Source organism: Dasypus novemcinctus, chromosome 1 (assembly GCF_030445035.2).
Source record: "Dasypus novemcinctus isolate mDasNov1 chromosome 1, mDasNov1.1.hap2, whole genome shotgun sequence".
In the NCBI taxonomy this organism is placed as follows: Eukaryota; Metazoa; Chordata; class Mammalia; order Cingulata; family Dasypodidae; genus Dasypus; species Dasypus novemcinctus.
This window is the reverse complement of record NC_080673.1, coordinates 128,367,973-128,512,151: the sequence shown is the minus strand read 5'-3', so window position 1 is coordinate 128,512,151 and position 144,179 is coordinate 128,367,973. Positions and strand designations below refer to the sequence as shown.

The window sequence follows — 144,179 nt, the reverse complement described above, 5'->3', positions numbered from 1 at the left end:
AAGATCCGTTCCTGCGCTCTCCGTGCTAAGTTATGGCTGAAGTCGGCGTGGAGGAGAAGGTACAAATAACTGGCTTTCTGCGGACTCTCCAAAAGGTGCCTGTCTTTCTTAATGCTGTGGCGGAGTAATTTCGGATCCCCTGAGGCAGTACTAACAAGAAAACTCACTTTGCCAAGTCGCTGTTGACAGGGAGATAAAGCTCGGACCGCTCCTGGGCACCAGTTTCAAGGATCTGAATACATCCAAGTCTACCCATAAGAGAAGTCACCAGAAGATTATGAGCCAGTGCTGGTTTCTGCTTTTCTTTTTCTTCACTGTGTCTCAGGTTAAGTGGGAGGCGAAAACACTCCTTGATTGTTGCCCAGCAGCTAAAATGAGCAGATTTATGACTCAAGAGTTAAAATAGTAGATGCCTTCTATTACTTTGATTTACTCTGAAATTTGTCTACAGAAGAGATTTGTCTTGGCTGAGGTGGTGAAGTTGTCTTTTCTCTCGGAATGTAAGGCTTCCTGCACACGTTCAAATATTGAGCATATTGAGGCTAGTCTGACTTGACTCCGCTCCTCCAAACCATCGCAGGGCAGGGAGCTCCCCCTCATTCTAAGTACATTTGCAGAGGAGGGCCGTTTTCTTCATTGGCATCTCTAAGACTGTCTCTACTGTTAGAATCACAGCACTTTCCCCCCTAACAGCTGTTTTCCCTTCCTTTTCCTTTTATCTTTCCACACCTTAACCCTGCCCTTTCTTAAAAGATCTTTTCGTCTTTGAGTTGAGATTCTGAGTGTCTATCACTATTTTTTTTTTAACTTGTTTCTTTGAGATACAGGATGTCTTGTTGCCCTGAGCCCAAATGCCAACAGCAAATATATTTTTATCTTTTCTTATCAGAATCCTCTCATGCCTCTTATATTTTCCATTTACAGTCTCTATTTTTTTTCCTTCCCTGTCATTTGCCACTCTTCTTTACTCCCCTCACCTTTCGCTTTTCCTACTTTTCTTTATCACTTCTGATTATTTCACATGTCCCTGTCCTTTTTGACAAAGGAGAGGGTTGAAAGCATACTAGCTCCACAATCACCAACATACTTTAGCCTAGAACCAGTCACGGTGATGTGACACATCAGCTGCGCTTTTGGTCCTTAAGACTTGTGAATGAATGAATCCTTTGCCATGAATGAATTGGAATCCTTGGTTTTAAATTTTCTAGGCCAGAAAGGACTGGGAAATATTTTTGCCTATTTTTGGCATTTTCTAGAATACAAACACATTCCTGGATTGAGAGTGGAGTAATAATTTACACTGATATCTCTACATAACATTAAACCTTTAGGTTAATTATTCAAATAATGGTTTTGCATTAAATTAAGCTTCCCTTTGTGTTTATTGCCTGGTTTTGTGTACTGGTGGGATAAGAAGTGTATCCTTATCTCTTGGTGGGACAGAGAGGTGTGTCCTTATGTAGGGAAGGAGGAGTCCAAGTGGAAAACTCCTGGTGGGCATTGAAATAGTAAGGGAAAAGAAACCCTCGTTAGTACTTCTCAAAACATCTGGCTACAAAATTGGGGACCTGTAACAAGAGGGGGAAGTGAAATAGACTTTAAGAAGCACTTACAAGGAAGAGGGAAAATGAAAGACGAAGCCACCAAAGTCATGGTTATTTAAATCAGATTATTTTTGAAGGTGAAATTAGTAGATATGAAGGAGTAGAAAGCAGGGAAAGAGAAGGGAAAAAACCCAACCACTTTAGATTGTGGGTTCTTAGTATACTTCAAAATCCAATCACCCTCTTAGCCCCAGGTTAAGAGGATAGTTAATTAGAAAGCCCTTCACCTGATCTCAGGAAGCATTTTCCTGCCTCCCTCATATGCAGTTCATTATTTCCAAAAATATTTATAGAGCATCTCTGTTGCCCTGGCACTGCTGGAAATGGTTATAAATAAGAAAGAGTGCTGGAGTAACTCTCTGTATTGGGAGCAACAGACAAGAGAAGTTGCATAAATCTGTGTGTTACATGATTTAACAGAGACTTGCACCCAGTATGGGGGAAGTCAAGGTGAAGTGCACAAAGGATGAATCTGGGTGTTTTAGTTTCCTGGCTGTTAAAGCAAATACCAATACAATTGTTGCTTAAGCAATGGGAATTTACTGGCTTACAGTTTTTAGGCTAGCAGAAGTCCAAAATCAAGGCATCAGCAAGGTGAAGCTTTGTCCTCAAGACTGTGGCTTTCTGCGGCTGGCTGGGTGTGGAGATCCTTGCCCCTTGGCTTTTCTGTCACATGCAATCCACATGGCAATGTCTTCTCCTTTCTCTTCTGGGTTCCATTGCCTTCCAGCTTCCGGCTTCTCCCTTGGCTTTCTGTCTCCATGGCCCTCTATAAGGCCTCCAGTATTAAGTTTAAGGCCCATCCTGATTCAGTTGGTCTGCACTTTAACTGAAGTAATCGCATCAGAAGGCCTTATTTACGATGGTTTCATACCCACAGAAATGGGTTAAGATTAAGAACATGTTTTTCTGGGGTACATAACTCCAAGCCTCCATGAGAAACAGGAAAAAATTCCAAAAGAGGCAACTCTGAGCAGAAAAGACAAAGAGCCTTTAAGGCAGAGAAAGGAGACAACAGCACAAAGGTACAGAGATATGGCTCAGCATAGTGTATTTGGGGAACTAACTGCAAAGTGAACTGCTTAGCTTTAAGGAAGAGGGTGTGTATGGATGTGCTGGACCTGAGAATGCAAAAGTAGGTGGGAGTCAGAAGATGAAGGGCCTTGGATGGAGCCTGTAAAGAATTTAAAGGAGGAGAGAGATCTGACCAGATTTGTGCTTTAGAAAGGTCACTCTGGAGGTAAATGCTGTTTTGGAATCATGACTGATATGAACTAGTAAAAAGATCCCGTTGCTGAACAATAATGCATTTAACTAAATCTAAGACACCACTGGTCCAGTGACACATTTTTATTTCACAGATGTTAAAACGTGGGGGGAAAATGTGCCTTTTAAAATAGATGAAATGCAGCATATTTAATAATATTTTTAGAAAAAAGTGTGCTTGTGTGTGTTTTGCGGGGGTAGGATGTGAGATTTGAGGACTGGATTAGGTGTGACTAACTTTTTTTTGTAGACTTAGAAACTTTCACTGTTTTACAGTGAGAATATATTAGTTTTTAGCTTGAAAAAACATTAAAGAGAAAAAGACATAAATTAATTACAGCACCAAAGAAATCTACAACATCAAATCTTCACACTGGAGGAGGGTGGTTAGGTTGCCAGCGGGGAGACCAGTCCAGCAATTACCCAGATGATCCAAGAAAGGAATGAAAAGGTCTGCATTCAGCAGAGTCTGAGAGGGATGAGCAGATGGATTTGAAAGATATTTAGTAGGTGGATTCACCAAGATTTGGAGCCTGAGTAGCCTAGGGGGTGAACTAGTTTGGCTTGTTTCCATGCATCTAGCCTGAATAGCTGAATGAGTAGTGTTACCTGGGTAGAAAATATGGAAGAAGTACATTTTGGAAATAGGAAAAACTGTATATTCAGTTTTGGACATAGTAAGTTTGAAGTGCCAATGGGTCATAAAAATAGAAATATCTAGAATGCAGTTGGCAATATAGGTTTGAGACTCCAAGGATGAATGACAGCATTTATAAATGATCATTTAAAGCACAAGGAAGGATTAAATTGCTCAAAAAATGAGATATACAGGAGGTGGGAAGTGAAAGGGTGAAAGGTGAATCCACATTTACCAAATAAAAAGAGGAAAAGAAACCTGTCAAGGAGACTTAGAAGGAGTTGCTAGAAAGAGAAGAGGAACACTACTGAGCATAGTAACAGAAACCCAGAAGCAGAAGGAGAAACAGCTTTCTAGGGATGATGCCAAGTTAGATAAAGAGTGAAATATGACCATGGCTTTTTAGGTCATTGGGGTCTAAAGTGAAGCCATTTCAGAAGAGTGGTGGGGCAGAAACCAGGTCACAGGGGGGTGAGGAATGAGTGGGATGAGAGATTAGAGGCGACTAATTTTAAAAACCTTGACCATGAAAGAAAGGAAAAAATAGAATGCTAGATTTAAAAAAATACAAATCGCATAGTATAGGATTTTCTTTTTTTTCTTGCTTTTGTAGTTGTTAGAAAAGACATGATCATGTCTATGAGCTGAGGGAAAAGATCCAGGAAAGAATAAGATGAAGACCTAGGGGAGAGAGTAAATAATTGATGGAACAGGGATCGGGGCTGGAACTGGAGTCCAGAGTTCAGGTGGAGGCATTCCCTGGGACAGGACAGCAGAGAGCCACTTTGCCCACTGCAAACAGAAAGAAGGAAGAATGGCTGTTGCATTAGGTAGGGTCGGCTAAACTGTTAAAACGAATAAACACCAACTTGTAATGCACAAACACAATGAAAGTTTATTTTCCCTTTACGTGATATTCTAGGCCAGTTTTTACAGATAAGCAAGCAGCTATTTTCCATGCAGTTATTCAAGGGCCCAAGCTAGGGGTACGGGGTGGGGTATATGGGAATACCTACAGTTTTTATATAACATTTATGTAATCTAAAGCTTCTTTTAAAAGTTTCTTAAATTAAAAAAATAAAAGGCCTTCACCCTCAAGAAAAAAAAAAGGACCCAAGCTGATGGCAGGTGTACTACCTTCAACACATGGTATCAGCATCCAGATTGGCAGAAGGAAAAAGTGAATGGTAATGTGCACGTGGGACATATTTACAGATCAGCCATGGAAATGGGATTCAACACTAATGCTCAAATTCCATAGACAAAATTTAGTCACATACCTCACTGCAAGGGAGCCTGAGAAATGAGGTCTAGCTGTGTGTCCAGGGGAAGGAGTTTGGTAGACAGCAATTAGTTTCTCCCACAGCTGTGTATGTAGAGTCATTTAATTTGTACGTGGTGGAGCTGGAGGCTGAGAGATTTTGTCCACGAAGACCTCTATTTTCCCTGAGATGTAGAAGTAGATGATGTGCACTGCATGTAAATGCTGAGGGTAGAAGCATGAATAAGGTTTGCATATTGTTTTTGGATATTTGGAGAGGCATATAGGATTGCCGTTCGGTCAAAGGAACCAACTTTACATTGAAAGTTAATTGTGCCACCAGATCAAATCACTATGCAATTTCCTCTGTCAGCACAATATTCTTGGGGTAGAAGCAGAGAAAGCAGGACTGTTCCAGGGTTGAAGGCTGGTAGGTGGGGGCATGAGAATTAAGAAGTATGAAAGAAGGTAGTGGTATGGGTGGTTAGGGAAGGAAGTCAAGTCAGAAGGGGGCTAAAAGATTAGGAGAAAAGTTGTAAGGGACTGTTGGTGGGGCTGAAAAGCAGATGCAATGGGAGTAAGTGAATATGTGAGCTAGAAGGTTAGGATATTATGAGCAAAACATCAAAATTCTTAAGTCTTGAGGCTTAAGGTTTCTGAAGTTGAATAGTTTGGAGGTGGTAACAATGTTCAGAGTATGACCATTTGAATGAAGCAGAGTGGAAGTGAAAGGTACTAGAGAGGACAAGGCACCGTGATGGGGGTGTTGAATGAGTCTTACACAGGGATACTTAAGTTATCTAGAATGGAGAGGAAACCAAGAACCATCTACGGAAATCCTGAGTATTGGGACATGAGTAACATAGTTGGCATTTTGCCCGGAATTCTCACTCTGCTCATCATCAACAAATATATCCAATGAACAGTGTAATATTGTAATCTTGTGACTTAGTCATGTATGTCACATACCAGCTCATTCTCCATTATCTTCTCTGATCTTCAGATAAGTATGAAAGTGTGTAGGACCCATACAAAAAAGCACAGCCTGTCCAGGAGTGGCGCCACACACATGGAGAGTTGATGCAGCAAGATGATGCAACAAAAAGAGACACAGACTCCCGGTACTGCCAAGAATGGAAGTGGACACAGAACACACAGAGGGGGAAGTAGAGAGAAATAAACGAAATTTTAAAAAAAATGACAAAAAAAAACCCTAAAAAGCAAACTAATAGCACCTTGCTTTACTCTGCCTCTCCTTCTGTTACTGCCTTAGTTCACTCTCATTCTGTGCAAATGTCATCTCTTCCTGGAGGCCTTTCCTGACCATCTTGGATAAAGCATTTTCCCACCTCTAGGCACCTTCAGGCACTTCCACTTGGGGAAAGTTAGGGTTGAGATGCTCATTAGACATTTAATTAGAGATGTCAAGGGGGTGACTGCATATACAATTCTGGAGCTTAAATTTCACCGCACTTTATGCCCACTACTAGAAATAATTTATGTATGGATTCATTTTTGTGTGAGCCCCTCAACCAGAACATCAACTCCATGAGGGCCAGACTGTCTTGTCCACTGCTGGCAAAGAATTAGTTGTAGGGAAGATTTGGAGTAACAAGGTGTATTAGTTTCCTGGGGCTGCTGTAACAGATTAGCACCAATTAACTGGGTGGCTTAACACAACAGACATTTATCCTCTCAGTTCTGGAAGCCCAAAGTCAAATAAAGGTGTGGTCAGGGCACACTCCCTCTAGAGGCTCTATGGAAGTGCCCTTCCTTACCTCTTTCAGCTTCTGGTGGCTGCTGGAATTCCTTAGCTACATCACTCCTTTCTCTGTCATGACATGACCTTCTCTTCTCTTCTCTTCTTTCTTGTACAAGGACCCTTGTTGGATTTAGGGCCAACCTGGTTAATCCAGGATGATCTCATCACAAGATCGTTAAACTTATTACATCTGCGAGAACCCTTTTTACAAATAATGGTACAGTCACAGATTCCAGGGATTTGGACCTGGACCAATTTTGGGGACCACCATTCATTCCATAACACAAGGGAACAGGAAGTTTAGGAATGTCTTTCTTCAAACCCTATCACTTCTCTATTATGGCTTACTTAAAATTAGCCATATAATTAAGATGCAGTTCAGCTGTCATCCAGTCAAAGGAGCCATCCTTGGCCCACACCCCCAGTGCCAGTATATGTTCTCTCTATCATAAGAGCAAATACTTATTTTACACTTCATGATTCCAGGCATCATTTTTCAAGTGCTTTACACGTATGAACTCAATTCTCTCTATAACCCTATAAGATAGCTTTTATTATTATCTTTACTTGCTGGAAACCTAATAATCTATCGTCTCTCTTCCCCAGTTGACCCAGCCCCGGGAAACAACCAATTCTTTGTTCCCAGCACACACCCCAGTGACTGGCCTATCCAGGTTCTCCATAAAGACTGGTGGGTTGAATAAATGACTGAATAAGAGAAAGGTTGGTGATAGACTGGGGAGAGTTTTGAGTATCAAACTAAGAAATATAGACTTAACTTTTTAGATCATAGGTGGCCAACAGAGTTTTAAAGCCAAGAGTCATAGGATTGATCTCACTTTCAAATGTGTCTTCTCTTTGGGGAAATCTCATCAAATATCCTTTTTTTTAATTGTGGGAAACATTTTTTAAACACAATTTCTCATTTTAGTCACTTCAAGCATGCAATTCAATAGCATTCATTACATTCACAACATTGCTATTATCACCACCATCTATTACCAAAACTTTTCCTTCACCCCAGACAAACTCTGCACCCATTACACGCTGAGTACCCAAAGACCCCTTCCTCAGCCACTGGGAACCTGTAATCTACTTTCAGTCTCTATGAATTTGCATATTCTAGTTATTTCAGATAAGTGGAATTATATAACATTTGTCCTATGTGCCTGACATTTCGCTCAATATGTCTTCAATGTTCATCCATGTTGTAGCATGTATCAGCACTTTATTCTTTTTTATAACTGAATAATATTCCACTGTATGTACCACATTTGTTTATGCATTCATCTGTTGATGGACACTTAGGTTACTTCCACCTTTTGGCTGTTGTGAATAATGCTGCTATGAATATCAATACACAAATATCTGTTTGTGTCCCTGCTTGCAGTCTTTTGGGGTATATACCTAGTAGCAGGATTGCCAGATAATACAGCAATTCTATACTTAGCTTCCTGGGGGACCACCAAACTGTTCTCTAAAGTGTACCATTCTACATTCCCACCAGCAGTGAATGTGCTCCTATTTCTCCACATCCTCTCCAACACTTGTAGTTTCCTGTTTTTTTAATAGCAACCACTCTAGTAGGTATGAAATGATATCTCATTATAGTTTTGATTTGCATTTCCCTAATAGCTAATGATGATGGGCATCCTTTCATGTACCTTTTAGCCATTTGTATTTCCTCTTTGGGAAAATGTTCAAGTCCTTTGCCCATTTTTAAATTAGGTTATCTTTTGATTGTTGAGTTTTTGGATTTCCCAATTGCTCTGGCTAGAACTTCCAATACAGTGTTGAATAACAGTGGTGACAATGAGCATCTTTGTCCTGTTCGTGATCTTAGACAGAAAGGCTTTCAGTTTTTTTTTTACCATTGAGTATGGTGTTAGCAGTGGTTTTTCTTTTCTTTTCTTTTGTTTAACCTTGCTTCATTTTTAATTAAAGATTATTTATTTCCCCCTCCCCCCCCTTGTGGCTTGTTTGCTGTCTCCTCTCTGTGTCCGTATGCTAAGTGTTCTTCTGTGTCTGCTTCTCTCCCTTTGTTGTGTCATCTTACCACAATCAGCCCTCTGCGTGGCGTGGGCCACCTTGCCTTCACAAGGAGGCCCTGGGACGTGAACCCAGGACCTCCCATTTGGTAGACGGGAGCCCAATCTATTGAGCGACAGCTGCTTCCTGGTTTTTCATATATACCCTTTATCATGCTGAGGAAGATCCCTATATTCCTAGTTTTCTGAGTATTTTGATGAAGAAAGAGTGCAGGGTTTTTTTTTTCTGTAAATTGAGATGATTGCATGGTTTTATTCTTTCATTCTAGTAATGTGGTATAGTACACTGATTTTTTAAATGTTGAAACACCTTTTTTTTTTGAGGATATTTGCACCTCTCTTCATAAAAGATATTGGCTTGTAATTTTCTTTTCTTATATCTTTATCTGGTTTTAGTATTAGGGTGATGCTGGCCTCATAGAATGTTAGGGAGAATTCCCTTGTGTTCAGTTTTTTGGAAGACTTTGAGCAGGACTGGTATTAATTCTTCTTTGAATGTGTGGTAAATTTCCCAGTGATGCCATCTGATCCTTCACTTTTATTTTTTGGAAGGTTTTTGATTACTTATTCAATCTTTTCACTTGTTATTGGTCTGCTGAGATCCTCTATTTTTTTCTTAAGTAAGTTCAAGTATGTATTTATAGGAATTTGTCCTTTTTTTCTTGGATGTCTGATTTGTTGGTGTATAATTGTTAATAATATCTTTTTATAATCCTTTTTATTTTTGTGAGGTCAGTAGTAATATCCTCATTTCATTTCTAATTTTAGTTATTTGCATCCTATCTTTTTTCTTCGTCAGGCTAGCTAATGGCTTATCAGTTTTATTGATCATTTTAAAGCACACACACACACACACACACACACAAACAACCCAGAAGATGATAAGTGCTGGAGAGGATGTGGAAAATTAGGAACACTTCACTGTTAGAGGAGCAGCTATAGGTCAGTGTTTGAATACCTGCTTCCCATGTACGAAGTCCTGAGTTCAATCCCTGCTATCTCCTTAAAATATATATGTATATTTTAAGGAAAAATGACCAACTCGTCACTGGTTGCGTTCCAAACCCAGTGTTGGCCACTCCTTCACTGTTGGTGGGAATGTAGAATGGTACAGCCTCTGTGGGAGTCAAATTGGCAGTACCTCAAGAAGCTGAATATAGAACTGCCATATGATCCAGGCATCCCGTTACTAGGAATATATTTAGAAGAACTGAAAGTAAGGATGTGAACTGACATTTGAACACCAACGTTCATAGCAACATTATTCAAAATTGCTAAAATATGGAGCCTGCCCAAGTGTCCATCAACTGATGAATGGCTAAAAAAGACGTGGTATATACATACAATGGAATAATACTCAGCTGCAAGAAAAAATGAATCAGGATGCATATGACAACATGGATGAACCTTGAGGACATTATGTCGAGTGAAATAAGCTAGACAGAAAAGGACAAATAATGTATGGTCTCACTAACATGAACTAAATATGAGTAAAATGTGAATAAACTCACAGAGGTAAACTCTAGGGTGGAGATTACTAGGAAAGAGAATGTGGGTTGAGAATGGGAGCTGATGCTCAATGTATGTAGAATTTTTAATAAGGTTTATTATAAAAGTGTAGACATGAAAAGCATTGAGAGTAACACAGTATAGTGAATATTACTAACACTGCTGATTTATAAATGAGATTGTGACTGAAAGGGGTAGTGCATGGAAATAAATGTCAATTGAAAGGAAACGAGAATTATCTAGGGTATATATAACATAGGTTTTTTTGGTTGTGGATGAAAATTGTGGTTAATAGTTTAAATATAAGAATGTTCTTTTATAAAGTATTAAGAATATGGTGACACATGGAAAAATTAAAACTAATATAATTTATGGATATAGTTAATAGTAGTATTGTAATGTTTTTGAAACAATGGCAAAGAAGATATATCAATTCTAAGAGACAACTATAGGGAGGTCTAAGGAGAAGATAAGAGAGTTTTCCTTTTGGAGGAAAAATTGACTGAGATAATGACAGCACAAACTCTGTGATGAAAATGAGAGCCACTGAGTATATACCTTGAGTGGATTATACAAAACATGGAGCTGTATAACACAGGGAAGCCAGTGGTAGAAGATGGACTTTGGTTAGCAGGACAAATATGAGAACGTTCTCTCACGAACCATAACAAATATATAATACTCATATAGGGTGTTAATATTCAGGTGGGTTTGGGGAAAATACACCAAATGTAAGATATGGGCTATAGTCAGTAGTAATATTTTGACAATGCTCTTTCATAGTTTGTAACAACAGTTTCACAATAATGTGAGGTCTTGGTGGTGGGGTGCTGTATGGGAGTCCTGTATGATGATATGCATATTTGTCTTGTAAGTTCATGACTTTTTCTATACACTTATTTGTTACGAATGTTCATGTATGAATGATATACTTCAGTAAAATTTTATTAACAAAAAAAAAGGTAATGCTAATTTTGCAAGTCCGAGGGTAAAATGAAGATAAAGTAGATTTGGTCCCAATATCTAATATAAGACTTCAGTAATATTAGGCTTAAAACAATAATGAGGGAAGTGGATTTGGCTCAACTGATAGGGCATCCACCTACCACATGGGAGGTCCAGGTTTCAAACCCAGGGCCTCCTGACCCGTGTGGTGAGCTGGCCATGCGCAGTGCTAATGCGCATGAGTGCTATGCCACACAGGGGTGTCCCCCACGTAGGGGAGCCCCATGCACAAGGAGTATGCCCCACAAGGAGAGTCACCCCATGAGAAAAAAAGCACAGCCCAGGAGTGGTGCTGCATACACAAAGAGCTGATGCAGCAAGATGATGCAACAAAAAGAGAGACACAGATTCGCAGTGCCACTGACAAGAATGCAAGCAGACACAGAAGAACACACAGTGAATGGACACAGAGAGCAGACAATAGGGGTGGGGGTGTGAGAAGGAGGGAGAAATAAATAAAAAATAAATCTTAAAAACAAAACAAAACAATAATGATCTAAGCACATCTGACAGGAACTGGCCCCCAAATTTAAGTTGTGCAAAAGAGTATTTGGAATAGAGATTTACATTTTCCTTCTTAATGATGAGCCCCTCCATATGTGTATTTCAGGGCTTGACGTATTAGCTGATGGTCATATAAAAATCCATCATGATTAGCAAGATCTTAATTTATTTCCTTTTATAATTTGCACTTATGTTTTTTATAACATATGTAATGTGTATAGTAATCCACGCATATAATTGGAAATAAACTGCTCCAGGCTACTAGTTGCTTCCCAAGTATGTTACAGTTTTCTAGAGCTTTGTGCACTTGTTACTGTTTTTCTCTTTGTCTTGTTTCTCTCTTCATTTGGCAGAATCCTAATGATTGTTCAAGATTGAAAAAGTCCATCTTCCTTTAGAAGACTTCTTGCACTTCCAGAGGCACAAATAATTACTTTCCTCCCTCTTTAGAACATATTTCTATTATAGAACATCTTGCCTTGGGTTATAATGTCTTGTTGGTGTCGCCCCCAGTGGACTGAATTTTCAGAGGGCAAAGATCATCCTTAGTCATTATTTTTGTCCCCAATGCATGCAGTGGCAAGAAGTGGTTGTCAGGAAGCAGACTTGGCCCAATGGATAGAGCGTCCGCCTATCACATGGGAGGTCCACAGTTCAAACTCCTTATGCGGCGCAAGGAGTGCCCTGCCACGCAGGGGTGCCCCCGCATAGGGGAGCCCCACACACAAGGAGTGCGCCCTGTAAAGAGAGCCACCCAGTGGGAAAGAAAGTGTGGCCTGCCCAAGAATGGCGCAGCACACACAGAGAGCTGACGCAACAAGATGATGCAACAAAAAGATGCAACAAATTTCCAGTGCCACTGATAAGGATAGAGGCGGTCACAGAAGAACACACAGTGAATAGACACAGAGAGCAGACAATTGGGGTGGAGGGGGGAAGGGAAGAGAAATAAATTAAAAATAAATCTTAAAAAAAAAAAAGTGGTTGTTGTTAAGTGTTAATTGAATTTTTTTTAAGATTTATTTTTTATTTCTTTCTCTCCCTTTTCTCTCTCCCGCCCCTGTTGCTGTTCTCTGTGTCCATTTGCTGTGTGTTCTTCTTTGTCTGCTTCTGTTGTTGTTAGCGGCATGAGAATTTGTGTTTCTTTTTGTTGCATCATCTTTTTTTTTTTTTTTTAAGGATTTTAAAAAAAATTTTACGATTTATTTATTTCTTTCCCCTTGCCTCCCGCTGTTGTCTGCTCTTGGTGTCCATTTGCTGAGTTTTCTTCTGTGTCCACTTGCACCCTCGGCGGCACCAGGAAACGAAGTCTCTTTTTTGTTGTGTCATCTTGTTGTACCAGCTCTCCGTGTGTGCGGCGCCATTCCTGGGCAGGCTGCACATTCTTTCGTGCTGGCCAGCTCTCCTTACAGGGCTCACTCCTTGCGCGTGGGGCTCCCCTACGTGGGGAACACCCCTGCATGGCAGGGCACTCCTTGCGCACATCAGCACTGCGCATGGGCCAGCTCCACATGGGTCAGGAGGCCTGGGGTTTGAACCCTGGACCTCCCATGTGGTAGACAGACGCCCTAACCACTGGGCCAACTCCGCTTCCCTTGTTGCATCATCTTGCTGCATCAGCTCTCCGTGTGTGAGGCACCATTCCTGGGCAGGCTGCACTTTCTTTCGCACTGGGCGGCTCTCCTTATGGGGCGCACTCCTTGTGTGTGGGGCTCCCCTACGCGGGGGCACCCCTGCGTGGCACGGCACTCCTTGCACACATCAGTACTGTGCATGGGCCAGCTCCACACAGGTCAAGGAGGCCCAGGGCTTGAACCACGGACCTCCCATGTGGTAGGCAGACGCCCTATCCATTGGGCCAAATCCGTTTCCCTAATTGAATTTAATTGTCTCAGAACATTCAGTGTTCTAAACCTCAAACTGATATGCTATATATACACACCAGAAAATAAAAAGAAACAGAAGGCTATGGATTTAAAGCAAGAGACTTAATTTTATACACAGCATTTTATAGGAATGATTTTCACCCTGAACCTCCCATATGGTAGATGGGAGCCCAATCACTTGAGCCACATCCGCTGCCCGCCCCTCTAAGTATATGGTCTGTAGGCTTTTCTGACAGATTGTGAACTAATTTTAAAATATGCACATACTTCATTCATTATATGTGAAGGATGTGTAACTCCACAGATTTTCATTTCCATGTGCAGCTAAGGGCTACTTATTAGTAATCTACTAAATGAGTTATTAAAATGTGATATTTATAAACTACAATTGGCACATATCTGAAGAGTGTTAAGAATTCTCATTTATCACTCTACTAAAAAATCTGGCAGCCACAAAAATGCTTGGCAAATGCAATACATGCAGATAGTTGGATTTCCCCCAAATTTAAGAAGGCCAATTTCTTATTACTTATCATCACCATAATATTGAGGTATCTTGAGGTTCCAATTACAATTCTTCTTGCTTGTTAATTATAAGTTGCTGTTAGTTTAGTTTCAGTATTATTACCTTGTGGTGGGTTTGGTTAATTTGATGGTGCTTTAGCAAAATAGTTACACTATGGAGGTAGGGTGTCTTTCACGTACCATCTTTGTGACCTTGGGAAAGTTAATTAATTTTTCTGAACCTCAGTTTTTCCATCTGAAAATGGAGCTGGGGACCATACTTATCTCATTGGTGATGTGGGGAATCATTAAGTTAATCCATGTAAAGCTCTTTCACAAGATGGTACTTGGCACATAGTAAGGACTCAATAAATGTTGTTATATGTCAGGGTACATAATTGCATCGAGTACTTTGTCTTGTAGATATGCATTGTAGTTTATAGGGGAGTCATGGGGACGGGAAGGAATAGTAAATGAGAATACAAGTAAGAGCTGAGAGGGTGCCTGGTACAAAGAATGTGCTTACATTAGGAGTTACTTAGAGTGACAGAAGAAGAAAATAAAAGTGGTTTAAACAAGATAGATGTTTTATTTCTTTCACACATAAACACAGGCAGCCCAGTGCTGAGAGGGCAGGCTTCAGGAATCACGTGGCTTCTTCCCATCTTGTTCCAACGTTTCTCAAAATGGGATTTCTGTTCCATTAGATGGCTGCACCTGCACCAGCACCATATCGTATTCTGGCCAGACTGAAGGAAGAATGGCAAGGAGAAGGGTACAGCCCCTCTCCCCATTGACTTCCTCAGAAAATGCACACAACTCTTCTGCTTTCACTTCATTAGCTAGAACTTGATCATATGGCCACATCTAGCAGATTCTCCAGAGAAACAATCAATAGGGTGCGTGTGTGTGTGCAAAAAAGATTTATTATAAGGATTGGCTCACCTGATTGTGGGGGCACCAAGTCCAATTTTGTTGGGCAGGCCAGAGGTCAGAAATTCTGGTGAGAGTGATGTTGAAATCTTGAGTCTGAGTTCCTTGGGCTGAAAATTCAGGAAGGAGTGGAGGGAATAGTCTTGAGGCAGAATTCCTTCTGATTCCTAGAATCTTCAGTTCCTGCTAACACCTCCAACTGAATGGATGAAGTGCATACATATTATGGCAGATAATCTCCTTTATTTAATGTCAACTAATTGCAGATACTAATCCAATCTATGAAATGCTATCTCCATAGTAACAACTAGACTAGTGTTTGACTGAAAAAACTGGACACCATACCCTAGCCAAGTTGGCACATAAAATTAACCACCAACACATACAATGAATTATTATTTGACAATGGAAAGGAATACAGTATTGACATATGTTACAACATAGACGAACCTTGAAACATTATGCTAAGTGAAAAAAGTTAGATACAGAAGTCCACATTATATGATTCCATTTATACAAAATGTCCAGAATAGGCAAATCTGTAGAGACAGAATAATGATCAGTGATTATCTATGGCTGGGGTGGGGTGGGGGGAAATGAGTGACTGATAATGGGTATGGTGTTTCTTTCTGGAGTGATGAAAATCTTGTAAAAATTGATTGTGATGATGGTGACAGAACTGTGAAAATACTAAAACCATTGAATTGTACACTTTAAATGGGTGAGTTTTATGGTATCTCAATTATATCTTAATAAAACTATTATTAAAAAATGAAGAAGGGGAAGCGGCTGTGGCTCAATCAGTTGGGCTCCTGTCTACCATATGGGAGGCCCTGGGTTCATGTCCCAGGACCTCCTTGTAAAGGCAGGCTCACTTGCATGCTCCAGAGAGCCCAGAGAGCTGACTCAGCAAGGTGACGCAACAAAAAAGGGAGACAAGCAAAAACGCAGAAGAGCCTAGCAAACAGACACAGAGAGCAGAAGCAAGCAAGACACAAGGGAGGGGAAATAAATAAAAAAGAGACACAGAAGAATGCACAGCAAATGGACACAGAGAGCAACAGCATGCAAAAAAAAAAAAAGCCACAAGGGGAGGGGGAATTAAAAAAAATGAAGAAGCTTGAACAAATGTATGTTAATGTTACAGGATGTTAATATCAGACAAAAAAACCCCACATTATGCTAAATGAAAGAAACCAGACTCAAAGTACTACATATTGTATGATTCCATTTATGTAAAATGTAATTATAAGTCAATTTATAAAGATGAAATTAGATTAGAGGTTATGAAGGGCTGGGGAAGGATAGAGGGATTGAGAGGTGACTGCTAAGGGATATGGAGTTTTTCTTTTCTGAGTAAAGAAATTGTTGTGATTATACTAAAAACCATTGATTATACACTTGGAATAGATTGTATGATATGTGAATATATCTCAATAAAATTGCTTTTAAATAAATAAATAAACAAATAAATCGCAAGAACAGCTAGAAATAGCTGTGTACTGCAGGGGAAGCATAGAGAGATTGAAAGGTGATGATTTTCTTGTTTGTTTTTCTGGTTTATTATTATTATTATTGAAATAATGAAAATGTTCTAATAATGATTGAAGTGGTAATGCACAACTATGTAATTACACCAAATACCATTGATTGTACATTTTGGATGGACTGTATGCTTTATTAATATGTATCAATAAAACTGATTTGTTTAAAAACATGAACAAGCTGATGAAAGAAATAAAAGACCTAAATTTAAAAAACAAAAAACACCCTGATACTGTCTGGGTGACCTGTCCCTATTCCGCAGTAGAAATGTTGCAGTAGAGAAGAAATGAAGCAGAGCCAGAGGTAAATAAACAAGAGAGCTACATGTAAGGGTCTATCAGGAAGCAGACGTGGCTCGACTGATAGAGTGTCCACCTACCATTTGGAGGGTACAGGGTTTGATACCCAGGGCCTCCTGACCCGTGTGGTGAGCTGGCCCATGCTCAAAGAGTGCACCCTGCATGGAGAGCTGCCCCACGTGAAGAAAAGTGCAGCCCACCCAGGAGTGGCACCGCACACATGGAGAGCTGGCACAGCAAGATGACGCAACAAAAAAGAGACGCAGGGGAAATGGACTTGGCTCAGTGGTTAGGACGCCCATCTACCACATGGGAGGTCCGCGGTTCAAACCCCGGGCCTCCTTGACCCGTGTGGAGCTGTCCCATGCGCAGTGCTGATGCGCGCAAGGAGTGCCACGCCACACAGGGGTGTCCCCAGCGTAGGGGAGCCCCACGCTCAAGGAGTGCACCTGTAAGGAGAGCCGCCCAGCGGGAAAGAAAGTGCAGCCTGCCCAGGAATGGCGCCACCCACACTTCCCGTGCCACTGATGACAACAGAAACGGACAAAGAAACAAGACACAGCAAATAGACACAGAGAACAGACAACCGAGGCGGGGGGGGGGGGGGGGGGGGGGAGGGAGGGGATTAAATAAATAAATAAATCTTTAAAAAAAAAAAAAAAAAAGAGAAGCAGTTTCCCGGTCCTACTGAGGGTGCAAGCAGACACAGAACACAGCAAATGTACACAGAGAGCAGACAGTGGAGGAGAGAGCAGACAGTGGGGGGTGGGGGGATGGGGAGAGAAATAATAAAAAATAAATCTTAAAAAAAGTCTATCATGAAAGTGTAATTTTATATTTTAAAATAAAATATTATATATGCCACTTTGTACCACAAATTACAGACTAAGTCAATGTTAAAACAGATGTACTATACCTGCTACTTCTCTCCCATCCATCATTAATCTCGCCTATGTGGTGGATCCTCATTGTTATCACTGGAATATTTTTTCCACTACCAGAGGTAAGGTGGAATGGCTGGGGAAAGCAGCTTTTGTTTCGTGGGCTATTATCTAAAAAGCTTGTGAGCCAGTACAGGATTGTAGTTAGTACAAAAGCACCAAACCTTGGATATAGAGAGAAAGTAGCAACTGTGCTACTTTGAAGCACTTCTCAAAGGTAGAGAGAAAAATATTGATATTTTTAGAGTGGAGTTGTACTTGACAATGCAAATGTTTACTAGGGATACTTTCCAAAAGACACTTTCTCTACTTATCACCCTTTTCAAAATTATTTAGGGGTAAATCTGTCCGAAGGTGAAAGGAAGAATTAAACTCTTTTTTCAGCCACACGACTAAATATTCCACCAGGAGAAAGTCTCTATGGATCTTGAAACAAAACGGCTGCTGATATCCAAGTAAGTATGAATGATGATATGAATGCAACACATTTCCTTTGATAGATGTTTTATTGCACTGATCCTTTTGGGCAGAGTTGAATATTTCCATCCTTACTCTGTGCCCTTCTCTATTCTTCAGCCTCTTCCTTTCTTACCCCACCCTAATCCCCAAGTTTGAAGAAAGACATTCTTACAAATTCATAAACACAAAGGCAAAAACATAGTTCCTTAGCACAAATACTCAAGACTTTAAAGGGACAAGAAATAGTCCCATTGTGAAAAAATTACATCACTCAAGAAGATGGGGCTAAAGAATGCTACTTCCTGATCTTGAAGGCAGTGAGTAGGGAAAAGAAGGGTCCATACTTTTAGATTTGGACAAGGAAAAATCTTCATAGCAATTCATGTAGCTTAACATAATCTAAATATTTGTAAGGTGAATATAAATAATGAGAGGACTTCTTTTACCAGGCAGCTGAAAAATAATAAATAAATTAAAAAGCTCATTAGTGTGTGTGAGTATAGTGCCTTCCTGTGAGGAATAATATTTTTATCCTAAGTGTGACTTTGATCTTACTAAGTCAGAACCCTGCAGATTGCATTAATTTGCAAGATAACATTTTAATGAAAGACTTGTTTTACCCTTAGGTACAAGCCATAATTTGGGTATTATTTCAAATGAGAATATTTAGTGTACTTCATTGAATTCGTTCATCAAATTATGTTAGATTTTTCCCCTCATTTTAAAAAATTACAATTACAGTCATGATGGGTCTTTATGGACTGAACTTTCACTAGAGAAAATATCTTATGTTGCCTTCCTAATATTTTAAAATTACGGGAGTCTCTGTCATAGCACCTTGAGGAAATTGTGAACATGAACAAATTTATGCAGGCAATTTTTAGTTTGTTAATTGAATAACACTTTAGTTCATCCAAAGAGGTTCCTAGAGACTATAACATTAAGTAGTTCATTTATTTGTAATCGCAAATTTAATTTTAGCTGTAGCACTTTTATTTAGGAAGTGACTTCATAGGAGAAGGTATTAGGCAGCAAGAAAAGAAATAAATATGTAACAATCTTTAAGAATTATCAGGCAAAGGACTTATGATATTATTTAGAAGAAAAGGAATGAGGCGATTCTGTAAATTTAACTTTCAAATGTATCTTTTTAATTTCTTGATGGGTTTAATGTATACGAGGGGCTATGTATGGCAGTGTAAGATGCACTGAATGGAAGCCTGGGCTTTGAGCTCTATCTCCTGCCCTGAAACCGCCAGCTCTGTAATCTCACCGACCAGTTAACATACCATCCCTGGACTTCAGTTTCCTTATCCTAGGGAATGGACTAGAGAATCTCTAAGGAACTTCTTAACTCTAAATTTCTGTGATTAATTCCATAATCTTCAGGCTGTGCCTAAAACATTAACATGTTTTAGTTGTGCTAATGAGCACAAGATTTGTAGTCACACAAAATGAATTTCCACTTCTGCCACTTACTTACAATGTGACCTTGGCCAAGTAACCTTTCTGAATTTCAGTTTACTTAATTTTAAAACAACACTAACAATACTGTAGCAGAAACTGTTGATACCCTGTCCCACAGCCCTTTGTATCATAGCAGGTGCAAGAACAGCTTCTATGCCCTTGGTCAGATACCCACTCTGGGTGTGTCTCGCCTTCTCTGACCCTGGATCTTTTTCTGCTGATGCAGGAGCTTGTATAGACAGGGACTTAATGCCCCCATATGCAACCTTCTACCAATGAGAAGCATATATTTTCCTGACCTTTGGTGGGACAATTTGAAGGCACAACTCACACAAGTTTTTCAGTGGATCCTCAGGTGGACCGAGCCCAGGTGCCTGCAGTGGTAATCTGGTCATTAATTCACCCTATGTTTGCATTATGTACCTTCCTGTCTGACTTCTTCCACTTCCTTATTTGTGCTTCCTGGGATGACTTCTCAAATAAACTCTTACACACAATTTATTGTCTCAGATTTTGTTTTGAGGAAACCCCAAGGAACATAAAATTCATTTCCTATTGCTGAGATGATTAATTGAGGCATATGTGTAAAGCACCCTAATAGATCCTCAATAAATAGTAATTATTATTTTATCTGACAATGGAAACAGAATTTCATGGTTCTAGGCAATGTTTCGATGGTGTTTCTATAGTTAAGTCATGATTACTTAATATATTATGTAATTTTATGAGAACTCTGCTCTAGTTTGCTAAAGTTGCCAAAACCAATTTACCAGAAATGGGTTGGCTTTTACAGTGGGGATTTATTAGCTTAGAAGATTACAGCTGTGAAAATGTCCAAATCAAGGCATCATCAAGACCTTCTTCCTGAAGTCTTGCTGCTTGTGATCCTTGGCTCTCTCACATGGTAAGGCATTTGATGGCTTCTGCTGGGCTCTCCCTTCTCTTCTGGGTTTCGTCGCTTCCACCTTCTTGCTTCTGTAGTTTTTCTCTCTCTTTGTCTGAAGTTAATTCTGTTATAAAGAACTCCAGTAAGAGGATTAAGACCTACCCTGAACAAGGTGAGGCACATCTTAACTTAAGATCCTACTCACCGAAAGATCCTATGTACAATAGGTCCACATCCACAGAAATGGATTAAATTTAAGCACATACTTTTCTGGAGTCCATACAGCTTCAAACTATCACAGTATATAAAGTGCAAAGAAAATTTTGCAAGTGTGAGAAACTTTAAGGCATGAATAAAACTTTAATATAGAAAAATGACATTTCCTTTTTAAAAAGTATTATTCAGGGAGCAGATGTGGCTCAAGCAGTTGAGTGCCAGTCTCCCATGTGGGAGGTCCCAGGTTTGGTTCTGGGGCTTCCTAAAGAAGACAAACTACAGACAGACATCGAGCAAAATCAGTGAACAAAAACAATGAGCAGACAATAAGCAAAACAAATGCACAGGGAGTGGATGTGGCTCAAGCAGTTGAGAGCCTGCCTCCCACACAGAAGGTCCCTAGTTCAATTCCCAAAAAACAAACAAACAAGCAGACAATGAGCAGACAATGAACAAAAATAACAGGCAAAAACAATGAGCAAACAGATGAGGGAGCCATCTGGGGATGAGGGTGGGAATTATTCTCTTAGGAATATTTGCTAAGGAATTTCTAATTTTTTTCACTTTCTTACTTCTTTTCATTGTTTGAATACTGAAGACATAATTCTATATCTATATGAAGTGTTATAAATTGAGTACCATTCCTTGAAGAGATAAGTAGAACAGCATTTATAATGTGAGACAACCTGTGTATAAATATAAATCTTTTTCTGCTACTCAGTGATCCTACAATTGTTCAATCCTATTTGTCTTAATATAGACACAGATGAACACATAGAAATATGCATAGATATGTATAGGTACAGGGGCTACTATGCACACATTTCCTTGCTGAGAAGGCCTAAGCAGCCACACCCTAGTAATAATTAGCCCACTTAGGGCCAGATCTTGGTTTCTGATACCATTTTCCAACACAAAGAACCAGGGCTCCTTGGAGAAATGGCTGATTCTAGAACTGGGGCAGGGAATAGAAAGATGAGCCTGGAACATCTTCTAGTGCCAGAAAGTAAGTGCTAAAAACCAAACAAATCAAAACCACAGGGAGGGAGATTACAGGAGCCAACTGAAAGAGCTCCCAGCAAACAATTTGAGCAAAAAAATAATAATAAAGTAATTTTGGATTATAACTCAAAGTATAAAATAAATATCCATGAGCTGTACGATATAAATTGTCAAATAATTAAATAAATGGGGAAGACTACACCAATATCCAATGCAGAAAAATTCCAAATAATTTTGTAGATATTCTGTCTGCAAGGTTGCATAGTGATTTCCTTCCAAAGAGTACAGTATGGAAAGGTGGGGGTGGGGGGTGCAGAGGGAGTATCTTTACGGAGGAGAAACCGACAAACTCCATCACAGTCTTACTAATAATGTGTACCTTGATATGAAGTGATAAGAATGGCATTTTTACCACTGTGGTCTTTCTACCAAAAATGCTCATGCAAAAATGTCAGGCAAATCCCAACTGAGCAACATGCTACAAGTACCTGACCAGCACTCCCCGAAACTGTGAAGGTCATCAAAACTAAGGAAAGTCTAGGAAATTGTCAGAGCCAAGGGGAGCCTACAACTAATAAATGTAGTGTGGTATCTTGAAAGGGATCCTAGAACAGGAAAAGGACATTAGGTAAAAGCCGAGGAAATCTAAATAAAGTATGGACTCTAGTTAATAATGTCACAGTATCGGTTCATTAATTGTGACAAATGTACCATACCACTGTAAGATGCTAATAGTGGGGAAAACTGGGTGTGGCGTATTTGGGAACTCTCTGTACTATCTTCATAACTTTTCTGTAAATCTAAAACCTTAAAAATATTTTTTTATTGTGGTAACTTACATACATCGTACATTTCCCATTTTAATCACTTTCATTATACAATTCAGGGCTGTTAAATATATCCACAATGTTGTTCTATCATCACTGCCATCCATTAACAAAACTTCTCCACCACCCCAACCAGAAACTCTGTATCCAATAAGCATTAACTCCCCTTTCCTTCCCTTACCTCCACCAAAGGTAACCAGTAATCTTCCTTGTCTCTATGAATTTGCAACTATAACCATTTTTAAATTAAAACGTTTCTTAAAAAATTAGAGTATAATTTAAAAAAAGATGACAAAGTATACTAACAAAACACACACACAATTGTAGTTAATAAAAAAATAGTTTTTGAAGAAGGGGAAAAATAAAGGAGCTGTGGCTTGTATGGATAGGAGAGGCAGCCCAGATACCCCTCAAAAGAAGATTTGCTGCCTGATGTTGGGAGCGCGGTTGGCAAACAGCCTCTGCTGTCTGCTCTCAGCCCCTTTGGGGTCTGCCTCAGCTGCAAGGATCTCACCTTCCAGAAGCAGCCCACATCCCGTTACTAAGCAATATGGAGTACAAAAGGCCCAGCCGTTTCTGCTCAGACCGGTGCCACCCTGGCAATATTAGTGTCTATACTCCCCATTGGATTGGCTGAGGCTCAGTTGGACCCGCATCATGCCTCCTCTTCTCCCTCTGGCCAAGCCAGTTTCAGCCCCTTTCTTTTCACAGGTGTTGATCCCTAATGAACATCTTGAGTCCCAGTCTCCATTTTAGCTTCCACTGCCAGAGAACCCAGTCTGTAACAGGCTCTTTGGGCTTCTCCCTCCTGCCACCCCTTAGATCCTAAAACAGAAAAGAAGGGGAGTAAAAGGAGAATACAGACCACTGTATGGTGATGGAAGGGGCTATCCTTAGGGTGACAGAACAGTCCAAGCACAGGGAGGTGGCTGTAGATGACAGATGGAAGAAAGGGACATTGTTTGTGGAAGGGAGAGGCAGCTCTTGGACTGGCTTGCTCAAAGTTTGGATCCACCCAGCAGAGTACAGCCTTAATGTGGGTCCTCAGAAGCTTGGACTGTCTGTTCCAATTGTTGGGCTCCCACAGAGTCAGGATCCCGTCCTCCCCATCTGCTTCACAGAACCATAATTTCCCGGAGCAGCTGTAGCCCAGTGGTTGAGCACCTGCATCCCATATACAAGGTCCTGGGTTCAATCCCTAAAGTGTTTTTTTTTTTTTCATTTAAAAAAAAGATAATTTCCCTCTGAGCTCTACCTGGACCCCCAAAATATTGAAATATTTTTAGCAAATACCTTCTTTGTTATCATTTAAAGAAGTTCACAGACATGACATCTGTCTATCCTTCTTTCATACACATGTTCTAATAAGCATAATGTTCTAGTAGTACTGAGTGTTGCCTTTGCCTGCCCAGTAGCTTTACCCATTCTTTGAAGAGGGTTTTGATTTTCTCCCGGGAACTATGTATCCCATGCCTTGGGAAGCTGGTGGGATGGGTCCAAGTGCATGTGCCAACAACTGGGCACGTGTTCCAACGCAGACCACGCAGACTTGCACTTGGGAATTTGAGTTTGAGCAGAGTGACAGAAAGTAGGAAAATGAAGCCAACTCCTGCCATTGGTAATGCCTGAGCAATAGTTCATGTCCTATCTGAAGCCCTTATAACAAGTCTCTTTTGCTGTATTTAACCAGTGTCTATGTCTAATGTTTGAAACCAAACCAAACCGAACCAAATAAACAAAAGACCCAAGCAACCTAACTGATATATTTCTACTTTATAATCTTTACACACTATAATCCATTCAAATAAAGACTATTCCTATACCCGCACTGGAATATAGAGGGAGATTTTACAAAATACGAAAGACAGTTAGAGAGAGGTAGCCAGAGACTGAGGATTATCTTAAAATTCCTACCACATAATAACATTAGCACTTTGGGGAATTTATTCTAAGGAAGTAATTAAACATGTAAATCAAAGCCATATGCGCTAGGTTGTTAACTATGGTTATTTATGAAAATGAAATATAGGGAAGCAGATGTGGCTAAACTGATAGAGCATCCGCCTACCATATAGGAGGCCCAGGGTTTAAACCCAGGGCCTCCTGACCTGTGTGATGATCTGGCCCACATGCAGTGCAAGGAGTGCTGTGCTATGCAGGGGTGTCCCATGTACAAGGAGTACGCCCCGCAAGGAGAGATGCCCTGTGTGAAAAAGAAAGTGTGACCTGCACAGGAGTGGCACCACACACATTGAGAGCTGACGTAGCAAGATGACACAACAAAAAGAGACAGATTCCCAGTGCTGCTGACAAGAATGCAAGCAGACACAGAAGAACACACAGAGAATGAACACAGAGAGCAGACAACTGGGTGAGGGGGAGGGTGGAAGGGGAGAGAAATAAATAAAAAATAAGTCTTTAAAAAAAAAGGAAATATAAAAACTACACAGCAAATGGGTAAATGTAGTTGAAGGCATAATGGAGATTTGTATGTATTAATTTGGAGAGATGTTCTGATATACTTTTTTGTTTTATATATTTTATTTTATTTTTTAAAATAAATTTTGTTGATACATATTAATTAAGCATACAATCCATCCAAAGTGTACAATCAGTGGTGTTTGGTATAATCACATAGTTGTGCATTCATCACTTCAATCACTATTACAGCATTTTCATTTCTCCAAAAATAATAATATAAAATATAAAAACAAACAACAAACAACAAAAAAAACCACTAACCCTTAATAATCAACTCTCAATCTATTTTTTTAAAAATATTTTTTATTTATTTTTCTGATATAATTTTAAAGTGGCTATAAAATAAAATACCACTTTTTCTATAAATATGTCTGTGTATCTCCATGCTTATGTATGCATAGCAAAAATGTAGAAAGGAATATACAAAAATACTGATAGTGATTATCCAAATTGTGTGGTTGTGAGTAACCTTTGTTTTTCTCTTTACATTTTCAGAATTTTCCAAATTATTTTAAGAGATCATAGTACATCTAAAATCAGAAATATTCAACAAGACTTTTAAAAAGTAATATCTGTAATATTCTTGAAGAATTTTTAACAATGTAAAAATAATGTAGAGTAGAAAAAAGTACTATTTTTAACATCTTCTTAATAACCGAAATATATTCAGTACTTAGAAGAAAATGCTCCAGTATATTGTGCTTTTCTCTGAGAGGTTAGATTTTTTTTTTTCTTCCCTTCCCCAGCCCTGCTGTTTTTGCCTTGTCCATTTGCTGTGAGCTCTTATGTATCTATTTCTCTTTTTGTCTTCTCTTCCTGTCTTTCTCCTCTAGGATTCACCAGGATTCGATCCTGGGGACCTCTGTTGTGGAGAGAGGTTCCCTGTCAATTGAGCCACCTCAGTTTCTGGTCTCTGCTGTGCTTCACCTTGACTCTCCCCTTTGTCTCTCTTTTGTTGTGTCGTCATCTTGCTGCGTGACTCACTTGCGTGGGCACTGGCTCACCACGTGGGCACTCACACGGTCACTTGGCTTGCATATGGGCACTTGGCTCACCGCGCGGGTACTTGGCTCACCACGTGGGCACTTGGCTTGCTGCATGGGCACCCACATGGGCACTCGGCTCACGGCACAGGCACTGGCTCACCACGCAGGCAAGCTTTCTCTTCTTTTTTTAAAAATTATTTAGTTATTTTTATTTTTTATTGTATTTTTTAAAATATACATAGATCATGAAAAATGTTACATTAAAAAAAATAAGAGGGTCCCACATATCCCACACCCACCCCCCCACACACACACTCCTCCCACATCAACAATCTCTCTCATCATTGTGGCACATTCATTGCATTTGATGAATACATTTTGGAGCACTGCTGCACCGCATGGATTATAGTTTACATTGTCGTTTACACTCTCCCACAGTCCATTCAGAAGATTATGGCAGGATATATAATGTCCAGCATCTGACCCTGCAATATCATTTAGGACAAATCCAAGCCCCGAAAATGGCCCTATATCACATCTCTTTTTCCCTCTCCCTGTCCTCAGCAACTACTGTGGCCACTTTTACAGATCAATGCTACAGTTTCTTCCATTACTAGTCACAATAGTTTTATAGTAGAATAAAAGTAAGTCCACTCTAATCCATATTTTATTCCTCCATCCTGTGGACACTGGGATGGTGATACCCTGAGCCTCAGCAGAGTTGCAACTGCTCCTCTCTGGTTTGTTGGACTTACCCAGGTCCGCTAACAGGGAGATGAAGATGGTCAACCACCACACCAGGGAACCGAGAGTGCCTACAACTCCAAGCAGGAGAATCTCATCTACCAACCATGTGGGTCTAAGCCCCTTTTCTCTTCTTTTTCACCAGGAGGTCCCAGGGAAGAGGCCTTATCATTTGAGCCACATCTGTTTCCTGAGAGTTTAGATTTTTAAAGATTCTAATTTTCTTTTAAATATTTTTAATGTCCTACAAATTATCTAGTTATATATAAACATGCAGACACCCCACGTATGTATCTCAACACAAAATAAAAATTAAAAAAACCAAAACAATATTTAAATCTAGATCCCAAATAAACCATTTCACTGTATAGGATCAGAGAAAGAGTTGATTATAAATTTTTTTTTTGTTCTTTTGTTTTTTTTAGGAGGTATGGGGAACTGAACCCGAGATCTCTCATGTAGGAGTCAGGCAATCCACTGCCTGAGCCACATCTACTCCCTGGTTATAAATTTAAATTCATTTTCTTTCTTGGAAGTTTTTATCATGGGAAGGATGAAGATAAGAGGGATTGGAGAGAGAGGGGAGGATGAACAGATCCAAATTTGGGATCAACCCTAAAGATCTGACCTCTTTTTGTCTCCCCAAACCCCTCTGCTAGGGCCAATTGGATTTAAGTCCAATTATTCTTTCAGCTTCCTTAATATTAGTAGTAATATTATTTGTTCCCACTAAAACTAGAATATCAGTTGAGTATGCATAGCAGCCATGTGAGACCTTTGTAAGGATTTTAACCCTTCTATACTTTTAAGTTGATATATTATGAATGAATGACTACATAAATATTTACTGAATGCCTACCAGATGCACAGCCTTGTAAGAAAAATAAAAATTTACAAAATATTCCGTGCTCATCCTACTTATGTTCATTTATAATATATAAATAGGCCTACAAGTTATATATAATAAATATAATCATGAAAATTAAACAACTTAGTGAAAAAACTATTGAAAGTAACAGAGTAAAAGTCATCCAAGATAGTATATGCCACCACATCAGAATCAGATAGAGCAGGGATTCATAACAAGGGGTCCGTGAGCTTGAACTGAAATTCAAAAGATTATTCTTGTGGGGACAAGTTGGTGCAGGTGTGATATATTTATTAAATATTACACAGTATAGTATGGGCTTAGTAAGGGCTCTGTGGTTTTCACCTGACTGGCAAAGGGGTCCGTGGAACAAAAAAGGTTAAGAACCCCTGGGATAGAGAAACAAGGAACATGGGAATAGAAGCACAGTTTCCAGGCCTCTGTGGACCGCTCACCAACTCCTGGACTATTTCATGACAGAGAAAGAAAGATTTTTTTTCTTGAGGTACTGAGTTTTGGCGTGTCTTTATTACATCAATTTAATCTATGCCCAAACTAATACATGCATTTACAAAATTTATTTAGCTCATGATATTTGGCAGTGCAGGAACATGAGCCCAAGTTTCCTGACTTCCAAACCCATATTTTTCACTGCTGATGAGTAAAAATGCAGTCTTGCAGTGGCTGATTTTATATTCCTGTGGTGTAATGATGAGGTATGAAGTCCAATCTGCCAAAATTCATTAAACCACCAACCCATACCCATTTCTGCTGATCCAGGTGAGACTAAATGAAACAGGCAGAAGAAATGTGAACTGTATTGCTGTTGACTTTTTAAACCTTAGTTTGGAAAGAGAATTAGCAGCTCAGGTGGAGGTTGCAAGTATGAGAACCAGGGGGTAACTTCTGGAAGAGCAAGAAAGCCAAAGGAAGTGAACAGCTGTCCATGCAGATAATAGCCAAGAATAAGATTTGATTTTTAAACCATGAATAAGATGCTAGAACAATGAAGTCCTGGTAAAGGATAGGGGATATCTCATGATACCTGTGGAAAATGTACTTGGCAGTTTTGAGAACTGTTTTATTCAGGACTGTTCTGTATGTAAGGAGCAGAAACCTGCTCAAGAAAAGGATCAGCAACTGGATTGCTGCCCATGAGTGAGGGACTCACTTCATTCAGTTGTGGCCAAGGAGTGGGGTGAGGTGATATAGAACCTGGCCATCCTTACTCTGCAAGTGAGAGTAAGGATGAGTAAGGAGAGTGAGTCACTTAGAGTGAGTCACTTAGAATGGGTTTGGGCAGGGTGGGCAATGGGTGGACATCTCTACTACCAAAGTGGCTTTAATCTCACATTTGAGGAAAAGGGAGAAAAAAACCATCCAGATAAAACTGATATAAGATGTGATAGGAAAAGGATGAAAAAGATAGCACAAAGAAAGAATAACGGGGAAAAGTCCACTTTAACACTTAAACAAAACAAACAAACAGAGGGAAGGGATAGAATAACACTCTGGATTAGAAACTGATAGGATAACACAAAGAGAGATGGTGGCAAAGCAAATTGAACTTGGATAAATTAACAAAAGGAGATTAACCCAATCTAATAGATATTGGTGGATGGGAGCATAGAACCTATAAGTGTATTAAGTAAAGGAAGTCTTACCTCATTCAAAAGGAACAAGTCTACAAGAAGAGAGTTGAGAGACAGTGTAATTCCATATATTACAGAGTTATTCAACTAGTGAAAATACATGGACTTGATGATGGCAGAATGGTGGATAGTACATAAGTTGAGACAAAGATAAGAGTATACAGGTGGGTGTGATGCCCTGCTAATTCAGCACAATCTATAGCAGGCAGGGAGACTTCAACTACATAAATATTCTAGGCTCATAACAAGGAATGACTGGCCACAGGGAGAAAGGAATGATCTGAGAATGAAAGATGCCAAAGGTAGGGGAGCTGATCCGGCTATAGGGCTTGCTGCCACAGAGAGTGACCAACAGGCTGTCATCACATTCTGGGCAGCATGAATTGTCACAGAATACTCTTTATTGAGATCAGACTTTAAAAAGCATGAATTAAAGGGAAGCACAAGTCTACAAGAATTGATACTTTCTTGTAGGCCTAGAAAATCTTTGCTTTTTTAAAGAACACTGCCAAAACTTGGAAGTAAGAAAAAATTCCTTTCATAGGTTAATGAATAAACAAACTATGGCACATGCATGTAATGGAATATCATTCAGCGATAAAAAAGGAATGGACTGTCAAACCATGAAAAGACCTGGAGGAAGCTTAAGTACATATTGCTAAGTGAAAGAAACCAATCTTAAAAGGCTACTAGCTGCATGATTCCAACTGTATGACACCTGGTAAAGGCAAAACTATATAGACAATGAGACAATAGGTCTCTGGTTGGCAGAGGTTCACAGGGAGAGAGTGGAATGAATTGGTAGAGCATGGGGTTTTAAGACGTGAAATTGTTCTGGATGATAATGGCAGATACATGGCATTGTGCATTTCTCAAAACTCACAGAACTGTACAACAGTGCACCCTAATATAACACAGAGGAAAGTGCATTAAACTTATATGTATGAAAAATAAACACCCATGCAACTACTACCCCCACAGCCACCCATAATTTCATTTTTAAGAATTTCTTTTAAGAATTTACAGCTCAATTAATCTTTTTATATGTGTAATCACACTCCAAGATACTGAACATTTCAATCACACCATAAAGTTCCCTTGGTCCCTTCCCAGTCAATACTTCCTACCCAGAAGGAACTATAATTTTCAGTGTTTTCACAATGATGCTGGGTGTGTAATGTTTATCACTGTGGTTTTAATTTGCATTCCCCTAATTGGAAATGATGCTAAGCACCTTTTTATATACTTGTGGGTCATTTGGAATCATTTTTTGTGAAGCGCCTATTATTTATGTCTTTTGCCCAATTTTAAAATTGGTTTGTATTTTTACTGTTACCAAGATAATTAGAGATATAAAGATGGATAGGTAGGTAGGTAGACAGATAGACAGGAAAGGTTCAGGTATAGATATTGGTCCTTTGTCAGGTATCTTTACCTAGTAACTTGTCTTTTTACTTTCTTAACTGTACTTTTGCTGACCCAGTGTGTGTGTGTGTGTGTGTGTGTGTGTGTTTTAGGAGGTACTGGTGGTTAAACCCAGGACCTCATATATGGGAAGCAGGTGTTCAACCACAGAGCTATATATTAGCTCCCCCAAAGTGTTTTCATTTTGGCTAAGTTCAATTATTTATTTTATGGTTTGCGATTTTGTGTCCTATTTTCAAAAATCTTTGCCTGCTTGGAGTTAATGAAAATATTGTCCTATCTTTTCATGTATAACCTTCATAGATTTAGCTGTCACATTTAGTTCTATGATTCATCTTATATTAATTTCATATTCACTATAAAATATTGTCTCTAAAATAAAAGGAGGCATGTGACTTTCTAAAAAATTTTTTTTTTACTTTTGGAAACTTTTTTTGAATTTTATTATTATTGGTATTAGAAAAGTTGTAGGTTTGCAGAAAAATCACACAGAAGATATAAAGTTCCCATATACCACACTTTTATTAACACTTTGCCTTAGGTGTTTGGTTCCTTTGTTAAAAAATCGATGAAAGAATACTATTATAATTGTACTATTAACTATAATCCACAGTTTACATTAGGGTGCACTATTTGTATTATACAGTCCTATGTTTTGCTTTGTTTTTTAAAAAATTTTTATTCCAGTTAACATATATACAACCTCAAATTTCTCCTTTAACCACATTCAAATATATAAATCATTGGTATTAATCACATTGACAATGTTGTATTACCATCACCACAATCCATTAGTAAAACTTTTCAATCAGAAATTCTGTACCAATTAATCATTAATTCCTCATTCCCCATTCTCACTCTGAACTCTGGTAACCTGTATTCTAGTTTTTGACTTGATCAATTTGCTTATTCTAACTATTTCATATCAATGAGCTCATACAATATTTGTCCTTTTATGTCTGGCTTATTTCACTCAACACAATGTCTTCAGGGTTCATCCATATTGTCACAGGTATTGGAACTTCATTCCTTTTTCATGACTGAATAACATTCCACTATATATATATGCCACATTTTGTTTCTCCATTCATCTGTTGATGGACCTTGTGTTGAATCCATGTATTGGCAATTGTGAATAATGTCGCTATGAACATTGGTGTGCAAATATCTGTTCTAGGCTATGCTTTCAATTATTTTGAGTATATACCTGGAAGTAGGATTGCTGGGACATATGGTAATTTTATACTTAACTTTCTAAGGAACTGCCAAACTATCCTCCACAGTGGCTGCATCATTTTGCATTCCCACCAACAGTGCACTAGGGTTCCTATTTCTTTGCATCCTTGCCAACACTTGCTATTTTCTGGGTTGTTTTTTTTAAAAAATAGAATAGTCCCATGGACTCCATAGTGGTTGTGAAATGGTATCTAGTTATGGTTTTGATTTGGGTTTCCCTAATGACTAAGGATGCTGAGTATTTTAACATGTTAAAAAGATTTTTAAGATGAAATTGAACCACAGAAAGTTTAAGTAACTTGCCCAAGGTCACACAGCTATAAAGTGGTAAAGAGAAAATTTTGAAAGCTGGTAGTCTGGTTATAGAATAATATATTCAAAAAACTTAGTAAAGACAGTTGACATTAAAATAACCTCCCTTGGTTGAAAGTAATTAAATTGTATTTTCACTAAATAAATTTGTGCCTACCTGCCACACACACACAAAGATAAAGAGGGACAGGGAGAATTTAATGCATTGCTCTTAGTCAATGCAAAGATTCAAACAGAGGCTAGATAAATGATTTTGTCTTAGAAGGGTTTCCTGAAACAAATGGTGGAATAAATGACTTTAAGCTAAAGTATCCACACAAGCAGGGAGCCCAGATCCCTGTAAACTAGCCAGCTGAGTTTACAACATAAACAACAATAATAAAATGAACAAAACCTGCAGTCTGGTTAACATAACACAAAGTGGAGAGTGTGTTTACAGTTGGCCTCTACATCTAGTTGACAGTGTCCAGTGTCCTTTTCTTGGGGGCATAATTGAGACCTCTTGTCCATGGGCAATGTGGTTGTGCAGTCTTCCCCATGTAAGAAGAGACAAAATGTCCATACACATAGAACTGCATATGCAAAATATTTCTCTTTTGCCCTTCCTTTGCACAACACCCACCCGTGTGTAATCTTAATTCAACACTTATTGGATGCCAAGTGTATGCTTGGCATAAAACTGTGGTCTCTGCTCTCAAAATATCTTAAGTTTGGGAGAGAGGATTGGTCAGAATTGGAGAGGAGAGTGCTTTACAAGTCTGGGTCCCCGCCCCCCGCCCACGCAGATCAGCCCGGGTCAACGCCCCTCAAATGTGTTGCACCGCTGCACTCTCTCCACCCTGGCTGTTCCAGCATAGTCCTGCCGGTGTAATTTGGTCTGGGAATCTTCGGACCTAGTCCTCCCGGCAACGCAGCAACAGTACACGTGCCTGGAGACTACCCAACCCTCAGCCAAAGGCCGCCAAGGCGGTGGGTGGAAACGAAGACGCAGACGGCAGGAGGGGCAGGAGCGGCAGGAGCGTGTCCCCTAGAGACTTGGGTGTTGAAGAGTCAGATAGACTCCGAGGCGCCCCAGACTAAGGAGGCGGTTTTTCTTTCACCTAATTCAATAGGCCCTGGCTTTCCCTGAGGGCGCAATCCGTGGGCTGATCACGCCCTTCCTCTTCTCACTACACTTTGTCTGCGCTTCAATCCAGCGGGTCCCCTCCCGGGTACGGTCGCTATCCTCAATCGCCGCGTCTTCGTGGTCTCCTTTCTCCAGCCCCAAGAGGGGCCGCGGGGGTTTACGGCGCAGCCGACCCACTCCAGCGCCCTGCTTTTGCTCCCGCGCCGCGGCACTCGGCCCGCACCAGGACCCCGCCGTGCCCCGGACCGCAGACAAACAGTAACACCCACCATCTACCGCAAATATCCTCGTGCACTGAGGAGGAGTTTGTCAGTCCGACACACCCGGAGTCCCACCGACTCCATAGTTACCGCTTGGAGCAGTGGCTGCTTCGCCCACCAGCGGCGCCCGCAAGCCACAGCCCACGCGTGAGCGCCTCGGGGTCGTGGGGTCTTTCCAGCGACCGGATGACATTGGCTGGACCCCACGTGCCACCAGCGAGCTCTCCACTTAAACCTGGGGGAGGCCTCGGGTCCTTACTCTTTCGAGCAGCCAACAGCTGCCTAGATTCTTCTGTGGGGGCGTTTTTCTTTTCTTCCTTTCAAGCAGACGGTGGTTGGGTGGCTCTCAGCAGAAACTACGGCCCCGTGCTTTTCAACGTGGTCCCCTAACCGGTGCCTGCTACGGTGACGGCTTATCAGCTGCCTGCCTTAGGAAGGGAAAACTTTGGAGGGGCAACTCTTCCCTTTTGGGGCGCTCGTCCAGACCCACTTGGGTCGCCCACCTACCCTTTCAAGCCGGTTCCTCCGGATGGGGCGTGCTCACCCGGGACTAAGATTCCAAGAGATGCTCTCCCTGGGGACCTGCTTCCCCCCTACCCTTCCCCCTCTCCGCAGCCCCTCTAGCGGCTCGCTTCGCAAAGCGCGTGGCGGGACCCGGGACGGGACCTACGCGCGCAGGCTTTTACTCGGACTCCAGCACGTGGTGGAGCCAGGGGTGGCAGCCAGCGCACAGGCAGGGAGCGTCTGGGTGACACCCGAGAGGGTCCTTTCGGGGCCGGCGGCTACGTTCCGGGAGGGCGAGCCGGGCGCCTGGGGCGGACAGGCCGGGGGCGGGAGCCAGCGCCGTGCTCCCTCCCCTGGGCTCAGCCCGGGCGCGCGGGCCCTCACCCCTGTCGGAGGAAGAGAATGGTCCCTTCCAGGCGGGAGGCCATGTTGCTCTAATAAAGCGGGAGGGGCGGCGGGGGGGAGCAGTTGCCGCTGGCTCGGGCGGGAGGCGGGAGGCGGGCGCAAGGCGAGCGCAGCCGCGGGGAAGGCGCGGGGGAGGCGAGCCCGAGCCGCCGCAGCCAGTGTCGGCGGAGAGCACCCGTGCGCTGTCGGAGCCCGAGCCGCAGCCGCAGCCGCGATGGCAGTGGCGGTGGGAAGACCGTCTGTGAGTGCTGGGGCCTCGCTTCCCTGGTCCCCTGCCCCTCCGGCGCCGGGTGGTCCCCGCTGGGGGACGGGAGAGGGTGGGGAATGTGGAGGACCCGGGAGGGGCTCGGGACCCCGTGGGCTGTGGGTGTGTGCATTTGGGCGCGTGTCTGGGGCTGAGGCGAGGCGAGGAGCTCGGAGGATCAGTTACTACGTGATGCAACAGTGTACCCCTGGTCTAGCCCCTTCTCCTGGGCTGTGGAAGAAAAAGGACCCCCTCTCCTATTTTAAAAGAATTAATGTAGCCACGGTGGATCTCTGCTGCCGTCCTCTCCCCACGCACACCTTTTCCCTCGTGACTGTCGAGAAAGGCACCGGGTGCCAAGGTTCCCTCCCGACTTCTCACGCGGAGGGGCTGTCAGGGCATGGGAATTGTTCGCCGAAGCTGGGTGTCTCACGATTGTAGGAGCGGGTCAAAAATAAAGCAGCGGAATTTCTAGGGTGGCTTCCTCTTGCGTTGTGAGGCTCCGGACACCCTCAGGCGCCCACCCGGGTGACCAGGCCCTGCCCAGGATGTGGACAAAACCTAGATACACACATAAAGTTTTCAAAAGGCTCCCTTTTCGGGGTGGGTGGAAGTATTGAAATGCTCTGCGGCTGGAAGGCCGGGGGCGGTGGGCGGAGGAGGCGGGGACCCAGCGTAGAGGAAAGGAGGGCGGGTGCGTGGAGAATCCGGAGCCCCAGCACCCGGAGGGAGGGAAGGAGAGAAGGGGATGCTCAGGCCCGGAGTTCGAGGACCGGCGCTGGGCAGAGGGCGCGCTCCGGCGCTTGCAGGACTCGGGACCCTGCCGGGTGGGAGCTGGACTTGGAGGGCGCGGTCCTGTGGGTGCTGTGCATCCCCGGGTGAAAGGCGGGGGGTGAGGGGGCGGCGGCAGCCTTTCCTTTTGAAAGGAGCGGAGCTGGGAGGGAAAGGCGGAGTCCTCTTTCTTTCTCTTTCCGCATTTCTTTGTCGGCATTCAAAGTCTGCTCTGGCGGGACAGGCTTTGGGGTCCTCTAGCGACGGCCTTCCCCTTTTACCTCTTACTCTTTTTCTCTTCTTCCCCTTCCCACAATTGTGCAGCTGCAGGTGGTGGCTTGAGAGGTATTGTAAGTGTAAACAAAAATCCTACGGAGATACTGGGAGCTCTGAAGCCGAAATGCAAGGTTGTTCCGAGACTACCGGCTCTTTTCCTCTCTGCTCCCAGGTCCTCCCCAGATACTCACACCTTTTGCCCCTTTCCCCCTCCCCACCAAAGCAGGAAGTTCGCGGGGTTGCTCAGCTTGTGCTAACTCGGTTTAGTGGTTTGGCTGCTGTGTTATTTTCAAAGACATTCTTCACGATCAAGAAATGAGCAGTGAATGGTCAGTTTGAACGGGGAACTATGGGCCTTTTAAGCATTTTAAACTGACGTTTCGTAACAGACTCTTAAGAATTTAGGTCTCCTCTTGTACGCAAAATGTGCTTTTGAAAATTAGTGGTTGTAGATTATTGTTAATGAGGTAATTTGCATGGTCTGTGAGCTAACCCCTTTACTTTGCAGGTGAAGAAATTGAGGTCCAAAGAGGTCAAGTTTATCTAGTTACTTTTCCTCCCCTCCTCCCACTGTACACATTTCCAGAATACAGATTCAGATAACTAAATAACAGTATCAACTTTAGATAGATTGGAGAGTATCTGGAAATGCAAAAGGTTACTTTTGGGGTGTGTGTGATGTTTCAGCAACACCTACTGCTGTACATTCTTGAGGGGTGGCGGATGTGGAAGAAATAATTTGCTGCACATTTTCTATAAATTAGTTAGGTTCATATATGTCAGTTAAATAGGAACAGTATGTGGGTTTAAGATTTAGTTGTGTGGCCATAATCATATCCAACACTAGGTCTGCCAGCCAGATGTATTTAATCCACAGAATGCTGTGTAAGACCTCTTTCTCATTTAGGTAAATAGAGATTTTTTAAAAAGTATGGGGGGAGGAGATGACTAGCTTCTCTGCACATTCCCTGTTGTCACTGATTAACATTAAATTACCTATGGTTACTTAGAATTTAAAAACAAGACTTTTTTTCCCCACTGGGTTGTAGCATGGGTGATCAGAAATTGACCCAAAGTGGAAAAGCCTTTTAATATACCACAGAAAACATGTGATTAACTTTCCATTGGAATTGTTGAACTTTATTCACTGGTTACTGTGTTAAGTGTAGTCTCCGCACTTCTCAGCTTATTGTCTTTAAAACAATCCAGGGAATGCAGAAGATACTCCAAACCCAGTTCCAAGGATCTACACTATAAATATCTACACTATATGTATGTATAGTATATATATCTATACTATATATATATATATGTTTGCCTAATACTCATTGTTTAATAAATGCTAGAAAGGACTAGAGACACCACAGAATATAATGCCATAAGCAACATGTACAGATGCGAATCACTTTACAGAGTGTCATAAGGTCAGGTCTCTTAAAGGTAGGGCCTAAAATGCGAATTCTTATCTAACTGATTCACTGAGGAAGTGCTCACAGAAGAAGGGGAGAGTAGGAACCAGGATAGCCTAGTGGTACAAACTAACCAACTCATTTGGACACTAGTTTTAGTCTGATCCCTTGAGTAAATTGCAGTGTTCCAAAAACTCTTTGGAAAATATTATAAGGAAGGGTTGCTGGTTTGGGGTGTTTGATGCGAGTCATCTAGTATACTATATTTTTAACATTAGAATCCTCTGCTCCTCCTGTTCTTCTATCAATTCTATGATTTGAAAAGAGGAAAGGTGTGCAGAGGGAAAAGAATCACTCCAAAGTTGATTTACATGCAAATGGAGTTTCCCTAGCTACTGATTTAAAGTTAAAGTTTTTAAAAAAAGTTATTTAGAAAAACATGAGCATATCCTTTGCCTACAAACTGCTTCCCCCAAGCAGACTGAAGAGAAATTCAATTTGAATAACTTGCCCCAATTTTAGACATTCTTGAATTCAAACATCTTTGTACGACATCCCAGATAAATAATGTCGTTTGTGCAAAAATCATTGTATGTCAAATGTAGTATTATCTTTATCTTATGAAGTGGTTATATTCAGTTACAGTCATTTAATCCTTGTAGCTAAATTCAGATATGCTTAAGTGTATTTGTTGGCTGGAAAACAAAAGCTTCAGTTTAACGTGATACTGTCTCAATTTTAATCTCAACTCCTAGCTTCTGCCTTTTTGAATGGATGGTTTTAGGGCTTGGCCCTGAGAAGACCTGAAGCCTATCTGCTGTTTCCAGAGAACAGCTGATGATTAACAAGAATATTTCTCCCCAGAGATGCGCCCATGGTTTGGATGAATTTGTATTTTTGCATCCAAGTCCCAGGGCAGCTATTAATTTTATTTTAAACAGAAGTGTGGTGATTTACTCTTCTCAGGAGTCAAACTTTATATATCTGATCAGTTCTCCTTTACCTCATAACTCATTTTTAGGTGATGTGTTCATAAAGTTATAGAGTCTAGGAGTTGAAAGGAACTTTAGAGGTCATTTGGTTCAGCTCCTTCCCTGAGGCAGAACTATTTCTTACTTTATGCCTAACAGAAGGTATGTGTTTAAAGTCTTGTAGTGGAGGAGAGTCCCCTATGATACCCTTCAAGAAACACTGAAACACTTTTAATTTTTATCTATCTGTTGAGTCAAAAGGAATGGGAAAGCCAAGTTCATTAATTAGTTCATATAACACTATTTTTTGAGCACCAAATAAATATGCCAGGCACAAATAAATATGCTGGAGATACAGCAGTGAACAACAGATAATGTCCCTTCTTACCTGGAGCTTTTATTCTTACATATTTGGTGTGCAAAGGACTATGCAAGTCATTTAGGGAGAAAGGGTATTATGTACCTATTGCTGAGCTAACAATTGCGAAGAAGTAAAGGATTGTATCTGTCTCAGGATCGCTATAGGCAGTTCCAGAAGATATGGTCTGGTCTTCAACAGAAGAGGTGCTGATGATGAACATTCTTTTGCCTTGCTATCAATTTGCCATTTCTGTGACTTAGGATGTGGCCCCAGGTGGAGGGTTGTTGTACCTGGAGAAAGACAAATGGAGCTGAAATAGGTGGAGGGGTGGGTCATTTAAATGATAAAGGTACTGTCATCTCCTGGGAGGAATTGGGGGAGCAGAGCGTCTCAAGCAGATGAATGCCTGTTTCCCACTTGGGAGATAAGGTTCATCCCTGGTGCCTCCAAAACAAACCAAAAAAGCAGACAACAAGCAAACAAATGAAAAAACCCATTCGTGGGAGCTGATGTGTTTAGTGGTTGAACACCAGCTTCCCACATAGGAGGTCCTGGGTTCAGTCCCTAGCCCAGGTACCTCAGAAAACAAACAAGGGAAACGGACTTTGGCCCAGTGGTTAGGGCGTCCGTCTACCATATGGGAGGTCCGCGGTTCAAACCCCGGGCCTCCTTGACCCATGTGGAGCTGGTCATGCGCAGTGCTGACCCGCGCAAGGAGTGCAAGGAGTGCGCCCATAAGGAAAGCCGCCCAGCGTGAAAAAAAAGAGCAGCCTGCCCAGAAATGGCGCCGCCCACACTTCCGGCGCCGCCCACACTTCCGGTGCCGCTGACGACAACGGAAGCGGACAAAGAAACAAGACGCAGCAAATAGACACCAAGAACAGACAACCAGGGGAGGGGGGGAATTAAATAAATAAATAAATCTTTAAAAAAAAAAACAAAAAAACCCCAAAAAAAACCCAAACAAAAACACAAAACAAAACAAAAAATTAGATATCTGGTCAGTAACATTAATTCTATACACTGAGACTCCATAAGCAATTATTAAAGAATGCGAGAAGTGTTTGAAGCACAGTAATCCCTCCTTTTGAAAGCTATTTTTTTAAATCTTTTAAAGTCTCTTATTTAAAAATGAAGTGTCTACATTACAATGAAAAATAGATCCAAATTAATTAAAAGAACAAACTTATCCATGTCCCATTATCCTCATATAACAGCTTTTGGATTGTTAGTGTATTTTCAACTTTTCAAGGTTTCCATCAGCAAGCACAAGCCATCTCTTATATATTGCTGCAAGCACAAGCCATCTCTTACATATAACTGTGTTTGGATGGGTAGTGTCTGACCATTCACATACTCTCATGACGAAGGAAACTATGTTTAATGTATAGGCAAATCCTCCATGTGTCTGTGTCCAGACAAAGGAACAAATGATGGTAAGACTCTTTTTCCATTTTCGATGGCCCCTGTTGATTGATTGCTAAAAGACCCACTGATGATGCCATAGTTGATAGTGATCATTAGGTTTCCACTCTGGGGAGAAGGCTATAATCACAATATTCTTGTGTTTTTCTTTGTAGGACATTAAGCTTGGTTGGACAGTGGGAGGCTGTTCTTGGAATTTTTAAAAAAAAATCATATTATTGTCTTTCATAGCCTTAGCTAGACCTTTCCCAAATGGGGTCAGTGAAGCTGAACTATTATCTAAACAAAGAACCAGCAGATCTAACGCATCTGTCTTTTCCCAAGGAGACCTACTTTACAAAATAATTGATCACCACTTTTTTTTAAAAATTACCCAGATTGACAGAAAACTCTCTTCCCACTAAAGAATACCTCCACTCACCCATTCAGGCTCTGCTGGCAGCCCATCAATGCAGCTGCTGTTAAACATAGACACAATACTTGGGTTATGGTGATACAGACAGGCTTCTAAAAAGAATTTGCTGAGTGATCTGAAATAAAATTTCTTGGGTTTGGCTTGATGTAAACTCAGTAGTCTGTTCCTTCATATGTCTAAAGCCAGATTACTAGAGCCTCCTCTTTTAGAATCGGTGCCAAGGAGTGTAGTCATGCCTGGAGTGCATTGCTCAAGCCAGAGGACCCAGGAAATCAAGTTGGAGGGACATATTTTGTGTACCTGCTGAACTGTGACCATCTGGGACAGGGTGTGATGTGTCGATAGAGGGAACAGGACTGGAGAGGTTGCTCAGAAAGCTTCCTGCTCCAAAAGAAGCAGTTTTACTTGCAACTTTTATACCTGAGAAATGGGAGCTTTGTTCATGGTTGTTTTTGATCATGGTTCAGGAACATGCCTTTGAGAAGATAATTTATGATTTTCTTTTTAATTTTTCTGTTATAGAAGTAGGATCATAATAATATAGAAAGGTTAGGAATTGGAAAACAAAATAGTCCTTAACACCCTAACAATAATAATTTTTGGCTTCCTAATTCATCTGTTTTGTCAGATGTTTCTTGAGCAGTTTTTATGTGCGGATGCTGAGATTATAGTGGTGAGTACTTGGAGCAGTCCCTACTGCTCTCATGACATTTCTCTGTGGGCTGAGTAATAATAGGACTTAGCATGGAAAGCAGGTAGAGGAGATAGCTGGAGAAAAGTGTTCCAAGCCAAGAAAACAGCATGTGCAAAGCTCTGGAAGTGAGGGAGAGCATGTTAAAGAAATCCATGTGTACCTGGAACATTAGCATTCAGGCTCGGGTAGAGAGTAGACAAACAGGAGGCTGGAGAGGTGGGAAGAGACCAGACCATGGAGTGCATTCTTCAAGACATATGCATATTTACTACATAGCTTTTCATATACTTATATCCCAATCACCCTTGTCTCCCAATTTAAGAGATCTTAGATTCTTTCTTAATAATGGCTTTACCTGGAAAGTGGTTGATGGAAACACTGAAAACATGCACGGTAATAATTTTTCAGGATTTAGTTGTGTCGACAGGATGAGAAAAAGATCAGGGGAGTTGATTCTTTTCATGCCCAAGTTGAGCCCTCAGAGAATAGAGGAAGTGAAGACTGAGGAGGGTCACAAAGAGAAGGATGAAGGTTCTAGTAGCGGTATTACAAGCATAGGTCTACTGTCTAGCCTTATGCATTGTATCCTTCCTTAAGTTACAGAACTAGAAATTCTTATTTTCTTGAGCACTGAAACAGGTGAGTTTTGAAGGGGGTTTGGGGGTTATGGTAGAACCCCCTCCTACCTCAAACTTCAAGAGGCAGTCAGTATTGTTTGGAAAAGGAAACTAAAAATCCATTGAGCAGAGCAGGTGTAGCTCAGTGGTCGAGTGCCTACTTTGCATGTACGAGTTTCCGGCTTCAATCCATGGTACCTCTTTAAAAAAAAATCCATTTCCAGTATATGGAAACTTTATATTTTTCCATAAACCAACAACTTCTCTAAAAAAAAGAAGAAAAAAGAAAAAAATCCACTGAGTCCTATAGGAATAAGAGGGAAAAGGCTCATTAAAAGCCAGATAGCCAAGTTCTTTATCTATCCTTTAAACCCATCGCTATATGCCATTCCCTAGTAAGGGACCATGACATTATATTGGGCTTCAAATTTCGGGGAGTTCTGGATCACAGAGTGTTTCAACAATGGCAATGGAGGGATATTGGTATGGGATACCAATGACAGGTGATATATGGCTGACAGGGAGCTGTACAGAACATATGTCCAGGGTGCATGGTAATGTTTGGATATACTCATAGTGGTAACAATTAAAAACCACAGCAGGGGGGGTACTGGGTTCCTGGCCAGTGGTGCTCTGTCGTGGTCCCTAGGGGAGCAGCGACAGTCTCCCAGGTACAGTGGCGGGGACCGGGAGGGAGTGAGGGTTCAACAGTGAGCCCCTGATGCTAATGACTATGCTTGTGAGCTGATAAACCTAAAATAAGAACAAGGCCTAGAGCAACATTGTGCCTGGGAATTTCCTCCTGTCAGCCTTCATGTTACTCAAATGTGGCCAGTCTCGAAGCCAAACTCAGCATGTAAATGCAATGCCTTCCCCCAGCGTGGGACATGACACCCGGGGATGAGCCTCCCTGGCAACGAGGGACCACTATCAACTACCAACTGATGATGCAACTGGAAAATGACCTTATATGGAAGGTTCAATGCGGATCAGCAGAATATCCATGTCTACATAAAATACCATGACTTTAAAATGCTGTAAGGGGGAAATGGAAAGGAGAAATGAGTTTATATGGCTACGAGTTTCTAAAAAAGAGTCTGGAGGCTGGCAGAAGGATTGCCCTCATGCACAACTGAGCAGAGTCAGAGAGACAGATAAAGCAGATACAACCCCCAGATATTGGTTCCTTTGAGGGCTAAAGAGACCCATGGGAGTTATGGTCATGGCCGATGGAGTTAACTACCAGGGCAGATGGCCCCTCTTTGGAAATGGTGTTTATGTGTGATGAATCTGGACTCAAATGGGATCTCCCTTCATAAGACTTTCATGCTAATGTGCTGGAGGTGCAGTTAATGTTGGGGTTTAAGATATATTTAGGGGATTTGAATCTCTGGACTGACAATGTGATAGCCAGGTCCTGAGCGTCAACAGACTCTAGCACCTACAATCTGATCTATTGGACTTACCACACTCAGCTAAGATGGAGTTGAAGAAGGACAACCACCACACCATGGAGCCTAGAGTGATTACAACTGAAAATGGGAGGATTGCATCCAGCATCCATGTGGAATCTGAGCCTCCTCTTGACATAGAGGTGCAATGGACACACCAATCCAATGTCCACATAGAAGAGGTGGCATTGGATTGGGAAAAGTGGACATGGTGGACGATGGATATGGGGAAAGACAGGAAGAGATGAGGGGTGGAGGCGTCTTTGGGACATGGAGCTGCCCTGGATGGTGCTTCAGAGGTAATCACCGGACATTGTAAATCCTCACAGGGCCCACTGGATGGAATGGAGGAGAGTATGGGCCATGATGTGAACCATTGTCTATGAGGTGCAGAGGTGCCCAAAGATGTACTTACCAAATCCAATGGATGTGTCATGATGATGGGAACGAGTGTTGTTGGGGGGGGGGAGAGGGGGGGTGGGGGGGGTGGGGTTGAATGGGACCTCACATATATATTTTTAATGTAATATTATTACAAAGTCAATAAAAAAAAAAAAAAAAAAAAAGCCAGGATAGACTCTTTCCCACCTTTTCCCTTCACCTGCAAGACTTAATGCCTTTTTCATTCATCTTATCCCTTCGTGAACCATTTTCATAACAATGTAAATTTTATGAATCTTATTAAGGTACCCATTAAATTTACTCATGCCTGCTATTGGTAGAGAAAAATTGACCAAAATCTATGTACCCAGGAAGCCTGCTCAGAGTCTTGAATTTTTTATTTTTTTCTGTACAAATTACTGTCAAGATAGTTATATCTCATTTTATTCTCACAGAATTCCTGAGAGGAAATTACTATAGACAAAGAAATTGAGGCACATAGAAGTTGTTATTTGCCTAAACTAATACAGCTAGTTAGTGTGGGAGAGTAAGCTTGAAAACTAAGGGCTCTGAGACCAACATGTGTTCAGATGTTCCATCTCTATCAGCCTAAATTATACTGAGGTAACAAAGTGATTCCAAGTTTTGGTGTCTTCCACAACAGAGGTTGTTTTCTCACTCTGGAAATGTAACTTGTCTGCTCTATGTTGTACTGACTCCAGGACACAGGCTAACGGAGCATCCTTTACCTGGACTTTGCCAATCTGGTGGTGAGGAAAAAGAGACATGGGCTGACTTTTCAAGTTCTTAAATGGATCACTTTTGTGTGAACTTAACTGGCCAAATAAGTTACTCCACAACTCAGCGGGATGGGGATGGATAACTCTGCAGGGAGTGCCACTGTGTCCTTGTCCAAGCTTGGAACCTTAGGATGGGGAAGGAAACTCACCTCTATGGAGGGGCAATGGCTATTTTGAAAATTTTTACCATGCCATACTTGCTAGGTTATCTACTTTATTTTTTAAAATATTTTTTTAAAATTTATTTTTAAAAGATATGTAATCACACGTAAAATGTTACATAAAAAAAAAATAGGAGGTTCCATATGCCCCACTCCCCACATGCCCCACTTTCCCACATCAACAACCTCTTTCATTAGTGTGGTACATTCATTGCATTTGATGAATACATTTTAGAGCACTGCTACACAGCATGGGTGATAGTTTACATTGTAGTTTTCACTCTCTCCTGGTCCATTCACTGGGTTATGGCAGGATATATAATGTCCTGCATCTGTCCCTGCAGTATCATTCAGGACCAGCTCTAAGTTCTGAAAATGTCCCCCTATAACACCCCCTTTCCCTCTCCATGCCAGGTTATCTACTTTAAAGCCAATAGGGTTTTTTGCTGTTTTGTTTTTAACTGTCTCCCTTCCTGTAATGGTTTTCCTCACTCTTTTCATCCTCTTCTGATTTCAGATGGTTATGGTAGAAAGGTTTTTATTTTTTTAAGATTTTTAGAAAGAGTTGAACAGCCGGAAGACAGTGTTTGATTATTCCAATTGTTCTCCCAGGATGACCTTTGAGAGGCATCTTCACTAAGTGATGGGTGGTAAACTTTCGTGCTGCCCTTTGGTGGCCCCCAGCTATGGGACTATACATTCTGGGAAATGGTTTTGAGGCCATTAGGAATTCTAACTACACAACAAAATCATTTCCCTTGGGATGTTTCCCAGTCAGACCTTTCCCAGCCTCTCTGTTCCTAGCTGCACCGAGTGTCACATGACCTCTTCTTCTTGCTTAGTTTTCTCTGTACTGAAAGGCGGTAGCAAATAGCATTTTGGTAAGGAATGTGAGCTCTGGAGCCACATGGCTCCAGCTCTAGGGAGTCAGCTGTGCAATTTAACAAGCTTTATCCCTTAGGCAATTTACCTTGTACACCTCAAGTTCCTCATATGTAAAACAGTAACAGTAACTTCCTCAAAGAGTGCAAGGTTAAGTGAGTTCGTACACACCAAAAGGTTACAATGATGCCTGGAACATACATCCCTAATAAAAATTAATTATCGTGGGGAAAATAATACATGCTTTAAGTTGAAGACCGGGCTCAAACCAGAAGCTCCAACCCAATCTACCCCTGTAGGAAAGTAGGCTTTTGCCCCTTCTCTTACATACCTGAAATGTATAGTCTTTCCTTTCTCTGGTCACAGCACGGAGAGCCTTTGAGGCAGTAATCAAATATGCCATCTCTGTGTAGCCACTGCTTACCGATCCAGGTTTTGGTGACTTATGGTGACTTTTCTAACTGTCTTTTAAGTACTGTAACATTATTGCCTGCACCCACATAATACTCTGGGACACCCCCCCCCCCAATTTTTTGACAGTTACTCTTTTTAAAGAAAGAGGAATTATCAAATATCGTTGCGAACATTTAAGAAAACCTCATTATCATAGCCGCATGTTGTGCAGTCCTTGACCACATGCATGCATTCTTAATCTAGATCGCCAATCTTGGGGAAAGGCCTATGTGTTGTGTAAATCACTCCCTTTCTTACACACACACACAAATATTTGACTGAATGAGAAAAATGATCCTTTGGATCAATTGAGTAAGATTTGCGCCAGTGCCACCTCCTCTCAGTCCACCTTCTTATCCCAGCTCTTGCTATGTGAGCCTGAGTCTGAGGAAGGTATAAATTTCCTATCTATAGATTTCAGCCCCAGGCTTTTCTCCTCTAGCCCCTTGGGTTCTGCTTAGCTGTTCTGACCCATGTGCAAATGTGGCTATGGAACGGAGTTGCCATGCCATGGGCCCTGACTGGGGGATGGAAACTGGTGGATAGATACATCTCTCTCATCTCTGAGCTGACAGTTCCGAGGTACAATCTTCATGACTCCTCACAGGGTCGCTTGGGGCCCACCCCCGCCCACACTGCCGATCAGCTTTACACCATCCACCCTTAGGGTGCTTTTCCTCCTTCCCCATTTTACCGTTCCCAGTCCCCCACTCCTGTTCCTCTGGATCACTTTCCAAAATATCAGCTTTACACCATCCACCCTTAGGGTGCTTTTCCTCCTTCCCCATTTTACTGTTCCCAGTCCCCCACTCCTATTCCTCTGGATCACTTTCCAAAATAACCGTGTACATGCAAGCCCTTGTCTCAGGCCTTTGCGTTTTGAGGAAACATGGTGGAATAACCTTGTTTTCAGGGTATTTTTTGGAGAAGGTGTGTAAGGGTGCTTTTACCTTATATAAATGAGGGAGTATGAATGTTTCTTTTGTAACCTACCAAGCTACTCTGGACATTAAAAATGTATGCTCAGATCCATAATGTAACTAAAAATTTAGAAAAGTGTACAGTCTAAAATATAAACCATAATGTGAACCAAAATGGAACCATAGTTGGCAGCTATGTTTCAGTATCGGCATATCAGCTGTAGCCAATATAACATGAACATGTAAAAAGACTATTGCTGGGGAAGGGGGAAAAGGGTTGAGTAGATGGGAATCCCCTATATTGTATATGTGACTTTACTGTGATCTAAAACTTTTTTGAAGACAAAATTAAAAATTAAAAAAAAAAGAGAAAAAAAAATATGCTCAGAACAAACTGATCTTTTACCAGGTTTTGATTACTATTTATTGGAAGTAAGATTCCAAGCTGTTGTAAAAACTAGATTTAAAAGAAGAAAAAATGTGGATGTATCACTTGATGTGTTCTCTTTAATTTTCATTTTTATTTCCTTGGAACTCCCATACTCTCTTCACTTTGCCTCTTAGGATGGCAATGCTTATTTTTGAGTTTGTTCTGTAACTTGTTACTTATCTATTTCAAGCCAATTCACATTTTATATTCTAGGAGCTAGATACAGAATATATGGGGAAAATGGTTTGTATATTCAAAATATGTTTTTGGTATATGAAGTGTGAACTTGGGCCAAAGCTTAAAACTATTGAAAAAAATCAAAGAAATTTTTGGGCTTACGTTGTATGGGTAGACTGGAAAAATGAGGTAATACTTTTTAAAACAACTTCTAATGAACTAATACTGAACTTTTTTAAGGACCTGAATTAAGTGTCTGCCTAAAAATTCTTAGGATAATTGTTTACATTATTGCTTTACTTTGTATGAGCCTATCCCAGAGATAGTTTCTGAAAATGTAGTAGAGATCCTTGGAAATTACATAAACCAAGCTGATTTGTTCTCTAGTGCTCCCCCAAACTTGTCATCTTTGTCTTATTCTGAGGTTTAGCTTGACCTCTTGTATGGGCAGTCTAAGGCTAGTACCTTGGCCTGATGGAATGGTTTGATTGTTTATTTGTTATATACCTCTATGTTTTCTAAGCTTTATCCAGTCCATAGTCAACATCTTAATCGATCTCCCCTCCCCCTGGGAATGCTGGGTGGTCTGCAGTTGAAGCCGATCTCTGAGTCTTTTAGTTGTAATCAACTTTGCCCCATTCAGAAACCAAAATTCCAAGGTATTTTATGAACTTAGGCAGAAAATTAAATTAAGATAAGGTTTCATCCATTGAAATCACTAATAATATGCTGTTCATTAGCTGCTATTCTAAAGCTGGGTTTTAAGCAGTGGGGAGAGGACCTTAGTCTAAAGTGGATGTGATAACCCAATCCAAGCTGTAGGTGATGAGGACTTGCAGTGACTTTATGTAATGGAGATTTATAGAGCCATATGGATTGGGGGTGGGAAAATGCTGCTAAGTATTGCTAAATCTTCTCTTTCTTGAAGAGCTTGTGTTCTTGTTCAGTGGCTTTTCCTATTTCCCATTTACTCAACAAACCTCTGTTGAGCCCCAGCTAGCACCATGGCTGAGTGAAGCTGTCAAAACCTTTCGACTTTCCTACCAAACCAAACAAGAACTAAAATCTGTTTGCAAGTAGACCTCTCAGTTACAAGGGTTCAAAAAATGGAATAAGGCTTGAATTAAGGTGTGAGTTACCAAGTTTTGTCATTTCTACCTCATGTCTCAACTGCTAGCAACTCATTCATTATGGTACATCTTAAATCAGATAGTTGAGGACTTTCTATGTTTCTAATCCTGTGTTCTGTTGTTGAAAATATATAAGTAGAGACCTTGCTCTCCAGAAGCCTACATTTTGGCTTGGGAGAAAAGGCTAGGACTTGGAAATATTGTTCAACTTTTGCATTTGGGAGTGGTTCCTTTCTCAGCACTAGTCAGCCCTTTCCTTTTTTAAATATAATAAACATAGATAAAAACTTGGTTTAACAATCAAGAAAAATGAGATCCATTTTATTTCCCTTCCCTTCCCTTTATATGATGATTTTAAGGAGTACCTAAAAGGTAATCTCCAGCACCACTACCCTGCAAACTACCATTAGAAATTTATTCTTTTAGTATTAGGCAGTGATGAATGGGGTATGCCAAAGGCAAAAGGACAGGAAGTTGTATCCGAATCTGGAGGGAATGTTTTCAAACCTTGCCAGATTAATTTGTGCTCTCCATTCCTTCTACAAAACGTTCTGACTGCTGTCCACAGCATGACAAATGCCTTTGACTAGTACACTAGAATTCTATTCTAGTGCACACATGCATTTCTGTACCCAACAGAGTTGTGTACTTACTGGATTAGTAAGCATACAACTGTTTATGCCAGTTGTAGTAATTATTGCAAATGTGTAAATTACTGTAATGTTATATAAATCTAGGAAGTATAAGTGCAAAAATAGAGTTGCTTCTAAAAGGCTTTTGAAAGCTTTAATAAAGAAGAGAATTTTGCTAAAATAAAACTGAATTTAATGTGGGGTAAAACAATTATAAGAAGTTGGAGGAAAAATTCTAAGTGTCTAAAAAGACTGCACTCAGATTGCATTACAAGTGCTTTTCAAATTCTGGCTCCAAACTAGAAATCATAAATAATGCCTTGTGGGTTTATGAGAAAGACTACTCTAATTGGAACTCACTGACCCTTTATGATGGCCCCTTGTCAAAACATTCGTAAATTAATGTATGTTTATATGTTTTAAGTTGAAAAAGAATATTTAGACTATAACTATTGTTTTTAAATCCCATTCTTTAAATACCTTTTAAAATAAATTGTCCAGCCCTGGTCCTAATAGCTTTGGATAAAGGGAATTTTACCCTACAAATCAACTATCCTTCCCAACTTCTGTTTGTCACAATATTCTAACATATATACTCACTGGTTGTAGATCTTTGTGTGTATGGAACTATCCCAGGTAATTGAGAACTACAGGTTTGTTCTGGGTTGAGATACAAATGTCTCTGGGACATCTGTCATTATTTAACTTCTTTTCTACCTTGATCTATATGGTTATTAATTTGTTTTGTTTTTCTGATACCAGATTTCAAAAAGATAAAAAGACACTAGAAACATTACGTGTTTCATCAGTTTCTCTTTCGTTTGTCCAGAAAAAAAAGGGAACTATGATTCTGGAAGCAAAATAATCTTACTTTTGGAAAGGCAAGTTTATTTTAGCAATCTTTAAAATTATCTCTTTGAGACACATACACAAATACATAAACATGAAATATGGGTTACTCAGAGCTGTATGGGAAGCAGAAACTTTCTCTTTATATGTAGGTAAGACCTTGAACTTCAGTCTTATCAGTAAGTTAACCTTCCTGGTTTTTGCATTCATGTAAGAACTTGACATTTTGGTCTGGATGATACACTCCAACTATCCTTGGATAATCTTCCATCAGCAATTTGATTAATTTTTAATCCCAACCACGAGAAAAGTGTTAAAAAGCAAGTGGAAAGTTATTTTTTAATTCCAAAATAAAGGGAGTGGAAGGAGAAGACTTAACAAATTGGGAGCTGGGATGTTCCATTTCTTCATTTCTGCTACCAAAACTGGAGTAGTTTTCAGATGTTTTTTCTTCTTGTCTTTAAATATACTTTTTGGAATGTTATTGCTAACTTGCACATTGGCTTTGCCACTAAACTCATTCCACACAGTGCTGTCCTAATAGATATTGTGTAATTTTGCATATTTTTCCTGTGATTAGTTTTCAGTGGCTAAAAGCTTATCTTTGCAGCTTTGGTTAAATATTCTTTTTTTTTTTTTTAAGTTCCCAGGGCCGGGATTGAACCTGGGACTTCATATGCAGGAGGCCAGTGGCTCAATCACTGAGCCACATCAGCTCCCAGATATTATTCTTTATATAATTTTAAATAAGAGATGTTATAAGTTTATAGGAAAATCATGCAGAATAGATATTATTCTTGATCCAACCTCTCAACCCCTATTTGATAGATTAGGACTCAGACCCAGAGAATTAAGTGCCCTGCCCAGGGTAAACAGTGATAATCTTTTCTTTTCTTTTTTTTTTAAAAAGATTTATTTTTAATTTCTTTCTCTCCCCTTCCTACCCCCCCACCCCTGCCCCAGTTGTCTGTTCTCTGTGTTCATTCACTGCGTGATCTTTTGTCCACTTCTGTTGTTGTCAGCAGCACGGGAATCTGTGTTTCGTTTTGCGTGGGACTCCCCTATGTGGGGGACACCCCTGGGTGGCAGAGCATTCCTTGTGCGCATCAGCACTGTGCATGGACCAGCTCCACACGGGTCAAGGAGGCCTGGGGTTTGAACTGCAGACCTCCCATGTGGTAGATGGATGCCCTATCCACTGGGCCAAGTCTGCTTCCCAACAGAGATAATCTTAAGGCCAGGTCTGACTTGTGGTTACATTCTCTTTTTCCTAAACGGAGATATCAGCATAGACTCAAAATAGTGCTGTCAGATAGGACTTTATGGGATAATGGAAATGCTCTAATAATGCATTGTCCAATATTGTAGCCACTAGCCTTGGATTGTACTTGAAATGTGGCTAGTGTAATTAAGGAACTGAATTTTAAATAATATTTAATTTTAATTAATTTAAATTTGAATAGCCATGTGGGACAAGTGACTACCATATTACATAGCAGATGTATTAATTGTCTGATCCCTCTTCCCCCTCTTTTTTTTTCAGAAAAAAACATTTTTATTGAGGACTATTTCAAATATATACAGAAGTACAGAGAATGGTGTAATGACTCTCCTCCCTCCATTCCTGTCTCCCAGACCAATTATCAATGATCAATTTATGGCTGATCTTATGTCACTTATTTCCCCTTCTCTCTAGTCCTCAGCCCCCTACAGATTATTGTGCAGTTAATCCCAGGCAAAAGTCAGAGCCCATTTTATTTTGAGAGCTAAGGTAGTGACCTAGGGGTGGGACGGGAATGGCATTAGGGAAGATTTCTCAGGGATCTTCAAGTGTATCTGTGAGAGATTAAAAAAGAGAGAGAGGGACGTATATAGATGGTAAAAATTATGGTTTGACAAAGACAGGTATTGAGTATATGGTTGATACTTTGTGTGCCTGAAATACTTCCATTACCAATATTGTAATATTAAAAAGCCAAACTTGAGATGGAACAATCATGGTGCCAGGCCTTGCTTACCTGCCCTTATATTCAACTTTGGGTTTATGCATAATTTAGAATACTTAAACATTATCCATATGCAATATTTATCATTTCACTTTATTGAATACCAGTGGTACTATAGACTCACAGAACATTAAAAGGTGGAAAGAAGGCTGAAGATCACTTTTAGTTCAGTCTCTTCAGATAACTTAGTTCCAGAAAGAAGTTGCTTGATTTGAGCTCATACCCCCCAGTCCTGTGCTTTCTGTCCTGCCACCCAGGCCAGGCTGCCTGGATGGCTGAGCTAAACTTGCAGCACTAAGTCACTCCTACCTAATTTTTAAAATGGCAGGTTCTTATGACTTCTTTTAGAACAGAGATGTGGTTATGTCTAAGTCTACCTGTGGTATTCTAAAAGCTCTCATTTGAGAGAAATGTTTTCGTAATTAACAGGATAAAGGAGTTATTTATGAGATTCTGTCTTTTGGGCTGACAATTTAAGAATTTAGAATTTAAGTGGAGGTTATTATAGAAAATGCCTGTTTGTTTTCTGTGTCTCTGTTTGTAAAAGAAACCCTTGTATCAAGCATATTTTGACCATGTGGGCATATTGAAGGAAATAATGCTTACATCAATGATATTTAAAAGTACATTTTCCCTTCATAACATAAAGCAGTAATTGTTGCTGTGCTTTTGTAGTTGAATTTAGGAGCTAATAATGTTTTTCCTCCTTATGACAGAATGCAGAATATGCATATTCTATATATGGAACCCTCTATTTAGGATGTCAGGATTTAAGGGGAATGAATTTGTGACGGTAAAAGGATCTGATATCATCAGAAATGCTCCCAGGCCTTGGCTCAGCTGTCCTATTGATGGAAAAAGATAATATGCTTTAGAAGAAGGGCTATATAAAAAAGTTCAGCAACATTCTGAACAACTGCAAGCCTCCAGGCTGCAACAGGATGTCATTTCTTTTACATGGTTAAGTCTCCAGAAGAGTGCCCTTCTTTATGTTCCCTAAGTCTTTTGTTAGCCACATTCCTGGGAAAGAGGGGAGGTCTGTCTGATCTCATCATCTTTTGCAGTAGCTTAATCCAATTTGCTTTTATCCCATGGTTAGTGGAGGCAGAGAATAGTTGGCTAACATTCTTTGTATTGTTACTACAACTTCCAAGATTTATGTCATTTTTACAAATAATACTCCCATGAAACGAGCCTTCTGATCTCCATTTGACAAGATATTTTAACCCATGGTATAGCTAGAAACAAAATTTGGGAAATATTTTCTCAAGTTAGTTGCACTGTCTTTTTCATGTAGGGTAAAGGCAAGAAACTTATAAGGCTTTTAAAATGACTGTGACCTGATTAGGAAAATATAGCAACTATTTTCAGCAAGGAGGGCACAATAATATTAGTAAGAGTAGCAGGTTTTTAAAAATGTTTTAAATTTACAGATTTTGAAGGCTTTTATAGTAGATCAAATTTAAATCTAGCAACAATAAATCTTGAAAAATAAAATAAAAAATCCATGTAATCTTCATCTCAGTGCTTACAATTTATTAGTTAGGAAAATACTTAACTTGATGTAGCCATAACATTAATAAGAGATGCAAGTTTGCCTCACGTATTCTCTCTAAAATAGTTAATGATCACTGGTTTATCACACTACTTTTGTAGGCTTTAATTTGATTCTGGATTGAATTATTTACGGCATGGTAAGGAAGACAAATACATAAACCACCTTTAACCAGGGTGAGCCTCGTTCATTATTTGGCTCATTTATTTGAGGGAAAAAAAGTGCCAAAAGGAAATTCTCAGATTCTTCAGTGACGCTGCAGCAGATGGGCAAGGATGCGCCACCTCTTGGCTCTGGCTGGGGAAACAAGGGCCTAGTGGTGCCATATTTTTCAATTTTCAGGAAAAGATGGACATTTAGTTTGAGGTGGAATTTCCCTATCTGAAAATGTTGGCAACTAAATCAAGTGTGAGCCACGTAATGTTCATCGACTTGGTCTGCCAATTTTTACTCTGATGATTTCCATGTGAAATAATCCATTTATTATTTTTCTTATATTTGAATAAAGAAACCATTAAAGTATTTTTGGTTGGCTCTTAAGAAGGCCTTGAAATTGGAACAAGTAAAGCACTTTTTTTTGGAAAATGTGTTTGTTTTTTTAAACGAGAAATAAAGCAGTTGTTTGAACTCCTGACATGAAAGTATATAGGTTGTTTGAGGCCAGCATCACAACTTTTACATTTTGTTTCCATAATAGTTTGGGACTGTAGGAGGCCAGATTTGGAGAAGTAGAATTCAAGTTGATGTGTGGTGTGAGGGGACCCAACAATAGTGGTAGGGATTCTTGAGTGCGTGGTGTACAAAGCAAATGGGCCTCTGCAAAAAGTATTTGTTTTATAAAGTGAGTGGGGTTGAATTTTTTCTTTTTGGTTGAGGTCTAACGACAATGGTTGTTCCTCCAGGCTGTGAAATTATTTCTGAATTTGGCAGTAAGATGATGTGAAAGACAAGTGGATTTAGGTTGAGTCAGGTCTGTTACCGAATTCCAACAAATGGTTAGTGCTAATAAATAGAATATTTAGAAAACATCTTCCTAGGAGGTTGATTTAGTTTGCCTTTCTAATTGCTATAATATTTTTGTTAATGAAATTTCTGTTTTTTGTATGCCCTTTTGATACCCCTCTCTCCAAAAGCCTACTCTTCCATACTTTTTTTTAAAGAAGCAAAAATCCTGTTAGATAATAAGCAGTAGAAAAATGTAGCAAACTTACCCTTAATTCTGCAGAAGTTTCTAGTATTAGGTTGAACCACATGAAATAGTTGATATTCAACTATTTTTAAAAAACTTTTTATTTTGAAATTATTTCACATTTACAGGAAAGTTGGAAAATAATACAGGGAACTCCAATATAAGTCCCACATCCAGATGCCCACATTTACCGATTTATGACATTTTGCCACATTTGTTATATCATTTTATTTATTTATTTATCTAATCTATGTTATCTGTTTTCTAAACATTTAAGAGTAGTTTGCATATACTATGCTTCTTGAATACTTAATACTCCATGTACATTTCCTAAAAATTGAGGACATTCATTTACATAACCACTTTAAGTACAATGATCAAGTTCCAGAAATTTCACATTAATGTGAAGCATACAGTTTATATTCTAATTTTTAATATTATCCCAATAGTATCCTTTTGGGCATTTTCTCCAGGATCATATATTATCTTTGATTGTCATTGTCTCTTTAGTCTCTCTTTTTTAAAAACTATAATAACCAATATGCAATATGACATTTTCTCTTTTCACAGTGGCATTAATTATATTCACAATGTTGTGCTACCATCACCACTATCCATTGCCAAAACTTCTTCATCACTCCAAACAGGAACTCTGTACCCATGAAGGGTTGACTCCCCATTTCCCCTCCCCATTTCCCCTGATAACCTCTAGTGGACTGTCTTTCAATGTACATTTCTAGTTATTTCATATAAGTGAAATCATACAATTTCTGTCTTTATATGTTTTCTTATTTCACTCAGCATATCTTCAGGGTTCATCCCTCTTATAGCATGTATTGCTACTTCATTCCTTTTTATTTTTATTTTTGGAGGTACCAGGGAATGAACCCAGGACCTCATACATGGGGAGGAGGCACTCAACCACTGAGTGGTTGCCTTCATCCCTTTTTAAGGCTGAATAATATTCCATTGTAGGTATATACCATCTTTTGTTTATTCATTCATCTGTTAAAGGACATTTGAGTTGCTTCTACCTTTTGACAATTGTGAATAACACTGGTATGAACGTTGATGTGCAAATATCGATTCTTTTGGGTATATATGTATCTAGAAGTGGGATTGCCAAGTAATATGGTAATTCTAAATTTAAATTTCTAAGGAATCTCCACTGTTTTCCATGGTGACTGTATCATGTTATATTCCCACCAACAATGAGCAAGGGTTCCTGTTTTCTTAGCATCTTCATCAGCGCTTATTATTTTTAAAAATATTAGTCTTTCTAGTGTGTGTGAAGTGTTTCTCACTTTTGATTTGCATTTCTCTAGTTTTAATGATGTTCACCATTTTTAGATGTGCTTATTAGCTATTTGTATATCTTCTTTGGACAAATGCATATTCAAGTCCTTTGCCCATTTTTTAATTGTGTTGTCTTTTTGCTGCTGAGTTGTAGGAATTCTTTTCTTTTTTCCTTTTTTTGTAGGAAATCTCAATTTATATGTATATATATGTGTGTGTGTGTGTGTGTTTGTGTTTGTGTGTGTATATATATATAGAGAGAGAGTGGATATTAAACCCTTAACAAATATATGGCTTCCAAATGTTTTCTCTCATTCTATTAGTTGTCTTTTTCACTTTCTTGATAATGTCCTTTGCACAAAATATTTTAATTTTGATGAAGCCCAATTTGTATATATTTTTTGTTTTAGTGTTTTTGGTGAAAATAAACCATTGTCACATGGTCCTCAAGATATTTCCCTATGTTTTCTTCTAAGAGTTTTATAGTTTTCACTCTTATATTTAGGTCATTGGTCCAATTTGAGTGAATTTTTTCATATGGTGTAAATTAGGGGTCCCCTTTCTTTCTTTTCTATGTGGCTATCCAGTTTTCCAGCACCATTTGTTGAAGAGTCTATTTATTTGGTTTATTTCTGTATTGTCAGTTCTGTTCCACTCATCTATATGTCTCTTGTGCCAGCACCATAGTGTTTTGGTTACTGTATTTGTATTAGTCAGCCAAAGGGGTTCTGATGCAAAATACCAGAAGCCTGCTGGCTTTTATAGAGGGTATTTATTTGGGGTAGGAGCTTACAGATACCAGGACAAAGCATAAGTTACTTCCCTCACCAAAGTCTATTTTCACATGTTGGAGCAAGATGGCTGCTGACTTCTGTGAGGGTTCAGGCTTCCTGGGTTCCTCTGGGCTCAGCTCCTCTGGTTTCTTCACAAGATCAGCTGTAGTCTATGAGACTCTCTAGGCTTTGCCTTTCTCCACAAGGTCACCTGTAGACTATCAGGTGAATGGCTCTGTCTCTCTCCCTGGGGTTTCTGCCATGTCTAAGGAGCTGTCTCTATTCTTCTGTGTTCTTCTCCTGGTTCAGGTCCGCTCTTCCCGGGGCTTGCTTCTCTTTCCTCTGTGTGCTTACTTCCTGGGACTCCAGCTTAAGACTTCAGCATCAAACTCCAACATCAAAACTCCAACATCAGAAGCCCTCAACTCTGTCCTTTGCCATGCCTTTTATCTGTGAGTCCCCACCCACCAAGGGGCAGGAACTCAATGCCCTAATGATGTGGCTCATTCAAAGCCCTAATCATAACTTAATCATGCCCATGTACAGACCAGATTATAAACGTAATCCAATATCTATTTTTGGAATCCATAACCATATCAAACTGTTACAGTAGTTTTGTAATCAATATTGAAACTGGAAAGTATGAGTCCTCCAACTTTGTTCTTCTTAACCATTTTTGAACTATAAAAATGGTAGCTTCATATGTTTCAATATAGTACCTTAAGCAAAGCATAATAATAAGGAATATTGGGGTATCTTTTCCTATTCTTTTAAGTATATCCCTGGTGTTTCATATGGTCATTGACCACTCACCTTTTCTCAATTTGCTAGAATATGCTAAAACACCATTATTCTGGAGCATTTTTAGTGAGAAATGTAGATTTGAATGTTAAACTCTATGTGCACACGTGGAACAATCTGTCTTCCACACGTGATATTTGGCTTGAAAAGTGCTCCTTGCCCTTGATGAAAAGACTCTCCAGCTAAAGCCAGATGCTGGACTCATTTTTAATATTTCAGGCCAATAGAAGCAAGTTAGAAATGGAAGTACTTTGGATGCTTGGTCTTGGTCAAGTGCATAATAATTTGATATGCACTTATTAAGATTACAACTTGTATTGTGGATTTGGGACTCTTAAAAATATTTTCCTGTTTTTGAAACCAAATCATTCTAATTCTGGTTTGGTGGTGATTATAGTGGGGTAGAGATGGGGGTGTGTGTGAATGGGCCAATAAACTCATAGGAAACAGTGTCAGAAACTTTAGATCTTTCTTCTGCTAGTTTCCTTAAACTAATTCACTGAATATTTGTTTGGTCAAACCAACTTGTAGAAATGAATTTATTCAGCAGCATTTTAGAATTTTAGAGATTACATATATATACATACATACATATATGATATTCTCTCTATATATACAACTTTTGAGCTTTACTTTGAAAGTTAGGGAAAAAGTTATTTGAGGGCTACTGTGACCTTAGAATCATGTTTCAAACTCTTAACCAAATAAAATAAATATTTTAACTTTAGGCATCAAGGAAATAAGTAATAAATGCATGCATGTTCTTTTTTCTTAAATAAAAAAAAGGGAAAAAAAGAAATCCACCCAAAATTCAATCAGTAGGAGAAAGCTGAACTTTACTCATTTCATGGCTCATAAAGATCAGAGTGTACCACAGCTGAATAAACATAACTAAAGCACTGCCACAAACAGCAACTTGGAAGTGGGGTTTTTCTCTGCTCCCTTGAACCAAAGTGTTAGAAAATCAATTCTGATATTTTCAAGCCCCTTCTGATGACTTTTTAAAAATTTGAATGCTTTACACCAGTTCTTAAAAAGAATTTCATGTTTTTGTGCAAACCGTACAATTAAAGGGCACTTATGGTGTTGGTGGTGGGGAGAGGTTTTCCAAAGAAAAAAACTGTTGGAGGGGCTCTCCTTGTTTTTCTTCCCTCTTTATTTTTTTTCTGCAAAATGCCCTTTCATACTTCTCTGCTATCTTGGGGGAAGAGGCTGCATTCTCCAGCATGGTGAGCGTGTGCTTCATGGTTTGACGCTTTAATTTTCCATGATCCCTGGTAAGGCTACTTGCAGGGCCTGTGCGTGCTGTTCTTTTACAGCTCTCCATCTTGCACACTGCACCAATACTTTTTTCCTGGCCTTTGTCCCCTCCATGCCTACGCATTCCAGTCATCCTTCAAGACTGCCCAGGCTTCTTAGCTTCCCCATCACCCAGGCAGAGTTTGGTGGGCTTTTTTTCCTGTATTCCCATATTTTTTGGGGGGGGGGTGGGGAAGTAGCAGGGAAGTAGTAGTAGTAACTTGGGACCTCATACATGTGAAGCAGGTGCTCATCCACTGAGCTATACCTGCTCTGCCTTAGGCTCCTGTAATAAACAGATGTCTTGTCATAGTTTAAGAGATTTCATGCCCTCTTTTTTTTAATATATATATTTTTAAATCATACATTATGTTACACAATATATTTGGTTCATAGTAAGGAAATCATACAGTATTTATCCTTTTGTGTCTGGCTTGCTTCATTCAGCATAATGTGCAGGGGCATTTTCAGGACATTGGAATTGTCCTGCATGACACTGCGATGACAATACAGGCCATTATATATCCTGTCATAACTTACAAAATTAAATGGGACAGAGTGTAAACTATAATGTAAACTGTAATCCATGGTTAATGGCAGTGCTTCAGTATGTGTTCATCAATTGTAACAAATGTACCACACTAATGAAAGATGCTAATGTGGAAAACTGTGGGGGGCGGGGAGTAGGGCATATGGGAATCTCATGTTTTTTTTTATGTAACATTTATGTAATCTAATGTTTCTTTAAAATAATAATAAATAACTGTGCAGTACCAGGCCCAAGTTTCTGCCTATGTAGAAGGATTTAGTCAGTAAAAATTACTGGCACAGGATCCTAGAAGGAGATTACAGAGTAAAGAATTTAACAGTCTACTAAATTTTCCCTAGGAATTCTCACAATTACCAGTATGTAAGCATCTGCCAGCAGGGAGCTTTGGAGGGCTGAGGAAATAACACAAATGCAGTGACTTAAGAGTTTAATCTTCATTTCACTTGTTTCTTGTCTCAATCCAATTCTCTCAGTCCTGGGTTGCTCAGACTATCCTAATTGGAGTTGACAGAGCAAAATAAAATTTACTCCTGCCCGTCAGAATATATTGCAAAGTAACTGGGTTAAGACAGCAAATGTTACAGATAGTTCTCTTTGATGCTGTATTCAGTACATTTGCTGGACTTACTTTTCCTACTAGTTGAAATTATATGTATAGCAACTACCCTGAAGCTATGTTGTATGGAAATTTTTATTTTCATTATGTGTTACCTTTCAGAGAACTGCCAGCATGCTTGGTGAAAGTTCCAGAAATAATAGTGTGAGGTGATTTTCATAGATGTCTTTGTCCTGTGGAAGTGGGATATAAGATTCATCAATAGAATAAGTGTTTATATTTTTTAAAAGTTCATGTATGATATGTATATTTTATGTAAAAAAGTAAATGGCTAGCAGAGTTGACAATGAATTGATAGAAAAGAAAACATTTAAATATTGTCTGCTATGGAATTGCTTAATGTGGGCAAGACTGTGTTAGGTGCTTTACAATATCTCAGCTAAAACATAACAAACTTAAGGTAACAGTTACTGTCTCCAATTTACAATGAAAGAAAAAGAGGTTTAAAGTAACTTGCTGCAAAGTCATTCAGCTAAAAAGTGGCAGTTGGAATTTTTATTCCCTGACTGACTCCTAGTCAGTGTTTTTAACATTATACCATGCTGGCCTATTTCTTAAGATATTAAGATCATAGTACTAAATTTAAGAATGGCACATGTACTTTATGTAGACCTGCCTTAGATGTCTGTTGGTGAAAGGGAACATTACTTTTTATATTTTTTAGAATTTTATTAAAACTTTTCCATCACCTCAAACAGAAACTCTGCATCCAACCTTCTGTCTCCATGAATTTACTTATCCTGGTTATTTCATATAAGTGAGATCATACAATATCTGTCTCTGTATTATCTGATTTATTTCATTCATCATGATGTATCAGAACTTCATTCCTTTTACAGCTGAATGATATTCCATTGTATGTGTGTATTACATTTTGTTTATTCATTCATCTATAGGAGACATGGGCTGGAAACACTTTTAATTTAAGTCAGTTTATATATTGCTTTGGAACACAATATTGAGGTGGTTATTTCAGCTAAATACTTCTTAATTATAATTGTTGAATCCTCTCTGAATGTAGCACATTTATGAATATGCCAAGACTTCTATGGGCTTCGTAGAAGAGCAGTATTCACTTCGGAGAGTTTGGGGCAAAATCTTAAAATGAGCACAACTTTGGGGCTTTTCAGTGACAAACCACTCTTCTTAAAGACAAATGAGCCAGTGAGGCTTTGGGTGTAAAAGGCCAAGCAAGTGTCATGTTGCCTCTGCCATGTCCAGCTCTGTGTGGTCTTTTAAAAATAGGCCTTTTAAATATTAGGACCAAATGCTCGCTTTTAAAAGTAATTCTAGGAGATGGCAAATGACATCACATTATTTGAAGATGTCTAGGAGGTTGTGGTACCCAACTATCTACTAAGTAGCTTGTTGTTTTACTTTGTCTTTCCATGACTATAGTGAGGTTGCACACATTTGCATATGGTTTATTGTCTGTTTATTGCTCTATGATAGTGCTGTTAATATCCTTCCTTCTTTTCTATTGGGCTATTGGTCTTTTTCTTATTGACCTGTTTTCTCTACTGTATATACCAACATCTCCAAATTTGCCCTGTATCTTTATTTTTGCTTTTGGTGTATTGGTATACAGAAACTTTCAATGTTTGCCATATTTTCTTTCTTTTTTAAAAATATTTTATTTCATTTCAAAATGTAGTATTTATGTTAGCTTTTTATAGAGGCCCACATGTCTTTTTTTTCTTTCTTTTTTTTTTTGAGGTACTGGGGCTGGGATTGAACCCAGAACCTTGTATGGGGGAGGCTGGTTCTCAACCACCAAGCACTCAACCACCAAGCTACATCGGTTCCCCTGAGCTGGTTGTTTCATTTGTTTACTTGCTGTTTGCTTTTGTTTTTAGGAGGCACCAGAGATTCAACCCAGGATTCCCATGTAGGAAGCAGGCATTCAAATGCTTGCGCCACATTCTCTCCCCCATCTTTTATTTTTGGCTTGTGCTTTAGGTGTCTTGTTTTAGAAATGTAGTTCACTCTTCACTGAAGTTCATTTACTTATAACAACTGTTTTGTCTTCTGCTCAGTGGTTTAGAGGGAACAAGAATGTAGCAACTGTTTGCTCAATTGTAAGTAACTATTAAGGTATCAGTACTGTTTTTATTAATTAAAATTTAATATTCAATTTAAATACCTAAATATTTATATATTGCTAGGTACAGTTTATAATATACTTAAGTTTTAATTTAAATATTTAGTGTTTTATTAAACTATGATTTTATATTTTAAAACATGAAAACCTTTAACATTGATTATTATGAATACTTTTAATAAAACATGCAGCATTTTATTTTAACAAGAAACATGATAAATTCACTGTATCAAGAGAGGGTAAAGTTTGATTTAAGTAATGTCATTAAACAATAAATTCGAAAGATAAAAAAAAATACAATCCATTCATCCAGTGGGAGAGGTTCTGAATTAATAAATTAGAAATAAAGAGGAGACAGAAAGAGAAGAGCATGGAACCAGGGTATGAAAAGGAAGAGAGTTCATAAATCCAGCCCTTTTGGAGGAGGCATTTAATGCTATGTGCTGTGGAGGAATTTTAATGATACATTTAATCCCTAACTTGTAATTAGCAATAGAGGACAGCAAGGGAGCCCTTAAGTTAGTGATAGGGTTTTTATATGAGTAGTTGCCATTATTATCCATTTTATAGATGAAAACACAGTGCTCAAAAAAGAAAAATAACTTGCTCAAAGTTTACATAGCTGGTGAGTAACTATCAGACTCAGGATTCGAACCCAGTTCTTCCCACCTGAGAGCTGCCTGGACTCTTGATCATATACACATTTTTACAATATAGAAGGAAGATAAAAAATAAAGGAGGGAAGCAAATGTATCTCAGTGGTTGAGTGCCTGCTTCCTGTGTATGAGGTCCTGGGTTCAATCCCTCGTTCCTCCTAAAAAATAATTAAATAAAAATAAAGTGCATTTGTGAAGATACTCAATGATGAGTCCTTTAAGTCAGTGATTGTGCCTTCTGCTGTTAGATCAGGCTCTACCAATCATCCAGTGGAATGTTTTGTCTGAGGTCATTGTTCTTTTTTTTTTTTCTGCTAAAAATTTTATTTATTTATTTTTTTTCTTATTGACTTTGTAATAATATTACATTAAAAATATATATGTGAGGTCCCATTCAACCCCACCCCCCCCACCCCCCCTCTCCTCCCCCAACAACACTCGTTCCCATCATCATGACACATCCATTGGATTTGGTAAGTACATCTTTGGGCACCTCTGCACCTCATAGACAATGGTCCACATCATGGCCCATACTCTCCTCCATTCCATCCAGTGGGCCCTGTGAGGATCCACGATGTCCGGTGATTACCCCCGAGGCGCCATCCAGGGCAGCTCCACGTCCCAAATACGAGGTCATTGTTCTTAGTGGAAGTGAAAAGTTTTTGCAGGACTTTACCACTTGAACCACTTAAAGAAAAAACAAGACTAAATCTACATCCCTCCTGGGACTCCTGCTCCCATCTGTCAAAGTAATGAATGAGTCAGTCTCTCTGTCCTTTGCTCTCTAGACATGACCCTTATACCTTGCCCTTTTCAGTCCTTTACTCAGGTCACATAGTAACCTATGTGTTTCTGTGGTGCAAGTGGACTGGCCATATCTTGTGTTGCACATGATGCACACATATATGTGGGGCAGTCACACAGCACACATGAGGGAAGCAGCTTGCTTACTGCTGCTTGGAGGATGACCATCTCTCCACGGCTTCTCCATCAACAGTTCAACTCTCCAGACATCTTAGCACATATTTTATCAGATCATCCAAAGTATAACCTTCTGCTTGGGTGAAAATTTGTCTTTTTGGGTGACACCTAACAAGCAAACAAGACAGAAACTAAAATGTGTATGTAAAAGAAATTCTCAAGTGAATAGTTGGTGTAATTTCACTGTTAAACTGGATTAAAATCCAGACTTTACTTATTTGCTCTGAGACCTTGGACAAGTTTCTTTGTATCTCTGTGTTTTAATTTCCATATCTGTAAAAAAAAAAAAAAGGTTAATAATATCTACCTCCATAGGGCTGAGAGGATACTGACCTTAATGCATATGAAACACATGGAAGAGTGCACAACATATAAACTGTACTGTATGAGTATTAGCTAGCCTTTTGGATTTAAAGCAATAAGTTACTGTTTCCAGAGTGGTGGTCCTGGTACTATTTCTGTACAGTTTATGGACATCTTTATATTCTTAACCTCTGACAGTTTTGGTGAATTGATACCACTTCTACCTTCCTTTGTGGAACAAGGCATTTCTATGGTCTTTTAGAGGCATATGGTTCATTCATATTTGAGTTGTGAAATACTGCTCCTGCTTTTGGGTCTGTCCTTTTTCATCCTAGATTTTTGACCCAGATGTTGTCCCCCCATTTAAACCTAAAGATTTGGGTTTCCTCCCCTCTAGCATTGATTTTCTTTACAAGTTCTACCCTAGCAGCTGAGATCTGGATTAAAACATCCTGTCCTGTGTGATTCATCCTACTTTCTCCTCTTATCCTCTGAGAATTACCATTAGCTGTAGTACTTATTGACGGTTGAAAGCTGAGTAGACACAGGTGAGCCTGTACCAGAGGCTGTGAAGGCAAAACCACGCCAGGCTTTTGTTGCTTGGGGTTTCATAGAATGTTAGAGGAGGAAGGACTGTTTAAAGAGATCATCTCATCTGGTTCCTTTATTGTACAGTAAAAGAAGCCAGGACCCAGGAGAGTAAGTGACCTGTTTAAGGCCCACAGGCTCAGAGCTGGAGTCCAGATGCCCTGACATTTGCTTATTCTACAAATATAGAAGGAGGCGTTCTAGATAGGTTGCTTGTATTCTTCGGTGGTTCCCCACGACCCAAAGTCCCCTTCTTATCTCCTGATTACTGATTTAATTTTTAGGACCCTGGCACTGGCTGACTTATGTGAAAAAAATTTCACAGTTCTAGAGCTGGGCTGCAGCTGGGCTGAATCCAGTTTAACTTAGGTCCTCAGTGCAGTTGGATATTAATAGTGAGCCACCCTTCATGAACGTATGAGCCCTTGTAAAAGGCTTAGGTGACATAGCTCAGGTTACCATTTGTGTCTGTACCTCCAACTTGTGGGCTAAAGAATAATGCTTTACAGACAACATAATGCCATTTGAAAAACTCCTTCCGCTGTCCCATTGTGCTCACCATGCAGTGTCAGTTTGGAACATTTTGCTTAGTTGACATTCTTTATACCAAAACAGAGTCCTTCCCTGGCCGGTCCCATGGAATTTATTACAACTTCAGTCCACTTATCTTATTTTGAAGTTAGAACTCTTTATGACTGTATGCTGATAATTGTCTATAAGATAACACTATAAATAAAAACAAGAATAATGTAATGCAAATTTAAGATAGTCTGGTGGGGGTTGTGGAGGGACAGGGACGTCATCATGTCAAGTACTTTGGGTTCCAATTCTTTGAGTAGTGTTCTGTTTCTTGGGCTGAATGTTAGGTACGTGGGTATTCTATTATATTTACATGGTAAGGCCTTGTTATAGATGCACATTTTTAAAGAGAACTCTGGTTTCTAGTACTTTAGAAACAATATATACATTCTCTTTTTCATTCAGTGTTTTATTTTATTTTATTTTTTTGGCTTCAACTTCTTATGATTTAAGAAACACCCGTTTTGACCCTTGGGCTAAGACTATACCCATCACAGTCATTTTTTTACTCCTATACTTGTGTTAGCATAAGGCTTAAGGCTTGTGATTCCTTCATTGTTGTATGAATAAACAAAATTTGAGAATCTCAAGTCTCATGGGACTAGAACCATGAGACTTCTTGTTTTGGGAACAGTTAGGTGACAAATAGCTTCCCACCCGCTTGGAACCATCCGTGTCCTGTTGATCCTGGTCAGTTGTTTTGCCTTCTGCCAGAGAATAGGCTGGTTTTGTGGTCTCAGAACTGTACTGTTGTGCTTCTTGGACAGGGTAACCCACTATTTGAGTTGGATTTAGAACCATCCCTCTCTGTAAGTCATGTCTTCTTGTTTGCCTTCAGTATTTTATGCTTTCATTTTGAGGACTGAATACTTCTCGTAAAGTTTTATTTGAAGCTGGGAAATCACTCTAATGTAAGCACTGACAATCTTTCTTCCTCTGTGCCATTGTGAATAATAGAATCTCATAATTTAATAACTGGAGATTGTTTATGTGCCCTTCCTCAACAACCATCCTTTCTATCCCTGCTTTCCCTGTCTGTCTTTTACAGATGATGAAGCTGAAGCCCAGAAAATGATGGTCCATGTCAGTTAAACCCTAGCTGGAATAGGATTGGAAGCCCTGGAAGATTTTTAGCTATGGAATATAATTGCTTAAGTAACTTTTATGTATATTTATTTGTTTTATGATAGATAAATCTGGCTACACAATATAATATGGAATGCGATGGAGAGAGAAGAGTATAGTGTCCTAAGGAAAACATATCTGGTAGGAGAGGAATTTAGAGCAGAGGAATAGGTTTAAGAGGATACAACCACCAATTTTTATTGGAGAGGGAAATGTATGAAATGATAATAGCTTTAAATTTATTCAAGTTTTATTTTAAAATTCTTGGCCGTTTGTTGCCTTTAAAGAAATACTATTGTCTAAGTTGATGACATCTGAAAATGCTTTTCATGGACCTGAGTGAACTATTTGTCATTAGCTCATGGATTGTTAAGGAATCAACAAAACAGTTATTTTGTGTTGGGTCCACAGTGGCTAGTATTTTGAACATTTGTTCCAAATGCAATTTGCAGAGAAGTGCATGTAAAGCGATGTGAGTACAATTAAAATGCCTTCAGAGATGCTAGTCTAAGTAAATATTAATTAAGTAAAACAACATAAGTGAAATTGCTAACTAATGCCCACCTCAGGGTAGGTTCTAGAATCATGAATGTTAGTTTCCCTGAGGGTAAAAGTTAAGAGCTTTAAGATGTTTCATTTTTCACCTAAGTTCAGAATAAGTGGGTAATAGTGTTCCACCAGTAAATCAATAGATATTTATTTTTCCTTAGTCATCTTAAATACCTGGGTGATGAGCATTTTTAGACTTCCCTGCTAGACAAGATGAGGAAATGAATCCGGAGAGGTTCTCTTATTCCAAAAGGTGGATTTTTTTTTTCTTTTTTAAATAATCAGCGCTTCTTTTTTAGTTTGTTTTTTTCTATTGTTGCTGTTTTGTTTTGTTTTGTAGTACAACCATATGCGTGTTTGTTCCCCAGTGGTCTGTAAGAAACTAAGGAGGAGCTCACAGGGGTCTCTAATGTTTTAGTCATGTGGTATTAATCAGGACTGCTATCTGCATCCTGTCTTTAGTCCATCTCTGATGCATTTTCTCTGCATCTTCTGTGTAGGCTTCAGTTGATTTTTCTGTACCACCAACTTTTACATATATAACTTCCCGCTTCTTCCGAGATGACTCCTTCATCTGTTTGCTTCTTGTCTTTTTGCTCAGTTTCTCTTGTTTTCTCTTTGTTTTTTTCTTTAGGAGGACTGGGAACAGAACCTGGGACCTCCCGTGTGGGAGGTGAACATCCAACTGCCTAAGCCACATCTGCTCCCTGTTCAGTTTTTTTTTTTGCTTGCTGTCTTGCTCACAGCCTTTGCTCATTGTCTGCTCATTGTTTTATTTTTCCTCATTGCATGCTTGTTTGTTTTTTCCCTTGATGTCTGCTCGTTGTCTTCTTGTTGTTTGTTTGTCTTCTTTAGAAGGCACCAGGAACTGAATCCTATACTTCCCATTTGGGAGGTGGTACCCAGCTGCCTGAGCCACATCCACTCCCCTGGCTTTTATATTTTGCAAGAGAAAAGGAAGGAAGGAGACTTGATTATTTTTGCTCTTTAAATGAGTGTGAGAGAGTAAGAGCAATTGCTTTAGGCAGCTCATCCCTAATCTATAATCTCTAGGTTCAACTTGTTCCTTTTATGTGAGAAAGAAAGAAAGAAAGAAATGGGCTCCAGCAGTTTGTGCTGGGAAGTGCTTCTCTTCTTGCTTCTTGCTGTTCCCACTCCTTTTAGCTTCCACTTTCCCTTCCTTATATGCTCCCACCTAGTGGCATAGGGCCTGTGCGCTATGACAGAGCTCCCTCTCCTACTGCTTTTTTTTTTAAAGATTTATTTTTTTATTTATTTCTCTCCCCTCTCTCTCCATCCCCCCACCCCCCAGTTGTCTGCTCTCTGTGTCCATTGACTGTGTATACGTCTGTGTCCTCTTGTATTCTTGTCAGTGGCACTGGGAATCTGTGTCTTTTTGTTGCATCATCTTATTGCATCAGCTCTCCATGTATGTGATGTCATTCCTGGGCAGGCTGCATGTTTTTCACGCGGGGTGCACTCTTTGCACGTGGGGCTCCCTACACAGGGGACACCCTTGTGTGGCATGGCTCTCCTTGAGTGCATCAGCACTGTGCGTGGGCCAGCTCACCACATGGGTCAGGAGGCCCTGGGTTTGAACCCTGGACCTCCCATGTGGAAGGTGGACGCTCTATCAGTTGAGCCAGATCTGCTTCCCATCTCTTACTATTTTTGACCTTGGAAGATGGTGACTTCTGTAGTGTATTGCATTTGTGTGAGGCCGTGGATGTCCCCTGATGCACCCCCCGTCCCCCTGCCTGGGCTTATAAAAGATTGTTCTGAAGAAGGTTTCCTTGCTTCTGGGCTTTAAAGGCAGACAGCTTGGCTTTGACCCTGTGTGGCCCTGAGCAACTTAATCTCTTTGAACTTCAATTACCTCATGTGTAAAATGGGAACAATAGTAGTACATAGCTTAGCAGGTGGTTGTGTTCATTGAGATCCATGTAAAGTAGATAGGATGATGCTAAACTTTAACTTTAGCAGAAAAATTATTTCTTGTAGCAAGCTCCCCTACACTGTTTGACCTCTAACTACATTGTTTCCTTCTCTCCCCACAGCTGGTTGCCTTAAGTATCATGAAGGAATCATAGGGAAGCATGTGGCTGGAGTATTAACTTCCCTTATCTTCCCCATTTTTCAAGGGCCCTCTTAAACCTCACCTGTTCCATTGAATGTATCCTGGGCATTCCAGCCCATAAGGAATGCTCCCGCCAATAAGCTTTATCTCATTTTGCTGCTCCATGGTAGTTTTTGGTTGGGGAAGGCTGGTCATAGACTGTTAAGCCTGAGAACTGAGTCTCTGCTTTTGTTCATCTTAAACATCTAGCATTGGCTGCATGTCACAGCATTATTTCCAGGTCACATAAAGACAGGGTTCCTCTCCTTAATAAATGTACATTTTTCCGGAGGCCTGACAAGTGGAAAACTATGTAGCTAGGTGCCAGAATAGGACGGACAACCCAAGTATGGTAGAGATTTAAATCAGGGACGGCATAATAAAGAAAGTGGCGTGGCAATTTTGCCTGGAATTTTAAGGAAGAGTAGAATTTGGCAGGTGGAGTTAAGGGTGGAGGCATTCTCTGTGCAGAGCTGGGTATGCTTTAAAAGGAGGCAGTTGTCCGGTTTAAAGGACTGTTAGTGGTAGAAAGCCTGTGGACTTGGAATCTGGCAAAACTGGTTTGAACACTGGTTCTGCCATTTAATTGAACTTTGGTTTCCTTATGTGTAAAGTGTGGCTGGTATCTACTCCATGGAGCTATGGAGATTAAACGGGAGGATCTTTTTTAAAGGGCCAGATACAGTTCTTGGACTTGACACTGAAGTGCCCAGAAAACAGGTTATTTTTATGATGGTTTTGGTGGAAGGAGGAAAGTATTGAGAAGGCAGGAAGGGTAGACCAATGTCTAAGCATAATGGCATTGGAGTATTTTGAGTATTTTACTAAATAGCACCTACCATTATGGTCTTTACATAATGTTCCATAATTGCTTTTTTTTAAAGAGGTACCAGGGATTGAACCTGGGGCCTCGTATGTGGGGAACAGGCACTCAATGGCAGGCGCTATGCCAGCCTACAGCCGAGATAGGAAGAAGCTGGGCCCATGGAACCTTAAAAGAGGGAGGAGGTCCGAGAGATCACCCACCATCTTGCTTCAAAATGTGGCAACAGAGTTGGTGAGAAAGCAGCCTTGATGTGGTCTCTTTAGGGCCTTGTAACTGGAAGTTTTTACTGCACGTAAATGCCCTTTATAAAAGCCAACAGATTTCTGGTACTTTGAATTAGGACCTTTTTGGCTGACTAATACAAGAAGTATTAGACCTTTCTTTTTAATTCTCTAGGTAAAAAGTAGAGTTCATTCCCTCTATCCCCTCTCTTAAAATGCTTTAACCTTCATTATACTGAAGTCCAGGCAACTTTGATCTGACACTTTTCAAAGATACATGTCTGCTTTTCCTTTCTGAACCCAGAATGTGAGGTGAAATATACAACACATTTATTAGTACTCTACTGTCCGTGGGGACTGAAGCTTCACTAGCTTCTCTGCTTGTCCAAATATGTCTGGTTTTACAGTCATTGTTCCTTGTATGTATGTCCATGTGAGCAGCCAGGTGACTTGTAGCTGTCATACTTCCTTCTGAATTATTAAGATCTGGGCTAAAGAGTGAATAGGAAGTTGGGCTGAGGAGGAATCCTGGTGAGTGGCCAAGCCTTATTTCCTTGCATTGGTGGTTGCAGCTGCCACATTGTGCTAAACCCACTCCCAGTAATAACCAATTTTATGTGTACAGTTGGTGTAATTGTGGCAAAATGGGTTGAACTCTGTGTAGCCATGATTACAGTAAGATCAACAGTCTTCCCTCTCTATGTGGAGAGGGATTTGAAGTTTGCATTTTTGTCAAAGGAAAATGGCCAAAGTAGCTCTTCTTTTTCCCCCCAGTGTAATTATCTCTTCTTATTTCCCTTTGCCTGTCTTTCATTTCCATCATGTGAATAATAATTATTCTAATGAACTATTAGGGTTTGGGAGAGTTTCTTGGCAGCTACTTGGATCAGTGCCCAAGACTTGCTAATTTGGTCTTTCTTTCACCCTGTGTCTCATTTAACTTTCTCAGTTTCTCCTTCCAATGGAATATATAAATTACAGAAAGGATCTCCTGCCAAGTTATGATCTTTCAAGTTTTGATTTCAGTTTGTTTCCTGTAATCATGCTTTCAAAGACTGTCAGGCACATTCCCATCCACATATCCCATGCCTTGGTCTACCTTGGGGTGGAACCAGAGTGGAGCTAGAGCCCATCACAGTGAGAAGCCTGGGCTGCTGACCCTTTGTGCTCTCTGGTCACAACATTCATGAAAGTGGAACCTCTGCTTTGGCACATGCATTTTATCACCTGTTTTTGAGAAATGATGGGATTTTGTAACAATTATTGTATAAAGTAGAGTTTTTCCTGGGCTCTATTAGGTTATTCAGGAATATCAACATGATAATAATGATAATGAAAATGCCACTTTAAGAGACATTTTTAGTCGAAAATGGAGGGGGTGGAGGGTACTATGGAAACATTCTTTTGTCCCAGCAGTAAGTAAAAAGAAGGCTTGTTTAGCTTTAGCTGATTAAGACAAGAAAGCCAGCATCTGAAATCATCCATCAACAGGAAAAATTGGAGAGAGGAGGAAAATTGTAGCAGAACCTCTTGATTCTGCTTTTCTTAGCACCCCCATCTGTGTGAGAAAACCTTTAAACCAACTTTCCCTTACAGCTGGAGGGGTGCCTCACCTTGCAATTAACTGTCTGTAAGGCAAAAAGTTGTCTGTTCTTGCACGTGGGAGTTTTTCTTTTTATTTTTAGGAGTTAATTGGCTCGATTTTTTTGCAAAGGAGAACAGAGTAAGGAAGAGAGGAGAAAACTTTAGCTTGATTAGAATGGCAGAAATTGCAGCCATAACTAATTAGTTTCTCTGCAAGATATGCTTTTTTTTTTTAATGGTGTGAAGGAAGTTTGCATTAAATAGTTTACCATTTGGGTGGTTGCCCAGGCTGATAATTTGGGTTAAAACCTTGGCTAGAAAGCAATTCTGTACTCCAGATCCTTGGTCCACTGGTGTGGTGGGGAGTTATGTTCCTAAATGCACTGGGTGGCAGGAAACAGAAAATCCTTTCATGATGTTACTGCTCAGTGATTCTTCCTAGATCTCTTCCCCCACTCAACCTTTGGACATCCGTTGACAGAGCCTGGGTTTGTAGGTGTTTAATCACATATTGCTTGTTTGGGAGGCCAGGAGGGGAAAATTGCGGAGCCTGTCTTCATAGTGGTTCTTCCAGGAGGGGAAAATTGCGGAGCCTGTCTTCATAGTGGTTCTTTTTAAGGACCATTTCTAGACAATGGAAATTTAAACCAATTTTTAAGCTTTGTATCCTCTACTCTCAATTATTTCATGTATTTTATTTTTGCTTTTATTTTATTCTTTTTTTAAAAAAGATTTTTTATTTATTTTCTCTCCCCCCCCCCCCCAGTTGTCAGCTCTCTGTGTCCGTTCACTGTGTGTTCTTCTGCGACCACTTCTATCCCTATCTGCGGCACCAGGCATCTGTGTTTCTTTTTGTTGCATCATCTTGCTGTGTCAGCTCTCCGTGAGTGCAACGCCATTCTTGGGCAGGCTGCACTTTCTTTCGTGCTGTGGGGCTCTCCTTACGGGGAGCACTCCTTGCTTGTGGGGCTCCCCTACACGGGGGACACCCCTGTGTGGCAGGGCACTCCTTGCGCGCATCAGCACTGCACATGGGCCAGCTCCACACGGGTCAAGAGGCCTGGGGTTTGAATTGCGGACCTCCCATGCTGTAGACAGACGCCCTATCCATTGGCCAAGTCCGCTTCCCAATTAATTTTATTCTTTTTTCTTTGACTTTTCTAGTTCAGTCTTACCCATCCTGTTTGGATCTCTTCCTTTTCCTTTGCCTCTTGATAGATTCTATTTCTTTCCCTCCTCTCATCTCCACTCTTACTCTGCAACTGTTCAAATCTTATTTTACCTTATCATGACATAGATCAAACCTGACCTTTTCTAAGAAAGACTTAAAGAAAGCTTTTTTGCCCTGGTCATGTTAGTCTCCATTGTCTAACCCCTGATAACCTTTGCACTATATTTCATCATCACACATTTTGCAATTATCTTCTGTTTCATCTCAATGACTTATTTACTTATTAAGACTAAAGTTCCTTAGGAAGATTTTGCATTTCCTAGAATTCTTGTTACATAGTAAGCCCCTAAATTATTGCAAAGTTTAGTTCCGTTGTTGGAAGACTTCCTCCAAAGACCAGGGAACTTGAAGTCAATGGTTAGCAGCCCTTCTTAAGTTCAGTGTAAAAGAGGTGGCAATGACCCAAGAGAGTTTTAGTTACTACACTTTTACCCAATTCCCACTAAAATTCCTTATTTTATTATTTTCACAGGAGCCTATAGGGATGTTATACTGCTCCCTGTCGGGGTGCACTGAGTTTTAAGATGGCCCCAGGATCCCTGCTCCTTGTGGTCACATCCTATCCTATATAACCTGTGACTATGATGGGATAGTCACTCCCATGATTCAGTTATGTTATGGCATAGTTGGCTTTAAGAAATGGAGATTGGGAAGTGGATGTGGCTCAACCGTTTGGGCTTCTGTCTACCAAATGGGAGGCCCTGGGTTTGCTTCTTGGGGCCTCCTTGTGAAGGCAAGCTGGGCTGTGCCCATGGAGAGCTGGAGCAGCAAGATGATGCAACAAAGGGAGACAAGCAGACACAGAAGAACACATGGCAGATGGACACAGAGAGCAGACAGCAAGCAAGTGGCACGGTGGGGGGTGGGAAATAAATAAATTAAATAAATCTTTTAAAAAAAAAAGAAAGAAATGAAGGTTATCCTGGGTGGACTGGACCTATCAGGTGGTCCCTTAAAAGGGACTGGACTCTTCCTGAAGAAGGCAATTCACAGCATGAGAGGGGCTTGACATGAGGGAGATTCCGTATTGGTAGCTTTGAAAATGGAGGTGGCCCCATTGGTAGGAACTGTGGGTATCCTTTAGGGGCTGAGAGCAGCACCTGACTGACAGCCAACAAGGAAAGGAGGATCTCAGTTCCAAACAGCTGTGAGGACCTGAATTCTGCGAACAGTCTGGTTATGTGTGGAGGCAGAATTATCCTCAGAGCCTCTAGACTTCTGGAGAACTCAGCTTGACCAATATCTTGATTTCAGCCTTGTGATACCCTGAGCAGAAAACCTAGCCATGTCATGCCCAGACTTCTGACCTGCAGAACTGAGAGCCAGTGGGTGCTTTAAGCTGCTAAGTTTGCGGTAATTTGTTACATGGCAACAGAAAACTAATACCTACCCCAATATTCTGTAAACGACTTCTGTCTCTTCCTGATAGCCTTTCATCCAGGGCTGAGGTTATGGAGCAGTGGAAATCTCAGGAAGGCCTGAGAATTTTGACCCAGATTGTTTAGGAATATTAATTTGTGTGTTTATTTCCTGAGTATATTTGCCATGGCTTTAATCACTTTTAGTATAATCCCTCAATTTTAAGGTGCTTGAAATATGTTATTGTACTCAGAGATGTTCTAGGTTAGCCTGGCTGAAGGATAGAGTAGATGTGACCAGCTTGCTACTAGGGAGACAGCTGGTACTTCTGTTTACGACTGCCTTGGAGCTGCTATGGGTTTTTCTTTTTCCTTCCCAGTGGCTACCGTTACATGCCATTACTCCCTGCTTTTTCAGAAAGGGACAGAAATAAGTGGTATCTGTCAAAAGGAAGTGGCCAGTTTATATCCAGTGATAGAAATGGTGGCAAAGGAGAGGAAGTATCCCCTTCATATTTCATTATTTTGCTGATTAATGTATTAGTGAGTAGAAATGTATGAACTGTGCCACAGTATTTCTCCAACAGGAAGCAATGAGAAATTGACGTGTGACTATGAGGAGTTGAACCCTGCATAAAAAGTTAAGAAAAACTACTAGCTGGTTTGGGCCTCTTAATTCTCTTTGACTTCCTTCCTGTTCATTACCATTTTGAGAAAGCTTTTCTGAAAGATATACCGCATGTTAAAGTCAGGCAGAAGGGACAAAAATGACCCCAATGAGCAACTGTGAGACAATTGGGTAGCTTTTTCCTCTGCAAACGAGATTAAATGGAAACAGGAAATTTGGAATTCCACTGGAAACTGAGAGGCTTTGAATTCATTAGTGGCCCCACCTCCCTTTCATATTATTCTCCTTAGCTTTCTTAGGTGGCTGGCTGTGTGACTGGCGACTCATCATCGCTGATAGGGAGCAGTGCCAGAGAACAGCTGTAGCATCTGTTTCTGAGCGGATCGTGCCTTTAGAAATGCCTCTTGCCCACTTGTCACATTGCTTACCTCCTACCCCCATTTTCTTCTGAGTACTGCAGACTTTGTCAGAGTCCCTGGAATGCACATGTGGACCTTGTCATTCCCAATTGGGAGACTTTCTGCTGATTTGCAGTTTTTAACACTAGGCTGTTACAGGCATTAGTCACTTTGACTTTCAATAGAGAGACTGGTCTTTGGAAACTTAAGAAAAGTTCTTTTTATTGTTGCTAATTTTTGACATCCAGCTAGATTTAACCTCTCACTGTTTACACTGACTTTAGAAAAAAACATTCTGTCCGTGAGAAAAAATGCTTCCACTTCTTACGAAGTATGGATGGTTATCTGCTGCAAGGGGTTTTACTAATGATGCTTCCATCCCCACCTCCCCAAAGGAACCAGGGTTGGGTGCAGCAGCCAGGGCTCTGCTCAGATATCCATTTCTGGGGAGTGCTTTTCGGCAGTATTTTCTTAATTGTTATGTGAGAAATCTAATTTCCGATGGGACTAGAACACAATGCTGGTCACAGATGAACCAGCCAGATCTGGACCTAGGAAGGAAGTGGGACAAGTTAACTGTTTTATTTGAAGGTAGGATACAGAGAGGACAAAAAGGAACAAGAGGCAGCAGTTAAAGAATGAGAACTAAAGCAGCTCTGTATTTTCAGGCCTTACGAGTCCCTCAGTAAATAGTTTGAATTCTTTATGTGTGAAGTGGTCAGTGGTCAGTAATGGAGAGAGGGGAGATCAGGCCCCAGGGCACTCACTGGGCTCCTGCCACCACGTCTCCACTTGGCCCTTGCATCGGGAACAACAGTCACTTACCACTGTCTCTGTTTCCTTATCTAACTGCTGTGAAGCATCATACTGGCTACAAATTTTTGTGAGTCTGTTGGGGGTGGTGTTAGAGAAGGAAAACCAAAGGATCCAAGTCATGGATTTTAAGGCTCAGAAATAGAAACCAGCTGGTAGACTGACTGCAGCTGTGTCCGTTAAGAGGGCTGGGTGGGAAAAGTTCAGCCAAAAAAGAAGTGGTGGGTGCTCAGTAAATGTTGGAGTTATTGCATCTGGGCAAAGAGGAGAAAAGCTAACACAATACTGGTGGCTTCAAGTCTTCACTGTCCGATGCAGGGTGTGGAGAGGATAGGGGAGGTTTTAGGATGATTAGATAGTAGACTTTCTCTTGTACAAGGGAGTGTAGATTTGATCAGTGTTAGCAATATATAAACTAACAGATGTCATCTAGGACCTCTCAGACACCTTAAAGTAGATATTGCCATTTGGCATAAGAAAATGGGAGGAAGGATAGATTTGAACTGAGAATGGGGGATAAGATGAGTTCCAAAAGTCTTGCAACAGGCGGTTATTTTAAAATTGAGAAAACTGAGGCTTAGTTAAAAGATTTCTCTTGGTTGCACAGCTAAACGATGGCAGAGTTGAGACTTGCCTCTGAGCTCTCTGGTGCAGCAGATCAAGCTGCTCTGTACCATTCTGACTTTTTGCTCACTCTAACCACTCTCAGTGCCACCTGGTTCTGCTGTTTAAACAACAAGAGCAAAAACCAACTCATATTTTATTCTATCACTTACACATTCCCTGCAATAAAAAATTGCAAGCTTACCCCCTTGAAAAAAGAGTAACACTATGTGATACTGAATGGTTATTGATTTCCCCCTTTTAAAAACTTACTATTTACTTTCTATTAAACTACAGGTTTTTTTTTTTTGGTAATAATTCAAATGTTACAGAAACGTAACACTTCATAAAATTTCTCTATAGTCCTACCACTCCCAAAGAAAATGATTTCTCTGCTGTGAGTTTTTTGGAGACGATTACTTAAAGATAGCATATAGAATTGGGGTAATCACTCAGTATCAATAAAGTATTTTTAATTTACCTGGTGGGGTTTTCTGGTTTTTTTTGCTTTTTTTTTAAAAACCCAGTGGCATACAAGCATTTATTCCTCCCCCCCCCCCCCCCCCCCCGTCCTCCCACCCCTGCTGTTTTGGCTGCCTGTGTCCATTCACTGTGTGATCTTTTGTGTCTGTTTCTTTTTGTCTTCTTGTTTTCTCCTCTAGGCTTCACCGGGACTCGATCCTGGGGACCTCCAATGTGGGAGAGAGGCTCCCTATCGTTTGCACCACCTAAGTACCTGGTTTCTGTTGCATATCGCCTTAACTCTCCCCTGTGGCTCTCTTTTGTTGTGTCATCGTCTTGCTGCCTTGTCTTTACCAGGAGGCCCTGGACGTGGAACAGAGGTCCTCCCATGTGTTAGACCCATGTGGTGGCTTCAGCCACATCTGCTTCCCCTGGTGGATTTTTCTAAGGTGGCTCCCTTAATTTGACTGGCAGACCTCATTTACCTGGCTTTGTGACTTGGGTTCTTGGCCCCTTTTCCTTTTCAGCTCCAGCTTCCAGCTGGGCTACACTCAAGTTCCTTCCCCATACCACCATATAGTTTTCCTCCTGTTCCCCTCTTCTTCCTGGCTCTCTCTGTTCTGCTTCTTGTATGACACAACTTCTTAGGGGCTTTCTTGGCTCTGACCTTGGGATTTGATGGTATAGATGACAAGCAGAGTGGCAAATGTCGCTCGAGTCATCGCTAGAGAATGTGGTCCTCATTGGTAATGGATGCATCAGATGTTTTATATTATGAAAATCACCCCAGAAATGCCTAGTCTTGCAAACATCCTGACATAGGCTTCATAGTTGTGGGCCGGGTTGATAATTTGCATTCCAGTGTTTTCCCTTTTGCATGGGAACAAAAGGCGTTTCCTATCTTCCCACAAGCCTTCCTTTCTTTAAAAAAGAATATGAACCAATTCAGTACTTTTTAGAACATAGTTAGAGGAGAGTATATATTTATAAAACTGACCACCAGTGCACCTGGACAGTTGTGAACCAGAATTTCTCCACATAGTGGGAAGCAGACAGTGGACTGTCAAGGATTTTATGTGATGATAAGGAAGTTCTTTTTTGATTCTCCTTAGACTTGGTGCCATCTGTACTACTGAAACAGGACCCCAGAAAAAGCCACTATACTGAAAATGAGGGAGGGATATGAAGCTCTTCTTTTGGGGAAAAGGCAGAAAGCAAAGGAGGTATGCCTTGTACTTCTCTGGCCCTTCTGCTGCCTGAAGTTCCATCTCAGCTCCACTTAAAATTGACATCCATTTTCTTAAAACATGAGCCTTAATCATTTTCTTCTTCTCCCTTTAGGCAATACTGTCAGAAAGACTCTGCTTTCATCTGAGTACAAAAAACCTGCATATCAACTATACTTAGGAATAATATACTAAATTAGTATCTAACAGTGCTGCAGAATAATACATGTTTTTATGAGGTATAAGCTGGGAGATTGGCTCAAAGAAAGAATGTATAGTTAATCATATGAGTTATAAGATTGCATAGTATACCGTACTTTGGATAGCTTATGATTATATATTTGTGACTATTTGATTAATATCTATGTACCACATTAGATTGTAAATTCCATGAGTTAGGGATACTTAGTTTTCTCACCATATCCTTAGCATTTAGCACAGTGTTGGGCAGTTTGGTATGCATTAAATAATTGTTGAATGAGTGAAAGCATGAATACAGGCTTATTTTATTTCTTTAAGACATGTGACCAACTTAAACAGAATAATTATTTATAGGGTTTTGTTCTTGGGATAGGAAAACCACATCTCAGAAATCTTGCAGAAGACTGCAGATAGAACTGAAAGGATATGTTATTTTGTTTGATTTCAGCAAGGCAGTTGTAGAGGGTAGGTATATCATTTTTTTAAACTGTCGTATTTATTGTGTTAAAAAGCAGAAATGAGAAGTTCAAGTGGAAAACACAGAGATAGAATGCATACAAATTTCCATTAGGTTTGGCATTTCCCAGGGCAGCTGATAGAAACTTCTTTCATGGGTCATTTAAAAATTGAGCCAGTCCAGATCAATTACCAGAAAATTTTCGCTCTGTGTTGACTTTCCCCAAGCAAACTGACAGGGTTGGATTTATGGGTCTCAGATTTCCAAACTCAAGAAACCTTAGAAATAGCATTAGAAACAGGACATGTTGCTGAGAGGTCATTTGGCTAAATCTCCTCATTTTACAGATGGGGAAGCATAAGCCTGGGGATTAAATGGCTTGGATCAATATAAATTATTATCCATAAACTGAGACTTTAAGAAAAATGTAATCACCACTTCCTGTAAATAAAATCTCTAGTCCTCTAAAAGAAGTTACTTCTTAAATTAAAAAAGAATTTAAAACTTTAGCGGGGAATAATTTAAATTTTAAGGTGGGATATTTCTAAACTTAAATTGTAATATCTGTGTGTAAAGGTAAAGTTTAAGTCTGTTCTCAAAACATGTATCACCTTGGTAACATGCTCTCTAGCTTCCCCTTGCTGATAAGGATCAGAAGCTGCGGGCTACTTAACCACAGGCAGGGAGGGCTTCACTCTGAGAATGTGAATAGAATCCTTTTAGGACACTCAGTTTATTAATTTCAGAGACACTGGGTGGGGTTAAAATGGAAGCAGAGGTGAAGATGGGAAATCCAGACTGGTTTTCAGCCACGGAGGATGTTGATGCTGGAATGTGGTCCTGTGGCTTCCCCACCCAAGGCCGCCCTGCTTAGTTTAGAGTGGAGTTTCTTCGTACTAGAATCCTCATTCCGCTTTCCCTTACTTTTTGTTTCCTCTCTTCTTCCCTTAGTTATTTTACTTCATTGGTTCCCAAATCCAAGGGCTTTGCTCATCAGCTTCTCCTGGAACGCTGAATTGTAGACCTAGCAGCAGTAAGAGAAACTCGTAATTCATTTCAGATTTTAAGATTACAGTTGTCTCTTTCCTCCCACCTAATTTTGGGAAAGATAAGCCACGTTTATTGAGGACCTAGTAAGTGCTAAGAATGGTCATATATAAAAAACATTTCATATTTCCTTAACTTCACTCAACAATCCTGCCAAGTGTCCTATTTGTCACCAGCAGAGGAGTAGAGACTACTGAGAAGCATCAAGCCTATCCCTGTCTGACTCCAAGTCTTTTACTTTTATGTCTGTGGTGAAGCAAGATCTGGAGTTGTGGAACCTAAATTATTCTGGGTGTATTTTAAAGCAGCACACAGAGCATAGGTATCGGTACACATCCTTACATACTTTTCATATTTACCTCAATAATGAAGCCAGCTGGCCATCTGAAACACTGGTCAATTGTACACTTCAGAGTGCATATTCATAATACAGGGACCCTGTGGGCATAGGTAGCATTTATCCAGAAAGCTTCTGCAAGCTGTACTTCTGTTTTCCCTGGTAGATTTAGGGGGATCCAGCCCTTCCCAAAGGTGTCCCCTCTATTTCCTTAGGTAAAAGCCACTTCTCTCCTCTCAGGCTTCCCATAGTTAAGATCATGGTATTTATCACTGTTATCCTTAGTAGTATTACATTTTTGTATGTCCTGTCTCTACTGAAACATTGTAAACTTTATAAGGACAGGAATTGGGTTTATCAGTGAATAATAAAAATAACATTTTAGCTCCCGTGGTGCTTTTGGAGCAATGAGTATTTTTGAATGAACAAATAAATAATTGTCTATGTGGTGGAGATTTTCTAAAAAGAGAAAAAATGAAATAGTCCAGTTAAAAACTGGTTATTTTGTTTTATACCAGAAGGTTTAGTCATAACCCATTTCATGATGAAATGGACTATAGAACTCATGTAAGTACAAACATTAGATAGATTAGCAGATGGAAGGCTAAATCAATTATGGTCTTATGTTTACTTAGTGGCTTCCTGTTGGCATTTTTGCTTCAAAAATGATCAAAACTAAGCTTTATTTTATGGGTGTCACATGCCATTGATTGCAAAAAGTCAAAGTCTGATCTTGGTAGTGCCAGAACCAGTGAAAATATACTTGCAGCTACTTTGCCAATTCTAATCTTCAACTTCAACTTCTACCGCCTAGGGCTGCCAAAGAATTAAGGTTTTAGAGAATAATTTTTCTTTCTCTTTTTAACACACTGGATTTTTATAGCAACAGAAATTATTAGGTTGTCTGGGCCTATCTGAGAACTTATTTAATCGTCACGAGACAGCACGAAGGTAATGACTGAGTACGAGGCCTCTAGACCGTGACTTCCTGGGTTCATATTTTTACTCAGCTTACTAGCTGTGTGACCTTGGGCAAGTTACTAAACTTTGGTACCTCCATTTTCTCAACTGTAAGTGGAGGTTGATAATAATAATAACTACCTCATGGAACTGTCAAAAGAAATAAATTAATTCACTCATGTTTAGGGCTTTTATGAACACTGGAATGGTCAATAAAGGTTTGCTATTAATATAATGATGATGACCACAGAATGCCAAATAGCTTGAGTCACCTTTATCCAATCTGTATTTTCCTTTAATTGGTAAGGGGAATGTTCACTGTACTTCTCCCTGATATTTCATAATAAAGGTAATGTTGGAGATAAAACTGGGATGGGATATGAAAAATTTAGCTATGTGGGCCTTGCATATTGTATGCCATTCCATATTCAATACTGTAAGTAAACCCTGATTTGGGGTCATGGGAAGGAACTTGTCTTCAGAACAATAAGTAATTCAGTTTAACTGTAGTGTCAGGGTTCCACAGGGAGAAGTGGGGGATGTGGTGGGAATAGAGATTTGGTTTCAGCCCAGGGAGGGCCTGAGATTACAACCTTTAGAGTTGGGCTTAATGGCATTCGAGCAGAGAGAATCTTTGGTAGCAAGGTAGAGAGGAAGAAGTAGAGAGCGATGGGAGCATGGCAGGGAGGCTGTTAATAGGAAGAGAGAGAAGGATGTAGCATTGGTAAGACTTGGGCATTGATGGGGGAAGTGGTCTCAAGGATAGGTAAGTGCCATTAACAGAAATATGAAGCTCTGGAGAAAAAATGAGTTTGGGATAGAGAATAGATAGATGGTACTACCCAAGATAACTGCCCGTATGACAGAAATTCAGATCTGGAACCCAGGCAGAAGAGATTGTTGTTAGAGATAAAATTAGGGGAGTCATTTCCAGATAGTGTTAATGCCATGAGAATATATGAGATTCCCTGAGACTGGGCCTATAGACTTAGAGCCGAGATTCCTTGGATAGTGACAGCTAAGGCAAGAAGCAATAAACATGGTACAATAAAATTCTGGAGCGTAGGAATTCAATTCAACTGTTATGTGTGAGTCACCAGATTCATTGCTCAGAGCTGATGCTCTTATTTGCTACTGCACTTCCCAGTTTTTAAAGCCAGTTCATGAACCAAAGGAGGAATTTCCTATTTCCCTTTTCCCCCATCATATACTGATAGACTCTCAGGATTCTATTAATACCAGACAGAGAATTGGGCTCAAATTATGAAATTTAAAAATTTCATTTTATATATATATATATATAAATATATGTGTGTGTGTGTATGTGTGTGTATTACAAAGTTACAAGGCAGGGAAAGATATAACTTTAAATTTCAAAGATTTCAAGATCAAACTGTTTTATAACTCTTCATTTTGTATGTGGTTTTCAATGGGTATAAAAATACTCACTGGGTGTGTGGGTGGTTTCGGGTGTTTTGGAAACGGTGAGAATATGAGATGCTGAGCATTGGTTCTGGGATGAGAGCTATAATTACTAACTCTGATTCTTTCCCTGGATTGGCTCATGGGTGAATATCTGGTATCTAAAAACCCAACGATCTAGAATTCAGAGCAATTAATGACTACTCCCCTCCACCCCTGTCCCGGAAATTCAAATAATTTTTATTGCGATGGAGAGGAGCAGGAATCTAGGCTGAGCGTCTCTTTTGCCTTGTTTCTTTTCACTCCCTTCACTTACTGTTCAAGTCAGCAAGTAACAGAAGTGAAGGCTGGTGGGATGGCTTCTCCTCGCCTAGTACACAACAGCCACTGCACAGCTGTGATGGAAAGAGTTCTAAATATAGCCCAGGACTCATTTCAAATCTTTCTCCCCCAAGTCTTGGTGGATGTGGTAAACACCCTAAAAATACCTGCTCTCGGAACCTCTGAAGTATCTAAGGAGGAAGGGGCAGGTACAAGAATTGGGGCCATTAGAAGTAAAGGTTTTACCAGCAACCAGAACTGCTGCCCACTGGGGCCTGCTCTGAAAGCTGTTTAGTGAACCGTTGACCACGCCATCCTGTTCAAGGCTAAGGGCCTGCTTTAGAGTCTCCTCTTCACTGTTGGCAAGTTTCAAGGAAACTATTCATAGACTAAGCATTTGTTCACTGTCCTGTTGACCTCAAACCTGCAGCTGCCACCATGGTATTCAAACAGTGTGGTAATTATTTTAGTCTTATTTCACAAAAACAGAATTTTAGAGCTGGCAAGGACCTTTAGGAATTATATTGTTCATAAGACATTCCATTGAAATCACTGCATTTATGGTGTCACATTTCTCTGTCTATATAGTGACCATAGAGATTTAGAAATGGGACCTCGATCCTTGGCTATGACAAGAAATCATTCTTATGATTATATAGCATAAAACAAACAGAAAGGTAATGAAAGCCAGACCTTTTTTTAGGAGGTACTGGGGATTGAACCCAGGACCTCATACATGGGAAGCAGGTGCTCGGTCATTAAGCTATACCTGCTCCCCAATGAGAGTTTTTTTCCCTTCCTGTTTGATTTTTTGTTTTGATTTTAGGAGACGAAATATCAAACCTGGGACCTTGTATATGGGAAGGAGGTGCTCAACTCCTTGAGCTACGTTTGTTCCCCAGACAGTCTTTTAAGAGCATCAACTATTTGATCCTATGCAGGCTTTTTCTTTTTCTCTGAAAAATATGGAGCTTTGAGATTCATTTTGACACTCAAACTTCAATATTTGAATGTAAAGTTCATTGGCAACATAGCTGAGCATGAGGGATCTTGTTCAGGCTTTTAACATCTAATTTCTGGAAATTCAACTATAACTGTTGAACTGTAAGTTGAAGACCCTCTGCTTTCCAGGGAATTAAAGATTTAGCAGATTATCGCCAACCAGTACATGGAATGCATTCAGAGTTGAGGGGGGCAGTCAGCACCATCTCATTATTATGGCATAAATCACCTGACTTATTTTATTCTGGTCTTTATCAGTAAACACTGAGAAGATCTAGTGAGTGCAGAAACTGTGCTGGGAGCTGTATAGTGAGTGGAGAGCAAAGCAGTCTCAAGAAGGCTGTACAGCTGATGGAGGAGATAGCACCAATTCATGCCTTGAGTCGTTTTAAACATGTTGCATTATGGCAGTTACATTATTTCCATAACTGAAATAAGTATGTACCCTCCTTCTCAAAACTCCTTTATGTATCTGGAAAAGTTTCTTTCGTTCTCTTTTTCTCTCTTTCCTTCTCTCTCTCTGTCAGTCTGTCTTTCTGTCTTTCTTCCTCTCTTTCTCTCTCTCTCTCTCTATGTATTGAAAGTAAATTGGGGAGGCGGATGTGGGTTAAGTGTTTGGGCTCCCGGCTGCCATATGGGAGGTGCAGAGTTCAATTCCCGGGACCTCCTGTTGAAGGCAATTCCCGGGACCTCCTGTTGAAGGCAAGCTGGCCTGTGCTGCGAGCTGGCCCACGTGGCAAGCTGGTCCGAGTGGAGTGCTGGCCTGTGCAGGAGTGCTGGCCTGCATGGAAAACTGGCCTGAGTGGAGAGCTGGGGCAGCAAGATGATTCAACAGAAAGAGACATGGAAGAGAGACAATAAGAGACACAGCAGACCAAGGAGCTGAGGAGGTGCAAGACCTTGAGCACCTCTCTCCCACTCTGAAAGGTCCCAGAATCGGTTTCCAGTGCTGCCTAAAGAGAAGACAAGCAGACACAGAAGAACTCACAGCAAATGGACACAGAGAGCAGATAATGGGGGGTGGATATGCAGCACAGGGAGAGAAATAAAGAAATCTTAAAGAAAAAAAAAGTAAATTGAAGATCTTTCTTGGGTGATGGAATCTATTAAAATGGGTAGGGTTTTTAATGTCACTTAAGGGCCCAATCTCTTAATGCATATTTGAAATAGTCACTTCTAGAGGATTAAATTTCCCTGGACCAATATACTTATAATGAGGAATGAGGTGCCCTGGGAGAGTCTGCTTTAGGATACTGATTTTTGTGGAAAGAGCATAGCTTGGGGTTGTTGGTACCTTCTGTAATGCAGAAGCCAAGGATGTTATGTAGTCCATGGACATAAAAAGGAGAAGGGGGAGGGTAATCTGTAAAGTACCTAGGTGGCAAGGTTCATGGATTCTCAAAATTCCCCTCTGAAATTCCAGAATGAAGAGCTTCGAAACTTGTCCCTTTCTGGCCATGTTGGATTTGACAGTCTCCCTGACCAGCTGGTCAACAAGTCTACTTCTCAAGGATTCTGTTTCAACATCCTGTGTGTTGGTAAGTGATCCATCACCTGTTGCCAAATAAGAAGTCTGGCCCTTAAGTAGAGGTGGAAAACTGCCAGAGGGGCACATCTCAGGGCATTAATAGGAATGATAATTTTACTAGTTTTTTTTTTTTTTTTCCATTCATAAAGCAGAGTAATAATGCCTGTTGCTCATGCTGCAGAAACAGTTACAAAGATTGAGAGTTGGATTTGGGTAAATGCTTTGTAAGCTTTGTGGTATTACCCAAATTATTATTATTATTTTTATTTGTGTCATATAATTAAGCAATTGGTTGGTTTAATAGTTATTTAAATACTTATTTTTATTTTTGGTTGGGGAAGGGTCTTAGCTGTGGGAAGTTTAGAGAAAGAACTGAGCTGCACATAGTAAGGTAGTTTAAAAGTCTTGTGAGACTTTGTTTCTAGGGTCTGTGGCTATAGTGCAATTGTAATCTCCATTGAAGTTCTTTTTAAAGATATGCTACATAAAGTAAATAAAATCCAGAACTACTCTAACTACTTCAACAAGTATAATATTTAAAGCTTTTACTTATACAGCAAAATGATTTAAAATTCTATTTTATATATGGAATGAATTTTCTGCCTAAATTATTGAATTAACCTTCCTTCCTTAAATTGGGAACTAAATTGACCTTAGTTTGTTCCTGGAAGTGGAAAAGATCAAAGAGATCTGGCGTATATAGTATGCTTTTTTCCTATACCTTAAATGTGGTACTTTGGCCCAGATCTCTGGACTTGGAGTTTTTCTTCTTCTCTCTAACCATTTCCTTTTTAAACTTATAGGAGGAAGTTAGTAAAAAGCGGGGAGGGGAGAGGGAAATGTATAAATCTTCTGTTAGGTTGAAGTAGTGGAACAGAAAATGACCTTTTCCTTCAACCTCCCTGCACTCTTGATAAGTGACCAACCTGAACAGCAGCAAGGTGATTTGGGCTGTGTTGTTTTGTTGCCATTATTCTCTGGGCATGAACTTCTGAGACAATGCTCTGAGACAGACCAAAAGGTATTCTTACAATAGCCGAGTAGACTGTCTTTCTCCTAAGCTTGGCAGAATGTACCAGACTTCTGTCTCATGTCAAAGGAAAATGAACTGGATTTAGAAAAGGTGTGTGTTCAATTTGCTTATTAGTTAATGGGAGAGAGGAATTTCTGAGGGAGGCAGATATTTTCCTTTTGTAAAAACTTACTGAGGAACTTGTTTAAAGAAGCCTCTGTCCTGGGCATTCATTAGTAGAAAGCCACAATTGGCTTGTCCCTAGACTGCTTGCTCTCTGGTGTTAGGTCTTAAGCCCTGGAGAAGAGAATGACTGGACAGAAACATGACCAAAGCAGCTGACTCCCCTTTTCCCTACATGAAGCCTTTTAAAATTCAGCAGGAGATCTCCTGAATGGCAGCTAGTTCTACAGAGTGGCATAAATGAGTTGTCTTTTTATCTTACAGTAAAGGCTCATTGCTGAGGAGGGCAGTTCTTCATTAGCATAGCAATTTGTTGGCAATTTGTTGTTTTTCTATTGAGAAGTGTGCTAAATTGTAATCCTAGGCCAATTACTATTCAGGCTTCTCCCCTCTGCCTCCTCTAGTCCTGTCTCCAAAATCAGCTTCAAGAATATGTCTGATAGTTATTATGTCCCTGCTCCCACTCAGTCAGACTTGCTGGAAGCACTTGGTTTGACAGAATATGTGGTGTGGTAATGGGATGTGTTAGCTTAGTCGTTGATCCTTTGTGTTAAAGAGCATGATTATGATCTACTTGGAATTCCTCACACGCCACATCAGAGCTGCCCTATTGGATTTCTAAAGCAGTTGCTATTCTGACTCTCCTGGGTGGGTGTTGAAACTTGTGATTCTTGGATTTTTATTCTGGTTCCATTCTTAAGCATGTTTAAAATTCGCATTTCAAACTAATAAAATAATGCATGCTTGTTTATATAAAATCTTCTCTTGTCCCCTCTTCCCTTTCTCATTCCCCAGAGACAATGGTAAGGAATCCTAAAAACTTTCTACATCTTTCTGTATTAGGAAATTATTTTTGGTGTCTTAAAATGACACAAATTTATTACCTTCCATTCTGTAAGTTAGAAGTCCAGCAAGGGTCTCATTGGACTGAAATCAGTAGCAGTATTCCTTTCTGAGACCTCTAGGGGAGAAAGTTTCCTTGCCTTTTCCAGCTTTTAAAGCCTGCCCACGTTCCTTGGCTCCTGGCCCCCTTCCTCCATCTTCAAAGCCAAGAATGTTGCAGCTTTCTTTAACTGTTCTTGTTTAAGGAAAATTTCCTCTGAGAATTGCAGAAATCCAGTTTCAAACTCTTTTAAGTACCCCCATCTCCACCCCCCAATACAAACACACAGGAAAGGTAGTGTATTGTGTCTTGCAACTGAGAACTAGCTCCAGAATTCAGAGACTGTCCCCGCCTCTGATTCTCAGAGCTGCTGCTTTCTGCTTACCATGGTAGTACAGCTCTTAGCAGTGTTGCCAGTTTAGCATCCCAGGGGAAAGAACATGTCATTCCTGACAGCTCTGGCTTAGCAGCCACAGGAAGCCTCGGCATCAGCCCCGCCAAACACAGGAGCGGTCCCTGTAAGAAAGAAGAGCTACTCATCAGAAAGGGGTTTGGGCATGGGAAAGACACACTGGAAGACAAAAACAGCTCTCTCACAATTACATAGTACTTTTTTGTTTTGGTTTTACACAAATGAGATCATGCTGTTTATATTCATCCACATTTTCATTTTTCCCTCCACAAGAAACCCTGGACATTTTTCCATGCCAGTCTATCTAGCTATCCTGGTTCTTTTCCTTAACCCTTGGGAACTCTTTGATTGGAGCCAGTATTAGCTCTTTGGGACATAGGGGTATAAGCATAAAATATTAGGTATACTTGTTCTCAGAAGGAGAACACATCAAAACCCTTTACTAAAAATATTTTAGAGCAAAAATTCTGCATAAGAAAAAACTGCTGTCAATCAATGGTCTATCTTATTTTTAAAGTAAGAGTCTTTAAAGTTTTAGTTGATTGAAATATTTGGACAGCCATTTAGAGAAGTAGGTGTCATATTTTACTTGATTATCCATGGTAATTTCTTCCCTCCTCATCATGCTGTCCATTTATACTTTTTTCTTCCACAGTATGCACATATGTGATATTTATAGCATCGTTACTTTATTTTCATGTGATAAATATGAAAGGGAATTGGGGATTTAAAAAGTTATGATCACACTGAGGAAACTGTTATTTTTATCAAAAAGGCCTGAAAGTCATAACTTTATTTTGTGGCAAGGCCTGTAGATAGAAAGCAGAGGAAAGAAGCCAGAGTAGAAACTGATCTTAGCATAAGCTTAATCTAGTTTTAAAGGTACAGAATTAAAAGTCTGCTACTAGAATCCATCTCTGTTGAGTCCTGGGAAGAAATGTCTAGAGGAGAGTATTTTCATTTAACCAGGAGAGACTTCTGATGAGAACTTGGTAATAGTACACCCAGCGGTTCATAATTCCCGCCTTCTCCACCGTGCTTACATACGCTAAATCACTCCCAAAGCTACACTTTAGATTAAGTAAGCCTTTTTTGTCTCATACATGCTGTATTTCCCCAAAGAATCTAAATTATTATTCAGCCTATCTTCACAATTTTAAATTGCTCTCTCATTTTCCAAAATGATACTAACTCACATTGATCCAGCATCTACTGTGTATTGGTTTTTTGTGAACATGTAAAGATGAATAAAATACTACAACATCCCTACTTTTGAAAAAGGTCCAGGTTGATAGAGTCAAAGCAGATTAATAATACATTTTAAAAATAGAAACAGTTGTTTTAAGGGATTGGCAGAAGAGGAATAGACAACAGGCAAGTTTAAAATGATTTTAGCCAAAGCTATAGTGTCAACACAAACTGTGGCATTTTTCAATCAAATCTTCAATGTGTTTATCCCATTTTGTTTTTTCAGGAAAGGATATAAAATGGCTTAAAGAGTAAAATGAATGAATAAAAGGAATAAAGATAAAATTAACCCAAGAAAATAAGGTGAAACCGAAGCTGGAGCCAGACTCAAAATCTTGCCATCAGATCCACACCTATAGGTTTCTAAGCTTAGTGGTCAGAGCATGGAGGAAATTCATTTTTTCATTCACTCAAATGGATATTTATTGCACATGTATTATGGTTCAAGATTTACAGTCTCTATAAAGTAAAAACAAAATGGTTGCTGTTCCTTTCAAGCCCTCATACAGCCTAGTGGAATTGCACTAAAACATGGTTCATCAGAGGCGATTCTATGAGGAGTCACAACGACACAGCCTAGGTACACAACTCTTTGATTTTCTGGCTCCATACAAGAATAAAATCTAGAATATTTAGAGGAAGGCAAACCTTCATGAAAAATATCTGGGATAATTATTCAAATAGTCTTGGCAATTAGAGTAAAAGATACTGTTTAACTGAATCATAGATCTAGTATTTGATCTACAGTTACCTTTAATTAATAATACGATCCTTCTGTTTTATTTTTTCATGTCCAATTTAGAGCTTGTGATTAAGTAAGTTTGAGAATAAAATTGAATAGGTAGGATTGCTTTCCACAGTGATGTGGGCGGCATGTTCACAAGCATTGGAAGGAGCAGGAAAAACAAAAGCCACAGACAGTGCTTGAAGAGTAACTTTCTAATTACCCTAATAACTGAGTGTATTTAGATTAGAATAAACAACAGACTGAAAAATCTAGCAGAGAGGCAAATGTCAGTATAAATGATCACCATGATCATTTTTCTTTCAGTTAATTTTACTAGATGCCTACTATGTGCCAGATACTCTGCTAGGCGTTTTGAAATGCTTTAAAATTAGTTGGGCATTAATTTTCTCAAAATATTGTTAGAGTTGATTGGTTCAGATTGGAACCAATACCTAGTAGCTTTAAGTTACTCAATTAGAAAGAAGGCTTTTTGCTCTTGTGAGTCCTTAAAAGTATAGAAAAGGCCCTGTGTTCTGAGATTAGAGAGATGCCTCAAAAACTAATGCATTGAAAAACATCCCAGTTCTCTAATTCTTTTTATTCCAAAAGCTGTCATTTCCTACTGAGCTGTTTTTGGTGAATCACATTGTCGCTAGATTATCTGGGTCTAATTATGGCCCTTAAAAAGCACAGAGTATAGAAAAGGAAAGCAAAACACTCAGAAATGTAGAACAGTGGTTTTTCCAACCCATTGATTAACCCAGTGCCATAAGTAGGTAGATTGCTAATTGTTCGTAATATTCACTTTAATATAAGTGATAATTAAAATTACCTTGCCTTTTTTAAAAAAAGTATGGTGTTCCCTGAATCTCATGTGCTTAAGTAATTTTCAGTCTAATAAAATGAGAAAGTAATTTCTGTCCTGTCTAGGTAACCTAGAATCCATGCCATGTAAATTGAAGTCTTCATTGCAGTTCTTAGGGAAAGACATCAGAGTTAAGTGGGTCACTTTTTACTGACAGAACCTTTGATCAAATGGAAAGGTCTTTATAATGTAGCTCATGAACCATGGGTATGAGATTGTAATATATAATTGTTAAGCATCAGGTTGGGGAACAGACTAGTTAAGTTACTTTATTAATGGGGCTTTTTGTAAGAACATTAGGGGAAGTAAGGCAGGAAACAGTCTCAGCTGCTGTACAGCCAGACCCCATGGAGATATGGAAAGACACTCGGGATACAGAGGCAGCCTGTCAGCTGTCTGTTTTTATTCACCATTTGGTCCCCTGTACCTAGGCTTGTCACGTAGTCAGTACTCAATATCACTTGAGTCAATGAATTTCTGATACTAAGTTATCTATGTTATCTTTCTCTTCCATTCCCAGCTGATAGTCCTATCTACACCATGGCTTCTGTTTACTTACAGCCTTTGCTACCTTGTGGCTTCTGCTTTTTCACTTTCTTCTATTGTCTTTTTGTGGTGTGTAGATTGTAGATCTCTTATTCAGACTCCCAAAGAGAGAAGTTCTGATGGGTATACTAGCCACCCTTCAGTATGGAACACTAGGTCAAATCCAGGCTGCATTTGAGTCTGGGGCCTAGTCCTGACCAGTTATCTGTGGTCAACAAGCAGGGACACATGGAGTAAAGTATGGTCTTGCTCATTAGAGGAATGTGGGTATGGCAAGACATTTGCAATAGCATTCCTGCAATAATAAATTAGAGTCTGATCGGTATCCAGCCATGTTCTAGGCCAGATTCTACACAGTGGGAGAATACCATGCCTGGCTCATTCTTGTTGTATCACCAGTACTTGGTACAATGCTTAATTCTTAGCAAGTGTTGGATAAATACTGACTGAATGAAGGCTGATGGAGGGAATTCTTTGTTCTTAGATATATTTGGGGCACAGTGGGAAAGGTTAAAGAGTAAGGCACAAGGTACTTGGACAACTTCAGTTCTACAGGTGAATCATTGTAGCTGATGGCAAACCTCATAAGGCTTCTAATTAGAGAACACCTAATTAGATTCCAGAAAGATTCCATCCTACTTTTTATGTTATTTTGGAAAGCAATGAGTAATACGCAACTTCTTTAATTAGTAAGGGGAGTTTGCCCTTACAGTGGGAAAGTTGCCTTAAGTCTAAAAATCCCAAAACATCATCCTAAAAGCCATTATACAAGTCCTCTAGAAGAGGGAATGTTCCTTGGATAATCGTGGATTGTGGTTTTTTGACAAGGCTGTACTATGTTGGGTGTTTGAATTGAGATGGAAATCTAATTGGGGAAATTTCCAGATTGGAAAAAGGTATTTCTATGGCCAGTGTTCCTTGATTTCTACGTCCCTGTCTCCACTATGCCCCCATTAGACACTAAGCCATCACTACCCAAGGATAGGGTGGATTCTTTCTTAATGTCAACTATATTTGACTCAATATAAGAATAAGAATTAAGAGAGAATTTTGCTTGGTTTTATTTTGAAGATCAAGCTAAAATGTTACTCATACATTCCACATTTGGGTCTTAGATTTGGTTGATATATTTGGTTGGTCTAGTGGTACCTGCCACTCTGCTTTATACATTTTGGAACTTCAATGAACACTGGTTGACTTAAGGTACTAGTGTAAATTAATAAGATCATTGTCACAGGCCTTTTAATGTCATTCAGTTTCATTGTCACAGACATCAATAAAACTAGACAAATTCTTTAACAAATGTATGCCATCTTGCCACCAGCTGAATAGGGAAAGATAATATGAAGATAACATGGAGAGAGTCAAGCAGCCTCAAAACCATAACCGAAAAATATTAGGCAGTCGGTTTTCTCTGTAACAGTTAAGTCAGAACGCTGTGCTGGTAAATGCAAGTGTTGGAACCATACAATCTTAGGTTAGAACCCTGGCTTTTCAACTTGGCTATGTGACTCTGGGCAAATTACTTAAGCCCTATCAGAGCCTTAACCCCACATGTATAAAATAGAGGGAAAAACAGTACCTATTTCATGAAGGCTGTAGCAGAGTTTAAAGGAGATAATGTGTAGGGAGCTCTTGCCACAGGACTGGCACAAAGAAAGCGCTCAGTAACACTAGCGTTATTGGCAAGAGTGTTGTTCTGAGAAATATTTATAGGTCTTTTGGACAATATTGGATAGTATCAGTTATTTAAATATAAATGGAATTAATCTTTTTTTTTTTAAGTAACAAACTCAGTAATAGAGTATTATAAACTAACGTAAAATAGGAAAAGATACAGTTTATGTCATTGTAATTTGTAATTTATAAACTGACCACAGGCAAATTTATAGGTCCTGTTTCTCCATCCAAAGGTAAAGAACATCTTGATTTATAAGCTCAAGATCACCTCCACTAGATAGTTTCTGAAACTCATTAAGGCATTTCTAGGGAGATATTCCATAGATCACGTATAGAAAGAGCTGGGCAACTATCTCTTGGTGTTGGGACATGTGGTAATGTTGACTTTTTTTTAAGTTTAACAAACATGTTTAGGAAAAAAATTCTGATGAACTTGATGTCTGCGAGACACTGATAACATTCTCTGATTTTTCCTTTGTGTTCTTGTAGGTGAGACAGGTATCGGCAAATCCACACTAATGGACACTTTATTCAACACCAAATTTGAAAGTGACCCAGCTACTCACAATGAACCAGGCGTCCGGTTAAAAGCCAGAAGTTATGAACTTCAGGAAAGCAATGTACGGCTGAAGTTAACCATCGTTGACACTGTGGGATTTGGAGACCAGATAAATAAAGATGACAGGTACATCTTGAGATTTTATGGGGATGTAATTGGGTGAGGAGATAGAAGCAAGATCCATCCTGAGCAAATTTAAAAGTTAAATATTTTTAGTGTTCCGTGTTTCTGAGGTTTGGTCCTCTATAGTAGCCAAAAGGATTTGACATTCTTTTCCTGGGAATTTTTTTTCTTGAGGTCTGAATCAGACAACATAAATCTATTCTACCTAGTTTCAGCAGAAAAAGATTGGTAGATAAGTGAGCTATGGGCAAAGAGAGTTTAGGGTACCTTTCTTAGGAAGGTCATGGAACCAGGGTTGAGGGCTTTCCTTGCCAGGAAAAATAATCCAGAGAAACACCCAGACATCCCACAGGACAGGGTTAACAAACTCTGCTACCAGCCACCTCATTCTGCTTGTGTTTTGGTTTCTTAGCTGTTAAAAAAATACCATGCAATGGGTTGGTTTAAACAATGGGAATTTATGGGCCCACGATTGAGCCTAGAAGTCCAAAATCAAGGTATTATCAGGATGATGCTTTCTCCCAGAAGCTGTGACGTTTTGGGTTTGGCTGCTGGTGACCCTTGGTCCTTGGCTTTCTCTCTTATGGCAGTGCACATGGCAGCCCCACCTGGCTTCTCCCTTCTCCTCTGCTGCTCCCTCTGGCTTTTTCTGTCTCTGACCTTCCTATAAGGCCTTCAGTAGTAGGATTAAGACCCATCCTGATTCAGCTGGGCCACACCTTTACCGAAGTAAACCCATCAGAAGTTCCTATTTACAAGATCCATACCCACAGGAATGGATTAGGTTTAAAAACATGTTTTTCTGGGTACATAGTTCCAAAACACCACAGCTTGGTGCCTGTGACCCTGAGAAGTCTCTAGAAACTCTACCAAATCTATCCCATAGAACTAAATGCCTTTGCCACTGCTTGTAAGAAGAAGGCTTCCCCCTGGGTGTGACCTCTGCCTCGGGTGCTTCCCTCCCTGCCTCCAGGCCTTGCATGGCTGCCTCTGCTCAGAACTAGACAGACCACATGCACAATACTAGCTGCCAGAGAGACTAGGAAGTGTCGTTTGGTTTTCTCAACTCTGCAAAATGAGAAGGCACTGAAATAAAAAGGATTTTGGAACAAGGATCTGCCATATGTATCTAGCCCCTGAGGCAGATTGAGATATTTGATTTAATTCCCCAATTCTTAGAGATCTGAATGAAAACTAAGAGTCAGCATGATTTTGCCCAAGAAGCCAGAGTTAAATAGTTAAAGAGACCCGGGTTATACTGTGTTTTCTGCCACTGACAGGCTTTAGGATCTTGGCAATTTATTTAAATTGAAGAGAATTACACTAGATGTTCTCTAAGGTCCCTTCCAGGGCCATACTTTGCATAGTTCATTCTAGAGGGGAGGCTAAGGAAGGACCTTTTGAAAGACCAGGCCTAGAAGAAAGGTATGGTAGTAATAGGTATTATCCTGTATTTGGGTAGCTTTTGACAGAGGTGAGTTCTGAAACTCCCAAAATGGAGAAAGTATTTTAAATGAAAGATCTATTAGAAAAATCTTAGTTAATCTCTAGGTGGCATCGAATCTTAATGTTGAAGTTAGTGTAATATGTGTCCCTTTTGAGTCCTGAAATATCTGGCCTTCCATAGATTACTCAAAGTAGGGCGTCGCTCTGGGTGCGGAGTTGCCAAATCAAGTCTGAATAATGACTGTGGCTTCAGTCAAGCCCAATGAGGAATCCAATGTGACTGGATTAAGGTTTCTCCTCCTCTGCAGATTAGGTTTGGTAAGCTAATTACATAATATAGTCAACACAATTCTCTTCCATAGATGCAAGGGCACATTTAACCTTCTTCAGAAATAATGTACTTTAGAACTTTGGTCCAGTAGTTTGTGTGTAGGTAGAGGCTGCTAGCTACAGATCAGTCCTATATATTTATTCATTAAAGCTGATTCAGCATATCCTTGATGATATAATTATAAAATAACATAGTGAGTTTTTAAAAAATAGATTTATTTATTAATTACCCCCCCCCCCCCGTTGTTTTTGAGCTTGCTGTCTGTTTTTTGTGCCCATTCACTGTGTGTTCTTCTGTGTCTGCTTGTCTTCTCTTTAGCGGGCACTGGGAACCCATCCTGGGACCTTCTGGAGTAGGAGAGAGGTGATTTCTCTCTTGTGCCACCTCGGCTCCCCTGTTCTGCTACATCTCTTATTGTATCTCCTCTGTGTCTCTTTTTATTGTGTCATCTGCTGCCCTAGCTCTTTGTGTAGGCCAGCACTCCACATTGGCCAGCTCACTATGCAGGCCAGCTTGCCTTCACCAGGAAGCCCTGAGAATCGAACCCTGGTCCTCCTATATGGTAGATGGGAACCCAATCGCTTGAGCCACATCCATTTCCTGAGTGAAGTTTTATTATTTTTATAAAACCCATGATCAATGTATAAAACCAAGTTAACTTTAACTCTTCACTGTGAGTTGCTGTATGCCCTTATTTGAGGGAAACTGTCATTTCTAAGAACTTCCTGGTTTATAACCCATATGATAATCTCAGTCCTAAGTTGTTTTTTTTAAGATTTATTTATTTATTTATCTCCCCTTCCCCCTCCCCCTGCCCCAGTTGTCTGTTCTCTGTGTCTATTTTGCTGCGTGCTCTTCTTTGTCCACTTCCGTTGTTGTCAGCAGCATGGGAATCTTTCTTTTTTTTGTTGCGTCATCTTGTTGTGTCAGCTCTCCATGTGTGTGGCACCATTCCTGGGCAGGCTGCACTTTCTTTTGCTCTGGGTGGCTCTCCTTATGGGTCGCACTCCTTGTGCATGGAGCTTCCCTATGCGGGGACACCCCTGCGTGGCATGGCACTTCTTGTGCGCATCAGCACTGCGCATGGGCCAGCACCACACGGGTCAAGGAGACCCGGGGTTTGAACCGCGGACCTCTCCTATGTGCTAGACGGACGCCCTAACCACTGGGCCAAGTCTGCTTCCCAGTCCTAAGATTTTATTGATTCTCCTTCTTAGGGCACCCATCCTCTTCATCAATCTTGACTTCACTTGTCTATGGCTATTTAACATATTAAGCTAATTCTTTAAAGAGTTTGAAAAAGTTAAAATGAAGCTGTCTCAGGCCCAACAACAATTCCAGAGGGGTTTACTAGTGACATATTTGGTTAGCGACAACATTATGGTAATAAATGTCTATACCCTTAGAATGATCAATTTGTAGATGTAAATACCAAATCAGTGACTGATTCTTAATCATTTAATAATCTAAATGCCAAATAAAGTTATGTTAAATTTGCTTAGGGCTCAGAAACTTCATTAGTACTAAATTTTGCTTTTCATTTTCAACTATCCATGTTATAAATATGAGTACTCTACTTATAACTGATAAATATTTAATTAATTCTGAACTGGGCACCAAACTCTTTATTTCACCTGTAGCACACTTTAAATACTCTTCAATAGACAATGTCCTGTGATAACAGGAGCAATTGTTTGATATACTGAGAAAGATTTTATTTTGCATCTGGTCAAAATGGATTATCTGTATCTTCTCTTGGGGTTGGGGGCAGGATCCTGCAGCTGAGCCATTGCAATTAATTTATGACCTCAATGCAAAAGAATGTTGTAGAGGCAATATTGCCTGAAGGCTGTTTATAATGTCAAGTGAAATAAATGCAGAAAAGTCCTAGAGAAGAGCAAAGGGCACAGGTGCATTGTGGGAGCTGAGGAGAGAGCTGGGGCCTCCTGGTCATTTCGTGATCACAGAGCATGCTCAGATCAAGACCTGTTCCTCATCTCTCAGACCCAGGCGTATTTCTCCCTGGGGTTAAGAAGATGTCATGCTTGTGCCTACCTTGCCTGAAGACAGCAACTAGTCTTTCAGGACCCCTTCCTGTAGGAACGAGAACCATCCTGCAGCACCTTGCTGCTAAGACTCCATGTGCTGCTCCAGTGCAGAGTTGTTGCTTCCGTGCTGGCACTAGATTTTTGTTCCAAAACGGGAACTCTCCCTCAGGCTGGTGGGTTTTCCCTCACCAGTGCTGAGTAACAAATAGCTAGAATGTGGATCCTCATATTTGCAGCTGGAGGCCTCTTTAAGAAATTATCTGACTCATTTGGGTCAAATAATAGTTTCCAAGGAGATTTAGAAGAGAGGAAGTGTGATATTAACCTAACCTAGATACCAAGTATTTTTTTCCTCTGAAATTTCTTGACAGCTATTTCATAACCTCTTTAAATGGCATATAAAACTCTGTTACCCTGTGCCTCAGCAGGCATTTGTTGGCACTGTTGATACAAACCCAAATGATTATTGTTTAAAAATCGTTATTCGGACAGGCTCTGCTCCCATCAAAATATTGGAAGTGGGATACGCATTTTTGCATTGGTATGTAACATATGGGAAAGGATGTGCTGTTTCTTTAAACACATGATTATTTTTACCTACTTTGGGAATTAGGCAAGCTTTTCTGCCATGGATGCAAGACTTCAAGAATGTCGCAGTTTGTTTATATAGACTCTGGACATGTCAGCATTCTTGCCTCCTTATCTGCCTCTGACCAGGCTAGCTAGAAGGAGGCAGGAAGAGAGGTCTGGTAAGATTTCCTGTTATGTATAAGAACATGTTTAACTCTTTGTTGTTTAAGGGCTTCCTTGTTTTGACTGTCCATTTGAGTGAAGGAAAGGGTCTGGGGAAGAAGGGAAATCAAGTTTTGCTGCCCTGAAAACACAGTACTCCTTAGTTTGCTCTGTAGTTGAAAGATGGGCTCTCAATGACATATCACTGACTGTAACTGTAACCAGCTCTGAAAATCATGGATATTTGACATCTACTGAGAGAGAACTCTCAAACACTTACCAAATGTTTATCAGAATAATAAACCAGTATAATAAATTCTAAGTTCTACCACACTTTCTGGTGGAGTTGGTTATGGGATAGGAAAATTGACTTTGGCTAACAGATAGCAAGATAAGCAAAAAAACCCCAAAAACAAAACAAAAAAACATATGGTAGGTAACTGCCATGTACATAAATTGGAGGGTTGATGGCATTGACTATTCTTGAAAGAATGGATCAACAATGTTAGGGTGGCTGGATACAAAACATTTTATAAACATTTTTTCCCTAGTAGTTTTAAGGCCTACCTCTCTCATTTCATTCCTATTTTTATGGCTGAAGGTACAGAATATGACTAAAATGAGTGGCTGGGTAAAAAGGAACATCCTCATGCTGCTCTAGATTGGGTTTGCCCTCCCCACTTTCCTCTGCATGAATTGGATGCAGTTTGGAGAAATTTAAACTGGCTAAACCATGTAAAAGGTGTCCTTTCTATAGGGGTGCAAACTAGCAAAAAGCAACATTGGGGTTAAGCTTCCTTATCTTTATGACTGAGAAGATTTAGAGAAAGGGGCTTAAAGGATTATAAAGGAAGCTTAAAACCAGTTGTCTGGATTGTTATTCATCTAAGAGAATCTTACTTCATCAACATAATTAAATCTTCGACATAGAGAATAGTAGTTTTTGTAAAATAGTTCTCTGGGAATACGTACATTCCTTTTATTTGTTTATAATGGTGTAGAAGGAAAATGGGCTTGATTTTTGTGCTTGATTGTATGTGGAAGGTAAGAGAAAAGGAGGTTTCCAGACTGAACCCCAGGTTTCTGACTTGGCCAGTGAGTGGATGGAGGTGATAGCCATCATGCTGAGGAATACAGAGGGAAGTGTGGGTTTGGGGGCAAGATGAATTCAGAGCTGAGTTCACTTTTGACATGTTTAGTTAAAGAAGAACTTGGAAATATCAGATAATAAACTGTTGGATGGATGGTTCTGAAGCTCAGGCGAAACACCTAGCCTGAAGGTAGACATTTGTGAATCATCCACAGGGGTTCACAGGAATAAATACGAAATTCCAGGAGCCCACAGCACAAGAGGGTGCTTGGGGGATGTGCTCCCTTATCCCCCAACCACATACCACAGTGTGAGAGGACTGAAGACCAGCCCATTCTGAAAGGGCATGGGTGGTTCTCATTGGAGGGTCTCGTCCGCTTCCCAGTGGGGCATGACTCAGTAGCAGCACAGTTATCATGGACCTGGTTGGGGTAAAGTCCCTCCCCCCTCATTTTTACCTTTTAAAAAAGTCAGGCTTGCTTTCCTTTGTAATTTTGTCGTTTATTATTATTATTAAATATTTTATGTGCAAGTCCTTTATATATGTTAGCTCATTTATTTGTCACAGTACTCTCTGATTTAGGTAATATTTTTGTCCCTTTTTTGCCTATGAGGAAATCAAGACTCAGAGGTTTAGTAACTTGCCAAAGGTTATAAAGCGACAGGATTTTCATTGTAGGCAGTCTGGCTTGAGTCTCACATGCTTCTAGCCACCATCCTATATAACTGTACCATAAGAGTTATTATTGTTACACAATCTGTGCCTATATTTTAAAGTTGGAAAATTTAGAAAAATCTTACTATTTGCTCACCATCTTTATTGGAATTTTGTCTTTTATGTTATAGAGGTTTATTATTGCTGAGGCAACTTTAACCTTTGTTTTCAAACCTCTGATTTTGTCTTCTCAGGTTGAATCAATGGATTACAATAAATCATGAAAGAAAAATATCAAAAAGATTTTCTAACTGCTTTAGTTTTGTCACAAGTTTTCTTTTGTTGTTTTTTGCTTTTGCGATGTTTGCTTTCATCCTCATTGCTATAAAAAAGTTGGTTCCCTTTCAAGAATTTCATTTTAATTTATGCTGCTAAACAACCCTCTCTGGAAGAGTTGAGTCCCTTTGGAGTCCTGAAAGAGTTAATAGATTCCCTGTAGTGAACAGATTTACTACTTAATCCCTGGAGAATATAAGGTTTATTGAATGTGTATTGCCAGTAGGCTATTAATGATTGGGTTTATGGTCAGTTAATAGAATTGTACGTATAATTATGCAAACCAGATTTGAATTATGGTTTGGTGGGGAGAAAAGAGGGTTCCAGAGTTTACCTTTAAGTTATAAAATTTTATAGTTGGAGAGAATCTTGAAAATCAAAATAATCCAGGAACCTCGTTCCATAGATTAGCTTATGGAATGTATGCAGGGCTTTAAAGGAGCACAGAGAAACCCTCATCTCTTGAGGAATGAGGCAAGGCACCATAAGAAAAAGCATCTGGTGCGAGGTGATACTGTATTTCTGGCATGGCAAGTCAGTTTCATTTTGTGCACCAATGTCTGTCAATTGGTAGAGGCTTTCAAAATCACTTTGTTGAGCAAGATTTTGAGGCTCAGTTTTGGCCCCACAGGAAAGAACGCAGTGATCTCTTAACAGTATCTTCCACGGGTGTCCATGGGGGAAGAGACAGCATGTTCCACATAATTATAATCCCCTTTAAAAGGGTAACGCCTAGCCTGGAGAATCATAGAAAGAAGAATGTTCTGTGCAGAGGGGTTGGTATGAGCAAAGGCACGAAGGCAAAGAAGAGATTGATGTGTGGGGGCAGCTAGAAGCATTGTGCTTTGCTGGTTCAGAATGGGCGAGCAGGGAGGGAATGGGGAAGAGATGAGGCTGGAGTACTCTGCTGACCTGCATAGCAAAAAGGTTTGAGACTAGAAACATGGCTGATTTGAAAACGTTTCCAAAAATGTTCTTCTGCATTGTAGCTATAAGCCAATAGTGGAGTATATCGATGCCCAATTTGAGGCCTACCTGCAAGAGGAATTGAAGATCAAACGTTCTCTCTTCAACTACCATGACACAAGGATCCATGCCTGCCTCTACTTCATTGCCCCTACCGGACATTCACTGAAGTCCCTGGACCTGGTCACCATGAAAAAACTGGACAGTAAGGTACTGGCTGTCACCCTGGATACCACTCACTCTCCTTCCAGATCACCTTTATCTGAAGGCTCTAATTTGTTCTCTGCTTTCAGTGTAATTTGTTCTTTTCTGATTTATGGAAACCATAGTGTTTAGCTATGTGAGAAAAATGCTTTAGAACCTTTTCTGGATATGAGGCAAAAACAAAACAAAGCAAACAAAACCATGTGGCTTGTTACAAAGTATTTTTGCTACTTAAGTAAACACCAGCCTTATTTCATTCTGTTAAGGGCTAGGGAATTATATACAGGAGATCTAAAGGAGCACTAGCAGGTTAAATTTTGGGAGATTGAAATAAAGATTAAACGTTTGTTTATTTTTTAACTTTCTCTAAATAGCTATTTTTAAAATATTTTAAAGTTTTGCTTTAATTCAGAGTTTAGAATGAAAAAAGTACTGATTTTTCTCCTGTGTGATAAGAACAACCCAGGTTTTGGGATTTTCAAACTGAACAGCATGAGTTTGTTCAAAAGAAGTGATATCTTAGTTCCAATTTGACCCCTGAGCATTTCGCATTTATCACTGTTTTATAACATTCGAAGAAATAAAGACTGATAAATTTGATAAAATTTTGATAAATTGGTTTGATTTTCTATTTTGCAATAAATGGGCAATGCATACAAAAATAAAGAAGCAAATGGCAACAAGAACAATCCAAAACTAAGCTATCATGTTTTTTCCCTTAGAGTCTAACCCATTTTTAAATTCGATAAAAAGCCTTGTCATCTTTAGTAGCCTTTGTTGAGTGCTAATTTTTGCCAAGAGAACATTGTTTAAAAGATGCTTTCTCTCCAGAGGGTCAAAATCATGAGAAAATGTTTAGAAGATCAGTGTTCTCAGAGCCTACGTCTCAACCAGCCCACAAGGGGCCAGAGTGGCTGAAGCAGAGCCAGGCTCCCTGGGCGTCCACCATGCACAGAGGCATTGGTTTACAGAAAAACACTCTAATGGCCTGACAGGATAATGGCAGCTAGAGTACTCTTGGGAGAATACGTAAAAACCCTGCTTCATTTAATTTGATCAGCTGCAATTGGGCAACCCACTGGGCGTGGAGGAAAGCCCAGCTCCCTGTCCTGTCGTGTCCTTGAAAGCAGGGACAGGTGCCCCTGTGGCCTGGAGTGCCCGCTTCTCCACAAGTATCCTGAAGAAAGTAAATGCATATGCAGACCATGCCGGGATAATACCCAGCAAGGTGTTTGGTAGAGTCGATTTAGAAAGGAAAAGAAAAATCAAAATAAGCGCAACTAAAAAACCCACAAAGCAGGTTAAACTTCCAAAGAATGGATGTTATTGTAGAGTTGAAGAGCTCGGCAGCACCTGAAAATGTCATTGTCTGGGTTTTGTTTATTTAAGTAAAGAGTTAAGGCATCTATATGATAATTTCAGAAAAGACTTTCGAACTCCTGATATAGAGCAAAAGAGTTTGTAAGTCTAAATTGCTTGGTTTAGCTATATCTGATTGAATTGGCCAAGAAAATAACATCTGCCGTTTGGTCTATGTTGATATCAGTTAAATTCTAAATGTGCAAAAATGCTAGCCAATCAGAACCAAGAAAATATTTTGTTCCTCGTGTCTTGATCCAAACATTTCCCCATTGTCAGTGATATTTTTCTTCATCTGCAATTTGATAGAGGAAGCCCAAGCATGATGAGAAATAGGAGTTGGTTGAGAAATAGGTTGAATAGGTTGAATAGGTTTTTGGTTTATCAGGAATTTATGATTTGGCCCCTTGGGATAAAAGGAGAAGCAAAGGAATGCTGACTTAGCCTGGAAAACCTCCCTAAGGAATGTGATCTCTATCTTTCTCTCTCTTGCTCTCTCTCTTTTTCCATTACAAAAAATTTTTTGAAGTGTATCATTCATATATGAGCATAGATAAATAATAAATGTATAGTTGTGAACTTAAAAGGCAGACATGTATAACATCATACAGGGCTCCCATACATCATCCCATCACAAATACTTTGCATTGTTGTGAAGCAAAATGATGAAAGAGCATCATCAAAGTATTACTACTAACTATAGTCAGTATCTTACATTTGATATACTTTTCCCCCAACCCACCCTATTTTTTTAAAAAACTTATAAACTGTACGATTTATCTAATGTGCAATCAGTGGCATTTGGAATAAGCTACAGTTGTGCATTCATCATATCAGGCAACATTAGACCATTTCATTACTCCAAAAAAGAAAAAAGAAAAAAAACAAACTACTATCATACCCATATGTTAGTGCTACTAATTACAAATCTTTGATATACTTTCACCATTTCTATTCATTTCCAAACAACTTTACCCAATTCTGCACAGATTAAACCTTGACTTTATTCTCTAACCGCATGTTTTTGTTCATTGTATTTAGTTCATAACAGTAAAATCATATAATTGTCCTTTTGTGCCTGGTTTGCTTTACTCAACATAATGTTCTACAGGTTCATCCATATTGTCATATGCTTCATGACTTCATTTTTCCTTACTGCTGCATAATATTCTATGTATATATTCCCCAGTTTATTTATCCATTCATCAGTTGATGGGCACCTGGGTTGTTTCCATCTTTTAGCAATTGTGAATAATGTTGCTATAAACAGTGTGCAGAAGTCTGTTTGTGTCACTGTTCTCAGTTCTTCTGGGTGTATGTCTAATAGTGGTATTGCTGGGTCACGTGGGAGATCTATATCTAACTTCCTTAGGAACTGCCAAACAGACTTCCACAAGTGCCGTGCTAGTCTAAACTCTAACCAACAGTGAATAAGTGTTCCTATCTCTCCACATTCTCTCCAACACTTGTACGTTTCTGTTTTTTTAATAGTGGCCATTCTAGTAGGTGTGAAATAATATTCATTTGTAACTTTGGTTTGCATTTCTCTAAGAGCCAGCGACACTGAACATTTTTTCATGTGTTTTTTCGCCATTTGTATTTCTTCTTTAGAAAAATGTCTGTTCAGGTCTTGCCCATTTTTAAATCAGGTACTTTGTCTTTTTATTGTTGAGTTGTATAGTCTCTATATGTCATGGATATTAGACTCTTGTTGTATGTGTGATTTTCAAATATTTTCTCCCATTTTTGCCTTTTTATCCTCATCACAAAGTCCTTTGAGGTGCAGAAGTGTTTAATTTTGAGGAGGTCCATTTATCTATTTTTCCTTTTGTTGCTTTTACTTGGGGTGTAAGATTTAAGAGACTCCTGCCTACTACAAGGTTTTGTAGATGTTCCTTTACATTATTGTTTAGAAGTTTTATGTTCCTGGCTTTTATGTTTAACTTTTTGATCCATTTTGAGTTTATTTTTGTATAGGGAGTGAGATAGGGGTCCTCTTTCATTCTGTTAATTATAGATATCCAGTACTCCCAGCACCATTTGTTGAAGAGACTGTATTGTCCATTAACATGGACTTCGTAGATTTGTCAAAAACCAGTAGGGGAAGCAGATGTGGCTCAGACAATTGGACTTCTGCCTACTACATGGGAGGTTCCTGGTTCAGTGCCTCCTAAAGAAGACAGTGAGCTGACGCAATAGGCAGGCATGGCAAGCTGACTCAACAAGAGAGCTGGGGACGAAAAAGCTAATGAGAGACCCAACAAAGCAGGGAGTGGAGGTGGCTCAAGCAATTAGTTGCCTCCCTCCCACATCAGAGGTCCTGGGTTTGGCTCCTGGTGCCTCTTAAAGAAACAAGGAAGACGAACAGACAGAGCAAGTGTAAAACAACGAAGCAGTGGAGAGAAATAAATAAAATAAATCTTAAAAACCAGTTGGCTGGAGAGGTGAGGGATTATTTCTAGACTCTGAATTCTATTCCACTGATTAATGTGCCTATCGTTATGCCAATATTATGCTATTATTTTATTTTTGGGAGGTACTGGGGATTGAACCCGGAACTCATACATGGGAAGCAGGTGCTCAGCCAGTAAGCTACATCTGCTCCTGGTATACCATGCTATTTTGACTACTGTAGCATTGTAATATCTTTCATGGTCCAGCAGTAAAAGTCTTTGCATATCACTCTTCTTTTTTAGGATGTTTTTGGCTATTTGGGTACACTTTTCCTTCCAAATAAATTTGGTAATTGTCTTTTCTATTTCAGTAAAGCAGGCTGTTGGAATTTTGATTGGTATTGTGTTGAATCTTAAAATCATTTTGAATAGAATCGATATTTTCATGATATTACCCTTCCAGTCCTAGAACACAGAATGTCTTCCCATTTGCTTAGGTCTTTGATTTAACATTGTTTTGTAGTTTTCTGAATGTAAGTCCCATACATCTTTGGTTAAATTGATTCCTAGATATTTGAGTCTTTTTGTTGCTATTGTAAGTGGAATTTTTTTCCTGATTTCCTCCTCAGATTGTTCAATACTAGTGTACCAGAATTGATTTTTGCGCATAGAATCTTGTATCCTGCCACTTTGCTGACCTTGTTTATTAGCTCAAGTAGCTTTGTTGTAGACTTTTCAGAATTTTCCAAATATAGGATCATGCCATTTGTGAATATTGAGGGTTTTACTTCCTCTTTTCCAAATAGGATGCCTTTTTTCCCCTTTTTCTTGTTTAATTGTTAACTAGAACTTCTAGCACAATATTACATAAAAGTGGTGACAGTGGGCACCCTTGTTTAATTCCTTAGAGGGAAAAACTTTCAACCTATGCATATTCTAAACTCACCTTCGTATCTGAAGGACAAGTTGGCTGGATAAAGAATTAGTGCCTGGCAATTTGTCTTTCAGTATCCTAATTGTATTAATATCATACCACTGTCCTCTCGCTTCCATGGTTTCTGATGAGAAATCTGCTCTAAGTCTTATTGCGCATCCCTTGTATGTGATGGTTTATTTCTCCCTTTCTGCTCTCATCAGAATTTTCTGTTTTTTTTTAAGATTTTTTTTCTCCCCTTCCCCCCCCCAGTTGTCTGCTCTCTGTGTCCATTTGCTGTGTGTTCTTCTGTGTCTACGTCTATTCTTGTCAGCGGCACTGGGAATCTGTGTCTCTTTTTCTTGTGTCATCTTGCTGCTTCAGTTCTCCGTGTGTGCGGCGTCACTCCTGGGCAGGCTGCACTTTGCTCACTCTGGGCGGCTCTCCTTACGGGGCGCACTCCTTGGGCGTGGGACCTCCCCTACACAGGGGACGCCTGTGTGGCTTGGAACTCCTTGCGCACATCAGCACTGTGCACGGGCCAGCTCACCACATGGATCAGGAGGCCCTGGGTTTGAACCCTGGACCTCCTGTGCAGTAGGTGGATGCTCTATCCGTTGAGCCAAATAAGCTCCCCATCTATTTATTTTTGATGTTTGACATTGTGAGTAGTATGTGTCTTGGATTTATTCTGATGGGGGTATACTGTAAATTCATTTCTCTCATGAGAGTCGGAAAATTTTCAGCCATTATTTCCTCAAATACTTCCTGCCCCTTTTGCCTTCCCTTCTTCTGGAGCTCCCATGACACGTATGTTGCTGCACCTTGTGTTATCATTCAACTTCCTGAGCCCCTGCTCCATTTTTGTCCTCTATCTCACTTATTTCTCCTGTCATTTTGAGTCTGCTCTTGTATGCCTCAAATGTGTTTTTGATCTCACGTATTATGTCTTTCATTCCCATGAGCTCTGTTATTTTGTTTATTCAGGTATTCAAATTCTTGTTTGTGTTCCCCGGGTATTTCCTTTTTTTTTTTTTCTGAAAAAAATTTTTTTTTTGGGTACTGGGGGCCGGGATTGAAGCTGGAACTTCACATGTGAGAAGCCTGCACTCAACCACTGGTCCACATCAGCTTCCCTGAGTTGGTTTTGTCATTTGTTTTTACTTGTTTTTTTGTTGTTGTTGTTGTTGTTTTTTATAGAGGAACTAGGAACTGAACCCAGAACCTCCCATGTGGGAATCAGATGTTCAACTGCTTGAGCCACATCTACACCCCCACTCCCACCACCATGTCTTCTTGACACCCTTTATCTCTTTAGCCATATTGTCTTTCAACTCATTGATTAGATTTTGGAGATTTTTTATCAACTCAATCATTTGTCTCTAATCCTGTGTCTCATTTGGGATTTTGGTATATATTCCTTTGCTTGGGCCATATTTTCCATTTTCTTAGTATGGCTTTTAATTTTTTGCTGATGTCTAGGCATGTGATTATGATGATGAGTTTATGCTGATGCTCAATTTCTCTCCTTCATCAGGGTTTAATGGTAGGAGGCTGCGAGTTACTGCTGTTCTTTGATTCTCTTTCAACCTGAAGTCACTATTAGTTGCTCAAATCTGGGCCATAGACTCACTAATGGATTGCAGACCCACTTCCAGGCACCTTGGGTGGGGAAGGCTGTAAAGGCTGGGAAAAGTCTCTTATTTACTTTCAGTTTACTCACATGTACTTCCTGTGTTGGCCAGCAGATGGCGCCATTCGATAGGCCTCTCAGTTCAAAGTCTGATTGGTGTGTGTTGGCTGCAACACCAATAGCTACCATGTGGCAAAGGTTCGTGCCTTAAGGCCAGCTTAGCAAATAACCTTTTTCTTTCCCAACTCTACCAGCAATCCCCTCCCTTTTCCCACGTAGAAAATAATTCCACTTCCCTCTGTGCCCTCAATAACCAGCTCTGGTCAGCAGGAAGGGTGATTGAGAGGGTTGGATGTCTTCAGTCCTGTGCCTGCTCCCAAAGCAATCAGTGGTGTGGCCTGACCCGGCCTGGAACTGCTCAGGAGACACAGCAGACCAAATCTGTGGGTCAGAAGCTGACTCAGCCTTAGGGCCACGTTCCTCTCTCTCCTGTTTCCTGGGGAGGTGGCTCCCTGTGCCCCCTCTGTAGCTGGTGGCCAGAGGCTGGAGGATTCAAAGCTGTCTCCTCAGAGGGTTGGGGGAGGGGTTCTGGTGACTGCAGCTGCAGTTTCCACTCAATCTTTCTACGGAGGTTCTTTTCCTGTGGCTCTCTCTCTTCTTGGCAGTGTCCAGCTTTCCTTTGGTGTCCTGAACCCTAGAACAATTTTTTCCCATGCCATTTCAGCCTGTCTTCTAGCTATTTTTTATTTATTTTTATTTTTTAAAAATTAACTTATTGAAGTATATCACTCATACATAAACATATGTAAATATTAAGTGTATAATAATAGTTGTGAACTTACAAAACAAACGTATACAACATCATGCAGGACTTATAACTCACTTTACCACCAATAACTTGCATTGTTGTTAAACCTTTTTAACTAATGATTAAAGAGCACTGTCAAAATATTACTGCTAACCAAACTATTTTTCCCCCAACCAACCCTATTATTACTATCTTTATATCATTTATATGTGAACATACATAAACAAGTGTATAGTAAACGTTGTGAACTTACAAAGCAAACATGCACAACATCATACAGGGGGTCCCATACATCAACCCTCCACCAACACCTTGCATTGTTGTGAGACGTTTGTTACAAATTATGAAAGGATATTGTCAAAATCTTACTACTAATCATAGTCCTTCTCTTATATTTGGTGTGTTTTTCCCCTAACCTACCCTATTATTATTTTTTAAATATATTTTTTATGACAAAAGTTGTAAACTTCTAAAACAAGCATGTACATGTGCAGAATTCCCAAACAACACCCCTCCATCAACACACCACACTGTGGTGAAACATTTACTACAGATAAGATAACATCATCTGATTGTTACTGGGTCCATAGTGTACATTTGGCTCACATTTTCTGTACTGCCTCATTATCAAAACAGTACATCTTTGGCATTGGTGCAAGAATATTATGTTATTACTGTTAACCACAGTCCATAGGTCACTCCAGCTGTATTTTTCCCATGCTTTTTCAAATTCCCAACACCCTACAGTAGTGATGTGCATTTGCTCTAGCTCACAAAGGACACTCTTGCATCTGTACCATCAACCACAATTCTCATCTACCTCTTGGTTTACTGTGCTATTCAGTTCCTAGGTTATTCTCTAGCATTCTGTCAATTGGCATTTACATACCTAAACTACCATTTTCAGCCATGTTGCATCTATAAACTAGCTGTTACTCACTATGTGTTACCATCCACTCTATACATTTCCACACTTTTACAGTAAAGCTAATTAAAACTTCTACGTACATTAAATATCAGTAGTCCATCTCAGTCCTCCTTGTATCTCCTTTAAGAATCCACCACCTACTTAAAGATATTTTCCTACAATTTCTTCTAGAAGTTTTATGGTTCTTGCATTTATTGTTAGGTTTTTGATCCATTTTGAGTTAATTTTTGGATAAGGTGTGAGATATAGGGGTCCTCTTTCCTTCTTTTGGCTATGGGAAGTGGGGCGGACTGAAAATCACAGTGTTGGTGGGGACTGGCTTCTTTCCATCCAGGTCAGATTTCAGCTCTAGCCTAGGCCCCAGTGCCACCTCCAGTAGGGAGGAAGCTGTGTATGTTTGAACGTATTTTGCTTTCATTTAGTTCCCTGAGACCTTGTTCAATTTTGTCCATTATTTTCTTCATCAGTTCTTTTGTATGTTCACTTTCAGTGGCCATTTCTTCAAGCTCACCAATCCTTTCTTCTGCCTCCTCAAACCTGCTATATATGATTCCAATGTTTTTAAATTTTCATTTATTGCACCTTTCATTCCCATAAGATCTGCTGTTTTTCTATGTATGCTTTCAAATTCTTCTTTGTGTTCATCCAGTGTCTTTTTTAAAAAATTTATCCCCCCTTCCCTTTGTGGCTTGCTTGTTGTTTGTCCTCTGTGTTCATTTGCTGCACACTCTTCTGTGTTTTCTTTTTTAACTTGTCTCCCTTTTTGTTGTGTCACCTTGCTGAGTTGGCTCTCCATGGTGCTTGCGGGCCGGTGGCTCTCTGCGGCATGCGGGCGAGCCTGCCTTCACAAGGAGGCCCCGGGGCGTGAACCCAGGGCCTCCCATATGGTAGATGGGAGCCCAACTGATTGAGCCACAGCTGCTTCCCTCTTCTACCCATTTTATTTGAACCTATAGTTAGCATTATACTTCATAAATGTGTCCCAGAGACTTAAATCTTTGGTTTATTTATGTGCCAGCTGAGCCCTGAATTTCAGCAGAGTTGCAACACCTACACCCCAGGGACCAATGAAGCTTCTCCCAACTTTCTCCTTTGCTGGGGGTAGGGACAGAATCACAGCTGTGTGGAATAATCCAAGTCATGCAGGCCTAGCCTGTAGTTGCCCAGAGAAACTGATGAAGCTTCATGCCCCTTTCTTCCCTGCCTGGGGCAGGGATGGAGCTGCAGGTGTGGGCAGCAATCTGTGCAGTGTGGGTCCAAGATGCCCCGGTAGACTTCTGATTTTCAGTCTGTTCCCAGCCGAAGGTACCTGTAGTTACCTGGATAGGCTGGTGGAGGGCTCACCAGCCTCCTCCCTGCCAGAGGTGGGGCTGAAACCTAGTCTAGGGCTACAGGCTGATCTGGGTGAAAGAAACTAGTTTCTACCATCATTGTGATTTTTAGTCAGCCTGGCTTCCCCTATGCTGGGGGCAGAGTCAAAATGGCGGCTACCGCCCTCTTTCAGACTTGGGCAGATTCATAGCCCAGATGTTCAGGCTTATATTTTAGCCAGTCAAGTCTACCAATCAGTAGCTGAAATTGGCAGCCAACCATCTCTTCCTCCCCTGTTTTTGGGAAATGGCGCTTCCATTCCAGCCACAGAATAGCTCCTGGGGTGGCTCATGCTGCCAGAGTAGGATAATCACCGGCCTCCATGGCTTGGCTGGTAATTTCCTGGAGAGGCTGGCGCAGGTCCCCACAGCTTCCTCCCTGCTGGAGGTGGCACTGGGCCCCCGGCTAGAGCTGCAATCTGACCTGGATGGAAAGAAGCCAGTCCCTACCAGCACTGTGATTTTCAGTCCTCCCTGCTTCCTCTTGGGCCAGGTGTGGAGTTAAGATGGCAGTTACCGGCATCTTTCTGACTTGGACAGGCTCAAACTTTATCTGTTCTCAGGAGTATACTTTAACCCGCTGACTTTACTCATCAGTAGCTGAAGTTGGTGCCCATCTGTCTCTTCCTCCCTCATTTTTGGGAAGTGGAGCTTTCAATTCCAGCCGCAGAATAGCTCCCGAGGTGGCTTCCATGGAGTGGAGTGCTCTACTTATGAGTCTTCTCTGTAGATGAGCAGTCTCCTTCCCTTCCTTCAAGGATGTTGCAGGATACTCTTCTGGTTTCTTGGAACCCCCAAACAGGTGCTTCAGCTAGCTCCAGATAGCTGTGGGTGTTTATTAACTGCCCTGTGGCAGGAGCTGACTCTAGGAGCACCTTACTCCACTGCTGTCTTGCTGGTTGTCCTCTTCTAGCTATTTTTCTGTGAGGGAATTAAGTCCTGTGTCCCTTTGATTTCCTAAATTTTTTTATTTCTTTAGACATTTGGTCATGATTTGATTTAGGAAATTTGTATGAACCTCACTGTTTAGTTATTTTAAGTCCTGTGTCTCATCTGGAGCTTTGATTTTGTAACTTTGCCTGAGTCATGTCTTCCTTTTTCTTGGCATGGCTTATAACTTTTTGCTGATGTCTAGGTATCTGAATTTGATGCTGAGTTTACTCTGATGTTCAGTTTCTCTCTCTTGCCTAGGAATTTACTGTTAAGTAGCTGTGTGGTAGCGCTGTTCCTTAACTCTGGGTTCAACTTTTTCTAGATATTTAGGATTGCCTCTCAAACCAGGGCCAAGGACCCAGTTATGGGGTACAGGCTAGTATCCTCAGAGAGGGGGGGAATAAAGGCCCCTGATTGCCTCCTTTTTGTATTTATTTATTTTTATTTTTTGGTGTACTTTTCTGGTCTGCCAGCAAATAGCGCTCTTTGGCAGCTCTCTTAGCGCAAGACCCTCAGTGCCGGAAACCAATGCGTTCACTGTTACTGTGGACAGGTAGTATAGAAGAAGTGTCCTTGGGTGGGCCACACCTGGCAAATACACTTTCTCAGAAATTGTTCTTCTCCCTTGGCTGGCCACATCCTCCTTCCTTCTATGTCCTCAGCAACCAGCCCAGGGTGTTTGAGAAAGCAAATTATCTTTAGCTCCCTGCTGGCTCTCCGGACAAACGATGTCATGTGTTGGTCCCATCACCCCCTTTACTGGACAAAATCTGACTTTGCTGTAGGCTGTGTCCCTCCCTCTTCCCTTGGGGAAGAAGACCCCTATAGCCCTCTCAGTCTGCAGCTGCTGCAGTCTGCAGACTGTGATCTGCTCCAAGGTTGAGGGAATGGGCACCATCAGCTGCTGCTTCAGCTTTACTCACAGGACTTTTCCAGCCAGCTGACTCCTTTCCTTTTCTCCTCTCTCTTCTGGGTGGTGTCTAGCCTTCCTATGGTTTCCTTAGCTCCAGAATGGCCTTCCAGACAGCCTCTACCTATCCTCTAGCTATTTTTCTGGGACAGAAAAGATCCCTCTGCCTCTCTAATCCTCCATCTTCCCAGAAGTCTCGATCCCTTTCTCTTTAGTCCCTGGCTTAGAATGCTTTCCCACACTAAGTCTGATTTCCTTTTCACCTGAGCCGGGTAGAGAGCGTGGTGCTAGGATCAGATGGAGATACCATGTTATTGAAATCTCTCTTCCTACCAGGGAATAGAAGAAAGCTAATCTTAAAAAGTAATTTAAAAAAAAGTATGTCCAGGTCAGATGGCCAAGATGGTGGTATAAGATACTTCAGCGTGCTGTCATCTTCCTCAAAACTCTGGAAAACAGTAAAAGGGTTGCAGTGACTGGGTAGGTGCTGAGTCAAGAAAAGGTAGCTTTAGAAACATTAAAAGAAGCTCCTGGTTTCCTTGGGTTGCTTACCACAATGGAATGAGCTAGAATAAACAGAAGCATAATTGGAAAATTAATGATATGTGGAAATTAAACATTATTCTTTTAAACAACCAAAGGATCAAATAGGAAATCACAAGGAAAATTAGGAAATCTCTTAAAGCAAATGAAAATGGAAACATAGCATACCAATACTTATGGGATGCAGCAATGGCAGTGCTGAGAGGGAAATTTACAGCTCTAAATGCTTACATTAAAAAAGAAGAAATTTCTCAAATAAGAGGCCTAACCTTATAGCTGGAAGATCTAGAAAAAGAAGAGTAAAACAAACCCAAAGCAAGCAAGCAGAAGCAAGGAAATAACAATGATTAAAGTGAAGCTAAATGAATTTTTAAAAAACAGAATCATCAAAACCAAAAGTTGGTTCTTTAAAAAGATGAATAAAATTGATAAAACTTTGGCTAGACTGACAGAGAGGATGCTAGTAATTAAAGTCAGAAATGAGAGTGGGACATTACTACTGACCCCACCGCAGAAGTAATAAGGATTTTGAGAGAATACCAGGAACAATTATATGCCAACAGATAAGATAACCTAGATGAAATAGACAATTGAGAATTCAGAAATAAACTCTCACATGGTCAATTGATTTTTGACAAGTTTGTCCAGTCCACTCAGTAAAGAGAGAATAATCTCTTTAAGAAACAGTGCTGGGAAAACTGGATATTCATATGAAAGAGAATTAAAGTGAACCACACACCATGTATAAAAATTTACTTAGAACGGATCAAAAACCCAAGCTGTAAAACTTCTAGAAAAAAACACAGGGAAGCATCTTCAGGACCTTGTGTCAGGCAACAGTTTCTTATACATTACACCAAAATCATGAGCAAGAAAAGAATATATAGATAACTGGGACCTCATCAAAATGAAAACTTTTGAATATGAAAAGACTTGGTCATGAAAGTAAAAAGACAAGCTATAGAGTGGGAGAAAATGTTTGGAAATCAGTTATCTGATAAGGATTTAATATCCAGTATATATATAACGAAATTCTATAAGTAAACAACAGAAAGACAACCCAATTGGGAAAAAGACTTGAATAGACCTTTCTCCTTAGAAGATATACAAATGGCCAATAAGCACATGAAATTAAATAAAAAGCAAAACTCAACATCATTAGTTATTAGAGAAATACAAATTAAAAACACAAGATACCATTTCATGCCCACTAGAATGACAGAAAATAACAGCTGTTGGAGAGCATGTAAAGAAATAGGAACACTTGTCATTGTTGGTAGGGTGTAAAATGGTGCAGCTTCTATGGAAAACAATTTAGTGGGTCCTTAGAAAGTTAAGTATAGCATTACTACATGACCAGGCAATCCCACTTCTAGGTATACGCCCAAAAGAATTGAAAACAGGGACTTGAGCAGATATTTGCAAATGATACTCATAAGGGCATTATTCACAATTGTCAAAAGACAGAAGCAACCCAAGTGTCCGGCAACAGATGAATGGAGATTCAAAATGTGGTATATACGTACAATGGAATATTATTGAGCTGTGAAAAAGAATGATAATTTTGATAAATGGAATAACATTGAAGACATTATTCTGAGTGAAATAAACCAGGTAAAAAGGGCAACTATTAAATGAGCTCACTGATATGAAATAATTAGAGAATTCATTTCAATTTGATAGAGTCAGAAATTAGAATATAAGTTAGCCTGGGCCAGACTGGGGGTAGAGAATGGAGAGTTACTGCTTGATTGGTACAGGGTTTCCATTTAGGGTAATGGAAAAGTTTGGTAATGGATGGTGGTGATGGTAGCACAACATTGTAAGTGTAATTTGCCCCACTGAATCATATATGTGAATGTGGTTGAGAGGGGGAAATTTCTTTCTTTTTTAATATTTATCCCTTTTCCCCACTGCCATCCCCCTCCCCCATTGCCTGCTTTCTGTGTCCATTTGCTATGAGTGCTTCTCTATCTGCTTGTCTTCTCTTTAGGCAGCATTGGGAACTGATCCTGGGACCTTCCGGATCAGTTCCCAGGAGGGAAGAGGTGGGAGAGAGGTGCTCAATCTCTTGAGGCATCTCAGCTCCCTGGTCTACTGCATCTCTTATTGTTTCTCCTCTGTGTCTCTTTGTTGTTGTTGCGTCATCTTGCTGCACCAGCTCTCCACACAGGCCAGCACTCCACAAGAGCCAGCTCGCCATGTGGGCCAGCATTCTGCCTGGGCCAGCTCTCCTTCACTAGGAGGCTACAGGAAACGAATCCTGGACCACCCCATATGTTAGATGGGAGCCCAATTGTTTGAGCCACATCCACTTCCCAGAAATTTCAGGTTGTATATATGTTACTAGAATAAAAAATTTTAAAACCCCACAGGACTGCACAACAAAAACAGTGAACCCTAATGTAAACTATGGTTAATACTAGAATTATATTATTAATAATATTGTTTCATCATTTGTAGCAAAGGTACCACACTAACGTAAAATTTTAATAGTGGAGGTATATAGGATCGCTGTATTTTCTGCAAGCCTACAACTCTCTAATAAAAAATTATTAAAAAATAATAAAGTAAAACAAATACCTTAAAAAAATTTGTCCAGGGGACAGGACTAGGGACAGTTTGGAAAAGAATTTTCCACCTTGGTGGTTTCAAACTTGTGGTCTGGGATTTCCTTTCCTTTCCTTCTGAGATTTCTCACATCAGTGACAAGTTCTGGGTTCTCCCCTGCTCCCTGTAACTGATGCCTTGAACTTGAGTCCTGCCTGTAATGCTAGGTCTCATTCTGGCATGGAGGAGTAATTTGATAGAAGCTTATTTTTAAGACATTATTAGTTGGTATTATTTAAAAGTAAGTGAAACCATTTTGTTTTGGTTAATGCTTAGGTTCTCCTTTTCCAGCTCTTTCACATAATTAGAAGAAAGAATTTGTGTTTTCCTGCCTAGAGCTAAATATTTCACAACTCTAACCAAATCTTTGTAATTACTTCTAAGAGTATATAAAAATCAAGCACCTTGAGTGGTCTAAAAAGACTGGTTGGTTATTTGAAGAATAAGTTTCTTTGTTATTGCTATTTGTCATAGCATAATAGCACCTCCTTTTTACTCTGTAAAGAAGAATGAGGGAAGCAGTCATGGCTCCAGTGACTGGGCTCCCACCTCCCACATGGGGATGTCCCTGGTTCGGATCCTTGTGCCTCCTAAAGAAGACAGCAAGCTGGCATGATGGGCAGGCACAGCAAGCTGACACAACAAGAGACACAAGAAGAAAAAACATAATGAGAGACTCAGTAAAGCAGAGCAGAGGTTCCTGGCGCCTTCTTAAAAAAGAAGACAGTGAGCTGACGTGACAGGCAGGCGTGGCAAGCTGACTCAGCAAGCTGAATGCAGCAAGAGATGTGGGGAGGGAAAACATAATAAGAGACCCAACAAACCAGGGAGCAGAGGTGGCTCAAGCAATTAAGCACCTCCCTCCCACATCAGAGGTCCTGGGTTTGGCTCCCAGTGCCTCCTAAAGAAACAAGGAAGATGAACAGATGTAACAAGTGCAAACAAGGAGGGGGTGGGGAAAAATAAATAAAATAAATCTTTTTTTAAAAAAAGAATGAGGTGGCATAGGAGAGAAAATTACAAATATGCTTTCACTGTAGGATGGGAGGAAAGAAAAGTGCTTGGAGATGGAACTAAAAGATTATCCTGTGTTCTCTTAATTTGCTCTACATTGAAAGGATCATTTTCAATATTATCTCTATTTTTTTTTTTTACTATGGGGTGTTACAATTTTCATGTTTGTTTACTGTATTTATTCCTCTATTTTTCTTATGTTGGAATTGTGTGAAATGGACTTGTTTTGTTTTATAGGTGAACATCATTCCAATAATTGCAAAAGCTGACACAATTGCCAAGAATGAATTACACAAATTCAAAAGTAAGATCATGAGTGAACTAGTCAGCAATGGCGTCCAGATATACCAGTTCCCCACAGATGAAGAAACGGTGGCGGAGATCAATGCAACAATGAGTGTAAGTCCTCAAGTAAGAAGGGACCAACAGATGCTTTTCCTGAAAACTTCTTTTAGAAGCAGCATTGTAGAGTTGATGGAACATTGGTCAAGGAATCTGAGATTTTTTTTTTTTTTTTTAAAGATGTATTTATTTATTTCCCTCCCATTCCCCCCACCCCTCCCCGGTTGTCTGTTCTCTTTGTCTATTTGCTGCGTGTTCTTCTTTGTCCACTTTGGTTGTTGTCAGCAGCATGGGAATCTGTTTCTTTTTGTTGCATCGCTGCATCAGCTCTCCGTGTGTGTGGCACCATTCCTGGGGAGGCTGCACTTTCTTACATGCTGGGCGGCTCTCCTTACGGGGCGCACTCCTTGCACGTGGGGCTCCCCTATGTGGGGTACACCCCTGCGTGGCAGGGCACTCCTTGCGTGCATCAGCACTGCACATGGGCCAGCTCCACACACGGGAGGCCCGGGGCTTGAAACTTGGACCTCCCATGTGGTGGACGGATGCCCTAACCACTGGGCCAAGTCTGCTTCCCGGAATCTGGGATCTTAGTTCAACTCTGCCACTAATTTAACCACTCTCTTCACCAGTTTCTCCAGCTGACAAATGAGAGTTAGACGAGATGATCTCAAACCTCTTTCCAGCTCTTCACAGTTATGATTTCTATGGCAAATCTTGTGGGGAGGGAATGTCATCCAGCACTGGTTTATACAAAGCAGCTCAAAGGAAAGAGATATCTGTTGTGCCTGCCAGTTTTGGCAGAAATATGTCTACCTGCTTCAGTTTTGTTTTCATGATTGGTTCTTGCCTTTCTCTCCTTTTTATTTTTCCTACCTTTCCTGAATTGCTAGGTATACTGGCAGTTGATTACAATTTCCATATCACAGAGAACTGGACAGGAGACAAATGATTAAATCTCTACTAATTTTTGAAAGTGTGCCTGAGACTGAAATCTCCCTAGTGAGTCTCTGTCCTGCCAATTGATACCCGAACCTTTTCCACTGTTCCTTTGTGTCTTATATCCATGGCTTATCCACAAGGCACAATGACTATACATACCTTTTTTGTGTGTTTGGGGATTCGAAACTTTCTGCAAATGCAGCATTCTCTGTACATGGTAGATGCCCAATAATGATTATTGGAATTCTTAGATTTATAGGTTAGCTTCAGTGAAATATAATTAGGAACTGTTAAATAGCTTGTAATTTCCTGAAAACATGTTAAATAATGATTTAGAAGTTTGCTGATGGCAGGAGAAGCAGTCTAGATTTTTCAATTTATGGTAGGTTGAGGTATGCTCTACCTTCCTTAGTAGATGTGACCAAGAAAAGTTGTGTCTAAGCATATCATTATTAAGTATACTAAAAGCATTTCATTTTGACATTTTAATAATAACTTTATTTAGAAATAATTGGCATATCATACAATTCCCCATTTAAATTGTGTAATTTAATGGTTTATGGTATTTTCACAGTCAGTTTAAGAATGTTTTCATCACCTCACAAAAAGAAACCCGATACCTACGCTTTTAGCAATGATCCCCCATTTCGCAAGTGTGAAGCAGAGTGTGGAACTGGTGGAGAAGCGGCCTTTGTCGGAGCTGTGGGAGATAACATTCTGTGCTTGTGTTGGTTGGCAGGTCCACCTCCCATTTGCAGTGGTCGGCAGCACCGAAGAGGTGAAGATCGGAAACAAGATGGCGAAGGCCAGGCAGTATCCCTGGGGTGTGGTGCAGGGTATGTCACTTCACAGGGAAGGGCCTCTTCATGTTTAACCCATGCGGTGAATGTCTACATTTTCTTTCTTCAGCATCTTACTTGGGGAGGTCCTCAGCAGTGGGCAGGCAGAGGGAGTGGTGGGGTTTCACACTGGCAGTTGTGTTCCACAGAAGAGAGGAAGAAGGAGTTCTACCAGGTAGGTAGACAATGGAGAGAAGTGGCTGCAAATCCCTAGTGCCAATGAGGCGGCCTATCAAGAGTGCTGGTTGTGTGGGACATTCAGTGTACAGTCCTGATAGAAGAGACTTCTTCCCTAAGGGTTTGGACACGTAAAGTATGAGAAAGCTGCAAAAACTTTCTTAGCAAATAGGAGGGCACTTATTTCTTCATCATCTCTGAAAAAGTTGTCCCCCAATGAAATGTTATTTCAATAAATACCAGAGCCTGATGAGAATGTCTGGTCTATATTTGGCTCTGTGGGGCAGGACCACAGTCTCTAACCTAAAGAAGCTCCTAGTATATCACTTAGAAGGTCTAGGACTCTATTACCTACCCTTGTGTGTTTTTGAAGGATGGCTGTAGAAAGTTCCCTCATTCATTTGAGCTATATAACTCCTCATTTTCCTTTGTTCCCTGAATGAAGGCAATGAATCTGTGAGAAGCAGGGAGAATTTTTCCTAGGAAAATTTGCTTTAGTTTTCTGAATCCCACCAATTTTTCTACAATAAGAAAACTCATTTCCTTACAGTGTTGTTGATAAAATTAAATGCTGCAGTATGTATTAAACTACTTTGTCCAGTTCTAGACAGCATGGAGTAGTAGAAATAGCCCTGATTTTGGAGCCAGATCTAACTGTGTTTGAATCTAGACCCTGCGACCTCTAATTGGGAGGTCAGCTTGCTTATCAACTCCATAATGCTTCTGCATCTACAACCAATGCAGCGTCTACCTTGCAGGATTATCACAAAGCAAAGACAATATTTGTAGATCTTTCCCTGCAATGCCCTGCTGAGTAAGCACTTGGCAGTCACCGTTGTCATCCTCAGCCATATGGTCAGTGCTGTCTTCGTTAGCAATGTAGGGGGATTCCTGCAGAAAGGGTTTCAGGAAATAACATCGTGGAAGTGCCGCTTCAATTATTCAGCGACATTGCTGCTAAACCCTCCTCCCCTGACTTTTAAAAAAAATCTCTTGCAGTTGAGAATGAAAACCATTGTGATTTTGTGAAACTTCGGGAGATGCTGATCCGTGTGAACATGGAAGACTTGCGAGAACAGACTCACACCCGCCACTATGAACTGTATCGGCGCTGTAAGCTCGAGGAGATGGGCTTCAAAGACACAGACCCCGACAGCAAGCCCTTCAGGTAGGAGGGGGCCTCGCAGGCAGGTGCTTCCAGACGGTGGTGGGGGGACGCTGTTTCAGTTTGTGAAGGGCTTCTAAGGCAATATACCAGAAATGTGTTGGCTTTTATACTGGGAATTTATTAGGTTCTGAGGCAGTGAAAGTGTCCAAATCAAGGTAGCATCAAGAGATGCTGTCTCACCAAGTGGATCAGGCACGTGGCGGTGGCACCTAAAGACGCTTTCTCTCCAAGCTCGGCTGTGGGCAGTCAAGCTCATGGCAGGGCAGAAAGCCCATCTGCTCATCTCTCCCCTCTCCTCCAGACCTTGCCTTTCAGCTACAAGCTGCTCCAAGGGCTGAGCCTCGCAGGCACCTCTTCCTGTGCCTCTGTGCTCCGCTGATTCCAGCCTCCAGCCTCTGGGACCTCTCTTTCTGTCTCTGAGGCTTTTTCCCCTGTGTGCCTCTCTTTCGGTTCTCTGTTTATGAGGGGCTCTAACAAGAGGGCCAAGACCCACCCTGACTTGGCTCACTGAAGCAATCCAGCGAAAGGCCTGCCTTTTGAATCCAGTCCGATCAGAGGGTCCCGTACCCACACGGATAGATTAGGCCCAAGAACATGGTCCTTTCTGGGATCCACCAAAAAGCTCTAACTGTCACAGACACATTGGTGCATCACAGAAATGTCTTATTGGATTACTGGTGATGAAGGGAACTTCTGGGAGAAGATGAATAGTGCATATGGCCAGGCATTAAGATAACCACTTTATTTGCATTATTCCAATTAACTGAAGTAGTATAAGTCTTTATTATCTTTCTCATTTTATTGGTGACGAACTGCCCAAGGTTCTACAGGTTGTGATGGGGGCTGGTTCAAGCCCTAGCAATCTGGCTCCTGATCACATCACAGTCTTAACCAGAATACTTGCAGAGGTAGGGAGCCATTTAAAAGGCCTGGCTGCTGATTACAGGTTTTCCCACTCTTTTTGTGGTACTGGGGGCCAGGGATTGAACCTGGGACCTCATATGTGGGGAGCTAGTGCTCAACCACTGAGCCACGTCAGTGAGCCCGAGTTGTTTTTTTTTTTTTTTTTTTTAAGGAGGTACCGGGAACTGATCCCAAAACCCTCCCATGTGGGAAGCAAGGTGCCAACTGCTTCAGTCACATCCACTCCCCTGCCCATTCATTTTTCCCAAAGAGGTTTAGCTCCCCAAGACTCTTAATTTTTGAAGCACTCTGACTGATTTTCAGCAGTTTGGGACAATTCTGACAACAGGGGATGAATGGGAAAGTGAATATTTTTAGAATATTTATGTATTTTCCTTCGTAATTGATGGATGGCAATGAAGAGGCAAAGTGTACAGGGGAGAGTAAAGAAATTAATTTGGAATCAGTGCCCTAGCAAAAGCCCAGTCCCTGTCAGAACCCAGTGGTGGGGAAGGGGTCATGGGGCTCGCTGTTGCCTACCCCTCCAGGCTGGGGAATAGTGGGTCTGTCCTGGGTAATGGAGAAGGTGGAGCTACCGGGTGAGGTTCTCCACCTCCTGGGGCAAGGAGGGCCTCTTTGTCCACATCAGGCCCAAGCAATTTCTTTCCAGGGATTTGAATTGAGGTGTTATGTGTCTGGGCTTGGCACCTCTACTGACTGGGGGCCACAGCTGCTTGGAGATGACTGTGTTCCTCAGTGGTGCTTAGTATAACTCAGTCCCCGATAGCTAGGAGCTGGTTGGCTGTAGAACCTGGGTCTTGAGTGGGCATGGGACTTAGGCTTATAAAGCTGACCATTTCTAACCATGTGAAATGTCCCCTTTTGAGGCAATGTAGGAATCCTTTTTGTGTACACAAGGTTAGCTAATTTGAGCATTGTAACACATTCACCACAAAATAGTCCCTATAAAATTAAGCTGACTCTGGTTGTTACATCTGATGAAAATGGTTTTCATGGGGTACAGATTATCTTTGTCATTCCAGAGTATTTGTTTTCAGGCGTTAAGATGGAGCAAAAGGTGCTGCTAGAAAGTTGAACTCATTTCTCCTCTCCCTTGTTGAAATCCAGACAGAGTTTAAAAGCCTGCGCTAGGAGTAGGAGTCTGGATTCTGCTACTGCGTAAATCCTTAGCCTGTTCAGGCCTACTTTCTTCACCTGTGTAATGAAGAACTGAACTAGATAAGGAAGCAGTCACATTTAGTAAAAGGACTTTTTCTATAAAGGGCCAGATAGTAAGTATTTCAGGCTCTTTGGGCATATGGTCTCTGCTGTAACTCTGCTCTCATAGGTGCAAAGGAACCCTAGACCATGCTTAAATGAATGGGTGTGGGTGTGTTTTAAAAAAAAAAAAAATAGATTTACAAAACAGGTGGCAGGGTCAGATTTGGCCCTCATGCTGTAGATTGCCAGCCCTGGACCCTGTCACAACGTGAGGCCCATGAACAGCCTGCAAAAGTTTGTCTTCGTGTCAATATTCCTTAAGTTTGTTAGAGGTCATCTGTCCCCTCCCCCAAAATTAACCTTTCCGGACAGATATATTCTTATTGGCTCTAAAACGTGAAGTCTCTGTGATGCAATCCTGGCCCAAGTGGCTCAATCTGCCTGCTGGGCCGGGGATGACCAGGCCTTCCCGCCACCACCACCAGGACCCCTTAGGGTCTCTGATACCTGGGAATGGTGAGGATTTCCCGCTGTTGGACATGCAGCCTCCTATGCTGTCTCTGTTGCTGGAACGTGTTGCAACCCCAGGGTAACTCCACAAGAAGGGAGGTGGAGCTGGATAGGTCCAGCAGGGCTTCTGCTAGAAGCTGCTTTATCCACATAAGTCTCCCCTCCCCCTTTGAATCCATTTCTGCTGGCCTGATGTGTCCTTTTTTGATGCCATGGGCAAAATAGCTCTGTATCTCTATATCTATTGCTATCATCTGTATCTCTCTCTAATTAATTAATTACTAAGGCCTTTACATTTTTCCCCTTAAATAAGAAAATAAGAAGTCGAGAAAAGTAGACTTTCTGAAAATGAATGCCTCTGTCATCCTAACAATTGGGCACAGTTTCTCCTTTAGAAATCTACTCACTCAATCCCAGGTGTCCCTCCTGGTTCAGGAAAGATTATTTAGAACATAAAGGTTGGCTTTGAACCACGTGTGTTGGCAAATAGCAGTGAAAAATGAATTTGATTTTCCTTTTCTTGGAAACTACTGCTTTAGAAGGGGCTCAGCCCTTCCATTTGAGGAATTTCAGGAATCCCCATCACTTCCTGTGAACCTGAAACTACACTGAGGGAGCAGGGAGTGAAGTGACCCCTGCACAAGGATGAAGGAATTAAGGAAAGGCAAAAACCACAGTTGACTTATGAATGATTTCCCAGAAATCCATCTTCGAAGTCACCAACCCAGATGCTTTTAGAAGATTTTTTCCATATGACTTAGACTCAGCTCAAAGGAGGGCTCAAGACTATATATGCTCAAAGTAGCAGATTCCTGTGTGGGTGCACAATGCAGTTCATCCTTCCCTTGGGCACCTGTGTCCACCATTTGTCCTTCAGGTCCCACTTGGGTGTGTAAAGCAGAGTGACCTCCAAGGCCAAGGCTGGTATCTGGCCATCACCACCGGGGTATTGCACCAGGCTGGGCACAGAAAGGACTGTCCTAAAGCCTCGGGAGCACACCATAGGCACTAAAGCTGACTGAGCCCGGCCCCAGTGCTCGCCTTAAACCTGCTGTGTTAGTCAATCAAAGGTGTGCCGATGCAGAGTACCAGAACTGTTGGCTTTTATATAGGGTATTTATTTGGGGTAAATGCTGACAGTGACAAGGCCCTAAAGAATCCAACTCAAGGCTACTTTCTCAGCAGAGTCAGTTGCCACATGTTGAAGCAAGATGGTCGCTTATTTCTGCCGGGTCTCTGCTTCCCCTCTGGGCTTCCAGTCCCCTTTCTCTCCTAGTTAGGGCTCATCTCCCAGGGCTCCCTACATCATCTCAGCTGGCTTCCCAAGGTCAGCCGTAGGCCACCAGGGAAATGGTCCATCTCTCCCGGTACCCCAGGATCAAACATGACAGAACTCTCTCTTCTGGTATGTCTTCTTGAGCAAGTATCCATTTATGTATGTATGTATTTTCTATCTATCTATCTATCTATCTATCTATCTATCTATCTATCTATCTATCTATCTATAGGTTTATTTTTTATTTATTTCTCTCCCCTTCTTCCCTCACCCCAGTTGTCTGCTTTCTGTGTCCATTCGCTGCGTGTTCTTCTGTGACTGCTTCTATCCTTATCAGCGGCACCGGGAATCTGTGTTTCTTTTCGTTGTATCTTCTTGCTGTGTCACCTCTCCGTGTGTGCGGCGCGATTCTTGGGCAGGCTGCACTTTCTTTCGCACTGGGCGGCTCTCCTTACGGGGCGTCCTCCCTGTGCATGGGGCTCCTCTATGCAAGGGACACCCCTGCGTGGCAGGGCACTCCTTGAGCGCATCTGCACTGCGCATGGGCCAGCTCCACACGGGTCAAACCGCAGACCTCCCATGTGGTAGGCGGACGCCCTATCCATTGGGCCAAGTCCGCTTCCCAGTATCCATTTATATCGGCCCCAAGGGGGCAGGAACTCAACCTGAGTCACACCCTACTGAGTGGTCAAATCAAAGTCCTAATCTTAAACAGGTAATGTAATCAAAGACATCTTAGCTGAATCTAATGCAGTCAAAGGGTATCACACCCAGAGGAATAGATTAGTTTACAAACATTATCTTTCTCTTTTTGGGATTCATAAATAATCTCAAACTGTCATACCTGCCTAAATTCAGAGTTGCGTCTTTCTTATCCTGTAGCAGGATATATTCTGGTTTCAACCTGCTTTTCCCTGTGCTCATATTTTCCCACTGCCTGCCCTGCAGCCTTGGAGCTCTGCTTCAACACAGTCAACACCCACGCCTTCCCTGGACCCAGGTCCGTCCTTCACCCAGAAATCAGCTCCTTTCTGGCTAGCCTTTTAGAGTAGAAAAGGAGAAGGGGATGGAGAACCTGAGTGGGGACTGGTCGTGTCCTCCCTGGAGCCACTTCTGGCTTCCTTTTCTTGTGAGATACCATTGCCTTTTTCAGAATTGTCTGTCTGAACCTCTCCCCATCTCAAAATACAACCCCCTCCTTTACTCTCCACAAAGCAGGTCACAGAAAATGCTCAGGTACCAACACTGTCTCAAGGGAATAGGAAGTGTTCAGGCACATGAGACCCATTTGTTTTTAGGAATTTCTAGGCTTGGGGTTCACCAGCTGTGCAATGACAAGGCCTTACAGGCTGTGCATTCGGTGGACAGAGTTCCCTTGCTCTGAACAAGGGCAGCTTGAGTTCACATCCTGGCTCTGCCACCTCTTCATTTTGTGCCCTGGACAAATTGCCAAGCACCTCTGTGTCCACGTTCCTTCATCTGTAAAATGGAGGTAAAGAAATACCTCCCTGGTTGGGCTGTTGTCAGAATTTAGTTAATTTATATGTTCAAATGTGCTTCATACAGATACTGGCAATGGTGATCATAAATAGCATGCCCTCCACTAGGTGTTCCAGGAGACTCTAACAGGGAGAGAATTATGCGTGAATTAACAGAATGCAGGATGAACTGAAGTGTGTAGACTCATTCTCTCTTCCTTTCACTTCCCTGAGAAAGCTTGCCCCTACCAAGAGCTGTTAAAAGAAAATTAGAAGATAAAATCCTCAGTTTCAAACCTGATAAAAGGGTGTTAATAATTGCAATTAAAAATTAAATTTAAAGAGCTAAGAATTATAAAAGATATCATCAGTTTAGGTGTTCGTGAGGGGATAACATAGAACCAGTTCAGAGGGAATGACTAGCAGCATTGGTGAGGGTGACTGCTTGGTGTCTCTAATTTATAAGTTGGTTGGCAGAGGTGTTGGGAATATGACTATGCTGTGGTCATTCTAAGTTATTCTTAAGTGACTTATTGTAGTTTTAACTTCTTGGGTAAAGCTGTATGATTTATTTTTCATATGTTACTGATGGTGATTTTCAATGTCAAGAGCTCCATAATTGGCTCATATCCTAGGATACAATGATCTGATAAGAAGTAGCCTTTCCTGAGCCTGTTTTCCTGTTCTGGCCGGGGATATCAAAACTACAACAACACTCATGGCTGAGGGCCTTCTTGCCAATGTCAAAGTTGCTTCTTATGTGAGATGCTTCTCTAGGACAGGGGCTTTCCAACTTTGGACTGCGAACTTCAGTATAAAATTATTTTTCACCATGATCCAGTACACACATTTCATGAAGTAATACCCTCTTATTGATTGCAATGCTCTCGGATATTTTCTATCCACATCTCTTCAACTTTCTTTTAATATGCTAGTTAGGACTCATCATTGAGTCAGGACCCATCCGTTGAAAATTTATTGCCAGAAACTGGAACATAAGGTAGGGCACGGTTGGGACTGGGTAAGTCGAATCATCTTGAGATAGGATTTGAGGTAGGATCTTTAGGTAGGATTTTCTAAAGTATATTCCTTGTCTGCTTACTTAAAAACAATGGACGATGAAAACAAACTTGGGGAATTCTAAGTTGATCAAAGTTAAACAGGTTCTTTAACGAAATACCTTCTCAGAGCAAGTAGTATGTAGAAAACTACATCAAATCTCTTGGAATTCACTTAAAAATTACAGATTATTTTGCCTTAGCCTGGTAGAATTTCCAAGCATGGGATTAGGAATATGTATTTAAAAGAAAAGTACAATAAAACTGGACCAGGTTGTCCTGATGTGCTGCCAGGTTTGGGATCCATTATGCGTTATGGATCTCCTAAAGAACGGTCATGTTTCATTTTCTCTTAAATGCTTTGACTTTGGAATCCTGGTTTTGAAGATCATCTCTTAAAACTAGTGATCCCTGGAACACAATTTGGAAAGTATATCTTGGTAGTTTTTCTATAAAAGCTATTCCATTGCTTTTGAGAAATGGGAAATATGTTCATAATCCTAAAGTCAACAAAAGCTGAGTTTCCCCCAAAATTTCATAGCAAAGACAAATCATCCTCCAACTTTGGCAGTTCCTACCCAAATAATGGTTTGAAGAGTTTAGTATAAGGTAATGAGCAAAATCAAATTCATTTATAACTCTATCATCAACATATTTCTATATCTCCATGGCTATGTGTCTTTAAATCCCAAGTCCAAATAGTCCTATTAATATTGGCCAAACTTGTTTTTATCTCATAAGGCAATGTGAAAGCCAACTATACCTCTGGAAACTCCACGCACAGGATTGCTTATAAACATTTAGTGTTGTTACTCTTGAGGGTGTTTCTAATTGTTTAGTTCTTTGTAGAAGTACATACCTACATAAGCATCCTCACACCTCTGAATGCCCTTGAACTTCTGAATGGACAGAGGTGAATGCTCTCAGGTGGTTCTGCATGGTGTCTGGAGCTATCTGTACTTGTTATCCAACCTAATCGTCTACTTTTTGGATGGAAGGGGTGGAAATCCTGAAGACAGTGTTACTATAACAACTATTGTTTAGGGAAACTACAAGAGAGAAATAGAAATAGCAACTTGTAAAATATCAGCAAGTGTTTGTGTGTATGTGTGTATGTGTGTGTTTGGCAGCTGTGTTATCAAAGGCAATTTCTCTGTAAACTGTTTTGTTCTGACTTAGAAATAAAGTCGAGGCGTGGCATTCAATTTAAAATATTGGGCTCTGAGTTCTTATAGACAGTACGAGGATGGGGTTTAACATTAAAATAAAACCTCCCTGCTTTATTTACAGTTGTTAATTTTGAAAAGTAGCAATTTTCTATAATACACTTAGAGATACTATTGTCTCTCTTGTCTGTTCAGTGAGTCTGTTTTCCAAATGGAGATAAGTGGGAGGAGGGTAATATTTATTAAGCACTGATTATATGTCAAATGCTTTCCTCACTTTCCCCCCATTTATTACTCTCATAATAATACCTCTAGAAGGTATGATTATATTCACGTATTATACATGAGGAAATTGAGGCTTAGAGAGGTTGTGCCTTTCCCAACATCAGTCAGTAAATTAGTTTAGCCAGAATTCCAACCCTGAACTGTGATTCCAGTGCCTGTTCATTTCTCTCCCTACATTATGCTGCCTCCATCTTTTAAAGTTTTGAATCATGTCTTTGGATCTACCTTGTCCACCAATCTGGAGGATACTAGTCAGCTTAGCCTAGATTTTCTCTGTACATGTACGATAAAGCTTAACTAGTAAGAGAAATACATTGTAGTGCTGAATTGTAGTTATTGCCTCATCTCTGGTTCTTGGTGCACTCCTCTTTCCAACCAACAAATAGCTAAAATGAAAATTGTGCTATTTGTCTTTTAATATTGTAAGCAACAGCCTTGTCTTTTTTTTTTTAAGTTGATGGTGTAGAAGTTATATGAACTGAAATTTCGTATAATACCATTTCATGGTACTCTCCCTGATTTTTGAATTTGGAATAGTCTTCAGGAGACATATGAAGCAAAAAGGAATGAATTCTTGGGAGAACTTCAGAAGAAAGAAGAAGAAATGAGACAAATGTTTGTTATGAGAGTCAAGGAGAAAGAAGCTGAACTTAAAGAGGCAGAGAAAGAGGTAATTTATTAGTACTTTATTTTTTATAGTACTTCATAGCTTTCTATTATTTTGCATGAATAGCAGACCAAGCCATCAAGAAAAGTGGGTCAAATATCCTTATCCTCATTTTACAGATGATAAATCTGTAGTCATAAAGGTTAAGCAGTTTATGCAGTGACATGCCTACTAAGTAACAGCTGAGACTAAAACTAGATTGTAGACCTCTAGGCACGTTTAAGTTTGAAGGAGTCAGTGATCTTTGTAGTTCTGTGTTTCCTCACGTCTTAAGTCTTGAAAGTGAGATTTGGGATTCTGGACTATTACTATTATCTATCAGCCAACGAAGTGAGCTAAATTTTGGAAGGACTCTTGGTGAATGGGAACAGTCCAATGCTCATGAAAATTTCTGACTCCATGTTACTGCTTGTGATTTTTGCTTTGCTGGGGATGAATTCCCTGGCCTAGTGTCCTTCTGACCTTACCATGTTCCCCATCTCTACATGAAGTTTACATGAAGTAGTTTACTTCCTAGAAGTTTACATGGATTTCTACTGTGACACTCATCCTGTTTTTTTATTTAAAGATTTATTTATTTATTTATTTCTCTCCACCCCTTGTTTGCATTTGCTGTGACTGTTCGTTGTGTGCTTGTCTTCCTTTTTTAGGAGGCACCAGGAACTGAACCTGGGACCTCCCATGTGGGAGGGAGGCACCTAATCGTTTGAGCCACCTCTGCTCCCTGCTTTGTTGTGTCTCATTATGTTTTCCTTCTTGTCATTTGCTGCATCATCTTATTGCATCAACTCACCATGCCAGCCTGTCGCATCAGCTCATTGTCTTGCTCCTCTTCTTAAGGAGGTACCAGGAACCGAACTCAGGAGCCCCCATGTGATAGGCAAGAGCTCAGTCACTTGAACCATATTCCCTTCCCTCATCCTGTTTTATTATTATTGTGTGTGTCTGGTTGTATGTAACATGTTTCTACTGGTAGATAATAAGTATCTCAAGTGCTTCACCCCTAGATCAATGCATTTCCGAATGAAATTGTCTGCATAATTTCCCCATTATTCCCTTTTAATTTATCTTTATTAAGATGACTGAAACTTAGAGAATATTTAAATACCTCTGTATTTGAGATGGTTTTGCTGCAGAGGAAGGAAATTTAAGCCTTATTTCCTATTGGTGTTAAGAACCAAGTGGATACTGGTAAAAATCTAAAATTATCTATTAATAATAGGGATTTTTTTCCTTCCTTCCTTTCTCCCTTTCTTTCTTCTCACTCTCCTTCCCTTCTTTCTTCCCTTATTTCAGCTTTTGTTTCTGAATATTTTCTTAAATTCATTTTGTCAATGGCCAGATATTTCTCAACATCTTTTATTATTTAAATAGCTAATACATATTTTCATAAGTAGTCATTATATGACTATAAGTAAATGTATATTACATACTTAAACAAAGGACCAGAAGTAAAGAACTCCTCTTACCACTAGAGTGAACTTCTTGGTATGATTATGGATAATTTTTTTTTTCTTCTTTATCCTTTGGAAAACAAATATTTTATTACTAGAAAAAGTGGACAGGGAATTCTTTCAGACCCAAGGAGTTAAAATCTCAAGGCTAGGATCCCAAGGCATGCTCTTCAGCATCTTAGCATACCGTCTCCACTAAGTCACCAAAATGTACTTCACTCCTGTAATCAAAGCCAAAGCAGCTACGTGATGCAAATTTTGTTTTGTAATAGATCCAAATAACCTTACGTCAGTAAAATTTTCATACCTTTTCCCAACCCTGTCCTCTTTTCCTCTCCAGCTTCATGAGAAGTTTGACCTCCTAAAGCGGACACACCAAGAAGAGAAGAAGAAAGTGGAAGACAAGAAGAAGGAGCTTGAGGAAGAGGTGAATAATTTCCAAAAGAAGAAAGCAGCAACTCAATTACTACAGTCCCAGGCCCAGCAATCTGGGGCCCAGCAAACCAAGAAAGACAAGGATAAGAAAAAGTAAGCAGGTGTCACCCCCTGGTTTTGGGGCCTCTAACAGTTTATTCCTCTTGCATGTCTCTACTTTTCCCATTTACAGACTCGGAACCTGGTCTATTACGAGAAAGATCAAAACAAGTATTTTCTCTACAGTGCAGGGAAGATGATAATGGTTTTTAAGTATTTTTAAAGGGTACACAAACATTAATTTATAAAACTTGACCACATTGATCAAGCAGTCAGGACTTGAGTAACCTCCTCTCCAGTAGCATCTTCTGCACCAACACTAGGAAAAGGCAGGCTTATTTCTCTTCAGAACTCCCTGAAGACCATTCTCATGACTCTTGATTGTGATTGTTGAAATTATTTTCTTATTCTGTTTTTAAAGCTTGATAAGCCAGTCATTGAGAGTTTTGTTCCCAAAATGAAATATTTGGAAGAGCTACTAGTGCCCACAATTTTCCTTCTAAATTCAACAAGATGATGAAATGTCTCATTGTCAAAATGGGATCCAAATGACTATCCAGTAAGAGACCCCATCCAACCTCAAGGCACACCTATACCCACACATAAACCATTTTAAAATATGGCCTTGATTTAATGTGCCAAAGGGTCAGGTTCTGCTCTTGAGTTGGCCACTTCCTAGGTACTCCAATAGCAGCTGTCTGCATCCAGTTGAAGATTTGGGCCTTCCTAGAAATTTCCCTACCATTTGAAACTCTAAATTGAATCACCTCAAAGACTGGAGAGTGCAGTTTTATGCCATTAGCTATTGGTTTGAAAGCAAGTACAGTGGTCATAGGATATCTGTGAGGAAACCTTTGTGGTTGCCTCATGGATGGCATATCTGCATATGTTGCCCCAATTTGACTGTTGAAAATGTGGTGCTCTTAGGGCAGCTGTGAAGCATATCACACCTTGTTTCAGAATTCTTGCTTTCCATCCTTAGATGCTAAGGTTCTAGGGAATGAGCTGACAACTAAGTAAACAACATGCTGGTACTTGAGCAAGCAAAGAATTACATTATTTAAAAATAAAGTACAAAGGATTGAGTCTCTGCACAATCATTGAGATCTTTCATAGGAAAAAGTGAACAAATCAAAATGCACCGTGACCATTACAAACTTTGGCTTTCTGAGCTCTGAGACAGCAGAAAATGTGTCTAGAGTAAGGGAACAGGAAAATTTTCTAAGCAATAGTGGAAGTATCTGGTACAGATGAGGTGAGATTTTAATGGGGGTGGGAGAGACATAAGTGGTCAATGGAGTATTAGGGTTCAAAATTTAGTTATACTGGATTCTGGTAATAACCATTTTCTAGATTATAATCACGAAAAAGCTTCATAGCTATGCACATCGGGAAAGTGCTGGACATAAATGGTGATGGTCCACATTCAGGGATTACAGTGACTTTTAATCCAGTAAAGACAAATAAAAGTACATTTCTTATAAACTGCCATTTGGCATTGTACCCTTTTGATCCAAACTAACCCAAACTGAAAATAGGGGTGTGTATAGGTGAGTGTGTGTTTGTGTGTGTAGGTGAGTATGGGTTTGTGTGTTTATCTGTAGGCATGAATGACTGAAATAGAGAAAAGGCTGCTGACTCACAGCTTAGGAAACCCAAAGTCAAGTTTTTTCTTACCCTGAAATACTAAAGTGCATAAAGGTGCATGTTTTAGAACTAAAACAGTTTATAAAAGGCCAGCAATGTTAAAAGAATATTTCATGTATACTGGATGTGCCTTTAAGCAATAAAAATTCCAAGAGCTGATCAGTATTGTGCTTCCATTAAAAAAAACAGTCTCTCTAGTAACAAACTTTCCAGTGTAGGGAAATTTTTTCCTTGCCCTTTTGAACATGTTGGGTTATTTTCTTTCCATTCTTGTATAATGCTTTTAAAGTTTGTATAACTGTGTGAATTCTCTTCTAGCCTTATTTATATATTCTCATTTGTAATTAATGTAATTAGATTTAATTTGGTTCACAGCAGACACTAGGTTTTGGGCCTGATAATGGCATGTAGGTTTTTGTATAATTTCTAGGTTCTTATCCTTTTTCATACTTTCCCATTTGTTCAGTGAAAACAACTGCCAGTTGGAGGCCAGAGGTGTAAAAGTACAAAATAACTAACTAAATAAAATCACACTTCTTACTGCCACTGCTCTTGGAGAGTTTTGGTTAGAGAAGATCACAGAAAGACAATTAAGAGAGTAACCAGAGCAGCACTTTGAAAATAACCAGGAAGACTCTTTCCTTATAGCTCAGCTGGAGGAGATCATGGAGTCACCACATGTGCAGCTTAGGTGGTTCTGTTCTAGGTAGAAAATACAAAAGAGATGCTTATTAATTTACCTGCTATTTTCCACTGCAGAGCTTAACTTAGTTTTTCTACTAAGTTTAAATTGTTTTTTTTTTTTTTCTATGCTAATGAAATGCTCCCTTTTTAATGTAGGTAAGACTTTATATTCTCCTTGACCTATAGTGGCATGAGAGCATATAACATTTCCTAAGATTACAGACAAAGTAGAATTAATGCTGGCACTGCCATTAGCTGGAGCCCACCTTCTGTCATCTCTGGCTGCCCCAGTGTGGGGACTGGCCAAGGGTAAGTTGTTCAGTGGATGGTAGTCATCTTTTCTGAAAACTATACACAAAGTTGCCAGCAGGTGTTTGCTGGTTACAATGCATCTACACCCCCAAAATTTTAAAATCCTTCATTTTAAAACTTCACCTGACATCTGATAATTATAGTTTATACAACCATCTACTTATTATTTTTTTTTAATATTTTAATTTCTGCTAAGGAATACAGTTGCATGGTTTGGCATTGCTTTGTATTTAAAGAGGGGGAAGCTCCTGGCATTGCTTTAGCTGTAACCATATAATGATCGTCCTTTTTTTTTTTTCTTCCCAAGTAGATTAGTAGCATGTTTATCTGCTAATCCTCAAGCTACTTTAGACATTTTTTCCAAGTTAATTGTACAGACATTTATTGTACATTTATTCTCTGACTTCTTCAGCAGCTCAGAAATAGAAGATGAAGCTCCTATTCAGTATTAATGTGATACCCAAACCTAATAGATAATGCTTTTGTGTTGAGAAAATTAAAATCAAATAGTAGATTCTTCCACCAGAACATGAAATGGTTTCAAGAAGTCACTCGTGAATTTTAAATTACATGCAAATGGAAACTAACCATGTGTTTTTTAATTAAAAATTAAAATTTGCTTTTGCTTGTCATGTAGAATTTGCCTTCTCAAATTTTACAGTTTTAATTTTTATCAATTCCATAATCATTGCATGAGCGTTCACCGTCACTGAATGCTGGTGCTGGCGCTCCTAATTTTCCTTTCTTTTTTATTATTATTTCTAACTTTTTTGTTTTGTTTTTTAACTTGCAGTGCAAGCTTCACATAAAGCCTGGCAAGCCAAGGATGTTCCCGCATTCACCTGCTTTTGCAGTAATATTGTGTCTCTGCCATCTGTTTCCTTTTATTTTTATTTTTTTACTCTTCCCCAAACACCAATAACTATTAACTCATTTTGCTGAATGTTGTTGGGTGGTGGAAAATGATAGAACAAGGGAATGACAGCAAAAGTTATGTGCAGCTGGACTTTATTTCTAGGAAGCAAATGGTTTGTCTTTTATGCCTGTTCAGAATGGCAGCAGTAAGCACGCCTGTTACTTGTATGTTGCTTTGGACTGAGGAAAGGAGGGCGAAATGCTATATGTACGTCTGACATGAAAACAAACGTCTCACCGCCTCAGCAGCTCAACTGAAAACCAGAACAGCCATGAAAAACTTGCATTTTCTTGATTGTTCATCTCAATTCCTGAACACCCTCTGTCTCTTTCCCACATTTGCTCCAAACTAAGGTAGATTTGTGTATAGGCAGAACTGAGGGTAAGCTTTATATGAGTTTTACACTTGCATGAATTTTTCATTTTAACCGATTCGGCCTGGGCTTGTAGGTCTGTTCAGACTATTTCCTCTTTACGGGTTTAAGCTGCATCTGAACCCCATCCCTCAAATCATGGCCACATTGGAGCAGGAGGACTGTGAGAAGAAAACTTATAGATTATGTTCACTTTTACCAGTGTGAACTGGTTATATAGGTTACCAGTGAAACCTATGCTTTCACAGATAGAGATCTCAAAGGTTGGATGACACAACTTTCTACTAAGGATGATGGTTTTCTACAACCTAATTCCTACTTAAGATATGAAATCTTTGATAAACTCACTTGAATTTGTTCTTAGTGGGTTGAATGGAGAGGACCAAATGACAGATTCCAGGATATCAGTACAACTTCAAATAAAATTTTTAACCAAGAGAAGAAAATTTCTAGGAATGCTTCAAATAGAAAATTTGTTACAAACTGTGTGTCATCTGCAGCACAAATTTGAGGGGAGGAATGGGTAAGAATACACAATACAAACACATGAGCCAGGAAAGTAGAAATTCAACTTTATATCCAGCTTCCTTGCTTAGTCCCCTTTCAATATTTGGAATAAAAGGAAGAAGAAATAGAACAGCTGGTTCCCAAATCCAGTTGTCTTGGGATTTTCCTCACCATGACTAGCTTCACCTGCTCTATACGTCCAAGGCCCATTGAGGGAATGCCCCAGAGCCTAGTCAGTGAGGACTAAGACTAACCCGCAGCGCACACTGTAAATGTGCACTATACCTAATTTGCATAGAAAAGGGAATAATTATTTAATCTCTTCTCTGTGACATTCCTTTCTGATGCTTATCCTCTTCCTCTTTTCTACTATCAAGGTCTTCCCAGCTTCCTAATTTGTAGTCTCCTGGTTCTTACTTGAAAGGATATTTCTCATTATTCTAGTAATTCACCCCTGCAACTTCCTTCTGATCATCCCTAGTCGTAAAGGAATAGGACAGAATCTAATCCATCCAACTGACACACCCTTTTTTTTTTCAATTAACAAGTCTTTTCATTGATTCTAACAATTCCTTCTCTTTGTCATATTCTTAGGAGAAAGAAGGAATGATTGTCTATGAACTGATTTGAGCTTAATTAGGCCAAGGAAGGAAATCAGTTATTGAATCCCAAATTAAGTTAGCACTAGTGATATAAGGATGAGTTTAGGAGCCACTGGACCAGGTGTTTTTGTTTGTCTGCTTGCTTGTTTGATGGTTCCAGTCTGAGGCTAGTTTGGAGCAGCCAAAAATGTGATGGCATGCTGATTCTAACCATCGGCTGAATCTGCTCATCTCCGTGCACCAGACAAAAGGCTGAATACTTGCCATGTGCTTGTTCTTACCACTGCTTGTGTGAGCATTTTTGTGCCTTGTAACAGAAAATACTTTTTGTTTCTGCATCTCTAAAGCCTTCTTAAAATGAGCCTAGCAGTGAAAGGCATCCAATGACTTTTTGATTCCAAGATTATTATTTTTTTGCATTAAATTTTTCAGAATAAAGTAAATCATATGGAGAGTCAGGGAATAAAAGGACAAAAGAAAGATATAAAGCCTTTTCCCCCCTAATGTATTGCTTCTGAATTTTTTTCTACAACTCCTCTCCAGCCCTGTTTAGTTTGTTATTGCTGCTCTTTTCTTTTCTTTCCGTATCTATGCCTTTTTTTCACAGTAGTCCTTGGCTCTGCACGGAATAAATGATACCCTCAGTCTAATTGGATGTGCTTTCGCCTCTGCATGTAAGTACGGTAGTAAGAAATCTTTGAGATCTATTTTTTTTTATTGGAAAAATCAAATGGGGTGGATAGATTCTTTTTTTTATTTTCATTCATTTTGAGTGGGGTAGGGAGGTAACGGTTTGGTAGTCTTTCGAAAAATAGACAAGTGTAATTGTATTAAAATGGCTACATTTATCTTTTTACAAGAACCATGTAAATTCATGTTCCTCTTTATTATCAATGTGGATGTTCAGAAATTACTATCTCAGCGTGTGTTCATGGGCGTCAATGGATACTATAGAGCATTCTTGGTTCTGACAATGTCAATAAAGCTGGAATGAGAAACTACCTTCTACTAGAGAAAATCAAAAGGAAAAAAAAATATGCAAGGCTGTCGTCATCACTGCCTACTTTTTGGCAATCTTAGTTTCATATTCTCTCCCTCATACTAATTCTGGCAGGTTTTTTTTTTTGCCAGACAGTTCCAACTGGCCTCTCCCATCTTTTATGCAGTCATAATGACCAACTTTTTGCTTCTTGCTTCTTCAAGTCTTTAGTTTAGATATCTGTAACAATTGTATATGCAAAAGGGTGGAAAAGAACTTATTGGCAGTTATGAGACTATGTTTTCCCAGCTTAGACTCTATTAATTGGCCAAGGTTTTGTCCAGAAAAGGCATCTCAACCAGGGGAATCATCTAATGTAACACTGGGCACAGGTTACTTACTTTCTTTTCTGCTTTGTGATCTCACCAGCAATAACATTTTTCTCCATATCTTGTGGATCTCAAATAGACTTGGTTTCCTCACTTTCTTGACACATCCATGAGTGGTTCACATATAAGCTGCTGAGTCAGGTTTTTCAGCTGTTTACCAACCCACATCATACTGTCTCTGTGTGGTCCTTACCAAAACTGTCCATTCAGAACTCTTTGTTTTGCCATTTGCGACCATCTGAAATTGTCAAGTCTCAACTTCAAAAGTCCTGGTTCCATTGACAGGACATGTATGTGATGACTCTTTAGTAGATGTTTAGACCTACAAAGTCTAGATTGTATGTAGGTATGAAGGGAATTTTTAAAATAAATTGACAAGCTGTGAACAGCATTAGAACTTTTGTCTATTTCTTAATTTTAAAATATGCTGATATGCCTTAAAACTGTAGCTGTAGATCATTGTCATTTTGCTGTTTGAAAATAACCAATGTGTTTTCTAAAAATGTTGTATAATCTACTTTCAGTGTTAATGCAGAATTGTCATATATGTAAGTTGCATGTTAGACATTTGTTTTTTTAAAAAAGCAAAAATAATTGTATTGATGTGAAGCATATCATTTTTCAAGTATGAAAGTAATCATTCAGCAAACATGTTCAGTAACTTGGTGTCTTTTAAGGTAGGAAAGTGGTGGACAGGTAATCTATGCATACATATATCAACAGTGCCAAGACATAAAGCAGGGGAAAATATATTTTTACCCAAACATTATTTTGTGTGCCCTTTTGTGAGTTCTTTTTAGTCATTGCTTGTTATCATATGTGTACATGCTTATATTGGATGAAAGAAATAGGGATGAAAGAGTGTCATGCTTTCTTGCCTTGTCTGGTGGACTTCTGACGCTACAATCTGAGCAGCCAACTTCTCCAAGATATTTGCTATTTTGTGGCATCCTGCACTTCATATACCATCTCTGCCACCCATTTCTCCCTCATTCCCATGCCCTTCTGCCCTTATTGGCATCACCTGGGGCCCCAACACGCTGGGTGCAGCGGAAGCATCCTCTCCTTTCCTGGTTTCTGTCGGCAATGCTACTGCTCACCCTCCAGCCCTGTTCTGTGAAGCAATCCTTGTAACCTACACACTGCTGTTCTTTCACAGCTTACTGTAGAGAAGCTTTTTTTTTTTTTTTAAAACCTTTAAGAATCACATTTGAATCTGAACCTTTCTTTTTTCTCTTCTGTAGCTTCTTCTTTATGTAACCATCCTGTTGACAAGCTCTACTCTCTCCTAATGGACATAGAACATTAGAAGAGCAGGAGCTGTCTGTTCACACGTGTTGGGGAAGAATTGCCTCATTTCCACCATCGCCTCCTATTCTTTTAGAGTTTGGGTCAAATATTGCACTGCTGTTTGTATTGATCAGTGTCTGTTTACATACCACTCCCCACAGTGGATAATGAAGTGACTTATCATTACCAAAAATAGAAATATTTAAAACTAATTACAAGGAAAAAGAAAGTGAGTGAAACAAAGAACATGGGCCAAGACCCAAGGGACCAGGTGCTGGATCCACTTGCTTAGCTGTCGTGTTCTTGAAGCTGCTGATCCAGGAACTCACGGACTGAAGACAAGTGCGCATCCTCACCCGAGGTGGCCAGCACCTCCAGGGCCTGCCAACTTGACCTAGTGCTAACTTCAGACCTCTCTGTCCCATGAGCAACATTCTGAACACCCTGATCAGGATCCTCAACCATCAGGTCATAAGATCTGAGCAACATTTTCCTTCTTTTGTTAGTTTTGGGTTTTTAAAATTTTATTTTATTTTTAAACATTTGAGAATTGCATGAACAGAGATGGCTGAATTTTTTTTTTTTTTTTTTTAATTTGGAGTGTTCTATTGATTCAATGTTTTTATTTTACAGCTGACCATCTGCCTCTTGAGAGAGGGATGTGGGCATTCTTCCTTAAATTCAGCACCATTGTTTTATTTTACTCTTTTTGTTACCTGCATCCCTTATATAAGTTGTTGCGGGTTTGGGATTCTGTTTTGAAGAAAAAAAAAACCTTTCAGTTAGCCATTTGTTTTATGTGTTGGTTATTCAAAGTTAGTTTGGGTATCAAATTTATGCCAGTTTTAAGCTCACTTCATGGGGAAATTTAAACAAAAATGAAGTGACAAAATTCTGTTTAAGACGCCCTCATCACAAATACAAAAAAAAAATTCCATTTGTTACTGGGGTTTTTACCTACAATTTTAATTATGTTTAAAATGTGCCAGTGCCAGGGAGATGACTTTTCAGCCTCAGGGGTTCAATTTATATTTAAAGAGACCTTAAAATACCTTTCTGGTCCATCTGCTTTGCCTGTGTCCAGTTTTTTACCCAGGACCCATGTGTCCTGGACCGTGGGATATGAACCCCAAATAAGTACATATCCTTTCCCAGACAGCAGCAGCATTAACTGGCTCTGAAACACATTACCTTCTCAAAGTTACCCAGGTGGCTCTCCAGTGTCTGCAAAAAACCTGATGGAAATCAAAGTATTCAGACTGGATCACTTGTAATACACACACGTACAGACACACACGCCTGCTGGAATTTGTGATTTCTAAAGCTGACCTGTTTGTGATGGGTCAGATTCAGGGCTAGGTTATTAACAGTAACATCTTAGGGCCAGTTTTAAAATTCCTATCTATGCATGAACTTAAAATGTATGAACATGCATTTTAAGTTACTTTTTAATTTCATTACTTGTCTATAATCTTCGCTTATTTCTACATTTTTCAGCCTCACAGAAGGTAGGTCATTAAAAAAAACTTGGTGGCACGAGTTGCATTTTTGTCAAGATCTTTAGGAATGTTTCTATATAAGAATGGTAACATGCTTCTGTTGGAAAGTGAGCTAATGAAATAGTACCTGCCTTTTGAACCATTTGATTCCTGGAAAGTGGTTACCTGGTACAACTGAATAAGCATGCTGGCAAGCATCTTCCTTTATTTAGAAAGAACCTATTGCTAAATTTAAGTAAGGTCAGATTACGCCATTAAATGGTAAAGCCCAAGAATCTCCTTCATACTACACTATTATCCCTAAGGATAGAAATCTGCAAGTCACTTGACCATTGTTTGTGGATGGTGGTGCCAACTCAACGCATGCCAGAGCATGACACTGGCTATCAGTTTTGTAAACTGAACATGTATGTAGATCTTCTTGTATGGGAAAACTTGTAATAACTAGGTATGACAGCTTTATTCTTAAACTCCTTAAATATTTTGCTACTAGCTTTACCCTAGTGTACATACACACACATACATATTTTAAGGAAGCATCAGGGAATGAACCAGGGACCTTGCACATATGAAGCAGGTGCTCAACTACTGAGCTACAAGCACTCCCCAACCATGCATTTTTAAAAGAAAAAATTCTACCTTAGGTTGTAAAGCTTTTTTAAGCAATATTTAGTTTTTTGTTTTTTTTAAAATAGAGAACTGAGTAATCTTATTGCTACTACATTTTCCGTTTTTTAGTCAACAGGTTTAGGAAGCTTAATATTAATAGTAATCACTGTAAAGAAATTTTTTAAAAAAGTAATCACTTAGATGGGCACAGGGGACAGAGGCTGTTATAAGTAGGTTGGCATTTGTTCAGTTTCCCAGAGGGAAAAGTGCATTGTCATCTCTCTTCAGGCTTCTAAAATAGGCTACCATTGATTGGGCAATTTATCTCAGGTAGTTCCTTCTCAAGTGTTGATAAACTGGTTGGTTCTCATTCTGCTGGCTGACCAAATAAAGTATGTGATATCATCCAAGGAATCAACGGTAATAAAAATTATTTGCTTATCGTAAACTAGATTGTAGAAAAGGAATGCAAGGAGAATTGAGCTGTCTGAATCTATTCCCATGTAATAGGCTTTTCTGCCTTTTTGCTACAAGTGCAGTCTACACAGTCTACTTTGAGTTTGGCATAGAACATGTATAAAGGAGACGTGGTCTCAGTAATGTGCTGAGGTGGGGTAGATAAAACAGGTCATTCTCAACATGTTTCACCAAACTTTTTTACTGCCATCACCTCTGAGTATAAAATGAAACTTCTCAATTATTAAATGTTTTTTTCCCTGTCATTGGCCCAGATTATGGGTAAACAGTTGTGAATATATGAAATACTAAGTACACGATTTTTACTGTATTTAAGTGACACGTCTACATAAAACTTACTGCTTTGCAGTTGACTCATCTTACCACTGACAGTGATGGCAGCATGGCTCACTTCTAAGATCCTTGTGCTTAAGGTCAAGGCCCTAGTATCCGGATTTTGCCCTTCAGACCAGTGTCTTTATCAAGCAACTGGCATACCCAAAGCTGGTGAGGAGACTTCATTTGAGGAGCCTAGTTGTAAGTCTAGTTAGCCACTTACTTTCCTTGTCATCTATTCCTGACTAGTAGCTGTATGAAATGAAATCTTCTGACTCATCTTATGAGGTACCAATGAAGACTTCACCATCTGCCCCAAATCAGTTTCCTGCAGTGCTGAGTAGAACGATCTTTCAGTCTACTACGGAACCTATTTTCAGAATCATGGTAGGCAGATCAGGGGAGGCAGATACTTTAACCAGATGTGTCTCTGTCCCACCAAAAGAACAAATGAGTGTGCAAATAGGGAGCAGATGGAGAATTCTAGACTTAACTGTGACTTGATACCAGCAACCATCTGCCCTTTCTATGGCTGACCTTGCTAAAGTTCCCTCAGCCCCACGTGCAGATAGGCCTATACCTTAAGTGATGTTGTCTCCCCCCATCCCGACTTGAGATGGCGCCCTTGTCTGTTTACTCATTGTTTTTTCACTTTTTTTTTTTTGCTTGTTTCTAATTTAGGAGGCACAGGGAACCGAACTGGGACCTCCCAAATGGGAGGCAGGTGCTCACCCATTTTAGCCACATCTGCCCCTGCTTGGTTTTTGCTTGTTGTCCGCTCGTGTTTCCCCCTCATCTGCTTGTTGCTTTTGCTTGATGCTGCTCTTTAGGAGGCACCAGGAACCGAACCTGGGAGAACCACGTGGGAGGCAGGCACCCAACTGCCGTAGCCAAATCTGCCCACTGATGTTTTCAAACCGTAAACAGTATTTTTTTGTCTTAGTAACGAGAGAGTTTTCCAACTGCTCATTCCCATGCAGTAAGCCCAAACACTTCAACTGCTCCCAGAAATTTTTAAAATTGTTTTTCCCCCCTAAAAGCACCAACTAGTGGTCAAAACTCAAAGCATTATTTATGACATATCTCTTTTTTTGTTTTTAGGAGATAAGGGCATTGAACCTGGTACTTCACACATGCAAAGCAGGCAATCAACCACTGAGCTACTCCCACACCTAAAGCATTTAATAACCCAGGTGTAAGAGACATATAAAGGGTAATCTCAATTTTGGAGGCTTCGGAAATGACATTTGTTAGGCAAAACCTCATGACAGGTAATAAGTAGGAAGAGTAATAATGATTTCAGACGAGTTAACAGTTAAAACCTGTTACAAAATCCTCAGCTAGGTGGCACTGGACAACTCTTAACCCTCAATTTAATAACGTAATTTGGGATGCTTTTCTCCCAAAATGTATGGGAGAGCATTTAATAGTGTCTTTCTTTTCCAATTGAAAATGTTAGTAACTTTAAGGATGAAGATAAGCTCCAAGCCTACCATATACCCGTGTTGGCCAAGCAAGTGGCTTAACAATAGTTTCTTCTCTAGTCACTCTCTAGGCCACTATGCTGCTTTACGCGGTAATGTTCAAGCCCAATTTACCTTCTTGCTTCAGAACTCCAGAATGAATAAATATGAATGAGTAAAGCCGAAAATGTAGGTATGTAAACAGGGTACACAGAATATACACAAGTATTTCTAACAACACAAGAGAAAAGAAATAGTGTATTGGTGGTGGGAGAGGTGCGGGAAAGATACATGTTTAATATCTCAACTGGGGGGATGTACCATCAGATTTCTCATCACTTTGAATGAATGAAGAGTTACCCTCTAGCTTCTTGCAGAGCCAAAGCCATAGTTGGGAACATTTCTGACAAACCAGTTATATCTGACCTTTAATTCATTAGTATTTGGGAGTACCTCCTCTCTCTGCTCCTCTGCTCCTGCCACAACTTCATTTGTAGAGAAAGCATTCTACTCTCCACAGACACTTTTTTTCCTTTTTTCTTTTCAGGTCTTTTCTTGAATAGGCTCTTTTACTTCTGTTGGAGGGGAGGGTTGGAGAATAATTTATGCCCATCAAGTTCATTCCCTAGCTTTTTCTGGAGGCTTCATGGAATTTTTTTTTAACCACCAGGAGGCACCAGACAATTAGGAGTCCTAAAGCCCAAATCTCTGAAGAGAGAATAGTATGAGAAGTAATATGGCAAGATTTAACACAATGGGGAAGAGATGTGGCTCAATAGGATGAGTGCCTGCTTCCCACATGGGAGGTCCAGGGTTCGGTTCTCAGTGCCTCCTAAAACCAAACAAGCAAACAAACGAGAAACCAACTCAGGAGAGCTGATGTGGCTCAGTGGTTGACTGCCCACATATGAAGTCCTGGGTTCAATCCCCAATACCAAAAAAAATTTAACACAAGCAACTTGGGACAGGCTAATGCGAAT

General features: G+C 40.1%; 2 protein-coding genes across 5 annotated transcripts in view; one reads left to right on the top strand and one right to left on the bottom strand.

Annotated features, from left to right (window-relative positions):
* The window catches only part of SOWAHB (sosondowah ankyrin repeat domain family member B), a 5,652-nt gene extending 4,282 nt beyond the window's left edge, over positions 1–1,370 (bottom strand). Inside the window, exon 1 of the mRNA XM_004472590.3 lies at positions 1–1,370. This exon is cut by the window's left edge and continues 4,282 nt beyond it. The gene's annotated coding sequence lies outside the window, so the exon portion shown is untranslated.
* A 33,250-nt stretch (positions 1,371–34,620) lies between these two features.
* On the top strand, positions 34,621–141,358 carry SEPTIN11 (septin 11). Of its 4 annotated transcripts, none has more exons than XR_011649118.1 (11): positions 34,626–34,801; positions 85,613–85,727; positions 93,763–93,958; positions 101,583–101,769; positions 117,415–117,576; positions 119,201–119,297; positions 120,477–120,645; positions 129,080–129,212; positions 131,004–131,191; positions 134,574–136,852; positions 138,791–141,358. XR_011649118.1 is itself a non-coding variant. In XM_071215927.1 (11 exons), the coding sequence occupies exons 1-10, from the start codon at positions 34,775–34,777 to the stop codon at positions 136,808–136,810; spliced, it is 1,299 nt and encodes a 432-aa protein (XP_071072028.1). In that variant the 5' UTR covers positions 34,626–34,774; the 3' UTR covers positions 136,811–136,852; positions 138,791–141,358. The 4 variants fall into 4 exon arrangements, 3 of the variants coding, with proteins under 3 accessions (XP_058152548.1, XP_071072028.1, XP_023438592.1); XM_071215927.1 differs by having other exon boundaries at positions 136,786–136,852; XM_058296565.1 differs by lacking the exon at positions 138,791–141,358 and having other exon boundaries at positions 34,621–34,801; positions 134,574–138,315.
* The last annotated feature ends 2,821 nt before the right edge of the window (positions 141,359–144,179 follow it).

What these genes read in the sequence shown, in the direction of transcription:
- SEPTIN11 (XM_071215927.1), top strand. Translation starts at nt 34,775, where the DNA reads ATGGCAGTGGCGGTGGGAAGACCGTCT. An exon ending in AGATCAATGCAACAATGAGT is followed by an intron (nt 117,577 to 119,200) that starts GTAAGTCCTCAA and finishes GTTGGTTGGCAG; the next exon opens with GTCCACCTCCCATTTGCAGT. An exon ending in TCCCTGGGGTGTGGTGCAGG is followed by an intron (nt 119,298 to 120,476) that starts GTATGTCACTTC and finishes AATCTCTTGCAG; the next exon opens with TTGAGAATGAAAACCATTGT.